The sequence below is a fragment of the Bos taurus genome, chromosome 22, assembly GCF_002263795.3.
Source record: "Bos taurus isolate L1 Dominette 01449 registration number 42190680 breed Hereford chromosome 22, ARS-UCD2.0, whole genome shotgun sequence".
NCBI lineage: Eukaryota > Metazoa > Chordata > Mammalia > Artiodactyla > Bovidae > Bos > Bos taurus.
The window spans coordinates 57784588-57924907 of NC_037349.1; the positions used below are offsets into that span (position 1 = coordinate 57784588).

General features: G+C 57.7%; 1 protein-coding gene and 2 long non-coding RNA genes across 14 annotated transcripts; 1 reads left to right on the top strand and 2 right to left on the bottom strand.

Annotated features, from left to right (window-relative positions):
- Positions 1-249: 249 nt before the first annotated feature.
- Positions 250-84264, bottom strand: SLC6A6 (solute carrier family 6 member 6). 10 transcript variants are annotated; one of them, XM_024982403.2, is made up of 16 exons: positions 83988-84077; positions 70933-70970; positions 49352-49467; positions 37845-38090; positions 35808-35942; positions 34108-34342; positions 24926-25058; positions 18722-18856; positions 17487-17590; positions 17233-17357; positions 13451-13563; positions 9463-9600; positions 8382-8484; positions 7703-7803; positions 6377-6547; positions 250-4115 (listed from the first exon to the last, which is right to left on the bottom strand). In XM_024982403.2, the coding sequence occupies exons 4-16, from the start codon at positions 38071-38073 to the stop codon at positions 3975-3977; spliced, it is 1863 nt and encodes a 620-aa protein (XP_024838171.1). In that variant the 5' UTR covers positions 38074-38090; positions 49352-49467; positions 70933-70970; positions 83988-84077; the 3' UTR covers positions 250-3974.
- On the top strand, positions 78038-95656 carry LOC101907298 (uncharacterized). Its single transcript, XR_001494801.3, has 4 exons — positions 78038-78730; positions 79589-79724; positions 81779-91876; positions 91959-95656. It is a non-coding gene; the product is annotated as an uncharacterized lncRNA (long non-coding RNA).
- A 21311-nt stretch (positions 95657-116967) lies between these two features.
- On the bottom strand, positions 116968-123727 carry LOC104975607 (uncharacterized). Of its 3 annotated transcripts, XR_009492417.1 has the most exons (3): positions 122488-123727; positions 119625-119893; positions 116968-118135 (listed from the first exon to the last, which is right to left on the bottom strand). It is a non-coding gene; the product is annotated as an uncharacterized lncRNA (long non-coding RNA). The 3 variants fall into 3 exon arrangements; XR_009492418.1 differs by lacking the exon at positions 119625-119893 and having other exon boundaries at positions 122492-123727; XR_814683.4 differs by lacking the exon at positions 119625-119893.
- Between the last annotated feature and the right edge of the window lie 16593 nt (positions 123728-140320).

Consider the following 140320-nt stretch of genomic DNA (forward strand, 5'->3'; position numbering starts at 1 on the left):
TTGCGGCGCCTTCATTATCTCTGCTGTCTGTTCTTAATAAACCCACTCCTTTCTGAAATACTCCGTGTCTGGAAATTCTTTTCCAACCAGAGCTGGGACTCCACGACATTCACCTCAGTGTCTCCAATCTGAGCGAATAACACGGCGCTCTGAGGAATGTCCCCGGGGCAGGGCTGAAAGCCCTCTGCAAACGGTAAAGAGTTTGCTAAACATACAGAGAAACGGCTGTGTCAGAATGGAAACCACACATTTCAGATTTTAAAAGGAAATTTTATTTTCATGTTATAAGGTGATTACAAACTCCTTTAAAAAAAAAAAAGCAAAGATGAATTTAAAATATTGATATACATATTTATCTAAAAAGCCAAAGAGGAAAAGAAACACCCTGCAAAATACAGGGGTTCGTATCAGAAAACATTTATACACAAAAGCTTGTATACAGCGAGACTGAATTACACACCAAGGATCTCATTCAAATACAAATGCTCCTCAGAAGAGTCTCTTGTTGCTTGATATATTTTTTTTCTTTTACAAAAGTTTAAAATATCTTAAAAATAGTTTGAAGTTTCAAAAAAAGTCCTGATGAACCAGACATTTCTGGAAGGAGGCAAGGACCCACGTTCTCAGCTTTCTCTTGTGCTAAATACAGTCACAGTTGCTAGGGATTTGAAAATTAATTGGGTAAAAAAAAAAAATGAAGCGGACATCTCAATTTGAAGTCACATATATAATAAGACGCTTCAGCAGCCGCCCGCCCAGGGAACGCAGCAGAAGGTGTCTGCGGCGACACTCCTGGAGAGGGCGCCCCTCCGGGGACCAGGGCTGCTCCTGGCTGCTGGTGTCCACGCCCCTCTCCGAGTTTCGATGCCTGAGCTTTGTTGTATTGTGCTTGTTGGGTTTTTTGCACAGTGATATTCACGGCGTCCACGTGGACGGCCTGGCCCCCCGACCTTGGGTCTGAGAGCTGGATGGGACCTCTGGCCACCTCGAGGGGGTTCCCTTGGATTCTTTCCTGGCCAGTCTCTGAGGCCTGGGGGTGGGGAGGGATGGGGGGTGGTGGGGAGGGCTGGGAGATGCTGGCTGTGCCGCTGACCGCTGTGTGGCACCTGGGGACATGGGGCAGTCTGGGTCAGGCTGAGAAGAACCCCCTCTCCCCTTACACTGCCCTCCTCCACCGTCTGGGGGACCTGGGGTGAGAATGCGGGACCAGAGGTTTTGCAGAGGGAGCTGCCCAGGGCCCAGAAACTATCCAAGGCTCTGTGATGGCTACGAATGTCCCACGTGGCCTCAGGCTAGATCCTGCCATCTCCTGCAGGATCTCCCAGGCTCCCAACGCCTGGCTCCTAGAGGCCTGCTGGGTGGGGGGCCAAGGAGGCCGGGGCTGCCAGTCCCACTGAACTGCAGCTTGGGGTCCAGCTGGCCCCTGAGGACGCTCACAGGGTCCCCGGACTCTGGGGACGGAGCATGCCCTTTGCCGTAAGGCTGGTCTTTGGTCTTCAAGGCGAACGTGCCCCTTTGCCAATGAGGGCGCTGACTGGGGGACCCATGAAGTCCCTCCATCACTGGGGACCACAGCAATGAACAGGGCCCAGGCAGGCCCAGCTCCACGGAGCATCTCCCCGGGTGACACTGTCCTGGGGCCCTTCCCCATTTCTGCACCTCTAGAAACATCCTTTAAGCCTCCCTCTTGCCTCCCTTCCAGATCTGGCTGCAAACATCAGAATTCCGACCCAGGTAGAGCACGGCTGGGGGTGAAGGGGGGCTGCCCAGAGACAGGCGAACCAGACTCATGAGCCTCACGACAAGTTTCCTTTATGCGGAGACGTCAGAGGCACGCGTCATTACACCAGGTACTCACAGAGCTGAGTTCTACGGGAACACAAGAGCTAGGCGGTCAGGCAGGAGGCTCGAGGCTGGGGCCAGGTGCCCCGGACCTGGTTTGGGAGAGTGGCTGACCTTCCTTCCAGGCGGGGCCTGGGGACTTGGTCTGCGTGTGTCTTTGGTCTAGAATTTGGTCTGGGAATCGTAGAAGAAGGGGCCTTTTTCGGGCCATTTCCAGAATGTTGCGATTTGCCAACCATCCCGAAACGCTGTGGCCTTTCACCGGGGTCCGAGGCCCCCAAGCCCCTGCACATGACCTGTCCCCAGTCTCTGACAGTGGTTAGTTTACTAAGGTTCCATAAGACAAAGAAGAGGTCACATTGCTACTCGATAAAACCAGGAAAAAACAAAAACCACACCATCGACTTAGACATGGTGGCAACCATAAGTACACAGTAAGATGGGAACGCAGACTTGCCTACGGTTTGGAACAGGATGGGGTGCTGTTTGGCAGAGTATACGCCATGGAGACGGGGGACTGCGACCACACGCCAAAGATGGGAGGTTCAGAGTCCCCTCTGCCCCCTGGGAGGGTGGCACCTGAGGCCCCAGCCCTGCCCGGGGTTGGGGAGGGGGGTCCCAGGACTCATAGAGCCCTGCTCTGAACGCTGACCCAGACCGCGCTCCACGGCCCCCGAGGCGATCACTGCCCTCGTGCGTGACGCTGTTCCGGTTTACTTTAGACTCTGGGCTTGGAAGTGTCTGTTTAAATGGCACAGCTTAGGTCCAGATGCGAGCTGGGCGGGATTCTAAAGGTGGGGTGCCTTTCGTCCTGGTTCAGAGTGGGCTGCCCGCCTGAGGGTGCCTGCCCTGACTCAGCTTCTGCCGCGGTCCCACCCACTGCACGCCTGACCCCGGCTTCTGCAGGGGAGGGGAGAAAGCGCTGCGTTGGCGCTTCCTCACACAGGTGATCCGCGTGGGCTGCACCTGTGCCTGAGCTCGCAGGAGAGTGTGGGGAGCACCTCGCCCCGATGACAGCTTGCTCCCGGTGCTCCCTGCTAGGCGCCAGGGTGGCCCCGGGCCGGGGTCTTTAACAAGAGCCTCTGGGAGACGAGGACGAGCTGAGGGTGGAGAGAGGAGGGGAGGAGCACTCCTCCCGGGCACCTGGGCGCACATCCTTCGGTCCGCTGGCTCACCCCGCACCCCTCACCAATCACGCTTCTCCTACAGGCAGCTTTGAGAGATGCCAGCTGGGGGGTCAGCCGGAAGCTGATAGGAGCCCCCTTCTAAGGCAACAGACCCATCCGTGTGAGGTCTGGAGCCTTGAGACCCCCAGTTCCTGCGGGGCCAGCCTCCACTCACTCCAGGGGACGCCCCGGGGAAGGATGCCTCTCCCTCTCGCCCTGACTGTCCACCCTCAATCCTGAAATAAAAGGGACCCTCCTGACGCAGGGGCTCCCGGCGCTCTCAGCATCAGACGTTCGCCTCTGGGCCCCTTCTGTGGACTCTGAGTCCCTTTACTTGAGGGGTTGGTTTACGGTTTGGGCACCTCTCTTGTTGGCTACGATAAGCGTCACTAGGCACCTTCCTCTGTCCAGCCCCCCCGGGGTCTGGCCAGACAGCTGTTTGCTTCACTTGAACCAGGTCTGTGGGTACGACACCTTTAAAATCCCACCCAGTGTTCTGGTGGGGTGTGGGGGGCAGAACTTTCTGCCAGCTGCACAAGCACCGAAGAACTGCTTTTAAAAATGAGATCTATTGCTGGCAAGATCTATTCAAGTGGTAAAAGTGTTTGACAATCTCTATGTGTCTACATAAAAAAAAATACAAAGAAAATTTTACCAAGTCCCCATAAAATACATCTAACTCCGTATGAAAGTTCTGCCTTGCCCCAGACAGCTGCCCGTGGGTTTGCTTTTTTTGTACAAAACATCCCCAAATCAAAAGGAAATACCCATACACCCAACACTGCACATGCACACACACACGTGCACACGCTCACACACACACACACACACACACAGAGTAACATTTTCTGTGACAATTGAAAAAATAAACAAAACCCTAGTGCAAATATAAAGCTCTGTAAACCTGGTCCTACGAGAATCTAATGTTAGTAAACAGCAGGAGAGCAGCCTGTCCACGGAGAGAGCTCACATCATGGTCTCCACGATGATGTGCGTGGGTTTCCTGAGCGTGTTGTTGACGGCCATGCGGGAGCTGTAGGGCATGGCCCCCTCGTGCTCCACGGCCCAGCGGTTGGGTTCCCTCGGGGTCAGCAGGTACTTGAGTCTCTGCAGAAGGAAGGGGCAGGTGTGGGGAGGCGGGCCAGGCCCTGCGGTTTCCCTCTTCACCCTGCGTCCCACCAGTGTGCTTGACCTCCGCCAAACCCCTGCCCTCTCTGCACCTCCCATTTTTCATCCACTGGCAAACAGAGGCCTTGAACCAAGGCGCCCCAGGCCCTGAACGAGGGCAGAGCTCCCGGCGGGTAGCTTCCTTGGCCAAGTCCTGCTTTACACAGCTGAGCGCCAGGGGACTCATGCCTCCACACTCTTTCCCCCACAGAGCTGAAGCACGCCTCCTCGGGATTCTGGCCCCGCTGTCTCCCTGACTTGCAAAGCAGCTGAGTTTCTGCAGTTTGTATGCCCGAGGCTGGGTGACTCTCTTGAACCTCCCACGGCTCCTTCCCAAATTCCCCCATCTCCACAAGCTACAGGTCCTGCCCTCTCCACGTCCCCGCTGGGGGCCTGGAGACCACGCTGCCTGTATCTGCGCTGCCCTGCCCATCAGAGAGGCCAGAGGCTGGACCCCCACCTGACGCAGGGCAGCTGGTCCTTCCCCAGGTTGCCTGATCACAGGATGGGTGAGGGGGAAAAAGAGCCCCTCTCAGGGCACCCAGAAAACCAAAGCAGAGCTGAGACTTGACCCAGGGCTCCCACCACCCAGCCCACCTCCTGCCAGGTGTCCATTCAGAGGCTTCAAGAGGAAGCAGGGTTAACAGGAAACCCTCTGTCTCGGCATCCACGTTCACTTCAGGTTTACAACAAGGCTCCAAAGCTGCTTGGTAAAAGCTACACTATTTCATTTGAAAATCCAGATTTCCACCTGCTCTTTAAAAACCACAAGATCTGGCAAGCCAAGGCCCACATCTCTTTGATAACCCGGGGTGGGGGGTGCACCAGAATTGGGAGCCTGACCACCTCCTGGGATGGTGCCTGAGACCCCCGCCCCTGGTCCCCCGGCACCCCAGCTGGGACGGCTGCCTTCAGAGGAGGGGGCTTCGGGGAACAGTCAGGTCGGGTCTGGGGCGTGAGGATCGGATGTGACCTGGGGGGTGGCCTCGAATTCCTTCTCGACACCAACCCCGCTCTGCCCAAACCTCTAAACTTGAGATGGAGCAGGATTTTAAAATCAGGCTTCCAAGGGACAGAAGGCAGTGATCTCTTGGGGTGGCTGTGAGCGCTGAGCACTCAGCACTGCCATCCAATGCCTCCAAATAACCCTCAGCCTCTGGGTGGCAAGAGAAATTCCTGGAAATTCCTGGGGGAGGGGCTGGATCTGTCCCAGGCACATTATGTCGGTGCTTTGATAAATGAGAGGGCTATTCAGCATTCTGGCTGAATCCTGGGGTCCTTCCTTGTGGCCTCTGAGGAAACACAATGGACCCAGTGCGGCAGGAACACCCCAGAGGCTTTCCTGGCCCAGACAGACCCCAGCCTCATGGCTTCCTCCCTGGCACACCCCTGCCTACTTCCTCTGTCTCGGGAAGGCCTGTCCCCTCCTCCACCCCCCGCCCCCGCCCCCACCAACCCCCAACCAACGACATCTCCCCCACAACCAGTCCCCTGCCCACAAGGAAACTGCCCAGCCCAGGAGGGAGCCAGGGCCCCCGGACATCCTGGCTCCAGATTTTTAAGAGAATAACAATAAAAACAGCCCAGAACAAAACAGGGCCGTCCTGGAGCCAGCCCAAGCCCAAAGGTTAAGGGAAAGTCTAAGAAAAGGATTTCTTGGAAAGAGCCAGGGCCTGCAATCTCCAGGACTATTGGAGGAATTTCAGAGAGGATGGCGGCAGGATCCGGGGGGGTGGGCGGGGGAGTGAGGGGAGGAGACCCGCGGGGGCAGAGACCCCGGAGCCAGAGCTTCTGCGCGGTGCAGAGGGGGCTTCTTTCCGAGGGTCCGGCAGCAATCGGGGCCACCGGTTTGGGAAGGGGGACACCAGCGTGTGCTGGGCTCAGCCCTCCCCCCAGCTCCTGTCTCAGAAACAGCCCGGCCCCCCTGCTCTGGGGGTGAAGCCCTGGCTCTCATCTTGGCATCTGAAGCCGCTGCCCCCTGGCCTGCTGCCTGGCCCGCAAAGGTGCCGCTGCTGCCCCATCTTCCCACCACGCAATCTCCTGCCCGCAGCTTCAGCCACGCCGCAGGGCCAGGGAGGGGCCTGGGGCTCAGAGAGGGCCAGCGCGGCACCCCAGGGCACATAGCAAACCGACAGCTGTCTGGCCTTCAGCATCCTGCCCCTGGCCCAAATCCCCCAGGCTGGGGGACCCTGGGTGCTTACCACGAGGAACGGCCCTTCGGTCTGGGCGAGACGGATGACCATGACCAATGGGACACACACCATGGAGGAGAGGGCCAGGCACCAGCCCAGCCCGATGGCCCAGGTAGGGTACGTGTAGACTTTGTTGTAGGTCAGGGGTACGTACTTGACAAGAGAGAAGATAAAACACCCCTGTGGGGAGACAAGCGGCGGTCAGGGGCTTCTGGGGCCAGGGCGGGGCCCACCCGAGGGGCCCACACTCTTCCCCGTCTGCTGACGGAGCGGTTGCCCTGCTCAGAACCCCCTGACGCTCCCCAGGGCCTTCTGGACGCAAGCCCCTCCTCTGGCCAGCAATGCCTGGCCCCCTGCCCACTGCCCCCTCCTGCACAGCTACGCTCCGGCTCCCCTGATTCCTCCCAGTGTCTCAGCCCCCCCCACCCCGTGCCCCCTGGGACCTCTGGGCAGGCTGCTCCCGCCCATGGGACCACCTTCCCGCATCTTCTCTGCATCCCGTATGCCCACATGGCTCGAGTGGTAGAGAGACCGCCTGCCGTGCCCCTGACCACCCAGGCGGAGCTGGGCAGGATGCCCTTAGGATGAACCACAAACATGCACACGTGTGAGTATGCCCAGGTGCCAAGTCGCTTCACTTGCACCGACCCTGTGCGACCCCACGGGCTGCAGCCTGCCAGGCTCCTCTGTCCACGGGGACTCTGCAGGCAAGGATGCTGGAGTGGTGGCTGTGCCCTCCTCCAGGGGATTTTCCCGACCCAGGGGAAAATCGAACCCACCTCTCTTACGTCTCCTGCGTCGGCAGGCGGGTTCTTTACCACTGGCGCCATCTGGGAATCCCGCTGGCTGCTACAGTGGCTGGCATTTTGTGAGGGGCAGTTTGTAGCTCAGATGAAAAGAGGGCACAGCCGCTCTCGGGGGTAAAGTGACGGCCTACGCAGTCACCGCTTCTCAGCCCCACATCGGTCGGCCTCCTTGTTTAACAAATGGGGACACGGGGGCCCCACAAAAAGGGACACAGTGGCCTGGAGACAGAGATCCCTGGGGGGATCCCCCGGCACCCGGTTCCTAAACACGGGGGACAGTCGGCCCCCTGAGCTCCCCGTGGTCTGAGCGGACAGTGGCGGCCCGGCCCCACGGGGGACAGTCTGCCCCCTGAGCTCCCCGTGGTCTGAGCGGACAGTGGCAGCCCGGCCCTGGCCCTGAGGCCCTGCTGACACGGGTTTGTCGGAGGCCAGCACTGAACTGACGCCGAGTTCCCGATGGGCGGGCGGGTGAAACCGTCGAGCCCTGGGGTAGGGACGGCTGCCCACAGCCGTGTGGAAGGACACTCACAGTACAGAGAAGCGGGGTGACCACGGCCCAGCAGTACTTCATCCAGGGCCCCGGCCGGTAGCCGATCATGTCCTCAATACCATCGTAGAAGTTATCGCTGCCTGCAAGAGTCAGAGGCAGACGGACGGTGATCCGGCGTCCCAGACACAGCATCCGCCCTGGGAACCTCACGGCAGGGGCTCAAGGGCTGTGGGGTCAGCGTGGGGCGAGGAGGGGGTGTCTCCAGGGCCTCACCCAGGTGTGTGCACCTCCACACCGCACAGACCCAGCACATGTTTATCTGAAAGGATCTGATATTCATGGGTCACTGGGTAGATACCGGCCACCTCAGGCAGAGTCCCAAATCCTGCTGTGGCCATCCCAAGGACTCAAGAAGGTCAGAATGGACCATTCCTGGACTCCAGGGGTGCTTCATCAAAGACAGACCCCTCAAAGGCCAAGCTCTGTGTCTGTCAAGGCATCCGGTCACACCTTGAACCTTCAGCCTGGGGAGAAGCTTCCACATGGCTACAGTCATATTTGTGGTGAAAGGGGAGCCTGGAGAGGAAGGGTCCAGGCAGGGAACAGCCTTTGTGTTTGACTCAAAATGAAATTCCCACGAGAATTCTGTTTCTGGAGCTTCTAAAGAAAGAAGCCCAAAGGGGAGACTCAAGAAAAGTAGGCAAACGTCTCTACTCACCATATATCCAGGCAATAGCAAAACATTCAAAGAACGCCACCCACAAAAGGCAGACACCGCTAGCTGCGTAGTAGTCAAAGAGCTGAAACACGTACATGCCACCCTGCGGAGAGAAAGCCAGAGGAGAACTTGCTACTTGGCCTCTAAGTCCCTCCATATATAAAGAGTTCTGGTCTGTCAACAAGAAATAGAAAGCCCAAGGTGGGGGGTTGAAATTGGGCAGAGGCCGTGAGGACCAGATAACTGTGTTAAAAGATGCCTAGAAAGTGAAGTCACTCAGTCGTGTCCGACTCTTTGCGACCCCATAGACTGTAGCCTACCAGGCGCCTCCATCTATGGGATTTTCCAGGCATGACAAATTTAATTCAAAAAGTAAAAACTTAATTTAAAAACACACAGAGAAAGAAACGGAAGCAAAACATGTCTTTCCTAGCATAAAAACAAATGGGTTCGCTGAAGTCTGTTTCCAACGGAGGGGCTTAAAACCCCCGGTGGCCGACAGAGAAGACTTCAGTGAGACCGAGCTGCTCGGCGTGTGAACCTGTGATCTGCCTTTCAGGGGGTGTTTCTTACAGACACTTAGAGAAACGCATTTGTTTTGAGTTCCGGGAAGGAAGACTGGGGACGTGAAAACCTGATCTGGGGGTCGAATGCAACCCTGTGCTGGAGAGTAAGGAGAGATGGGTGGTGAGCGCTGGGGAGATGAGCCCGCGGCCCCAGCTAGGCTCACACGCTCGGCTCCCCTGCAGGCCTGCCGGAGAAGGGCCACTGCCCACAGCAGTGGGGACAGAGCTGCTGTCAAAGGGGATTTCAGCCGGAGCGCCCCTTCCCTTCTCGGGAGGAGGAGGGCCGGGGGGCAGCAGGTGGCCACGGTGTTGCCAGGGTAACAGGGCAGTGGCGCGGAGCGTCTGGCTGGAGGGCAGGGTCGTGAGTCACCGCCTGCTGCCCCTGGGTGGGGTGGGACCCCCAAAGGAGGGACGACCTCAGTCGGCCGGGCCCTCTCACGCAGCCGCTGGGTGGGGCGGCAGGGGGGCGGCAGGGAGGCGGTGTGGTCCCCTCGTGCCAGGCGGGAGCCACCTACCTCCGTCACCATGGTCAGCCCCAGCAGGTAGCTGACGCAGCATATGGAGGCGATGAAGATCTCCCGGTGAAAGCCCTTCCTTAGCAAGGATGGGTGCAGGTCAACCAAGGACGTGATCTGTCCTTCCACTTCCACAAACTGGGGAGGGAAGGAGAGCCATGAGCAGCAGGCCAGCATCCCTAGGCTCAGAGAGGGGCGGGGTCGCGTCCAGGCCGAGGAGGGGCTCCGAGTGCTGCGTCCTGCCCCTCGGGCGGGGCCTGGCGGGCTCCGCAGGGCTCTGTCCACGCCCCTGAGGCCCCTCCGCCCGGCACACTTGCTGACCGGTGTGTCAGCGCGGGCGACCTCCCGCTTGGTCTGGGTTTTCCTGGAAGCCGAAGGTGTGCACCCCCATTTCTGGGCCTTGGGCACCCAGCCGGGCCAGGTACACAGCAGCACGTGACCTGTGGGTGGTGACCCAGGCAGGTCTGGGCTTCAGTTCCCAGACTGAAGACACTCGGTGGTCTTTAACCCTGCGGGGCCCGTGGGCTCCACAGGGGGATTCTGTACATGTTGTGTGCGCGCCCACAGGCCCATGTGTGTGAGTCCAGGGCTGCCCGTGACCCCCGGAACTCATCCCTGGGCTCCCAGAGGTGATGGAAAGGCCAGTCCATAGGTAACCTTCGAGGGTGACCCTCGGTCTTTCTAAACCTTCCCATCGTTGCACCCAGCGATTTATCCCGGGGTGGGGGACGTTCCACATCGGTCCACAGAGCCGCCTCGGCTCTCAGACAGGGGCGTTAACCCCATCCCGTGGATGTAGATCACAAGGATCTTTGTGACTTCATGACCTCAAGTGAAGGTGCCCCGCAGACAGATTCCAGCCCCCGTGGTGGCCGACCTGGGCAGGACCATGTCTGTCTGTAGGCACCGCCATCCGCAGCCCAGTAGTCTAGAGGTACAGTTTGGGGTGAAAGGGCATGCTGACGCATTTTAATTGGAGTGGCCACAGCCAAACGGCTCGGCCAGGCAACACGCCCTCTGAGGCCATCAGAGTCCACTCGACATCCAAACGCTGAAACCTCAACCTGTCGGCTCTTCCCTCTGGGGCAGACACTGGGAGGTTTGCTTCCACAGCCTTTCTGCAAGACATGACCAACCGCCGACTTCTCTGGAAGCATCAAGGGAGGATCAGGGAACACACACACGTGGGAGCAGGTCCCTCCCGTGAGCTCAACGGGGCCGGGAGTTCAGAGAAACAATGACCAAGAAGCTCTTGGAAGGGGTCCCAAGAGAACAGGGGGCAGGGGCTTAGACCTCTGATTGATGCCTCAGCCAAAGGGGTGCTGAGTCTAAACTGCCAGTGAACTAGAGCAGACCGGCAGCTTTGACGTTAACCTTGTAAAGGAGTCAGAGACAAAGGTTCTTTCCCTTTTTGAGATTTGAAAATCAAAGACGGCAGATCCAGGGTCACTGAGAGTCAGGGCCAATACCGGCATAAGCCCCTCGTTGCCGAGTCCGCTGCGGCCCTGGGGGGGCACCATGGCCCCTCCACCAACCTCTCCAGACCTGACTCACTTAATAGGGACACAGCCCTGCCTTCTCAGAGCCTCCGCTTCCTTCGCTATAACGTGAGAGCATCCTGCTGATGCTTAAAAGCCGGGTGGCGGCGGGAGGAAAAGGGGGTTTTGGTGGGGACAGACTTCCGTTTGGGAAGATGAGAAAGCTCTGGAGATGATGCTGGTGATGGCTACGACAACGTGAGTGTCCTTAATGCACTGAGCAAACACTTAGAAATGGGTGCTCAGTCGCTCAGTTGTGTCTGAATCTTTGCGACCCTATGGACTGTAGCCCGCCAGCCTCCTCTGTCCAGTGGGATTTTTCCAGGCAAGAATACTGGAGGGGTTTGCCATTCCCTTCTTCAGACAATCTTCCCGACGCGGGGATCAAACCAGCATCTCCTCCTTTACAGGTAGGTTCTTTACTTCTGAGCCGCTGGGGAAGCCCTAAACATGGCTAAGAGGGTCAGTCTCACGTTATGGGATTTTCCCACACGTGACACGTGAAGCCTGGTCCGAGTGGACACCTCACAGGGTAGGGCCCTTATCACGGCTGGTGCTGGTGTATCTATAAAACCTTCCCCCACGTCTCCGAGTTCATACAGGCGCAGCGGAGGGATCCCAGGGCTCAAATCCCACCACGCCCCTTCCTGGTGCGTCAATTAGGCAGGTCGTCTGGTGCTGCGAGCTCCACGCTCTGAACCAGAAGAGCTCGCTCAGGGCGACGCTGCCCTGGAGAGCTTCAGGCTTCCCGAAGTGAAGGGCCGTGGGGAGCCCGGCTCCGAGGCGCACAGCCTCCACCAGGCCTCACCTACCTCCCAGGGGAAAGCTAATGAATACCCACCCATGCCCCTTCCACCGCCCAAGAGGCCAGTCTGGAGATGGCCTGCTTTGTCACTTATTAACCTCTTTCTGTTTTCTTTTTTGGGTTTTGCTGAGAGCTCTGGAAGAGGTTATAAAAGCTGGCTGCCGGGGGCCTCCGAAGGCCAAGCTCATTAACCAGGGGTGATGGATGGAGTCCTCTTGCTGTTTACACAGCTCAAGTTCATCAACAACCACTCCAGTTATTTTTGTTCCCGTCTCCCAGTTGTTTTCCTTCGGTCTTATCTGCTAATCCTGGTCTTCTTTCTGGCAAACCCTCCGCTCTGCTCTGGACCTTGCTAGCAGACCGCCCTCTCTCCCCTGCCTGACCTTCTGAGACTTCCCACCTCCCAGGTCCTGAGTCCCCGGGGGCCCATCTGTTCACTGGCTTCGAGGCCACTGCCTGAGAGATGGACGGTGGGCAAGGTTCTCTCCTGAAGGGGTGCAGCCCCCACTGCTCGCAGGGTCCCAGCTGACCAGACTTTTGTGAGGCATCCGGACCCCCAGCTGGCACACGAGGCTGCCTGTCAGTGACTGACCTCGGAGAGAGGCCCCTGGGTGGCCCTGGGCACAGGACTAGCCCGCCCTGCACACCCCAACCGTCCCCTCTTGGAGCCACACCTGTGTTCTCGATAAGGCCTCAGTGAAAACATGCCTATTTCCAGGGAAAGGTGTCCCAGGGGCTTGCTCTAATGTTCTCCGGGCTGACTGCTCCCTATCAGGAAACGCGCCCGGCGTTTCACATAAGGCAAGGAAGATTCAATCATACCCATTTACTGGATGAGGAAACTGAGGCGAGGGTGGAAGAAACGTGTTCAACAAAGCAACACCATGGGGGCAAGTGGGCCTGGGACTGAGTTACTCCAAAGGCAGACGCAGCCCCGGCTGACACACACAGACACACCCCGGGGAGAGGGGAGGCTTAAGCCCTGGAGGGCTGGGACATGGGGGTTAAGAGGTGCAGGGAATGACGACAGGGTAGCGGGGGGTCCTGCTTGTGTGGGGATGGCAGGGGGGGTGGTTAAGCGAGGCTCTGGGGGCTCGGTTTCCCTGTGGGGGTCAAGCTCGCTGACCCACGTGCCCCAGGAGGTGGCAAGCACAGCCCGGTTCCAGCTTCCGTGGCCACACTCAGGACTGTCAGTGGCCACTCGCACCCCAGACAGCCGTGTCGGGCGCCTGCCCGAACGGCTCGTGTGCTGGGTCCCGCCGGGGTCTGCGCGGGGGCTCCGTGCTCCGCGGCGCGTGCCACCAGCTGTGGTCTCACCTTCTCCTTGTACCCCTGGGCCTGCACCCGAGGCTGTCTCTCCCCCGCTGAGGTCAAAGGCTCGAGCTTTGGTGCAGATGACATCCTGCTGCCGCCCTGGGCCGTTCCCTCCCCCGGGGTCCAGGAACCCTCGCTGGCTGCAGCTGCTGCAGGCGCGACGTGAGGTGCTGTGTGTGTGTGTGTGTGTGTGTGTGTGTTGGGGGTTACAACCAGCTCATCACAGCGCAGAGGGAGGCTCTGCCAGAACCAGGTGTCCGAGGAGGGAGGCCTTTCCTCCCTCGCCCAGGGGCAGACCCGCCTGGGGACCATCCCCTCACCCTGCACATACCTGGCTATCCAGTCCAAGCAAGAGAAGCATAATGAAAAAAAGGATGGACCAAAATGTGGGCAGCGGCATCATCGTCACGGCTTTCGGGTAGGCGATGAAGGCCAGGCCAGGACCTAAGGGGAGAGAAGATGGCGAGGGTGGGCAGAGGGGTCATCAGTGCCCGAGTTGCCCCGAGCCCCGGAGCCACACAAGACACTCGGGGTCTGGGGCGGGTCTCCCCAGTCCCCGATGCAGGGGCCCGCCTGGGGTGAGAGACCAGGCCTGTTCTCACTTGGGGTGGGACGCGCCGGGGCTCAGGCGGGGGCCCGTTTTAGCATCTGTCTCCTACGCAGCAGCACCGCTGGCCTTCTCAGGCGCCACGTTCCGAGTGGACACCGGTTATGGGGGTGGGAGACGGGACCAAGCTGGCCCTCGGTCTGCCAGCTGGGGAAAGGAGGGGCTCCCCCCCCAAAACCAGATACCCACACCAATGTTTGCTGGAAGGAAGCAAAACCAGGGAGCGCTCCGGTTATCTGACCACCAATCCCGGTTTGCAGAGAAAAGCTTTCCACTGAATCAATGAACGCGTGGCCAGAAAAAAGAAGCCAGAACCACGCCCTGCGGGGCCCACGTGTCTTCAGGATGCATCTGTGCACCCACCCGAGCACCATGACAGCCGAGGCCCAAAGCTGAGGGAGGGGTGAGCAGGGTAAGACGCCAGGCGGGCAGCCCCCTGGCCGCTGTGCAGTCCTCCGCCCAGCACCTCCTCTCTCCACATCACCACATGCCCTCAGGGGGCGGTCTCCCCGCAGGGGTGGGGGGCAGGCTCCCATAAGTGAACCCCAAGGAGGCTTCTCCTGCTCAGATTATCGGGTGCTGGGGCCACTTCCTTGGCAAAGGGTTCTGGTCTCCAGGGGGTGCTCTGACATATATGCAGGGAGAATTCCTACCAGCTCTGGGGGTGCCTCCAATTGCAAACATCCCCTCCCGCCTCCAGCTGGGCCTCAGAGAAGACAACCAGGGGAAGGGCTGAGTTGTAACCGAGACCTGTGGGTCCCCCAGAGGGTCGGGAGCCGCAAAAGAGAGAAGGGCTTGGGCTAAAGAAAAAATATAAAGTAAAATCCAAAACTAAAAAAAAAAAAAAGTCAAGAAATGTGAAACAAGCAGGGCTGGAGGACAGGATATTTAAAACAGTAAAACGGGGTCGGGAACAAAATGAATGGTCTAAGAAAGAAAAACAAAAAACAACTTTGAAATGAATTGCAGCCAGAAACCACATCGCACGGCGTTGACCACACGCGTGGTGGCGAGGGTGAGTCGCTTTACGCCCAGAGTCCACCCCGATGTAAGCAAAGTCCAACCATAATCATGACCGTGTCCTCAGAGGCGATGGTGGAAAACCCCCAGGAGGGGTGCGAGGGCGCTCGTCCCAGCCCCAAAGCCCTAGCTGCAGTAGGACCCTCGTGTCCACGGGGCTGGGGCCCCCTGGGACCCCCACGTCAGCTCCGGCCTGACCGTAGGTGGCACTGGGAGGGGTCGACCCAGCCGCGGCGAGACAGATGTAAAATGGGGCCCCCACCCCAGCCCACCCCCGCCCGCCCGCTGGGCCCCGAAGCTTCTCAACAGCTACTTCTGTATCTCAGTGTGTTGCCTTTCTCGAGCCAGCCTCGGGGAGAGGGTGTGAGCACCCTTCTCGGAAAGCAAGGGGACTGAAGAGAGAGGGCAGGGGACGTGGCAGCCACTGGAGCCCCTGGGGCAGCAGAGACGCCCACGCTACGCTTCATTCGCAATGTCCACACCTCATGGCTAAATGATTATCTTGTTCCAATGCACTTTGCTCAACGTGGCGCTTGATAAAAAGCTTATTAGCGAAATAATCACCCTTGATGTGTCGGCTGTTCAGACATCACCGTGGGGAATAAACGACAAGGTCTTTGAAGTGGACGGGAATAAGACACAACTCAGCTTGACGGTGAAGACTAGGTTACAGTACCTAGCTGTCCGCAGACAAGGATCTGTTTCATGTACCGACAGATGACCTCCCACCACTCAACTCCCTCCACGCTCCTGGCCATTCCCCACCAATCAGAATTGGTTGGCAAGCCCTCAGCTGAAGAAAAGCCATGTGCAAAGGGGTGTCAACTGTCTCCTCTCGGTCACTCTGCCAAACTCCCACACAGGCATGGCTTCTGCACTTCTGCAACTACTTCCTGTGTCCCTCAGTCTCTGGCCTGCCTCTGGGGGCTCCCAGGGGAGGAAACTCTGTCTAAAGGTCTGATCTGGGGCCCGGGACAGGGCAGAGGAGCATGGGACCAAAGCGTGGGCTTGCCAGGACTGCCCTGCGGCACCAGGTGTAGGAGGAGGGGGCCGGGGTGGGGGGACGTGGGGCCTGGGGCTCTGAGAGGCTCACACACCATGGGCCAGAGGCCGTCACACACATGCAGGGTAGGACGGGGAGGCTGGAGGGGGCACCTCCTCACATGAGAGGGGCCTGTCCAGCCTCTGGTGGGCACCCTGCCCAGGACACCGCAGATCCGACCTTGAGCAGCCCTTGCTCTCAAGCTGCTGGTGGCAGGGGTGAAGCTGACCTCTGAATACACGATGGCGAGGTCCCGAAGCCCCAGTCCTAGGGGCTCCGGCTGGGGAACCAGGACACCATCCTGTGTTTCCAACAAGGGCAGGGACTCCAGTCTGGGCCCCGACAGTCAGGACCTCGCAGTCTCCTCTTGGCCCTGAGAGAAGCCTCAGCCCAGGGCCCTCACCTGCCCCTCGGTGACCCCTGAGGGGTCCTGGCAAGTCGGGAGGTCAGGCTGGGCACAAGAGCAACAGCCGCCCTCTGGGTGACCTGGGCAGGAGGGGAGGAGGGCAGAGCAGCAGGAAAGGCGGACCCCGGGGGTCCTGGGAGTGAGGTTCTCAGCACCACACGGAAGCCCAGCAGCTCAAAGCCGCGGGCCCAGGACCCGGAGCTCGTGGGGGGCACCTCTTAGAACTGGGCACCTAGGCTTCTGAGGCTCTGGGGTCCTGGCAGCTGAAGCCCTCCCAGTTCTCAGGTTCCAGAACTATCTTGCTGGAACCCCAGGATCCCAGCCTCAGCCTCCAGGCTCTGCAGACTCTGACCCTAAGACTACCTGCCCTTGCAGCTGTCTTGCGGGGGCGGGGGGTGTCCCACCCATGGAGCCCACACCCCCGAGGGGTGGAGGGGTCCCCACAACCTACCCCCAGACTGAACCTGTCACCGTCCCAGAGGGTGGCCTGTCACACCCGGTCCTTCCCCAGCTCGGGCAAAAACGGTGGGTGCTTGACACAGGGCAGAGACCGACCCAGTCAAACAGGAGACGGTGGTGGAATGAATGAAGGGGTCGCTTAGGGCAAAGTGCAAAATACAGAAACCCAAGCTGAGAAGGTGGCGACGGCTGCCGACAGGTGGCTGCCCTGCCCCTGAGCTAGGAAAGTGCTTTCTGTTGCTGAAACCAGGAGTTTGCTCTAGGGAAGGACAGGGAGTGGGTGGTGTAGGGCAAAGACCACTTGAGAAGCGCTGAATATTCCCCAACTTGACCAGCCCCCGGGTTTCTGCCGTCCCTGGGGCAAAACCGCAGTGACGATGTTCCCAATTTAGCTTTTGAACTCTTTGAAACCTGGGGGACATCGTGGTGCGAGAAGGGGGTGGGGTGGGGGTTCATTTCAGAAACCAGGTTCATCCCCCCGCAAAGCCCCCTGGGCGGGGGTCTGGCTTCATGCCTGCAGTACTCGGCTCACACACTAGGTGGCAGCGCCCACCACCACTGCCACCAACACCACCATACCTGACTCAGCCACATCAGCAATGTCCACCCCTTGCTCTTGTGCCATGAAGCCCAGGATGGAAAAAATTGCGAAGCCAGACACAAAACTGGTACCACTGTTCAGGCATCCCAGCAGCATACAGTCCCTATGTTACACATATGTCAGGGAGCAAGTTAATTCACAACACAAGGAAGCCACGCTCCCTAACTTCTCTTTTTCTTTCTTTAAACATCATCACTCTAAGGCCCAGCAGGCCTGCCGGCGCAACACTTGCCTGTATGAGTTATACTTGTACTTGTTGTAGCTCCCCAGCGAGGTCATGGCCCCCAGGCAGATGGCGTAGGAGAAGAATATTTGGGTCCCAGCATCGATCCATACCTGGAAGGGTGCGGGGGCGGGGGAGGGTGGCAAAGACAAGACAAGAAGCGTCGTCAGAGCCGGCTTCCTGGAGGCGGCGGCGTGGGCCCCGAGGACTCCGCCTAGAGGTGTGCAGATTCTCCACGCGATGGGAGCATCTGTGCTGGAATCCAGGGTGCAAGCAGAACCCCAGAAGTCTAAGAGCCCCCCAACCCCAGTTCACTGAGCATCAGGGTTAAGAGGCCCTGCTTTTGAAGCAGAGGCACCTGGAGTCCGACCACGGAATCATCGTGGGCAAGTAAATATGACTCCCGGAGCCTCGGTTTTCACACCTGTACTGTGGGCTCCGCTCCTCTGCCCCACAGTGCTTTTTTTTTTTTTTTTTTCACAGGTTCAAAGAGTTAAGATTTAGCCTAGCGCCAGACACACGGTAAGGCTGCTATCCTTATGGTCACTGCTATTGTCTGGGGATCCCCGCCCAAGTTGGAAGTGGGAGGAATTCCCAGATGGATTCTCCAGAACCTTCGGCAGGCAGCCCCTGACGGCCGCCCAGCCGTCTCCCAGCTGTCCTCTGATGATGGCTGAGCCCTTGCCCCCAGCCTCCCACCCAGGGCGAGAGGACCGTGGGGAAGAGACCCAAAGTGGCACAGGCCCTTGGGGACAGCCTAAAGGCTGAGAACCCTGGGGACAAAAGGTCCCGAAATGGGCCAGTGAGATCTCCGACCCCCGCGGCCACGTGGCTGAGTGCCTCGGTGGGGGGGACCGTTAGTGTTTATCCCCTGACCTTCTAAGAGGTCACAACTCTGAACTCCACCCTCAGCCCAGGGCACCCCCACGATGCAGCCTCAAGGCTGCCGTGGGCAGAGGAGGAGACCAGCTTCCGGAGACGTCTCTGCCTTACCTGGCGCCGTGCCTAAAGCAGCCTCTATAATTGGCCCGCCTCGGGAGGCCTCATCACGAAAAGATACACACCGCCGGGACGGCCGGCGGGCACCATGAACAACCCACCGGGGCCCAGTGGAAAAGCACCAGGGCTGAGTACTCCCCGGCTCCATCTGGGTCAGAAGCACAGGCACGGCTTCAGTTTCCTCCCCGCATGCCGGCCCCGGGGGTGGGGGTGGGGGGTAGGGAGGCCACGCTGCCCCGCGGTACCTGTGGGTCCTCCAGGCGGCTGATGTCGGGGTACAGATAGAACTTGATGCCTGCGCCCGCGCCGGGCAGCGTCAGCCCACGGACCAGCAGCACCAGCAGCATAGCGAATGGGAACGTGGCCGTGAAGTAGACAACCTGCAAGGGGCGGGAGCCATTCAGCCACTCAGCAGACCCTCCTGCTGCTGGTCGAGCCCCAGCATCCGCTCCGAGGCAGGCGCTCCGGAGCCAGGCTCGGTCCGCCCTTGCTGAGGGACCTGGGGCGTGACGCTCACCCTCTCTGGGCTGCAGGCCCCTCACCGGCAACCTAGGTGTAAAGCAAGTACCCACCTCACACACAGACTTACTGACACTCGAATCCTGCAAATATTTACGGGGCCCTGGAAATACAGAGAACCAGTCCCTGCCCTCATGGAACTGACATTCCAGTGGGTGGAAAAAGGGAAATGCACAACAGGAGAGTAAACGATCGTGGGTGAATGCCCAGGGGTTGGCCCACAGCGTGGAGTACGCATCAGCTAAGGTTCGCAGGGAGGCCTGGAGGGCTGCAGTCCCCCGGGTCTCAGAGTCGGCACGAATGAGCGACTAAACATTCACAGCGTTAGTATGACTTCTGGTTCAGAACCAGCTAAGTGTGGGTTCGAATCCTCGCTCCATCCCCTCGTGTGCTGTGTGACCTCGGCCATGACGCTTACCCTCTCTGGGCCTGCGGCCTCGTGTGTAAAATGGGGATAAGAGAAACAAAAGGCCCTCACTAATGGGCAAGGCGAGGATGCAACGGAATGGCGCTCACAACGTGGTCAGAACAGCACAGGGCAGGTGGCTGCTTAGACGTGCAGAAAAGGGGGTCTTTTGTTGGCCGGGTGGTTGAGCAGGAAGCATCGGGGAACTTCTGGAGAGGAAACCAGGATGGGTCGTGCCTCACGTCCCAGGCAGGGTGAGGTCAACGCCAGGCGGGGACCACAGATGACCCAGGCCACGCCTTTCCATCCCCGAGGGCCCTGCCCTACTTCCTCTCCCGGCCTGTCCCCAAAGCACCGGCCTTCAAACCTCCTGTGGCCTCCGTTTACAGATTGGATTTTCCCAACTTTCACTCCAGCACAAAAAGTCCTCAGGAGGGGGCATGTGCCTGAGCGGGGCTCAAAGGTGTCCGGGGGCACGGACAGTGAAATCCTGCTATTTCAGCCGGGCGCTGGCTGAGCCAGGTCTCCTGAGCAGCAGCCCACTCCATGCTCAGCACGTCCCCAAATCAGTGTGTGCTGGCCGCCTTGCTGACGAAGGACAAACAGGAGCTGGGCGGGGCTCCCAGACATCTTCAAACCACCACTGCGCACAGGGCATCTTGGTGTGTGGTAGAGGACATGCGAAAGTCCATAGTGACCATCAGAAATGCTGAGACTAGCTCACGGAGCCCCCAACTCCTTCTGAGGGGGCCGGGGGACCAGGGAGGAGCCGCTGCATGGCCAATGCACCCATTTTCCAGGTGTGGAAACTGAGGCCCAGAGAACAGGATGAAGGTTCGCGGCGCTGGGGGAGAGGACAGTGCCAGGACAGTATGGGGCACTCCCGGGACCCAGATAACAGACAGAGGCGGAGGGTGACAGAGCCCCAAACCTTGCCCAGCTGCCGCGGGAAGCCTGGGTGGAGCCAGTTCTCGGATGGAGCTGCCATCTCTTTGAGTAGAAACAACTAGAAGTGGGCTTTGAAAGGGCGCGAAGGAAGCTCTCAGGGCTCGCTGGGCTCAGCTGCCCTGGGCCAGTGCCAGCAGCCAGGGTTTACTGAGCGCCTCCTGTGTGCCAGCTGCAGATGCCCGTGCAGTAACTGCGCTCAGTGGGTCTTGCCCTGACCCCGTCCTGTAGATGGGGAAACCGCGGCCCACAGAGCCAGCCCTTGCCCACGGGTCACCCAGCACTCAGGCGGCAGAGCTGGATGGTCCAGAACCTGCTTCAGCGGCAAGAGCACAGCAGGAAAGAGCCCCTCGATGTCTGCAGTTTGTCTGGTCTTCCCCAAGAGCAGCATCCCGAGGCTCCAGGGCTCAGGTCGGAGATCGGGCTCTGGGGCAGGCTGGCTGTCAGACCCTGGGCAAGCTACAGCCCCTCTCTGGGCTCCACGTCCCCACCTGAACCAGCCGGGCTCTGAAGTTCCCTCCAGCTCTGCTGAGGAGTCCGTATCCGGGGCCCTCCCAGAGGGGCGGCTCGGCCTCCGCATCCTGGGTCGCCCGGTGGTGGGCCCCCAGAGGACCGGGGGTACAAGGGCCGCCCTCCTTCCGCCTCCACCATGCCCTCCCTGGACGCCCCTCTCCCTGACTGCCCTGCAGGCCGCTCCAGAAGACAGGAGAGCCCTCCAAGTCCCGGGAACCAGCGGGCATACGTGGAGGGCGGGGCCGGCCAGGAAGCCACAGAAGGGGCGAAAGAAAGATGGCTGGCCCGCAGGCTGCTCGGGCCCCGGCCCCGGCCCACACGGAGAACAATGATGCCGACAGCGGCGGGCGAGGGCGGAGGGCAGAGGCTGCCGCTTCAAAGCGCACGGGGGCCCCGGGCTGGGCAGGCGGGCGGGGGCCGGGGGGCTTTGTGTCAGGGACACAGGACGCCTCCCAGGGTGGAGTGGGGGTGGGGGTGGGTTCCCTTGTTTCCACACGTTCGTTTCCCTAGCACTTCTGCAGCGCTTGCTGTGTGCCAGGCGCTGTATAACTCACTCATCCTGACGACTGCAAGGAGCAGACTGTCACCTACATTTTCTAGATGAGGAAACAGAGGCATCAGGGGCCCAGGGCCAGCCGGCGGCAGAGGAGGGATTTGGGCCAGGCCGGCTGGCGTGTGCGTGTGTGTCTGTATGTGTGTCTGTGTCTGTGTCTGTGTGTGTCTGTGTCTGTGTGTGTCTGAGTGTGTGTATGTCTGAGTGTGTGTCTGTGTGTACGTCTGTGTCTGTGTGTTTTTCTGTGTTTGTGTCTGTGTGTGTCTTGTGTTTGTCTGTGTCTGTGTGTGTGTGTGTCTGTATGTGTATGTCTGTGTCTGTGTGTGTGTGTGTGTCTGTGTGTGTGTCCGTGTGTGTCTGAGTGTGTGTCTGTGTCTGTGTGTGTGCCTGTGTGTACGTCTGTGTCTGAGTGTGTTTCTCTGTGTGTATGTCTGTGTCTGAGTATGTGTCTGTGTGTACATCTGTGTCCGACTGTGTGTCTCTGTGTGTGTCTGTGTGTGCACGCTTTCTCCCCACGCCCAGGGCAGCACAGCCCACCTGCTCACGCCGCCGTGGCGGCGTCTCTGGCAGGACACCCTTGTTTTGCAGAATCTGCCGAGGCCCAGCCCCTGAGCGCCATCCTCTCAGCCTCCCGGTGACTCTCGGGATCCCCGTGGGAGCGGCTCTGCCAGCCGCCACCAGTGGGTCTCTGGCAGGGGCCCTGTGCCAGGATGCAGTATTTTTCCACTCTTGCTGGCAAACTTCCGTGGCTGCTCTGAGCCCGCGACCCAAAAGCCCTGCAGCCCAAGTGCGCTGGAAACTTACAAAGCCAGTGCCTCCTCCCCGCCCCTGTGACGGCGGGGAGAGGGTGGCCGGCCAGGCACCAGGGGGACGCGCTGGTCTCTGCCGCCCTGGGCTTCCTCTGGGGAGGTCGTTTGGGCAGCGCGGGTTGCTCACCCCAGAGGCCCAGGGCCGTGGGTCTGCATCCAGGGCCTGGCAGGCCCCAAGCACCTCGTGTGTGTTTGGGGGGGGCAGCACTCATTTCACACAGGGGGAAAATGAGGCTCCTGGGGGAAGGGACTGGCCCCTGGTCATGCTGGCTATGGGCGCAGAGCCGAGACCCCACACCAGGTCTGGAGAGGCTGGCCTGTGCTTGCGTCTGGGATTTGAACTGCCGGTGGGGTTCATGGGGCCGCCCTTCCTGTGGGAGGGTCTGGATCCCTGTCACCCCCTGCGGCCTAACGTGCTGTGAGAGCAGCAGCCACAGGAGGCGGGAGAACGCAGGGCCCCGAGGCTGGGCGCCGGGCTGCCCGAGCTCAAATGCCACCCGGGCTACCGACAAGCTGTGTAGACGTGAACAAGTCAACCTCTCTGCCCCGCCGTTTCCCCCAAGACATCTCCTCTTACCACTACTCCACTTAAAGCGGAGTAGGAGCCACGCATACATCAGACGTCAGGAGATTAACAGAGCTGATAATCAGAGCTGGGAACGGTGCCTGGCCCACAAGCAAGGCGCAGAGCGTTTGCACCACCATCGCAATTTCTTGGATGAATTGAGCAGCAGTGAACTCTGGGCCAAGTGTCAGACCCTCAGAAGGACGAATGCTGTTACACACAAGGGGACTGACATCCAGAGATGCCAAGTGACCTGAACTCAGGTCTTGAGCCTCCCAGGCCGGGGAGCTCCCTCCTCCCCACCCCGGCCACGCTGGGGTCAGCCACTGAGCAAGGCCACAGCCAGGATGAGGCCATCCGGCCCCCACGGCGGCCACAAACCTGGTCTATGGCCAGGGCTGGAAGTCACGGCCAGCGGCGGCCGCTGAGGAGCTCGAGGAAGTCCTCGGATCCTCCCTGTGTTTGTCCTGGCTTCCCCGGGGGCTGGCCCCAGCCCTGCTATTGTTCTGGGGGCCACGCCTGCCCCTGGGGGCCCAGAGCCTCTTCTCTGGGGGCGGCAGGGGGACCTCCAGCCAGTCACGTCCGTCAGCCGCCGAGGGACAGCTCTGCGTCCTCTCCGTTTCGTTTCGACTCTGGGCTCCTGCCTCTGCACGTGTCTCGAGGGAGGCCCACGGTTCCTGGCGGACATCAGCTCCTCCATTGGACTAGGGGCTCCCCGGGGGTCTACCCCTCACTTCCAACAGATCTACGCCTCTAAGAGCCCTTCTTGGTGAGCCTTGCCTAAAACCGAACCCAACGCGCCTGTCTTCCTCCACCATGTTATGCGCCCCCTTTAGCTCTTGTCTCTTTAGATCGTGACTTTACCTAAGACGCCCTTCATCCGGGGAGAACTCGCAGGGACTGTCCCTTCTCCCAGTGACGTCACCCGCTGTCCATCACTGTCCTTCAAATGCCACCTTAACTCAACTCTTTTGACCTTTGAGGGCTTCTCTTAAAGAGACTGTCCCGGATGCAGATGCAAATGATGGGGGTCGGGGGATGGCAGACAGGGGGGCACGTAAGGGTAGACCAGCCAACACTTACGCTGTGGCTCAGTTAGTGCCCTGGGTTCACCCCGGCGAGCCCAAGGGAACCCTCTGTGGGGTCTTTCGCCACCAGGACGACTATGGTATTATATTGGCCGGTGTTCTGCTTACCAGGTCATCCATCGCCCGGCTCTCACAACAGGTAATATTTCAGTTACAGGCTAACAGTTTCATTATTGACAATATACCAGCTACACCTAAAACCTGCATCAATAAGGTAACACGAATTTTCAGCTTCCACCTTTGTCAATAGCTAGCGTCTTGGTCACTATGTAACATGTTAACCAGCAGCAGATACTTCAGCGACAGCCAGCACTTCGGCTATGAGCAAACGACTTAACGATCGGTGAGAGCTCTCCTTAATAACTAACATCCTAGTTAACAGTTGAAATGTAAGGCCTAAGATAATTCAGTTAATCTGGCTTAGCAGCAAAAATGCCAGTTGAGGAGTTTTGCTTCTCAAACCTCAGTGCACATTTGTATTATCTGGGGGAAAAGTGTTCAAATGCAGCTTCTGATTCTGCAGGTCTGGGGTCAGCCCGTGGGTCTACATTTGTAAAGAGTCGATAGGGGATGTTGAGGTCGCAAGGGTCCCTGTGGCCGGTGAGCAGCTGGTAGCTAACAACACCGTTACCAGTTAACTTTGCAGTGGCATCTCAGGGTTTGTTATCCGCTAACATCCACACAACCCACCACTCCCTACTGGGGTACCAGTGGTGTGTGGGTACTTGGAGAGCAGACTACTCCGTTTCAGGAATCTTGCGGGCTGATTGTCAAACCATCAATAACTGAAATTGGACCCGCTGGGCTGGATTTGCATCGTGAAATGGGCAAACGCCACAACCAAGGGGGCTCCGGGTTTGCTAGGAGAACTGGTTAATTAGGACCAGTTTCGAGCAGGAGGGCCCCGGGGGCGCGGGAGCCGAGCCGACCCTGCAGAGGGCCAGGCTCCACGAGGCGGGAGGGGAGGGGAGCACCACTGGCTCCACGAGGCGGGAGGGGAGGGGAGCACCACTGGCTCCACGAGGCGGGAGGGGAGGGGAGCACCACTCACTTTGCCCGTGGACTTGACGCCCTTCCAGATGCAGAAGAAACAGACCAGCCAGACGAGGAGGAGGCAGAGAGCAAGGTCCCACTTCAGAGCGCCCGGTTCGTCAATTCCAGAAGACAAGCTCAGCACCTTCCGCCTTCAAGCAAACAGAGCCCCAAGTCAGACGGGCTGGCCTGGGGCTGGGAGAGCCGGCACCGGGATTCCAGCAGGCTGGGGCTCAACCCTGCCTCCAAGCTGCGGAATCCCGCTGGTCTTGGGAAATCTTAGGTAACACCAGTCATGGGGAAGCCAACCAGGGGATGGGTCTGGACTCCTGAGTCAGGTGCACAGGGATTCTATCCAGCCAGGCCTTGGGCAAGTTACGTTAAACCCCTAAGCCTCAGTTTCCTCATCTGTGAACTAGGTACTGATTCCCATGTGATCGATTCTCACAGACCCTTGCAGTGCTCCCCGTGGGCAGACACTGGGTTCCAACTGGGCTCCAGCGTGTAACCACTGACTTAACCACTTAACCACTGGGGGCTAGTTACCCAACTGCCTGCCTCAGTCTCCTCGTCTCTAAAATGGGAATAACCACCTGCCTGCCCCCACCCCGCCAGCCCACATGCTCTGTCCTGTCCCTTTTTTTGGATTTGCCCCCGTTCCTTATCTGGGTCTCTCACTGAAGGATGCGTGTCCAGGGTTTTGGTTCTCTCTGCGGCTGCAGGACACCCACACGCCTCTCTGTAGGGGAGGAGGAAAGCCGCACAAAGTGCAGACGACCGGCCCTGGACGCTGCCAGCAGCCAGCGGACCGCGGCGGCCATCGCTGTCTCGGGGCTGAGACCCCAGGGCAGCTCCGGGCACCCAGGGAGTGCTGCTTCCTCCCATGCCCCCGGCCGGGGTTGTGACGGGCTTGGGAGGTGAGTGAACCGTCTGAAGGACAGTCATCACAGCCAGCAGCCCTACTCGGTCCAGAGCCTTGCTGACCAGGGGAGACGCCCACAGTGCTACTCAGACACGCCCCGAGGGGCAGACACCTCCTGGAATTGGGCTGGGGCCCCCAGGCTGTTGAGAAACCATGAAACTTAACTCCCAGAAACTGACCCCATGGTCCCGGAGCTCTGACTGCTGTGGCAGTGACCCAGGGCAGCCAGGCTGAGCACAGGGACACTGGTCCCCAGGGCTCTGCTGTCACAGGCTCATGTTCCCTAGGAGAAGCTGGCTCCCCCAGAGACCCAGCTCCCTGTTCAAGGGCCACAGTCTTGGGCAGGAGTGGCAAGAGGGGCGTTTGAAGCCGCCCTCTGTCTCCTCTTCTGCAGAACACAAGCTCCCGCCCCCAGACCACCCGCAGCTCTCAGCCAGTCCGCAAGCAGGCCGATCCCCAGGCTCAGGGCTCAGAGGGCCCACTGGCCCAGGACACATCCTCACTGCTTCTAAGTTTTTTCCAAAGATGTTTCAAAGCTAGGACCTTGAATAAATCCAAGGTTCCCACCTCAACTAGCACTCGGGTGAGGCCTTTCTGTGGGTCACCCCAACATCCAGGGGCTCCCCCAGGTACCGAGGTCACATCAACGAGGCTTCTCTAATTTATCTCATCTGGTCCAAGGGCTGGAAGTCACTGGCCCCGTTTTACAGATGGGAAAAACTGAGGCTTGGAGATCAAATCACCCACGGACACACGGCCAACAGGTGGCAGAGCTGCCACCCTACACGGGGCTGTCCAAGCCTCAGAGCGCGTGCTCTCGCGGTGCCACTACCTTTTTTGATTAACACAGAAAACAGAGCCTTCACTATAACAAGAATCGCTCCAGGCCTTGCTTCAGCAGGGCTCACTGGACCCTCAGGGCCAGGGGCCTCCTCACAAGGCAGGCTGTGCAGCTGGTCGAGTACAAGCACACAGGCCTGGCCCTGCGGTGGCTTTAGAACCAGGCCCTTCCCGGCGCGACCTCCAGGGCTCGGCTCCTTCCATGAAGCCGGGGCCTGCTGGGCAGCAGCCAAGGTCCATGTGAATGGGCAGCCTCAGGGAGGCCCCTCTCCGCCGCCAGGCTTCCAGGGAGGTCTCCCGCGATGCTCTGGATGCCTAGTGTCCTTCAGGCTCGCCGGCCGCCCCCTCACCCTGGACGTTGCCCTCGGGGGAGTCTGTCTTGCCTACCAGACCCCAGACACCCTGCAGAGGAGGCACACAGCAGGTGCTCAGCCACTGCCGCGGGGTGTCCAGTCAAAAGAGGCCTTTCCTTTCTCCTCATAGGCGAGCTGACCGAGGGGACCGAGACCTCAGAGCCCCGATCCTGACCACACCCGTCCCCCGCTCAGGTCACAGGCACCCTCCTGCCGGCTTTCACCGCTGTGCTGGGCAAACCCGTGGTGCCCACTACGGATGGGAGGGGGCCGCGTGGCCTTGCTTTGGCAGCCGCCCAGCCACGGAGGCCACGATGGGGAAACCGAGTCACGCACTTGCTTCTCCGCTGCTGGTGGCAAAGCCCCTCCAAGGCGCCAGCAGTAAGCGTTGAAGGCACCTTTCCTGTGATCCAGCAATTCTATCTCAAGACTCTCCTGGATGATATGACCAATGACAGGGTCCACCCCAAGCTGTTCAGGCTTCCCAGGTAGCCCTAGACTCCGCCTGCCAATGCAAGAGATGTAAGAGACATGGGTTCGATCCCTGGGCTGGGAAGATCCCCTGGAGGAGGGCATGGCAACCCACTCCAGTATTCTTGCCTGGAGAATCCCATGGACATAGGAGCCTGGAGGGCTACAGTCCATGGAGTCCCAAAGAGTTAGACACGACTGAAATGACTCAGCACACACCTCAAGCTGTTCACCTCGGCTCTGTCTGCAGGCGCAAACACAGGAAAGCAATCACCCAGAGGGCCGTGGGAGGGGCCCGAGCAGGCGTGCAGCAGGCGCGTGGAGGAGCGTCACGCAGCCTTCGAGGCCTCAGGAATCTCCCTGCGCGCTGATAAGGGCCGATGTCCCAGGGGTGACCCAAGTGACCAGGACACACGAGACAACGGAGCAGTCGCTGGCCCGGGGGTGCAGGGGAGGGGGCTCCCTTACCAGGGAATGTGTTTCTCAAACCGTCTGAATGCTGTTAATGGGCGCATATCACCTTCACGAAAATTAAGGTTCTTACAAAGGCTTGCAAGGGGCCGGCTGTGCAGACGTTCTAGGAACGGAATGAACGTCCTCTCGTCAATCAGGGGTTGTCATAACAGAACCCAATGTGGGCTCCCGGCCAAAGTAACCAACATCCTTTCCAAAGTCACCTCGGGGGTAGCTGGGAGGCTGAAGAGCGTGCAGGCCTATCGGAATCCCTCCTGAAGTGACACAGTTTGAAGGACCTTTTCCTGTCAGACGCCCACGAGGCACAGCCCAGGATCTGTTGGGTCTTCCAGCTCTGGTGCACGGGACTGCTCGGTAAACTGCAGAGTGCCGGGCCCCAGGGGCAGGGAGGGCCTGCTGTGGTGCCCTGGCCCTCGCCAGTGCCTCCAACCTCCCCGGAGGCTGCACAAGTTCCCCCAAATCCGGCTGTATCGCCCCAACCCTGCCCCCACCCCTGTCCCGGCCCCCACTGCTCCCGAGCGCTGTTTCAGCAGCCTCGTCGGTGACATTCCGGCCTCCACTCTCGCCCAGTCTGTTCTTATCAAGACAGAATCTGGCAACACCCAAGGCAGGTGACGACTGGCCTCTGCTCCACACCTCCCGTGGCTCCCACCTGCCTGCCCCATTCCTTCCTGCCTCCCTGAACAGGCTGGCCAAACACTCTGACAGACAGCTGCAGACATCTTAAACAGACAGGGTGGTGCCTGTTAAGAAGAGGCTGGGACCACGGGCATACAGGGAACCCGTCCAGGACACGTTCCAGGCACAACCTCCTCATCCCCAGAGCCCCCGCCCCTCCTCCCTGAGCCGCACTGGCTTCTGGTGTGTGCCCTGAACAGGTCCAGCCCCCCCGGCCTCGGGACCTTTGAACTGGCTGCGCCCCAGCCCTTCACCAAGGCAGCCTTTCCTGGCCACCAGATGGAAAAAGCACTCCTGGCCACTCTCTTTCCCTCCCTCTCTAGGCTGTATCTTCCTGCATTTATCATTGCTTGTCTATTACAATGTTACTTGCACTGTCTGTCTGTCCCATGTCTATCTGTCCTATTAAAGCGTCATCTTCGTGGAGGCAGGGCCTGTGTCTGTCCTGACCGCTGCTGGATCCAGAACAGCGCCTGCACATAGTGAGTGCTCAACAGACATGAGTGGAGTCGATTAATTACACCCATTTGGTTGATGGGGAAACTGAGGCTCAGAGAGGTTCAGGAATTCACCTGAAATTACCCAGATTAAAAAAAAATAAAAACAGTCAACCCTAGGCCTGGTTCTTTTTCTCTGATGCCACCCTGGGGACCACTGGGTATGATGCTATCCTCGGTGAGAGGCCTCGGCACCCCAGGCTTCTCTGCACCCCTCACACAGAGAGGAGGTGAGCTGCATTCTTGTCCGAGAATAGGACTGATTCATTCCAGGGTGGGATCCAAAAAAGAATCGCCTGGACGTCTGTTTGGAGTCGGCTGCCCCGCTGCCGTCCAGCCGGCACTCAGAGATGTAAATACGTCCTCCGAGTGGGCCAAATCGTTTCCTTTTGAATGCCGGCCAGCCATTTATTGGCGATAGCTCTTCCCTGGAGACTGGCGGAGGCAACAATTATAAAACAGCCCGTCCGCCCCGAGAAGGAGGCCGCACCGGGCTCTCTCCATGCCGCCTCCGCCTTCTGACAGCTGCAGGGGGAGATTGGCTGAGCAGGGCTTGTTTGCAAATATGACTCATTTCTTTGATTCTAATAAAATCTAATGATATGTGCTGAGCTCCCAGGGGACCCTGGAGGAACTGGGGAGGAAGGCATGGCTCCAGGCTGATGGAGGGCATCTGGCCAGATCTGACCCCGCCTGTCCTCCAGGGCCGGGGGGCAAAAAACAGGACCCCCGGGACAGAGGTGACCTCAGCGCAGGGGCGAGCAGGATGGGGCGGGCTGTGGGCAGAGGCTCTGCCTGCCTATCTCCGAGCGACTCAAGAGTTCAATTCTAAAGCTGGCGTGAAATGACCATCTCAGGGTCCCAGGCACCCTTCAAGGGAGAAGGGCATCTCATCAGCTCCCACCGAAGTTGGTGCCACAGTGAGCTGCAGACAGGGTGGGCGTAGGGATCTAGGCCAAGAGGAGACCCCAGGCGTCACGCACACACACACGGCACAACGTTCCCTGTGCCCGTGGACTTGCCCTGGACTCACGGCCGGTGGGGACGCAGTCACGAGAGGTGGTGTTCAGGGATGAGCTCTCTGCTACACCGAGCTGCCTGTGTGACCTTGGGCAAGTCGCTTAACCACTCTGATCCTCAGCGTCCCACCTAATAAACCAGGCCCGAGGCCCGTGCTCTTTAACCCTCAGCCAGGCGATGAGGTGATGGGGACCTCGCTACCTCTGAGAACCCTGGAGACGGGTGACCGCCCTGAGGCCAGGCAGCTGGGCCCCCGGGCTAGAATTAGGGTCCCTGCTCTAGGATCAAGGGGACAGCAGCATGACCCGCGGCTGTCCACTAGCTCCTCATGGAAAACCGGAGGGGGAGGGGGGCCTGGCAGGGATGAGCGTCCAGGCTCTTCCCTGTCCGGGGCCAGGAGGAAGGCTCGGCTCCACGGCGCCTTGTTATCTAGAAGCCCAGGTGGCTCCCGAGCACTGTCAGGCCTCATGTGCAGAAGGAGCGGCCAGCTCAGGGTCCCACGTGTCTGGTGCAGCCGAGAGGGTGAAGGAAGCTAAGGCCAGGGCTGGGCTTTGGCTCCAAGGACCGGGAGACCGGCCTTGAGAAGATGCTCACGGCTCAGCAGCCCAGTGGGTACCAGCCAGCGACACCTCAGTCCCGTCCCAGCAAGCCTCTCTCTGTAAACACCCCAGAGCTAGTCACTACAAGGCCAGTGGCTATTCTGAGGGGAAATCGTACAAGCAGAGCTTCACCCTAAAGGCAAACCCATCTTCTGATGGCCGAGCCCCCTGAGTCCCTGCATACAGTCAGTGCTTAATATATGTGTCCCAGCCTGTCTCTCCCCAGTATGTTCCTTGAGCAAGTCCAGAGAATGCAGATGCAATCACGTGATTCTCCGCCCCTCCTCTAGCTGCTGTGGCTCCTCCTCCTAGAAAATGAAGTCCAACCTTCTCTGCCTAGCATCTAAGGCTCCATCCTTCTCCCTGGCTGCACACGTCCTGTATTCGGGCCAAACCAAGGACGTGCTGCTACTCACGAGCTTTACGACTGCCGCGCCTCAGCATGGCTGTTCCTTCTGTCTAGGCTATCTTTTCCTCTTTTTTTGGCCTAGTGAACTCCTACTCATCCCCCAAAGCCCAGCTCACCTGGCCCCTGTTTGCTGACAGGGAAATGAGGCTGGGGCAAGCCTCCGAGCACAGAAAAGCCAGGAGAGGCTTCTGAGCTGAGAGATGACGTGTCTGCTTCACAGCTGACTGCAGAGATGCACCCGTAACGGGGGAGGGAAGATGGGGGTCTTCCAGGGGGGCAGGGAGGACGGCCATCTGGTTATACTTTACCCAGAGAGCCTAGAGGACCAGACGAGGGTGGGGTCTGAGGCTGAAGCTGAAAGGAGTTTGGGATTACTCCTAGATGTGTTCCCTCCATAAAAGGCCAAGAGGGGACGAAATGCCGAGAGCAAGTCGCTGGGACGATGCTCACGGGCGTTCTCTCTCCTTCGCCCTCTTCACACCCAAGAGAAGGGGAGGCCCTTGAAGGCAGGCGGCCTCAGCCCCTCCGGTGGCAGGCAGGTCCTCTCGGCCAAGCCTCCTCCTCCAGGGACTACAGTCCTCCCTGGGGTATCCGTGGACGTTCGGCCAGGGCCCGTGGGAGGCTGCAAAGGCCGGCAGGGCGGGGAAGCCTGGTGGGTGGCGGGCAGCCTCTGGACAGAGCTGCTCTCTGTGGACCATGAGGGCCAGGGAAGGGAGCTAGGGTGCTCAGAATGGGGGTTCTGGAAGGCAGGAGCCCTGGAGTCCCCCAGCAGGGCCCAGGCTGGGGGACAGGCAGGGGAGAAGGCACGGGAGAGGACCTCACGGTTCACAAGGGCTCAGGCCTGAGACAGAGGGGACAGCCCCTCTGTGATTGGGGGTCACATGGGCATCGGGAAGGGGCCAGTCTTAGTACCCCCGAAGTTGAGCTTCAGGTGTCCCTGGGCGGGGGGCAGTTTCATCCACAATGGGGACACTAAGTAGACAGGGATGGCTCCCATTCATCAAGCAGGCTCTTAGGGCTGGCCATGCAGGGTCTCATTCTGTTGGTGGGCGGGGGGGTGTCCTACCACCCTGGGAGGGCAAGATTATGACCTCCCCAAGTACAGCTCAGGATACTGAGGCACAGAGAGGAAGAGGCACCAGCCTGAGCCAGTACTGGCAGAGCGAGGGCTCCCTCCCAGGCGGCCAATCTGTGCCTGAGGCAGCGAGGCCCTGGCGGGCACTGGAGGGGCTGGGTGGAGTGCCGGCGTCCTGGGTGGGGCAGGCCCTGGGTGGTCAGGCTATGCCAGGCACATCAGAAAATGGACAGGGTCCTGGCCTCTGGCCCCATTCAAGTGAGAAGAAAGAAATGCCTGCATTTCTTTATCTGCAAACTCAGCTGTCCAGGGTGTGAGGAGCAAGGGATGGCGGGGGGATGTGCCTGTGGAGGTCTTTGTCTGCAAGTAGAAAACACCCCCGTGGAAAGAACCCATTTGCAGGAGTCCCGGGACGTGAGCACATCCTGAAAGCCTGAGGTCAGGAGGGGCAGGTGGATTACCTGGGCGAGTGGCTGAGTGACCCTTTCCAGCCTGAGTCCCCCACACTGGCCCTGACGATCGGCTGGGACCAGCCAGCGCTTAGCTCCCTCTTCTGTGGGCCGGTGCCGGGGCCAGATTCTAAGAGAGGGAGAGGCTCCTCAATGCAGCAAATAACACACACGAAGGAGAGGGAGTCTTGGCTGGCGGCGACGAGGCCATCCCTTAACACTGTTCCCTGCCCTGGCTCTCACCCGACACAAGGCCTTGCCTGCTCCTTCCAGGGTCGGAGGGGCTGCTGAGCACCTGTTTAACAGCTCGTGGAGATCAGGGAAAGGCAAGGCACTCACCCATTTTTGACGGGTACCCAGCACTGGGTTAGAAGGACGACCCTGTACGTCAGCAAAGAGCTACCCGACCGCAGGCCTCCGTACTCCACCCTCCCCAAGCCTGGCCCCTGCGTACGAGTCTGCCGTCACTGGCTGTAGTGTGGGCAACTTCAAAACATGCCCGTAATTCTCCTTCCTCTCCTAACGAGTTGGAGCCTATTCCCCCACCTCTTGAGTCTGGGTTAGTCTCAGGCCTCTTTTTGGCCAACGGGACCTTTTCCAGCTGGTGCTCCCGCACTGGGGCTCTCTGTGTGATGTTTTGGGATGCTGAGCCACCTAGGAACAAGCCCAGGCTACCCTGCAGGGTGATGAGACCATAGGGACCAGCTGCCTGTGGCACCCCAGCCAAGAGCCAGCCAGTCTCCAGAAGAGCGACCCCCATGCCATACAGCTGACCTACCAGGTGGGAGCCCAGCAAAGCCCAGAAGAACTGCCCAGCCAAGCTTCGCCCCCAACTGCCAAGCAGAAGGACCACGAGCCAAAGAAAACAAATGGCTGCTCCCATTTGGGGATGGGTGTCACACAGCAAATGCTAACTGATACATATGTCTCACTCTATCTACTCACCTGTGCACTTGAGTAACCACTTCAAGCTTCTATATGCTTTTTTCCCCTCCCTCTGGGCAATAACAGGTTTGATGTGCTAACTATATATTTTTTTCTAAAATACATTAAGAAAACTATATCATTTTCAGACAACATAAGTACATATACCTGCCTTTGGGAAACAATCCTCACAGAGGTCCCATGGGTGTAGGAACGATTCATTGCCCTCATTTGACAGTTAAGGGAACTGAGGCTCAGAAAGGGGCAGTGACTTGCTGGAGGTCAAACAGCCAGTAAAATGGCAGAACTGAGATTCGAGTCCAGGCCTGTCTGAGACCAAAGGCATGGATTTATCTCCAAATCTGTACCCCCTCTTCCACCCACCCCACCCCAAGGGAGTGGCCCCCACACCCCTCGGGAGAAGACGAGGGCAAGGGCTGTCCTCTGCCCCCACCCCCACCCGCTCCTTCCTCCGCGAGGCCAGACTTACTCCCAGAACTCGGTGACGGGGGAGGTGAAGTTGGCGGTGCTGTTGGAGATCCAGAGGCTCCGGTTCCTCCGCAGGGTGTCCTCCAGGCAATGGGGCGTGTTCCAGCTGTGGTTGCATTTTGCCCAGGGGAGCTCCGACTGGAAGGACTGGAATAGGTAGTACATGGCCCAGGCGAGGATGATGATGTAGTAAATGTTCAGGAGGGACACGATCACGATGGAGGCATAGCCGATGCCTGCGAGCGGGGGCAAGCGAGACGGGACTCAGAGGGAGGCCAGACCCCCCAGGCCACACCCTCAGCCAGAAACCCCTGGGATCTGCAGGCCTGGGGCCAGGAGGGGCCCTTCACCAGGGACCAGCAAATAAGTGCAAGAGGCACGAATGACTGTATGGACGGACAGGTAAAATAACGGATGGTCAGGTGAGTCAGAGAGCTGAACAAACTGACGGATGTATGGAGGAGGGACAGACCAATGACTGGATGAATGGATGGATAGATGGATGGATGGATGGAGGGATGGATGGATAGAGGGATGGACAGATCAATGGATGAACGGATGGATAGAAGGATGGATGGATGGACGGATGGATAGACAGATGGATGGATAGAGGGATGGACAGATCAATGGATGAATGGATGGATGGACGGATGGATAGACAGATGGATGGATAGAGGGATGGACAGATCAATGGATGAATGGATGGATGGACGGATGGATAGACGGATGGATGGATAGAGGGATGGACAGATCAATGGACGAATGGATGGATGCCTAGACGGATGGCTGGATGGACTCAGGTGAATGGATGGATGTTGGAATGACGGATGGACACTCACTTTGTTGGATGGATGGTGGTTGATTGGAAGGTTAGGTAGATGGATGGATGGATGGATAAGTAGATGGAGCATGGTTGAATGGATACATGGATTGTGTAACTACTGACTAGTTTAATAAAAGAAAGGGTTAATGGATAGACAGATGGGTAGATTTACATGGATGACTGAGTGAACAGACTCGCACATTCTCCCACCCCTGCCAAATATAATCATGACAGTATTATCTTATGAGGACATAGCAGGAACTAGGCACAGGACTAAATGCTACAACAATAATAAGTGTTAATCACTCAGCTGTGTCTGACTCTTTGCGACCCCATGGACTGTAGTCCGCCAGGCTCCTCTGTCCATGGGGATTCTCCAGGCAAGAATACTGGAGTGGGTTGCCATTCCCTTCTCCAGGGGATCTTCCCGACCCAGGGATCGAACCTGGGTCTCCCGCATTGCAGGCAGGTTCTCTAGGATCTGAGCCCCCAGGGAAGCCACTCTTTGGGCTTCCTCTGTGTACAAAGCACTTTTACGAGGCTGTGTCGTTTCCCTAGAAGTATGTGTATAGTGGGAAGCTGAGGCACAGAGAGATGACGTGACTTTCCCCCAAGTCACGAGAGTTAGCATAACGAGGGAGTGGGACTTGAAGCCAGACAGTCGGGCTCCTGAAAGCCTTCTCTTCTACACCCTACTGCTCAGCGGCTACTGGGCCTCCCATCCTTTGACAACCCAGGGAGGCGTGAGCAGCAGCAGCCGCCGTGTGCCAAGCTGGCCTGCGTGAGGCTGCAGTGTACCTGGCAAATAGTAGGTGCACAATAAGCGTTTGCTGAGCCGAGGAACACCAGGCCCCGGCTGACCTCTGTCCCGTACTCACCGGCAAACAAGGGGCAGATCTTTTCCCAGCAGGTGATGCCCCCTTCAGAGGTGTACTGGCCTATGATTACCTCCAGGAAAAACACGGGCAGGCCGCCCCCAAACAGGAAGATGAAGTATGGTATGAGAAATGCGCCTGCAGAGAGAGAAGAGTGGTGAGGCTCAGGCTGGCCCAGGCCGGCACATTCTCCGTCCCAAACCCTCCCAGCCAGCCTGCTGGGCGTCTCTGTCCATGGGATTCTTCAGGCAAGAATGCTAGAGTGGGTTGCCATTTCCTTCTCCAGGGGAATCTTCCCGACCTGTGGATTCGAGGGTGAAGGGCAGACTCCTGGACCTGGCTGAAAAGTCTCGTCCAGCCAGCACCACCCTTCCAGGGTGCCATCTTGTCTCCTTCCAACCTACCCGGTTGCGTGAAGCCTCCGAGCCTCTGCTGAAGCTCTGTGCCTGCCTGTCTTCCCCAGGTCCGTCCCTCTGAAGAAGGGCCGCCCAGCCCTTCACACCCGGCTCAGATGGGCCTCCTGACTGCAGCCTTCAGCTGGCCTGCCATGGCCCAGCCAGGGCAGGAAGCTGAGAACCAGCTGGGAAGGGTGCTGGGAAGCGAGAGATGGGCCTTTCCAGCCGGGGGTGGGAGCCAGGGTGGGGAGGGGGGCAAAGAGTCGGGCGAGGGCTCCTACCTGGTGTCCACTACTGGCTTCAGCAGGTCCGGACACCCTTTGAAAGTGTGGGTGACTTGGGCCTATGGGTACGTGCTTTGTTCCGGAGCATCTAGGGCACTCATCAGAGTCCCAGAGGCACCTGAGACCTCCCAAAGGTTAACAAACCAGGCTCAAGGGCAGGACCTCCTGCAAGGCGGTTCTGATGCGGGCGGGCGGGCGGCACGCACGTGCCCGGCTCTGCTGGCTACCAGCCGGATCATGGGCCGCCACGAGGAGCAGGGAGGGAGTTCTCACTGCTGAGCTCCTACTGACCAGCAGGCCTCCGGGATGTGCTGCCCAGCCTGAACTCCTCTTACATCAGAGGATGCTAATTCAGGGCCTCCAGCAAGTAAAAAAACCCAACAAACTAAAACCGAGAGAGCAGACCAACCAACTAACCAACTGACGAAACAGAGAACTTACTTTAGAAAATACCATCGCTAAGCGAAAGGGTCAAAAAGGCACAAACTTCCGATTAGAAGATAAATTCGTCCTGGGCGTGGCGTGCACAGCATGGTTGCACACCAGTCACGACGCACTGGATGGTGTGTTTGAAAGTTGCTAAGGGGCTTCCCTGGCAGTCCCGCGGCAAAGGCTCTGTACTCACAATGCAAGGGGCATAGGTTTGATGCCTGGTTGGTGAACTAAGATCCCACATGCGGTGGGGGGGAAAAAAAAAGAAGTTGCTAAGTGTCAAACTTTACCAGTTCTGATCACAAGAAGAAAAAAATACATGTGACTATATGAGGTGATGGATGTCGACAAGACTCACCGTGATCATTTCACAGTAAAGACATCAATCATCTGGTATGCCTTAAACTAAAACAATGCTATATGTCAATTCTAACTCAATAAAACTGAAAAAATGAAAATTAAAAACATCCTCGTTGTGCTTTTTTTTTTTGGTCCTGGATACCCGTCCATTACCGCAAAAGACACTGGTTTTCTATTTAACATGGGAAACATGAGACTTGTCTTTGAACTACAACTGGTTTAAGTTAGAAAAGCAAAAGCAAAGGGTAAAAACGTTCTGAAGTCAGGCAGAGTGGGGAGGTGCGGAGCTACAAGGCTTCGGAGGCTCGGGCCTGGCCCTGTGGCGGCCTTCAGAGAGGTAAACTGGAGGACCAGAGAGGGTGAGGAATCCGCTCGAGCTCACACAGGAAGGCTCTGATAGACCACCATCGGGTTCCCGGTCATGCTCATCTCCCGCCTCTGAGGATCGCGGTGGGAGCGGAGGCGGGCTGACCTGGGGGAGGTCGAGGCCTCAAACGCTGGGCGTGGGCAGCCCCCTCGCTCTGCCCCTGCGACCCCTCCAGCCTGCCCTCTGCCCAGCCCAGGCTCACCTCCGCCGTTTTTGTAGCAGAGGTAGGGGAAACGCCAGACGTTGCCCAAGCCGACGAAGCCACCGGCCACGGAGAGCACGAAGTCGATCCTGCTGGCCCACTTCTCCCGCTGCGGGGGCTTTCCCTCGGCCTCGTCCTCCGGCCGGGTGCCCGGGCTCTTCCCGGGGGACGGCTTCAGGATGTCCTTGTGGAAGTCTTTCAGACACTGCAGCTTCTCCTTGGTGGCCATGTCCTCCTCCTCGCTTTCTATGGCGGAAAGAGCAGACCCCGACGTGCGTCGGTAAGGGGCGGGCTGTGCGTCCTGGCACGACCCCACAGGCCACCTCTGACCTGCCGGGCCTGAGGCAGAGGGCCGGCCACCCCCTTGTCCGTCCACTCCTCGGACCCCCCACCCCAGGTGATCGGGGGCCTGAGGACCTGGGGACCGACAGCTGCCATCCCCTAGGCACCCGTCCAACAGAAGCACCGTATCCACCAGCCCCGAAATGCCACCCCCCTAGTCTGCACCCGCAGGGAGATGAGCACGAAACCACCCAGCCCTGGCAGCGCCTCCACAGAACACACCCTCCACGCAGGTCTAGCACCGCTTCCAAACCACAGCCTGCCTGTATCCTCTGGAAATCGTCTCCGAATCTCAGGTTTGCAGAGAAACCGGTGCTGCGAGGCAGGCCCTGGCCCAGCGGAGGTGCTCATCCCTCACGGTTTTAAAGAACAGAGCTTCAGGCTGGCATGTTTTCACGCTCCAGTGTTTCCAAGTATGTGTTTCAATATTTGGAAACACGGTTTCCGTCAAATACAGAACACGGGTACTTATAAAATACACTGGCAGCTTCTTAGCCAGTCGCATGTCTGCAGAATCAGGACAGGGATTTGCGCTGGCACAGGACTCTGGAAGGACTCTTGGTAGTTCCCACGACTCCAGCCCTCGATATCGGTGCTCGGGTCCACCCTGACCCCTGGACCATCCAGGCCCCGGCCCGCTGACTGCCCTGTGGGTTCGGCAAGGGGGGGCTCCAGGGTTATCAAACCTCTAAGCTGCTCACGCTCACCCTCAGCGCCCCCTGGCTCGGACCCCATCCCAGAGGAGGTCTACCACCAGCCAGTGCGGCAGCCCCCTCTCTGTACTGCGTCTGGTCCCCGAATCCTCAGTGTTCCCAGCAGCTTGACCTTGAGGGCAAGAGCATCCGGGTCCCGCCCAGCAGGAGAAGACGTCTCCCACCCCCATGTGCCAGAGGACCACGAAGACCGGGGAGCCTCAGTCTCCCCAACTTCAGAATGAAAAGGAAGGCAGAGGCTGTTGATGCAGAGCCAGCTGCTTGTCTTTACAAGCCAAATGGGTGGCCAGTGCTGAACTCTCAGATTCCGGGGTAAAGTCAAGACTTCTAGGTTTCCTGGAAAAACTGGAAGGTGGACCCCAAGTTGGACTCACTCCTACAACGGTCATCCACTGGACCAGAGGGGGCCATCGCCCTGGTGCCCCAGGGCCAGCTCGCCACCTGGACCTGTCCAGGGGCATCTGAGTCTGCACTGAGTTAGGGTGGCACTAGCTGAAAATGCCTCGGTTGCTTCCTTGCTAACAGTCTCCTCTCAACTAGAACAGGGGCTGCAGGGCATCGGGACCTGCCTGGCCCATGGCTGGGTGTCCCGAGCTGGTGCACAGTAGGTCAGCTAAGGACGGCTGGGTCGATGGCTCCCAGAGTAGGTACGCAGGTAGCTGGGGCCCAGGGCCCCACCCCCCCAACTCTGCTGCTTTCCAACCCTGTGATACCGCGGGGTCTGAAGGAGGTCCGGCCGGGCCAGGTGACAGTTGCCAAGGACCAGGGGAGGCGAGCAGGGCACGCTGGCCTGCCCCTGGCCCCGGCCCCTGCAGCCAGGCCCTCCGGGGCCGTGCTCGGAGGAGGAGAGGCACGCAAGCAAAACAGAATCCCCGCTTCCCCCATGCCTCCTTCCTCTCCCTGGCTCGGGGTGGGGGACCCCGATTGTTTCGCTATCTGGCAGTGAGCAGACCGAGAAAGGCTTCCTGGAGCCGCCGGGCGGCTCACTGGGCCTTCCTCTGTCTCCCGGAGCGCAGACGGTGGGGCATCCGCAGGCCTTTCTTCGCCTGCTCCCCTGGGGCTACGCGGGGTTCTGCCGAGCGCACGGCTACTGTAAAAATAGCCCGAGCGGCCAGCATTGTTCCAGCACGGAGCTCTGCAGCCCCCGATGGTTATCTCTGGGCCCATTGTGGCCCGGCTGGACGGCAGCATAATTGGAGGATGTGGGACTCCACTCCCTCCTGGTAGACATGTTTTCCAGGGAATGACCCTGGAGTCTCCTCATCAAGACGGGCCGGTGCCGCCCTTTTGGGCTCTCCTTGGATCTTGGGGCCGGAAGGCGCTTCACCAGGTCAGCCAGGCGGAGGGGGTGGTGACCGGCGGCTGCTCATACAGCCTGTGGGCGCTTGCGAAAGCCACCCTGAGTCCTGGCTCTGCGCTCTGGGCCCAGGCCCACGGCCCCCTCTGGCTCTAGAGAACCCTCGGGAAACGTGTGTGTGCAAAGTCGGTTCAGTCGTGTTCAACTCTTTGCAACCCTCTGGACCCGTAGCCCGCCAGGCTCCTCTGTCCATGGGATTTCCCAGGCAAGAATACTGGAGTGGGTTGCCGTGCCCTCCTCCAGGGGATCTTCCCGACCCAGGGATCAAACCCGCGTCTCTGGTGTCTCCTGCATTGGCAGGCGGGTTCTTTACCACTAGCGCCCCCTGGGAAGGCCTGAAACGTGAGGCAGGGGGCAAAAAAACAAGTTCCCTGAGCCACTAGGCTCCAGGCTCTCTGGTTCCACGTAAGATAAGACTCCAACCCCTCTTTTCCACACTCAGGAACTCATCTTACTGACGCCTGTAGCTGAACCAGGAGCAGGGGAAAGGCCCGTCACGTCCTGGTGTTCTGGGGTCCCCCCACTCCTCATTTCTAAGGTGTCCACGGAGACGTACTTCAGGGACCGCCCCCCACCTGTGGCTGCCCCCATCACAAGCTCGCTGGCCTTCAGGAACACACAGCCCAGCCCTGCCCATGCTTTACTCGAGACGCACGCATGCCCGAATGAGGTCAGACCCGCGGGCAGGCAACCCTGACTCCCCCTCGGAGGGGGGCTCTCTCCAAGCCCCTCTGGAGCGTCTGACCAGCCCCGAGCCCGTGGAAGCCCACAGCAGCACGACCCGCAGATGTGGCCTCCTGTATGTTCCTGGCATCCACCCACATGTCTCCATCACCCTGGCAACCAGCGGGCGCAGGCCCCACAGCCCTCCACGGGCATCCCCTGCAGCCTCTGCCCAGGTCCCCCCTGCTGCTACTCTGCCCACCCCACCCCTACACTCTGTTCTCAAAACGCAGCTGGAAGCAACTCACAAAGCACTTTCAGATCCCAATGCCCTCCTACCCAACGGTCTGTCTCTCCTAGCAGAAGACACACGTTCCCCGCCACAGCCTTTCTTTGGGATGCTGGCCCCAGGGAACCGCTTTGTGTTCAGCCCACTCCTCAGCCTCAGACTCCCTGCATGGAGGCCTCAGGCCTCTGCAGGCAGCCTGGCCCTGCAGGAATCAAAGCATGAGCCTCGGCCTGGAAGCTGAGGGCCATTTCCCAGCTGAGTGACCTTAGGCAAGTTGCTCAACCCCTCTGGGTCAGTGTGTTCAAGCGTGAAGAGGGATAACTGTGGCACCTCACAGGGATGCTGTGGGGGTACCCGCGGCAGACACCCCTCCACTGGTTATCTGCCAGTATTCCTGGGCTTCCCAGGTGGCTCAGTGGTGAAGAATTTGCCTGCCAACGCAGCAGACATCAGACACGCAGGTTTGATCCCTGGGTCAGGAAGAGCCCCTAGAGGAGAACACGGCAAATCGCTCCAGTATTCTTGCCTGGACACCCCCCACGGACAGAGGAGCCGGGTGGGCTACAGTCTACATGGCCGCAAAGCGGCAGACAGCACCGAGTGACTGAGCACAAGCGTGCACGCCAGTATTACCGCCATCGTCCCCACTATAACTATCACAGGGTCCACTCTGCCCCTGGGGTAGGGAGGGCCCTGGTCCTACACAGGGCAAGATCAGCAGGGCCCAGAGAGGCCAAGTGACGCTCCTGAAGTCACGACGCCGGGCGCGACGGCGATCGTGGTGTTCCGGGGCCCCCAGCTCTGCCCTCAGCGTCCCTCGGCCGGTCCGGCCCATCCATCTCGGCAGACTCCCTGTGCGGCTCGCTCACTGCTGCCCATCACCCGCCAAGCGCGCGCCCCCTGCTGCAGGAAGCACTTGGGGGCGAGCCCGCCCTGCGGGCGGCCCAGCGGCCCGCCGCCTTGCCGGCCAAGTGCTGTTTCCCTTGGCGCCAGGCCCAGGGCTACTCTGCAGCGACCGTGATACATGATTCCCCATTTTAAGAACTTCCTCTTTGCTTATTACAGCTACAAGTGATCAGAGAATCCACTTGAACACAGAGGCTTTGGGACCAGACTCCCACACGAGGCTCCTAGTGCCCCGTTGCCTGGGTGGAGGCCAGAACCAGCTGTACCTGAAGACGGATTTGCACGTCACCTCGTCCGCTGAGGCACGCACTCAGATTTCACCTTGCACCAGCAACGCTGTGGGGTTCCAAGACGCTCCTTGGCTTCCTCCTAATTTCAAGCTACCAGAGTTTGGAGTCCTTAAAATCTGGGCTGAGCTGCCTATAAACAGTTTTCTATTCCTTCCTCAAACACCCTCAGCACTGCAGCAGGAATTTTTAGGGCCGTTTTCCAAACGGGGAGTCGAGGCGCAAGCAGGGAAGTGAGTGGAAGGAGGCTGGCGGCAGAGTGCCCAGCTGGTGTGCCCAGTGCTAGAGGCAGCAGGGCGAAGGTTATGGGGGCCTCTGCAGGGTTTGCCAACGGGGACAGTGAAGCCAGGGGGAAAGGTCTGCGGAGCTGGCGGGGGCTGGGGACCGCGAGTGCCCCTGCGCTAGCCAGCTGTGTCTTGCTGTGGGCCCTCCCCTCAACTGCGCTCAGAAGCTGGGGGGCTCTCTGCCTCGCCCTTCCCTGCAGAATCGGAACCTTCTCAAGTAAACAGTGTCCCACCCAGCTCTCTCCTCAAGGACAGTGAGCCAGGTCACAGACCTGACCCCGCTGTCACAGACTTAACCCCTCAGGAATCCCTACAAGTTTTTAAAGTAAGAGGGCAGGGACTTCTTCTGTTTCCTTTTTGGGGTACTTCCCCCACCCTAAAAGGGCCTAGTGCACAGCCAGGCTATTCGATCGATCTCTGGGCCTGACCTCTGGGGGGTTAGGCCAGCGACTCCCAGGATCCCAGAACGAGGTGGGGAGCTGGACACAGAGCCACTAATCTCTCAGGTCGGGAGCCTGCCAGCTGCACGGCCCCCAGCCCACTGGGAATCCATGGAAAGAAGCGCACGACTGGACCCCTTGCCGGCCCTTTCCAGAGCAGGGGTCCCGCCTCCTCTCTCCCTTCCTCGTTCCATCGACCGCTTCAGAGCCGGTGTTCTGGACTCACAGAGGCCGCGACTCAGCCACGTGACCTGGGGCAACTAACAGCCTTCTCTGTGCCTCAGTTTCTGCACTGGTTAAAACACGGGGTTAAACCCAAAAGTCGCCTCATAGCGATCAAACAGAACGACGCCTGTAAGACATGGGCGCACGGTGCCTGGACATATGAGTGATTAATAAACATTAGCTATTATTGAAGAAAACACTGGCCACACGGGGACATTATTCCCTTACTGGCACCCTGAGTGTTCAAAGGAAAGGAAAAGAGAGGGCGCTCCGCTGACGGTGCTGGTGGCATGCACGCTCACCCAGCGTGCACGATCACCCAGCATCTTCGGAGTTAACCCCATCCATGGGTGCCTCTCGCTGACCAGGCGCAGAGTGGTGAACTTACTTGCCTGGGGTCACACAGCAAGTGAAAGGCGGCCTGAGCCTCCCATGGCTCCCAGGTCTCTTTTGGCCTCTCAAGTCCACGTTCTCAACCGCTCAGCTGTTTCGGATCCCTCGCTCTAGATTGGTCACAAGGGAAATCAGGTCTGGTGCTTTTATGGTCGGCTTCAAGCTACTGGGCCAGGCTGACAGATTAGGGAAGTAGGTGAAGACAAACGGGGAAGTGAGGGCCACAGGGCAGAGACTGAAGGGGCTGGGCCTGGGGACTGGGGCAACAGTCAGCGCCCAGGGTCACAGGGCTCGGCTCAAAGGCTGGGGCAGGGCGAGCGGAGCCACGGACTGCAGGCTTCCTCTGGCAGACAGGAAGAGTCTCCTGAACTTCTCTGATAAGCTCTGAAGGGGCTCTTCTGAGCACTGACCCCACGGGCTCAGTGATGAGGCTGCCTAGGATCAGTTAAAGTACTGTCTGCCCCAGCACACAGCATACATACCATCCTGGCCCTGGAGAATGTTTACAACTAAGCACCAGAACAAACAAAGAAGAGGCGTGCTGAGAGCACTATTTCAATACTAGGGATAGCTGTTTTTGAAAAGAAAGCGAAAAATTAATTTTACAGGGTTTTTAAAAATTCTTTTCCATGAAGAGGTATACCTTTTAAAGATCCAATCATCTGTTTGAAGCCTGTGGTCTGGATCCTTCTGTCTTGGTTATCCATTCCTAACTCAGGCTAACTCGAGCATGACAGGGGCTCAAAGGCCTCCGGGGACCTGGCAGGGACGGGGTCCGGGGGGAAAGGGCCTGCAGAATATGGGAGTCTGGGCTCCAGGCGGCAGTTCTCAAGTCCAGCCACCGTGGTCGAGGCCTTTGGGATTGAGGCCACTGGGGTCAGACCCTCCAAATTCTCAAGAGGTAGTGAATCGGAGGCGTTTGTGCACATACAGCTCCCAACGGCTACAACAGCCGTTGTGGGCCAGGCGCCCAGCCTGTCCTCTTTGGTCAGACCACTGTTCCTGGTCACCCAAGGCAGCCGTGGCGAAGGGCAGGACAGGCTCGGCTGGAGACGCTGACCAGCCCGGCCTCCGAGGTCCGATGGCTCGCCCCCATGAGGTCATCCAGGAAGCCCAGCATTGTTCTGCCAGGAACCAGGTCGAAACAATGAGCGAGGACTCTGCGGTCCTAGTGAAAGTGAGTTCTGCCCGGAGAATTGTTCTCCGCAGGGCAGCTCCCGGGGACAGGGTTTGTGACCTCCTGGGCTCAGCGTCTGTGGGCAAGGCCCTCCCCACCCCCCATGGAGGCTCACGTCTACCCCCCCGGAGAGCCCCCACGCTGCTGAGAGCACCCCGAGACTGGCTCAGCCTCAGCCTTCAACCTGCAGGAATGCTGACTTCGCCCCCAGCCTCGCGGAGCCTCCCCATTTCACAGATTGGGAAACTGAGGCTCAGAACAGGGCAGGGGGGTGGAGAGGGGGTGGGGAGGTGGCCCGGGGCGCAGGCCACCAGGCCAGGCCGAGACTCGCCCCTGATTCCAGGCGGGTGGTGCCACCTCAGGACAAGGCGGCCTCTGCACAGAGTAGAGGCCTGTAGGTAGAACGGGTAGTGTTTCTCCACCTGTGCTTTGCAGAGGAAAAAGTGGGCGAGGGTGAGCTGGTTCTGCAGAGGGCTGGCCTCCAGGACAACGCGGGGGTGGTGGGGGGGCAGGATGTGGGCCCGAGGTACAGCCTTCTTCCCCATCACCAGGCCTTCTGGGGGCAGGGCGGAAGGCGCGGCGGGCAGGCTGCTCTCTGTGGCCAGGCGGGCGGGGGCGGGACAGCCAGCGCTGCCCTCGAGGGGAAGGGCCGCTGGGCACCCAACATGCCGCAAACATGGGCCCTCAGGCGCTGGCCCTGGAGGCCGCTGAGTCAGGGCGCAGGGCAGTAGGCGAGGAGTCAAGAGGGCTGGGGCTGGTTCTAGGTCCAGCTCTGCGGGCCAACAGTGTCTGGGGAGGAGGGAAGCGTGGGCAGCTCTGGCGAGCAGGGAGGAAACTGACCCAGCGCCTCCTCCACTGGGTGCCAGGCGCTGCTCAGGGCCCGGGCCCAGAGGTGAGCCCTGGAGCTGACATTCCAGAAGGGGACCCAGACGCTAAACACACACATACACACACATGAGTAAATATTTACCACAGGACCTGGGCTGCCAAAGACAAGATAAATAAGCAGGAGGATGAGGACACGGGGAGTCAGGGCCCGCCCCCCTGCCCCACCGAGCGCCCCCACCCCGCTCCCCCTGCCCCCCCCCAACCCCGAGCAGGTAAGGTTTTGTAACAGCAGATGCTCCCTGAAGCCTGCCTCTCTCTGGGCAGGCCCTGTGCTAAGCCCTTTCTGGAACCAAGGCATCTATTCCTCTTACGAGCCTGGATGAAGGTATGAGGCTCAGAGAGAATTGCTTGCCCAAAGTCACACAGCAACGGGCTTCAGGGTCTGCGCTTCCCACCGCACGGCAAACATCCGGGGAGTGAGCGGGGTTCTCTGGGCAGGGACGGTGTGTGTGGAGAGGGCCACACGGGCTGTGGCGAAGGCCAGCTCGGAATGTGGAACTGCCCGGGGCAGAGAGCCTTGGGCTGCCCTAGGGACACAGGCTGGCTCCCTTCCACCCTGAGAGGGATTCGAGCTTGTGCTGGGCTTTGCTCTGTAAGATGCTCCCAGGAGGGAATTTCTAGTGGGGCCCTGAGTCCCGAGCCCTCAAGCCCCAGAGCCGCCAGTATCCTCAGGGCGAGTGGAGCACCGCTGAGACGGGCTGACACTGTCTTCGGCAAACAGGGGCTGACCAAGGGTGGGCGGCTGGAACTGCCACCCCGTGGCCAAGGGCCGTAACGCGGGGGACCCAGGGGAGAACTCGCCCTTGTGAGGCTGGACCCCTGTCCCCTCCGTGGCAGGTAAAGCCCACAGGACTGGCAAGAACCAGGATTAGCCTGGACCCTACACCATCTGTAGGTTCCAGGGACATGTCACTTCCCCAGGACCCCTTCCAGGAAGGGCCCCGCCTAGACTGAGCCTGACCACCTCTCCTGCCCTCAGGATGCTAGTCTCCAGGGAGGCGGGGGCTCATTTTGTCACGATGTCGCAGAAACAGTCGTCAGTTCAGGAGGAGGACACAGTCAGGTGTCTGCTACGAGTGAGCCTCCGAGGACCCGCGGCCGGCCGGCCTGACTGGACCCCCTGGGGGAAGGTGCGGCTCCAGGAACAGCCAGGCTGCAGGGATCTGTCTCGGGGGGGAGCCGGGGCTCGGGCCCCAGTGCCACCCTGGAGACTGCCAGGACGGGCCATGACCGCCACTCGGGTGAAGCGGAGGGCGCTGCCGCTGCGGGGGCTCAGGGGCCTGTCCTGGCGCCTGGGGGCGGTGAGTCAGCAGGCAATGGCCTCCTGGCCCTGACTCACCCGCCACAAGCCTGTCACTCTTTCCCCCGCCTGCCTCCCCGGCTCCCCCCTCACCCCGCCCCAGGCTCTGCCGGAAGTCGGGGTGTAGCGGATCAACCACGATCCCTAGATGGGTGCTGCTGAACCAGGCATCCTTGCTGGAGGCCACGGAAAAGGAGATGTCAGAAAACAAAGAAAGGCTCGGCTTCCATTTTCTCAAAAAACTTCCCCTTTCAAGCTGGAAGAACCCCTAAAGCCGCCTGCATCTCGCCCTGCCGGCTAAGAGAGCACACAGGGCGGCCGCTCCCCGGCTCTGCACAGATGCGGGGACAGACAGACAGATCAGGGCCAGCTAAGGGCTCACCTGTGGCCCCCCGCCCGCTCGGAGCCGGCCACTCCGACCCTGTCCCCGGGGTTCTGCCGGAAGTCACAGCCCCGGGAACACCCGCCGGGGCCGTGTGTTTGCAGCAAGGCCTTAAGCAAGTCACGGCCGTCAGCCTCGGCGTCATCACGTGCCGTCTGCGGGGGAGGACAACTCCCAGCTCACCCGTGTTTGTAAACAAGCTCCCGGTCCTCACTGTTCCTCTTTTAACCATGTTTCTCCTCCTCACCCAGCTCCACATTTCACCTCTGCCTCGCTTCAAGGAGAGGTTGCTGCCTGGGGAATCAAACAGCCCGCGATTCAGCACAGCAGAGGGGGTGCCCACTAGCACGGCCGCCGCCACCGCAGAGGGAAGGGCTGGCCGCCTGCGCTTTCGCTTTCTGGGCCTGGAAGTTATGTTTCAAGTATCCTCCACCACCCAGGGCTTCCCTGGGGGCTCAGATGGTAAAGAATCTGCCTGCAGGGCAGGGGACCTGAGTTTGGACCCTGGGTCGGGAAGATCCCCTGGAGAAGGAAATGGCCACCCACTCCAGAATGCCTTGCCTGGAGAAGCCCATGGACAGAGGAGCCTGGTGGGCTTCATACAATCCATGGGGTTGCAAAGAGTTGGACACGACTGAGCAGCTGACACTTCCACTTTCCAACACCCAGAGTCCCCACCAAGATGCCCAGGGCCTCTGAACCACACAGCCCAAACCTTCCCACACTTCCACACCTTGGCTGCTGCTGTTCCCTTGGCCCAGCACACTTTTCCCTGCGTAACCCACAGGCAACCTCCCCAGACGGCGGCCTGGCGGATCCCCGGTCTCCCCCTGGCGCTTTCCCGGACGGCACAGGCTACACCGCCTCTGCCCCACACTCCCTGGGCTTGCTCCCCCACTCACAGCACGAGGCTCGACAAACACGGATATCTGTCAGATGGAACATCTGGGGCTCAGGACGTGGGGGACCCTCGGCGGGGGAGTAAAGCTCTCCCACCTTGCAGCTGTGTGGCTGCCTTGACGAGGGCGAGGGAGCAAAGACGGAGCAAAGGGCAAGAGCAGACGTTCAGGGACATCCCTGGTGGTGAGGTGGACAGGAATCTGGCTGGCAAGGCAGGGACACGGGTTCGATCCCCGGTCCGGGAAGATCCCACGCGCCCAGGAGCAACAGAGACCCGGGTGTCACCTCTACCCAAGCCCATGCTCCAAGAGCCCGTGCTCCAAGAGCCCGTGCTCTGCAGACAGAGATGCCACCAGGATGAGAAACCCGGGAGCCGCAACAGAGAGTAGTCCCCGCTCGCCACGGCTGGAGAGAAGCCCACACAGCAACGAAGACCCAGCGTGACCAAAATAAATAAATAAAAGCTTAAAAAAAAAAGGAGCAGGTGTTCAGGACACGGGCAGGGCCGTGGACAGGGGAGGACAGGCCACACGCACCCTCCGCTAGGGACAGAGGGGGGTGTGTGTCCCCAGCGTCTGAGCACAGGACCCCCCAAAGGGTCAGAACCCCACAAAGCTTTGCCTTACACTGAGGGATGAGCCCCAAGCCTGCAGGATATCGATTTTCATTAAATGGTATGTTCTCTGAGCATCTTCTGAAGAGGATCTGAAGTGAGTTCTCCCTGGTCCCCCTGAGGGTCTGCCCCAGTGCTGGGGGTCCCACGGGAGGACCCTGCACACATGTCGAAGGCTCCAGGTGGGGCCTTAGGGGTCGTGGCAGGCGTGAACGCGAGCCCACTTTCTAGATGGAAAAACTGAGGCCCCGGACCCACAGCGGATCAGCCGCAGGAGACACAGACGGGCTCCTCACACCCCCAACCCAGTGGAGGCCAGAGGCGGAGGGCGAGGGCCTTATTCCAAACCTGGGTGGACCGCGTTCGTGTCTAACACCGTCAGGTTGGCGAATGTTGGTGCAGCGGCGGCGGCAGTGGCGGCTTCCAGGGCTACAAGGTGGTGACTAAGAGCAGCTACTGCTGGGCTACAAGAGAAGGTCAGCATTAAAATCCACTCCGGCGCGGGCTCCGGGGAGGCCTGACCCTCCCCTGCGGCCTTCCCACACACACAGACCACCTCCCAGGCAGCCCGGACAGATGGCTGCCACAGCCCCGACCTTTTCACTGCGATCCCCTTAGGCCTCCGCTCACACAGCGCCCCAAGACAAGGCCCCCCGCCGGCCACTGGGGGCTCCCCAGAGGTGTATCCGGAGCGCTGTTCCCACTGGCTTAGCCAAGCTTGTTTCTGGCAGACCACCCCCTACCCCCTGCAACCTGGCCTGCCATGTCGCCCTCAGCTCAAGAACCATCGGTGGCTCCCAGCTGCTTGGAGAACAAAGTCCCCTTGCCTGTGAAGGAGTTCAGCTCCGAGAGTGCATTCCCAAGTCCAGTTTGTTCTTGAGTCCCACCAGGTTAGCCTAGGAACACAGCTGACATAATGGGCCATACAGAACTACACTGCAACAGGCGTGTGAGACTCTTCACACGAATACTGCATAGAAACAACGCGAAAAGTAAAGGAGAGGTTTCTCATCTTACGGTACAGCACCCTGAAAGGCACAGTAGCCCAGGGCAACAGCTGGCACAGAGCGGTGGGCACCGGGCCAGCAGGCGAGAAGAGCTATGGGTGGGGGAGGGGGCGAAGGCGGCCTGGTCTGTGCAGGGCCGTAAAGGGCACAGGAGCCCATACGCTTGTGGAGGAAGCACGCCCGTGCCAGCGTTCACCAGACGCGAGAACTCAACGCACGCGGCTGGACGTGCACACGCACGTTTGCCTCTGTGGAGGTCTGCAGCCGGAAGGTTGGAACGTAGGGGACTCACTGTCATCCACGCTTCCCCACCGGGACCCAAGGCCCGTTATACGTGCCCCATCCCCAGTCTCTGACACCTTCCCCTCTCTGGTCCTGCATGGATCCTGGGGCCGCCTCGTTCTCCCCAGCAATACCCGCTTCCACTCTGTGCTTTGCTTGTGGGTTCCCTCGTGTTCAGGTGGATCCCACCTACCTTGAAAGACCTGGCTTAAGTGTCACCTCCTCCAGGAAGCCGTTCATGCCCGTCCCACTCTTTCCCTCCCCTCCTCTGGCCAGAGTCACCCTCCCCCACCCCCCACACCCACATTCCCCAGGCCCTGGGCTCTTGTTCAGAGCTGTGCAGCTGTGGACAAAGTTCAAAGGTCTTCTCGGGAAACCTCAGTTTCTTCTCCTGTAAAATGGGCCTCCTAATCTGTGCAGCCGTCCCTGGGAGATGTCTCTGGGCTCTTGGGCAGGGCTAGCAGATGCCCGGGACCCTCATGGGTGTCTGAACATCGGCATCACCCGGAGCGCTGGCTGAACAGGCAGGCACCTCCCCGGCCCCCCTAGTGACTGAACCTTCAACGCTGGTAAAGCAGCCCCCAGGTGAATCTCAGCATCATGTGAGGCCAGGGACAGCGGAGCTAACGGATTGGGAGGCTCCTGGGAAAATGCAGAAGAAAACCAGCCCATGAAATGGACTCAGCGATGACAACGCACGTGAGCGTGTGTGTTTCTGCACACGTATGTGGTCTCCTCTGCCCGACTGAGCAGCGGGGGGCTGGGTTTCATCTCTGCCAGCCCTGGGCCACCCCCAAAAACCATCTGGCCCAGACCTGATATTTCATACTGTCACTGCTCCTTACTGTGTTCTGGGGGACGGGTACTTCTGCCCCGTTCTGCAGAGGAGGAAACGGAGGCTCTGAGAGGAGCCAGGACTGGCCCAAGATTACCCAGTGAGTGGCAGGCGGCCGGGCCTGAGCCCAGGGCGAGGCCAGCGCTTCGTGTTACCCGCTTGCTCAGTGAAAAGGGGCCTGAGCTGCAGGTGAGAGCCGGCGGTCATCACTGGGGCCTCTGGGGCAGGGAGCTGAGCGGGCACGTGGGATCCTGGGGGGCACGAGCCTCCGAGAGCCCCTCACATGGGCGAGGGGCACACACAGGAAGCTGGGAGCTGGCTTTGAAGCCTGGTGAAGGGCAGGGTCCAGCCAAGCAGACCTCGGGCCGCTTCTCCGAGGACAGGGCGTGCAAGGCACACCGCCTGGGACTTGGGGACCCCTCTGGCCGTCGCCAGGCCAGTCACTGTTTTCCAAGGTGGAGGCAGCAGGTGGGGCCTGCCTGAAAGAAACCCGGGTCCCTCAGGTGCCTGTCCCCTCTCCCCCCGATCAAGCCCAGAGCCTTGCGGGGCCAGCCTGGCCTATGACAGATGCTTGATCAAGGCAAGGCCTGCCCTCTCCAGGGTGTGGCTTAGACCCTCTGACCAGGAGACCCCGCCCGGAGGGGCAGTGTCCTATCCCTCCCGTGCACACACACAGCCCTATTGCCCTCAGGGAAGTAGAAAGTGGACAGCGTCAACACACCCTCTGTGCCTCAGTTTACCCACATGTAGAACGGGGGCAGGGGCGGGGCCTGCCTGTTAGGGCCGCTGAGATGGAACGACAGGTATGTACAGACCGCTTAGAGCAGCACCTGGACCACGTGCCTGCTGGGCGTGGTCAGGACGGTGAGCAGAGTCATCTACAGCCTCCCTGAGACCCGAGGCAGCCTAGACTCACGGCCAGGGCCCTGTGGGCTGTCTCCCAGGCCTGCTGGGGATTTGACAGATACGCCGAGGAGCCAGGCCCAGCGCCAGCCAGCTCTGAGGCTCGGGGCATCACCTACCACCCCACCTTCAACTTCTTCTCCCATTCCATAGGTGGAAGGCGGGACTGAGGGGCCCTGTGTGGGTGCTCCCTGGGATCTGAGCTTGGCTGTGGACACCTCCTCACCTCCCTGGCCTAGTACTGGGGTGGGATTGGAGTGCATCTCAGGCGGCACCCTTTGGACCCTGGGGTAGGGGCACCGGCCAAGCAGGGGAGGCGGACGTTCCAGGGGAGGGGTCTGAACTTGACGGAGAGCAGACACGGCCTTTGCTGCTGAAAAGAAAGGGGCTGCAGCGTCACCCGACCACCACATCAGGAACTGCAGACCAAGCTACTCAAACGGGGGCCGAGCAGCCCCCTCCACACCCCGATCACGGCCGGAGACCCTGGGCAGCTGAGAAGAAAATCTTCTCAAGGGAGAGGTGGCCTCGCCCATGTCCCCCAGGACGGCTGAACCTGCAGAAATCAGATTCTGTGATCCCTCAGCTCCTGAGAACCTAGAAACCTGAAGGGTCCTAGCTGGAGGTCCCTGGGTATCCAAGACCCTGCTTCTGGCCAACATTGGGTGACAGGTTAGCCCGGGAGCCACTGCCCAGAGATTACAGATGAGGAGACCGAGGCCAGAAGGGGAGGGGGCTGGTCTCAAGGAAGGGCCTGGCAGCAGGAAGGTGAGGCAGGGCGCGGGCCTGGGTGCGGTCCCGAGCTCCTACTGTGAGCTGCCCAATGCCCGGCCCAGGCAGCCAGGGCAGAGCCGCCTGCAGCCCATGGCACGGTGGGAGGCCAGGCTTGCAACAGAAGGCACCCAGGACTCGCTCTCAGACACAGTACCTTCTGACACTACAGCCTTGCTGTCTGGAGGTGGGGATTAAAAGCATGTTTCTTTCACAACATTATGGTGAGAGCACATGGTCACTTCCACAGAACTGCCCTGAAGTGAAGTAAGTGTGCTAGCCCGAGGGTGGGCCACTCCTATCCTTAGTGCCAATCCGGCTCCTGGCACGTACTAGTTCGTGAAACTCAGCGGCAGCATCTGACCCAGCGTGCCATTTTACAGGTGGGGAAACTGAGGCCCAGGAGGCACCAGCTTCAGGCTCCCAGGTTCAGCGCTGCGCTCTGCACGACTAGCACCCTTTCCCTCCAGCCCTTACTGTTTGGGGGACCTGGACCAGCTTCTCTCCTTACTGATTCGGGGACCCCTTTCCCAGGCTCAGGAATTTCAGAGCCCAAGTCCCACAGAGACACCTGACCCCAAGGGAAGGCCCTGCTTCTTCACCCAGCGACCTACCTGCGGTCAGCTCAGGGGCCAAGAGGCTCCATCAGGCAAGGATTTGGGCTGAGGAAGTGGGTAAACAGAGGGTCCCACTGGTGGTCTGGGGTGGGTGACCTGGGTGAGCAGTCCCAGCAGGGGAGCCATGGCCTGCTCCAAGCTGGACGCCTCTGAGGAAGACCCTGCTCCCACCAGGCCCCCAGTGGGACCACCGGGCTGGAACCTGGAAGCACCCGGAGGGCTCCCACATTCGTCCCTTGCTCCCCCTCCGAGGCAGTCTCCCTGAACACCGTCTCCGAGGCAACCGCCGCTGCTGGAGCCCTCACAAGCCTGGATCACAGAAGGCAGCCCAGCGTGGCTCTAAGGGGACAGAGGCTCTGTGAGCAAACAGAGACGCAGGCGGAAACGTGTGGGTGACTCACCCAAGGCACTGGGAAAGGGGACACATCGGCGATCTGAGATGGTACAGATGTCAGGCACCTTGGCTCTGGGCCTCAGAATATCTGCTCGTGAGGTCACAATGGCCCTTCCAGCACCATCGAGGTGCCCGGAGACTATGTCTTCCAGAAAAATGCCACCAGTTGGGAACATCTCTTGGCAAAACTAGGGTCAGAGGGGTCTCCTTTCTCCCAGCGCTCACCATCTCTGTACAGCATCACCTGCGAGGCCCTGGACTGTCAGAGCTTGGTGCATTTCTATAGCTCATTCCAGGCCCTGGAACGCACATCACCGCTTCTTCCCCATCCTCAAAATGCCACCTCCTCCGGGAAGACTTCCCTGACCATCCCCTCCCTGCCCATCTCCAGTGGAATAAGGTGGTCATTCCTCAGCTGTAATCCTGGCCTCTTCCTCCCCTCCTCTGGGTGCTCTAGGGCAAGTGACCCGCCTCCTTCCAGGCAGCAGCGAATGAGGACCCTGGAAAAGCACTGTCATAGCAACCCTTTGTGCTAATTCCAACTGTTATTACATCCTGGAAACAATAATTGTGGCTGATATTATGTGTCAAGATCTACAAGACCTTCTAGAACTAACACACCCAAAAGATTTTGGGGACTGGAATGCAGAAGTAGGAAGTCAAGAGATACCTGGAGAAACAGGCAAGTTTGGCTTGGAGTACAACATGAAGCAGGGCAAAGGCTAACAAAGTTTTGCCAAGAGAACGCACTGGTCATAGCAAACACCCTCTTCCAACAACACAAGAGGACTCTACACATGGACTTCACCAGATGGTCAACACCAAAATCAGATTGATTATATTCTTTGCAGCCAAAGATAGAGAAGCTCTATACAGTTAGCAAAAACAAGACTGGGAGCTGATTGTGGCTCAGATCATGAACTCCGTATTGCCAAATTCAGACTTAAATTGAAGAAAGTGGGGAAAACCACTAGACCATTCAGGTATAACCTAAATCAAATCCCTTACGGTTATATAGTGGAAGTGACAAATAGATTCAAGGGATTAGATCTGATAGACCGAGTGCCTGAAGAACTATAGACGGAGGTCCGTGACATTGTACAGGAGGCAGTGATCAAGACCATCCCCAATAAAAAGAAATGCAAAAGGCAAAATGGTTGTCTGAGGAGGCCTTACAAATAGCTGAGAAAAGAAGAGAAGCTAAAGGCAAAGGAGAAAAGGAATGATACACCCATCTGAATGCAGAGTTCCAAAGAATAGAAAGGAGAGATAAGAAAGGCTTCCTCAGTGGTCAATGTAAAGAAATAAAGGAAAACAATAGAATGGGAAAGACTGGAGATCTCTTCAAGAGAATTAGAGATACCAAGGGAACATTTCATGCAAAGATGGGCTCAATAAAGGACATAAACCGTATGGACCTAATAGAAGCAGACATACTAAGAAGAGGTGGCAAGAACACACAGAAAAACTATACAAAAAAGATCTTCATGACCCAGATAACAACAGTGGTGTGATCACTCACCTAGAGCCAGACATCCTGGAATTCGAAGTCTACTGGGCCTTAGGAAGCATCACTACGAACAAAGTTAGTGGGGGTGATGGAATTCCAGCTGAGCTATTTCAAAGCCTAAAAGATGATGCTGTGAAAGTGCTGCACTCAATATGCCAGCAAATTTGGAAAATGTGGCAATGGCCACAGGACTGGAAAAGGGCAGTTTTCATTCCAATCCCAAAGAAAGGCAATGCCAAAGAGTGCTCAAACTACCACACAATTGCACTCATCTCACACACTAGTAAAGTAATGCTCAAAATGCTCCAAGCCAGGCTTCGATAGTATGTGAACCCTGAACTTCAGATGTTCAAGCTGGATTTAGAAAAGGCAGAGGAACCAGAGATCAAATTGCCAACATCTGCTGGATCATGGAAAAAGCAAGAGAGTTCCAGAAAAACATCTATTTCTGCTTTATTGACTATGCCAAAGCCTTTGTGTAGATCATAACAAACTGTGGAAAATTCTGAAAGAGATGGGACTATCAGACCACCTGACCTGCCTCCTGAGAAATCTGTATGCAAGTCAAGAAGCAATAGTTAGAACCGGACATGGAACAACAGACTGGTTCCAAATTGGGAAAGGAGTGTGTCAAGGCTGTATATTGTCACCCTGCTTATTTAACTTACATGCAGAATACATCATGAGAAACCTTGGGCTGGATGAAGCACAAGCTGGAATCAAGATTGCCGGGAGAAATATCAATAACCTCAGATATGCAGATGACACCACCCTTATGGTAGAAAATGAAGAAGAACTAAAAAGCCTCATAACGAAAATGACAGAGGAGAGAGAAAAAGCTGCCTTAAAACTCAACATTCAAAAACTACAATCATGGTATCTGGTCCCATCACTTCATGGCAAATAGATGGAGAAACAATGGAAACAGTGAGAGCCTTTATTTTTGGGGCTCCAAAATCACTGCAGATGGTGACTGCAGCCATGAAATTAAAAGACTCCTGCTCCTTGGAAGAAAAGCTATGACCAGCCTAGACAGCATATTAAAAAGCAGAGACATGACTTTGCTGACAAGGTCCGTCCAGTCAAAGCTATGGTTTTTCCAGTGACCATGTATGGATGTGGGAGTTGGACTAAAGAAAACTGAGTGCCGAAGAATTGATGCTTTTGAACTGTGGTGTTGGAGAAGACTCTTGAGAGTCCCTTGGACTGCAAGGAGATCCAACTAGTCCATCCTAAAGGAGATCAGTCCTGGGTGTTCTTTGGAAAGACTGATGTTGAAGCTGAAACTCTAATACTTTGGCCACCTGATGCAAAGAACTGACTCACTAGAAAAAACCCTGATGCTGGGAAAGACTGAAGGCAGGAGGAAAAGGGGATGACAGAGGATGAGGTGGTTGGATGGCATCACTGACTCAATGGACACGAGTTTGAGCAAGCTCCGGGATTTGGTGATGGACAGGGAAGCCTGGTGTGCTGCAGTCCATGGGGTCACAAAGAGTCGGACACGACTGAGTGATTGAACTGAACTGAACTGATTATGTGTCTGGCACTGTTGGGCACTTGATATGATTCTAGCTAACAGTAACTTTAAAAAATCATGCTAAATATTTTACTTCTTTAAATCACTTTTCACTGATTATTGCTGCTCACTTTTCTTCTATAGCCAGTCCAAAGGTAATGGGACTTTAAAGCATTTTCAGAGAGCCTAAGAGAAGAAAATGCACTGTTGAAATGCCTCAAATGCATGGAAAAAGTCCTCCAGCTGCACAGTCAGTTCCAGAGAGAAATACCAGCTCCCTGGGCTGAGCTCACGGGTACCTGGGGTGTCACCTGGCACCTGAGTTCCATATTTTATCTGGTCCTTACCAACCACCCTATGGGATGAAGGATCTTACCCACCTCTGTGGCTCAGAGAGATGGATCGATTTCACCAGGTTGCCCAGCCAGGAAAGGCAGGACTGGGGGCCCCGAGTCCTCAACCACAGGGCTCTGGGGCATCTCCTGGCCATGATCTTGAATTTTAGGAGGGACCCCTCTTCACCTGACACAGAAGGAAACTGAGGCCAGTAGGAGATAGGGTTGTCATTTTGAAAATTCACCAGCTAGGATTAGAACTAGGATTAGACTCTTGAGAGTCCCTTGGGCTGCAAGGAGCTCAAACCAGTCAATCCTAAAGGAACCTGAATATTCAATGGAAGAAATGATGCTTAAGCTGAAGCTCCAATACTTTGGTCACCTGATGCAAAGAGCTGACTCATTGGAAAAGACCCTGATGCTGGGAAAGACTGAAGGCAGGAGGAAAAGGGGGCGACAGAGGATGAGATGGTTGGATGGCATCACCAACTCGATGGACATGAGTTTGAGCTAACTCTGAGAGATAGTGAAGGACAGGGAAGCCTGGCGTGCTGCAGTCCACGGGTCACAAAGAGTCAGACACAACTGAGCGACCGAACAACAGGATTAAAATCCAGGTCTCCTGAGCCGGCCCAGGTCACACATGTCTTCACGACTAGGACCCAGTGGCCTCAACCACAGGACCGCAGTGACTACAACCTTGCACCATGGCGCTGAGCCTGGACCTTCCCATTTAATCCTGTACACCTGCTGGGCTGGGGAAATACCAGCCCCTCAGGCCAGCAACGGCTTTTAACCCTTTAAACTCAGACTGTCCCGATCTAAGGTCTGCGGACGGGCTAATCTCAGTGAACTGATGAGAGGAAGAGGAGGGTGTGTAGGGGCGCTGTCTGCTAGCCTGCACCCTTTCTGCATGTGGTGCCCCCGCCTGCCTGCATCTCAGCCCTGAGAGCACCCCACCACCTCCTCCGAGAGGGCTCACCCTCCCCGCTCCCCCGCAAGGCGTCCCAGGCACTGCAGTCTGGGACTCAGCTTATTCACCCTGCGCAGAGCCTGGGCCATCTGACAAAGACTCCTTTTCCTCCTGGAGGGGCAAGGATACCCGAGATCAGGGCCACAGCTATTAATACCTGAGAAACCTGTTGACCCCTTTCATTGACTCATCTCTCTGTTCGGTCAGTCGGTTCCTGTTGACCCCCAGGTGGCCGAGGTGTATATAAGGTCAGTGGAGAGGAAGGACCCACCTGGCCTCTCCAGCTTTGTTCTCTGAATTCTCCGCAAGTGAGCCTCCTGCCTCCTCCCCCAGCCCCACCCATAAGACTGTGTTCCCCAAACACCCTTTGCCTCGTTCTACTTCTGCCTATTGTAAGCCACTGTCAGAGACTTCAGCTGGAGCCTAACTCTGTCCCTTATCAGCTGCAAGTCTGGTGCATCTCTTCCCCTCAGGGCCTCAGCTGTACCATCTGTAAAATGGGCCACCTCACGTTACCCAAGGGCAGGTACCAGGAAGTGCCTCAGTGTGTGCCTGGCTGTGCTCGCAGGAGAAACAGTCTGTCCCTGCACTGCGCGCAGCTAATCAGCAAACACGGACTGCACCCCTCGTTAGCATCATCCCGTGAAATGCTGGGAAAGGTAGAAGTGAACACCCAGGGCTGGTCTGTCAGGCAGAGAAAATACCAAATAAACACTTTCTCCATCTGGTGTCCTACGTCCAGCCAGCAGCCGAGCCCCCCTGGCACCACCATCCCCTCCCAAAACCCCGTGAGTCAGCAGGACGAGGTTAGACGTCTCATCAGAGTGGTCTCCTCTTGGGACTTCTGACCATGCCCGTGATGCTCCTACAAGCGGGTCTGGGTGAGGGCTGGGCTTGTCTGTTTCTCTTCCTGTGCAGAAGCCTGCTGTGAAAACAACTCCACAGTCACCACCTTGAAGGGCCATCGGGGAACACTAAGTAAGGACTCGGATCCAGGTTGGTCCCCAAAGTGAGCAAAACGCTAGCAGGGCCCTTGGGGTCACCAGGCGAGACCATCACCCATGCAGCTCCTTGCCCGCCCCCGAACACACAGCCCAGCCGCCCAGCCCCCTAGGACCCTGGGGGCCCGAATTCCATGTCACGCTTGGCCGGCCCTTCCATGGGAGGCTTCCTCACCCGGCACACCCTTCCCGTCTTGTGCCCACCTGGCATGGCTTTGTCACTCACGGCCTCTGGGAAAGCGCTTTGAACTTTGGGTGCCCGAGCATCTTCAAGAGACCCCACCAATGGACGCCCGACTTGCAGCATCTCCCCGCTGGCCAGGCGGTTCCTAAGCTAGACAAAACAAGGCTCATCTCTGGGGACCCAAGGCCCACCGTGATCCCTGACCCACAGGAAAAGTCCATCACTTCCTGACAACTGAACGAGCAGACTTTCAATTCTCGGTTTTCAGATGCTTACAGGTTTTCCCCAAACTTTCCCTGACATCAAACGTTCTTACCTGGGCCTTCCCCTGACTCGACAGGGCTGGAACGGGTTTGCAAAGCATGCAAATTTCTTAAATGGACGGGAAGGACCAAAGAGAAGACAAAGGTCTGCCCCCTTCTGAGCCCTTAAGTTGGGAGCTGATACTCATAAGCAGCATGACACAAAGTAACGGACGTTAAGAGAACCAATCTTTGTAATTGTTTCATAATGCGTGTGAATCAAGCCACAACGCCGGACGTCTGAAACTCATACGCTGTCATTTAGTCTCAATAGAACTGGGAGAAAAACCCACCAAAATTTAATGCAATTTACATGTTCACACAGGCTCATCTACTAGACTGTAAAATTCTAAAACACTGACACTATGTCTTCCTTATATTTGTATCACCAGCACTTGTCATGATGCTTATGAATATGACATAAAAGTAATTTATTTAATAAAGTCAGGGGGACCCTTCTCCCCAGAAGCCCTACAGGCTGGGTCCCCAGCCATGGCGCGCTCAGGCCCGGCCACGTGGGGGTCCAGGGTGTTGGGAATCAGTGCCTGGAAGCAGCCACCTGAGACACTCCAAGCGTTTCCACTTCTGTCTCTTTTAGAGCAAGAGACTTCACCGGGTGTCTGCTCCGTTTAGTGTGACTAACCCCATCCTGAAAGCACTCTATCACAGCTGGTATTCAGAAGTCACGCTGGTAAGAAATCATCGGCCTCAACTTTTTAACACACCAGGCTGCTTTCTCCTGTGTGCGCCGGTTCACCCAGTGGGCATCCCCACCTCAGTCCCCATTTGACAGATGGGGCAACGGAGGCTCACAAGGGGGATGGGACACTCCTGAGGTCGCACAGCCAGGAAGCAGCCGGGTGCGGGGGAGATGCCAACATCAACGTGCTGTGTGACCTCGGGCAGGGTGCCGCGCCTCTCAGATGCACCTGCGTTTTATCTGGCGACCTCATCTGGAAGGTCTTGATGTGTGATCGCCCGCCCCCACTCATTACACAGCACAGGACATCAGACCCAGTAAATACAGAATCAAACACTCTGGGTGCCTGGTCGGAAAACGTGAAAAGCGAAAATGTGAGTCGCTCAGTCGTGTCGGACTCTTTGTGATCCCATGGACTGTAGCCCGCCAGGCTCCTGTGTCCATGGGCTTCTCCAGGCAAGAATACTGGAATGGGTGGCCATTCCCTTCTCCAGGGGATCTTCCCGACCCAGGGATCGAACCTGGGTCTCCTGCATTGCATGTGGATTCTTCACTGTCTGAGCCACCAGGGGAGCCTGCCTGGTCTGAAAACCTCCACCCAAACATGAATGGCGTCACTCGGGACTCAGCGGCCACCACCTTCCTTAGTCCTGGCCCTTTCTCCCTGCCCAGAGGAAGCCTCTTGTCTGGTGGCTGCAGAGACCTTTCCCAGTCTTCGCAGCTTCCCATTTTTTCCCCTAGTTTTTCCAAAGCAGGTGTCTGCTCCCAAAGCGGGTCTGGAAGGCCCACACACACACCTTCTCCTCCCCCGCCCCCGACAGACATTACTAACCCATCACGGCCTCCTTCCCACCGAGCAGGACTCAGCCTGGGATTCCTCATCGGAACCAGGTGTCTCTGGGCCTCAGGAACTTAACAGAGGAGAGAAAGACGGGGTAAGGAGGTGGTCAGGGGCGGGCAGGTGCCCAGAAAAGACAAGGGTGGCGGCGAGACAAGCAGAAGCTCACGGTACTTGACTCTGAAAACAGACCTAAGAGCCACATTCCCTTCACTGTGGCAGGACTGAGAGAGGGAGCCTGAGTCTCGGGTGGACTCTCAGAGCTGGGGAGAGGGGAGGGGGACAGGAAGGGGGTGGGGGGAGACCTGGGGGGTGAAGAGGGGAGGGGTCCCCACGTGAGGCCCCACGGAGGCTGGGCCAGGCTGCCGTGGGGGCGGCCCCCTTCCTAAGGATGCAGACCCCGAGGGGCAGCGTGCTTTCAGCTCTCACAGAGAACACCCCGCTCACAGATGGGGACCCCTCACACTCGGACACCGCTCTGAAACGGCAGAGCTGACCTCCGCAGGCAAAGCTCAGCACAGCCACCCCAGGGAGGTGATTCCAGACCCCCAGTCTTACAGGGCAGGTCCAGGGCCCAGAGAAGGGGAGGGATTTGTCTGAGGTGCCCAGCAAATGGGTAAATAAAGGAGGTACTGGAGGGGACGGCCCAGGGGCTGGGAGGTGCCCATTTTGCTTTAGGAGCCTGGGTTTCTGGACCTGCTGTCTGCTGCCTGAGCACAGACTAACAGATGACAATGTCTTCCAGAAACCGCTCAGGTTTTACTGCGGTGAGAGGCTCTGGTGTTTGAAAGGCCCCGTCAGCTTCTGTGATCTTGCGATGTATAATCAGAAAGATAAAGTTGGTCTTCATCCCAGGTTCCAGCACAGACTTCCTAAAACCCTAGGAATTTCCTAAGTGGCGAGAGCAAGCAAGGTGTCTTTTGTTATGTTAATGAGGCGACTTTGGAGGCGGCTAAGGAAGGGGGCCTGGTTGCCAGGAGAACTCGCCTGTGATTAGAGGGCTGGAATTTTCAGTCCCACGACCCCCCAGCTCTGGGGAGGGGAGAGGGGAGGTGGAATCAATCAGGCCTAGGTGATGAAGCCTCCAGAAAATCCCAAAAGGACAGGGTTTGGGGAGCTTCTGGTTGGTGAACTCAGGGAGATTTGGGGACACAGAGAGGGCACGGAGAGGGCATGGAAGCCCCGAGCTTTCCCCACTCCTTGCCTGTGGGTCTCCCTTATCTGCTTCCTGTGTTACACCTTCAATCTGAAACCAGTGATTCTCTGAGGTCACTGAGCTGTTGGAGCCAATTAACCCAACTCAAGGACGGGTCATAGGAGCCTTGGAGTCCTAGCCATTCAGGCTGAAGGGTGTGGGGGGGGGGCGCGTCTGGTGGGACTGAGCCCTTCCCCTGGGGAGTCTGAGCGTCTACCACAGGAGTTCGAGCAAAGTCCAAGAGACAGTGAGGGACAGGGGAGCCTGGCGTGCTGCAGTCCATGGGGCCACAAAGAGTCGGACATGACTGAGCGCCTGAACCAGCAGCACAGGAACAGCGTGAGTACTGACTCAGGCTGTGGGACGCTCAGCCGGCGCTGAACTGCTTGGTGCTGTCGGGGGAAGAACCGCACACGTTATAGGAATCAGCTCTCTCCTGGAAGAAATCCCGGCGTGATCCCTGGTGGGGCTCACAACTGAGACGGGAAGATGCATCCAAGGACTCTCCTCTCAGCCTGAGACCCCGAGGTCCGGAGGCTTCCCAGCAGCTCTGACTTCAACTAGAAAGCCGTGGCTCACCCCAGGCTCCGTCCCGAAATGCGCTGACCTCAAGCTGGCCACCGCCGCCTTCAGCCCCACGTCTCTCCCCTGCCACACGGGGACAGTAAGAACTACGCGGTATGACACTGCGAGTATTACAGGTGGGAGGCCTTTTTGAGAACTGCAAACAGCTGCACACGCGATTGTCCACGTGCTCAGCCTACCCTGATGGAGGCATCAAAAGTATTAGCAATAACAGCAAGAGGAAGACCAGTTATAGTAAGTACCGCGTGCAGTCACTGCCGTGCGCTGGCTGCTGTACTGAGAACTTTCACAGTTTTTCTCCCCTGATCCTCCCAACAACCGGAGAAGGGAGATTCTACATCACGTCTATTTTGACTGAAGACCCTGGGGCCCAGAGAGGTTAAACGACAGGCCCTGGGTAACACACAGCAAGGCAGAGGCCAAAAGACATTTACAAGTGCTCTGGTGGTTAAGAATCCATCTTGCAATGCAGTGGACATGCGTTAGATCCCTGATCCAGGAAAATTCCATACGCTGCTGTGCACCTAAGCCTGACCGCCATGACTGAGACCCATGCAGCCAAATAAAACAAATAGTTTAAAATACACGCGTGCTATGTGTGCTAAGCCGCTTCAGTCGTGTCCGCTCTTTGCAGCTTTATGGATGGTAGCCTGCCAGGCTCCTCTGTCCATGGGATAATCCAGGCAAGAACACTGGAATAGGCTGCTGTGCCCTCCTCCAGGGCATCTTCCCAACCCAGGGACTGAACCCATGGTTCTTATGTCTCCTAGCATTGGCAGGCAGGTTCTTTACCACTAGTTGAGTTCAGTTCAGTTCAGTCGCTCAGTCACGGCCGATTCTTTGTGACCCCATAGACTGCAGCACGCCAGGCCTCCCTGTCCAGAGTCTACTCAAACTCATGTCTGTTGAGTCGGTGATGCCATCCAAACATCTCCTCCTCTGTTGTCCCCTTCTCCCGCCTTCAATCTTTTCCAGCATCAGGGTCTTTTCCAATGAGTCAGTTCTTTGCATCAGGTGACCAAAGTACCGGAGTTTCAGCGTCAACACCAGTCCTTCTGATGAATATTCAGGACTGAGCTCCTTTAGGATGGACGAGTTGGATTCCCTTACCACAATGCCATCTCATATATATAAATACACTTACACTCAGCCTCACTGTGAGAATAGGTCTTAAACATACCTCTGCTCTCTCTAAAGAGTGTATTTATCAGCCTTGGAGGAGGAGGTCTAGGATTCACAGCATTTTTGTTTCCTGAGTTCTTATGTTCTTCCCCCAAAAAGGAAGGCTGGTAGACAAGGAGCAGTGCCTCTGGGATTAAAGAGTGAAAGTGAAAGTCGCTCAGTTGTATCCAACTCTTTGGGACCCCATGGACTATACAGTCCATGGAATTCTCCAGGCCAGGATACTGGAGTGGGTAGCCGGTCCCTTCTCCAGGGGAAATTTCCAACCAGGGGTCGAACCCAGGTCTCCTACATTGCAGGCAGACTCTTTACTAGCTGAGCCAGCAGGGAAGCCTGGGAATACTGGAGTAGGCAGCCTGTCCCTTCTCCAGGGGATCTTCCTGACCCAGGAATTGAACCAGGGTCTCCTGCATTGCAGGTGGATTGTTTACCAGCTGAGCTACCAGGGAAGCCCCCTCCTCTGGGAAGAACTGGTCTAAATCTTCCGCCCTCTGAGACCCTGAAGGTACATTCCCCAGGGACGCGCCACCTCTCAGGGACTGCGGCTGTCACTGATGACAGCAGGGCAATTTCTGGAGGGTCAGTAATCTGGCATCGAGTGCCAGCATCTTAAAAATGCACGGCCCCTTCAGGCTAGACATTCCGATTCCCGACCAGACCAACGTGCACTGCTGCCTACAGTCTCGCGAGATGAAAAGTTCCGGAGATTGCCCGACAACGTGAACACACTCAGCAGACTGAGATGTAGACGTAAAGCGTAAAGACGTAAAGACGTAAAGCGGTCAGGACTGCAGGCTTTATGTTACGTGTATTTTACCACAATTAAAGATGGAAGGAAAAGAAAAAGATGTTCACAGCAGAGCAGTTTTCAAGAAAGAAACTGCACACGGCCCATCTCTCCTCACGAGGGGGTTACTTAAAGAAATGGTAGTTTGCCCAAACAAATGAAAACAAACTAGAACAGGGGATGTGCAAACGGCACCACCCCTGCCCCGCCAGATTCAGCACGGCTTTTGTAAATAAAGTTTTATTGGCACAGAGCTCCACCCATCCTGTGCCTGTTGTGTTGGCTGGGTTCTAGCTGCAACAGCAGAGGGGAGAGCACACGGCCCCCAAGCCCACAGTACGTACTGGCCAACCCTTTAAGAAGTTTGCCAACCCTGGAGATAGAAGATCCAAGACCCCAAAAGACTCCTAGAAATAGTTTGGGGTGTGTGTGTGTGTGGTGGGAGAAACTGGCTCCTAAAAGCCATGTTATGAGTTCGGTTTGGAAAATTTTAAATAAGGCACATTACCCAAACGCTGATACATGCATGCACTCAATATGCCAGCAAATTTGGAAAACTCAGCAGTGGCCACAGGACTGGAAAAGGTCAGTTTTCATTCCAATCCCAAAGAAAGGCAATGCCAAAGAATGCTCAAACTACCGCACAATTGCATTCATCTCACATGCTAGTAAAGTAATGCTCAAAATTCTCCAAGCCAGGCTTCAGCAATATGTGAACCGTGAACTTCCTAATGTTCAAGCTGGTTTTAGAAAAGGCAGAGGAACCAGAGATCAAATTGCCAACATCCGCCGGATCATGGAAAAAGCAAGAGAGTTCCAGAAAAACATCTATTTCTGCTTTATTGACTATGCCAAAGCCTTTGACTGTGTGGATCACAATAAACTGTGGAAAATTCTGAAAGAGATGGGAATCCCAGGCCACCTGACCTGCCTCTTGAGAAATCTGTATGCAGGTCAGAAAGCCACAATTAGAACTGGACATGGAACAACAGACTGGTTCCAGATAGGAAAAGGAGTACGTCAAGGCTGTATAATGTCACCCTGCTTATTTAACTTATATGCAGAGTACATCATGAGAAACGCTGGACTGGAAGAAGCACAAGCTGGAATCAAGATTGCCGGGAGAAATATCAATCACCTCAGATATGCAGATGACACCACCCTTATGGCAGAAAGTGAAGAGGAACTCAAAAGCCTCTTGATGAAATTGAAAGTGGAGAGTGAAAAAGTTGGCTTAAAGCTCAACATTCAGAAAACAAAGATCATGGCATCTGGTCCCATCACTTCATGGGAAATAGATGGGGAAACAGTGGAAACAGTGTCAGACTTTATTTTTGGGGGCTCCAAAATCACTGTAAGATGGTGACTGCAGCATGAAATTAAAAGACGCTTACTCCTTGGAAGGAAAGTTATGACCAATCTAGATAGCATATTCAAAAGCAGAGACATTACTTTGCCAACTAAGGTCCATCTAGTCAAGGCTATGGTTTTTCCTGTGGTCATGTATGGATGTGAGAGTTGGACTGTGAAGAAGGCTGAGCGCGGAAGAATTGATGCTTTTGAACTGTGGTGTTGGAGAAGACTCTTGAGAGTCCCTTGGACTGCAAGGAGATCCAACCAGTCCATTCTGAAGGAGATCAGCCCTGGGATTTCTTTGGAAGGAATGATGCTAAAGCTGAAACTCCAGTACTTTAGCCACCTCATGCGAAGAGTTGACTCATTGGAAAAGACCCTGATGCTGGGAGGGATTGGGGGCAGGAGGAGAAGGGGACGACAGAGGATGAGATGGCTGGATGGCATCACTGACTCGATGGACATGAGTCTGAGTGAAGTCCGGGAGTTGGTGATGGACAGGGAGGCCTGGCTTGCTGCAATTCATGGGGTCACAAAGAGTCAGACACGACTGAGCGACTGAACTGAACTGAACTGAGGTTGGTTATCTCTGGATGGCAGGACTAGAGACGATCTTGATTTTCTTCTTACGAGTTTTCTGTGCTCTCCGAACTTCTGTATGAAAAGCGTGTAACGTCTCCACACCAGAAGAAATCATTCAGTGATGGAGTGGAGGTGTTAAGTAAATGCTACAGTGACGCTCGTACCGCAACAGCAGTGGACAAAATCAAGACACTGCGCATCTTAAATTTACACTACCGTTGTATGTCAAAGGTGTCTCTGTTTTTAAAAAATCGTATAACATAGGGAACAAAGACGTTTCTGTCTAGGCCCTTCGAAGCAGCAAGTTTGGTGGGTGGTCGCCGGTTGCCTGTACTGACACCCCTACCTCCGTCAGAGTTTACAAGCTGGGGCGGGGTGGGTGGGGATGGTTGAGGAGGCGCAGATGGAGAAGGCCCACAGGAACTCTTACGATAAGCCCAAAGAGACTCCCCCTTCCTCAGATTCCGGGGCACCCAAGAGGGTGGATCTGATTTTCAGGTCGGCGGGGTGGGGGCTGTTGTTCAGGGATCCCACCTGGGAGAGGAGATAAGAAATGCTACTTGGTTCTGGCACCAACTTTGTTACGAGCTCCAGCCCTCCCAAACCCCCTGGGAGGACCAGCCATTACCACTGACTCTCCACTGTCTCCCCCTCCCGGGGCTCTCACTGCTCCATTTCACAGCTGGGTAGGGAAGAGGAAGCTTTGAGAGGCTCGGCCAGTGACCGCCCTCGAGGTCACACAGCTGGCCAGGGTTGGAGCTGGCATTTGAGCCCGGCCTGGCTGACTCTCCAGCTCCATGGACTTTCCACCACATGGGTTGCCCTCCGGGTCAGGAATACTGCTTTTGGCGGGTTCATTAGTAACCCAGGGTCTGCTGACCAGCTGACAGACACACACACATCGGTCAGATCCTCGACTCTGTGGGGGCCCCTGAGTGATCATCGTGCCCTTTCTCAGGTGGGAACTTAAGTCCAGACACCCAGCGGAGCCGAGACGTCAGAGAAGGCAACTGTTCTCTAAAGACACCGCCCTCCAGACCCTGTTCCCTGCCAGTCCGCGGCCAGGGAGACCCAGCAGGAAGACTAAACCGGAAGGGCTGCTTGGAGGAGGCGTCAGATAAGCCTCTCTTGTCAAATGGGCTCCCACCAAGTGTGGACGGATCAGCAAGCCTTGGAAGAGAGGAACGTGTGGCCTGCCTCTGTGGATCGCCTCTAAGGGCCAAGCCCCTTGCACAAGAGTGTCTTTATCTGGAGCAGAATGCACATTCCAGCTTCAGGGCGGTAGGCACCTGGCTTCCAGGCTGCCCTGGGCTACTCATTAACCAGTGAGAGGCCTCGGGGCGGGGGGAAGGGCTGGACCAGAGTCTGCTCCAGCCTGGGGGAGCGGGCGGGGGAGGGCCCTGCTGGGTGGTGTTGGCACCAGTCAGATTGACCAGAGTTCATGTCCTGTGTGACCCGGGGGTGAACGGGCGGTCGCATCACCACTCTGAGCCTCAGTTTCCGCATCTGTGGGGTGGAGCACCACCATGGCATGGATGGTTACTGCGAGGGCAGCAGGCACCTGCGGTGCCAGCGGAGTCTGACACAGAGACGGCATGCAGGGCTTGGTGGTCGTCCCTACACAGGGCAGCACCGTGCCCGTCCCAGGGCCACAGCGGGAGAAAATCCACTATCGTGCAAACCCTCAGAGGCACAGTGGACGTTGCTAAAGAGCTCCGTCCATGTTCGAGATGATTCCTCTCGCTATTTATGGCAGTGATGACTCCGGAGGCTGACCCAGAGCGGGGGCAACTCCGTGCCACTTGGCAGCTGGTCAGGGAGGTGTCCAGAGCCACCAGGGATGTGCCAGCCTGGCTCTCTGCACCTGAAGTCAAGCCACGAAGGACAGGTCTTGGGTGGGGCCAGGGCCCGTGGCTGCTGGTGACAGAGACTCAGGGCTGGTGGCTTGATGGCGGGGTGGAATCGGATCCACCAAGGGTCTTCGGGCATTTCTCCCAGTCCTGGCTTCCCAGGTGACCCCAGTCAACCAAACCCAGCCCTGGGAAGCTCGAACCGCAGGAGAAATTTCTGCCTAGGAAGCCAGGTTTTCAAATTCCAGACAAAGATGTACTAGTGGGTCATGAAATCAACCGAGGGGGTCAGGGTGATGGTTGTTAAGAAGGCGAACAGGAGAGAAGAGAGTCCTACAGACGACAAGGCTGCGCGCATCACTTTGTGAAACTTTGGTTTCAGTCTCATGCGTGTGTAAGTACTCGCCGCAACCTGTCATGAAGTGTGCTTCTTACTGAACACACGACTCAAAGACTTCTTTGAAAACCCCTAGGGGCTTCCCTGGTGGCTCAGATGGTAAAGAATCTGCCTGCAATGTGGGAGACCCGGGTTCTGGGTAGGGAAGATCCCCTGGAGAAGGGCATGGCAACCCACCCCAGTATTCTTGCCTGGAGAATCCCATGGACAGAGGAGGCTGGCGGGGTCCAGTCTGTGGGGTCACAGCGAGTCAGACACAACTGAGCATACACACACAGTGGGGATGTTTAAATCAAGGCTTAGAAGGCAACTGCAGAAAAGTGGCTTGAGTCAGGTTCCTGCCCCCACCAAACCCTTTTAACAAACACATTAAAAGCACTACTAAAGTCAGTCAGAAAGAGAAAGACAAATATCGTACATTAATGCACACATGTGGAATCTAGAAAGATAGTACTGGTGAACCTTTTGCAGGACAGCAATGGAGATGCAGGCATAGAAAACAGACTTGTGGAAACAGTGGAGGAAGGAGAAACAGTGAAAGTGAAAGTCGCTAAGTCGTGTCCGACTCTCTGTGACCCCCATGGACTACACAGTCCATGGAATTCTCTAGGAATTCTCCAGGCCAGAGTACTGGAGTGGGTAGCCTTTCCCTTCTCCAGGGGATCTTCCCAACCCAGGGATTGAACCCAGGTCTCCCGCATTGCAGGCAGATTCTTCACCAGCTGAGCCACAGGGGAAGCCCAGAGGAAGGAGAGGGTAGGACAAATTGAGAGAATAGCCTGGAAAATGCACCTCACCGTATGCAAAATAAACAGCAAGTGGGAATGCCCTGCGTGACACGGGGCGCTCAAGCCCGCACTCTGTGACAACGAGAGGGGTGGGGTGGGGTGGGAGATGGGAGGCTGACTCTGGAGGGACAGGACATAAGTGTACCTGTGGCTGACTCATGCTGGAATGCGGCAGAGGCCAATACAACACCGTAAAGCAATCATCCTCCAATAAAAAAAAGAAAAAAAGCATATTGTGATCCTAAACTGGGGTGGAGGCAGGGGGAAGTTCTGCACACACGAGACAATCAGCAAAACTCAAAACGCTATTAATGTCGATTAGATAACAGAACCGTGTCAACGTTAGATGTCCCAAGGCTGATCACTGTGGGCTTGCACGAGAACGAAAGTCCTTGCACTCACCAAGGGCAGGTGGAAGGATTAGAGGTAAAAGGCATCACGCCCAAAACTCCCCGCAGAGGCAACCGCAGTAAACGCAAACATGGCTGTTTTCACGGCTCGTGGTAAAGCCGTGAAGCCAAGGACGACGCTGCTCCCAGTGGGAAGATCCAACGGAAGGACACACAGGGCTTCACAGTAACAGTCTTGCAACTTCCCTGAAGGTTCTCCTCTTTTTTTAATAAAGAGAAAATGCAATGAAAAGATGACTGGGACGGCAGCCCGATTCCTTGAGCATCCCATCAGCTGGGAGCCCCTTTCACATGTGCCTGACCCCGAACCTCAGCATCGACCCCGCGAGGGCCCCCTCCGTGCCCGATGCAGAGCCAGGCGGGGAGCCGGGCCAGGACTCCAGAATCAGTGTACGCAGCTTTGCAGGGCTGTCTCCCTGCCGCCAACGCGCACAGGTGGCCAAGCCGGACCATGGACCCGCCATCCCCAGGTAACCTGTGGACAGGGTCCTGGACATCCGGAGGTGACCTGCAGACAGCGTCCTGGCACTTCGATCTGGGATCTTGCAACACATCACCCCCCCACCCCCATGGGTCCCTGCCACCCACGGCGAGACACCGCGACCGCGGGGAGGTCAGACGCCACTTACGTTTTGGAGGCTTCTCACAAAGCGCTGTTGCTCTGGACCTGTGGTGAGGGGAGGCAGCAGAGAAGGGAAGAAGAGGTCTGGTCGGCCGTGAGGCACGTAGGACCCTGGGGTCTGTCCCCCACGTGACCACCCAGCCCGCAACGCTGGGGGCAGCAACGCTGAGTCAGTCCCTTATTGAGCGTCTACTATGTCAGACACTGCTCTGGGCCCTGGGAACCCGTCCACATCCGGGGGGCACTTGATACTTCCACACACACTCACACACGAGTGCACACACACACTCACACACGAGTGCACACACACACACACACCACATGTTCACGCACGGGCACACGCTCACACACCCCCTGCCCGGGTGCAGGGTCCCTAAAATAGTCAGGGGCGAGAAGCAGAGCTGGGAGGGGCAGTCAGGAGGGGGAAAACCTCTTCTTGCTGTCTGAGAAGGGGTAAGGGACGCCCACCCCCAGCTCGAACCCCAAAACCTACGCTCCTATGAGCTGCCCCCTGGCTCAGCCATGTGCCCAGGGCTGTGAGTGACTGTCTAGATGAAGAATGTATTAATAACACTCATCTCCTGGTTAGAGGCTAAGCTTCAGTGTTCCAGGGACACCTGTTGAACTGGGCTGAGTCAAGTGGTCCCCGGATGTGACTGACCCTCAAAACCTTTTTTTTGTTTTTTAAATAGACCACTTCGGTTCTTTGGGACTTGGTTTGAGAAACAAGGCAAGTGGGGGTGGATCACGTCTGCCTCTCATTTCACCTGCAGAGCTGTGCTGAAAGGCTCTCCAGGTTTCCTGAAAAAAATGCAGAAAACCAGGAAGTGCTTCCTTATCAAGGAAGGCGTCACACTTCGATGAACAGTTAAATGGATTAGTGGGGGCGGTGGGTGGGGGGAGGGGTTGTTAGAGCAGAGAGGCCTCCAGGACTGGGCACTTACTTCCTCTTTGTACCTGCAGCCCTGCCTGTAGGGCCTCTTCCCCAGACTCAGAGCTGGGTTCCAGCAGTCTATGGGGCCCCCGTCCCCGCAGGCTCACACGGCCACCCGCTGTGTCCCGGGCGCTGGGCGTAGGAAGGCTGAGTCAGTTATTTATCGAGTATCGACTACATGGGAGGCAGTGTTGGAGGCCCTGGGAGCCCGGTAGTGAATAAGACAGCTGAGGGCCTCGCTCTCTTGGAGCCTGGAATCCAGTGGCGGAGGCTTCCTCCTCTGGGTGGACACGTGGCTCTGTGAACTCTGGGTGGATTAGTAATGTCTGCAGTGGGTGCAGGCGGTGGAAACGGCATGTATGTTATCCAGGACCACGCCCAGGGAAGAGACACAAAGAGGGTGAGGAAGCTAGCATGTTCAGTGCACAATTACAGGTGCAATGCTCAAGGAACCAGACACGGGGGAGGAAAATTTGGTCCAAAATGAGACCTTAGCAGGTACCTGAGGCCGGCCCAGCTCGGAGAAGAGGGAAAAATGGCACCAAGTCCCTTTGCATCAAGCTAGCGTGCAGGCACCTGGACCCCTTTTTCTGGGGCTATTCCCTGCATCTGTTCTCCCTGGAGACCACCCCCACTCCTCTCAGCCCACGGGGTTCTGGGTGGGCTAAGCCCATCTCCTACTTCCAGGGGTGGGCATGCGAGCTGGACTGAGCCCATCAGAGGGCTGTCATGACTGGCTCCAGGACAGGCACGTGACCAAGACTGGAGACTGAGAAGGATGACAGGCGCTTGTGTGCAAAATCCTGGGAAAAAAGGAAAGCTCTCTCTAGGCTGAGGTGGCTGTGCTGGGGGTGGGGGTGGGTAACACGCTGTATAGCTGGGGGCACCCCAGGGAGAGTGGGGCCACCAGAGGAGCGACACGGAGCACAGGAACAAGAAAGAAACGGGGCCCCGTGACCTCTCTCAGCACCTCGATCCAGCCACACCTGAAGTGCGACTCTGGGCTCTTCCCTTAACGGAGTCAGAATATGTTTGAACTGATTCCTGCCACTTGCAGCCCTAGGACCCCAGACCTCATCTGCCTTTAATCTGCAGTGTGAGTTTATGCATGTCCCTTTCTCTCTCTGCCACCCGGGCCATCAGAAAAGGGAGCCACAGAGGAAATGACGTCTGAGGTCCCCTGGCAGCCTTGGTACTCTAGCCAGTTGCAAAGGTTAGAACTGACCCTCCCCCACCCCTGGATACTTGGCTGGAGATGGAGAAATCAGCCCTTCTCCTGAGTGAAGCCTGGAGGGTTTGTTAAAACCCAGAGGACTGGGCACTCCCGCCAGGGTCTGAGTCAGCAGGGCTGGGGTGGAGATGCTTGGGGCAGTGTCCCAGGTTCTGCATGCTAACAGGCTCCCCTCGAAATTCAGATTGCTCCCGCCAGTGACCACATTTCGAGGACCCAGACCCTAAATCTATTCCACTCTTCCCAGTTGTTTGGGGCAGGTGCCCAGCGTAAAAGTGAAGGCCCAGCCAGGCGGGAGAACATAGCCCTTCAGTCCCCAAAGCAGACCCCCAGTTAAGGAAAAGCGCCCTTGTGACTATGAGGAGAGGCCAGCCTTTAAACAACACACCGGGTCTCAGCTTCGGCCTGTCCCACTGCTGACCCTTCCAGCCAGCTCTCCACCCGGGGATTTATCTAAACAGCGGGGAGGCAGGCCCCACGCTGGTCTGCCAGGAGCTGTGAGCACCCCGTCTCCAGCTTCTCCCCCTACCAGGCCACACGCCAGCACCCCATCCCACGCAGCCTAGCTGGCCCTGGCTCTCTCTGACTTACATCCGACTTGGCTGCCTTGAAAAGCCTCCTGGGGCTTTTGGACTAGGGACACCGTTCAACAGAAAACGGCTTCCCCGCTAACTGCCTTTCCAAGGTGGCACTGGCCCAGAGGGCCTGGCCTGGCTCACAGCTCCCAGCTTCGGGACCTCGGGCAAGTTACCTGCGCTCTCTGGGGCCTGCGCTTTCCATCTGCAAAGGGGAAGGAAGCTGCCTCTGGTGATTAGGGAGACGGATTCTCATAAGGTTCAGGACCTGGCTTACAGAGCATGCCCACCCTACCCACCCCAGACCAGCAGCCTTGCCAGCACCCGGGAGCTGGTGAGAAATGCAGATTCTCAGGCCCCACCTTCGTCCTCCTACCAGGGAAGGGGCGTTCTAACAAGATCCCAAGTGAAGCCTCTGCCTTCCGGGTCTGAGCGTTGGCACAGGGCTCAGCTACCACCCCCGGTTGTTGCAACATCCCAGGGCAGAGGTGACAACCCCCAGAGGCCTGGGGGACAGTGGGCAGGGGTCAGAGGTCATGAAAGGGTAAGCGAGGGGAGAAAAATCCTCCAGGTTTTCCCAGCCTCCCAACGAACGACAAGCCCCTGGATGGCTCAGGAGAGGGGAGGGGACATGAGGCTTAGCGAGTGGACCACTGGCCTTAACTCATGGTTCAGCCTAGGTAATAAAACAGCAACAACATTCCAGGTCTCAGCGTGGGGGCTTTCAGCAGAGGCTGGTTGTCTGGTCCTCTCTGCAGGTTGAACCTTTTACATTTAAGGAGGCGGATCAGCCTCAGTCAGAGCAGAGGTTGGCAGGGGGGCTGCCCTGAGAGGTGCCCGCTGCAGCCAGGCCCAGCCCTGCCCCCTGGGCCCATGGAGCAGGGCCCAGGTGGAAGTGGGCAGGTGGGTGGGAGTGGCTGGATTCCTCCAGTTCCAGCCTTGAAACACCCCCTCGAAAGCACAAAGGGGCCCCTGAAAGGGCTGGGGGTTCCTCTACCCTTTCCACCCTGTCAGCCTGCTGAAGGAATCCAGCAGGAAGGCTCCCACCCGCCTGGGATCCACCAGCAGCTGGACTATACCTAAGAAGGGGTGGTGCGCTGGGCAGGCTTCAGAGTCCCAGGGGTGTGCTGGGTGAGGCGGAGGGGCTCTTCAGAGAAACTGAGCTGCCAGAGGTAATAAAAACATATCCACCTTGAAAAAAATACTGGCTCGATTTTATAAAACCAAGTGGACAACTTAAAATACGTGGGTGGCCCAGAGCTGCCCCTTGGAGACTATTTTGCAGTGACTTCAGCAATACGTGAACCGTGAACTTCCTGATGTTCAAGCTGGTTTTAGAAAAGGCAGAGGAACCAGAGATCAAATTGCCAACATCTGCTGGATCATGGAAGAAGCAAGAGAGTTCCAGAAAAACATCTATTTCTGCTTTATTGGCTATGCCAAAGCCTTTGACTGTGTGGATCACAATAAACTGTGGAAAATTCTGAAAGAGATGGGAATACCTGACCACCTGACCTGCCTCTTGAGAAATCTGTATGCAGGTAGTTAGAACTGGACATGGAACAACAGACTGGTTCCAGATAGGAAAAGGAGTACGTCAAGGCTGTATAATGTCACCCTGCTTATTTAACTTATATGCAGAGTACATCATGAGAAACGCTGGACTGGAAGAAGCACAAGCTGGAATCAAGATTGCCGGGAGAAATATCAATCACCTCAGATATGCAGATGACACCACCCTTATGGCAGAAAGTGAAGAGGAACTCAAAAGCTTCTTGATGAAAGTGAAAGTGGAGAGTGAAAAAGTTGGCTTAAAGCTCAACATTCAGAAAACGAAGATCATGGCATCCGGTCCCATCACTTCATGGGAAATAGATGGGGAAACAGTGGAAACAGTGTCAGACTTTATTTTCTGGGGCTCCAAAATCACTGTAAGATGGTGACTGCAGCCATGAAATTAAAAGACACTTACTCCTTGGAAGGAAAGTTATGACCAACCTAGATAGCATATTCAAAAGCAGAGACATTACTTTGCCAACTAAGGTCCATCTAGTCAAGGCTATGGTTTTTCCTGTGGTCATGTATGGATGTGAGAGTTGGACTGTGAAGAAGGCTGAGCGCGGAAGAATTGATGCTTTTGAACTGTGGTGTTGGAGAAGACTCTTGAGAGTCCCTTGGACTGCAAGGAGATCCAACCAGTCCATTCTGAAGGAGATCAGCCCTGGGATTTCTTTGGAAGGAATGATGCTAAAGCTGAAACTCCAGTACTTTGGCCACCTCATGTGAAGAGTTGACTCCTTGGAAAAGACTCTGATGCTGGGAGGGATTGGGGGCAGGAGGAGAAGGGGACGATAGAGGATGAGATGGCTGGATGGCATCACTGACTCGATGGACGTGAGTCTGAGTGAAGTCCGGGAGTTGGTGATGGACAGGGAGGCCTGGCGTGCTGCGATTCATGGGGTCACAAAGAGTCAGACACAACTGAGCGACTGAACTGAACTGAACTGTACCCTTTTCTTCAGGCCTGGGATGCAATCTTTGCAAACTCACCACTTCTACCGATGAGAAGTGGAAGCAGCAACAAATTCTGCTCAGTCCTCACTGACAGAGGCTGGAAGGGCAGGTCTTTTTTTTTTTAAGATTCATTCTAAGCTATATTCTTCTACCAAGAATACTGAGGGTTGATTTCCTTTAGGATTGACTGGTTTGATCTCTTCGCTGTCCAATGGACTCTCAAGACTGATGCTGAAGCTGAAGCTCCAATACTTTGGCCACCTGATGCGAAGAGCCAACTCGTTGGAAGAGACCCTGATGCTGGGAAAGATTGAGGGCAGGAGGAGAAGGGGACGACAGAGGATGAGATGGTTGGATGGCATCACTCCATCCAGTGGACTCAGTGGTCGTGAGTTTGAGCAAGTTCCCGGAGACAGTGAAGGACAGGGAAGCCTGGTGGGCTGCAGTCCATGCGGTTGCAAAGAGTCGGACACGACTTAGCAACTGAACACCAACATACCTTCTACCAATGATGGAATAAAAACCCACTTTCTTCCCCCAAGGAAGAGTTTTTCATTAAAGACCTGTTCGACAGCTCTGAACAGAGCATCTCTGAACTCTAACTCCCGGATCAGGTGGCCCCTTGTAGAGCAAGGGCTCGGACATGCTGAAAACCGATGGGACCACAGCTGAATCCTTAAAGGGGGCCCCAGAGGCCCATCACCCCTGTGCTGATGGTGTGTGCTCCCCAACAGAAAGAAAAAGGGTCCTTCCCAGCTTCACTCAGCAGGCATTTCCCTTGGAAGTGACACTTCCTTACAGGTTAGGACCAGAAAGGGGGAAGGGCTTGCCTAGGTCACACAGCAAGCCAGGGCCAAGGGCTCCCAAACCCTGATGCCGTGGTGCCCTTTAACAAGTCCTTTAACTCTTGTGGTCAGCCCCATGAGGGCTCGAGCTGGTCTGCCCTGTCCACCTGCCACATGCCTGGGGCCCAGGACAGGGTCTGGAACTAACATTTGTTGGAGGGATGTATGGAGATGGGTGGATGTAATTTCCAAGGACCTACTCAGACGGTCAAACTGCAGGCTCTTATTTCAGGACAAAGGGACTCAGGCAGCACGGATGGCCACTGCGGGCTGCCATGCCCTCGGCCAGGTGACTGGACAAAAGGCAAGACCTCACAGGTCTGGGTTCCAGGCAGAGAAGAGGTCCTCCGGGGCTCAGAGGAAGGCGAGATTAAGCCCACCTGGATGCAGATCATCTTTGGGGGGGCTTATGATGTGCCAGCATCATTAAGGGGCTGCAAGAAGCCTTCATGAAGCAGGCGGCCTCAAGCTGGCCCTGGGGGAGTGGGACTTAGGAGGGAAGGAAGGAAGGAAGGGGCTTTTGGGTTGAGGTATGGGGTGGGCTGAGAGCTGGAGGCTGGGCCTAAGAGCAGAAACCAGCCGGATCATAGGGCGGGGCGCTGAGATGTGGGAGCAGGAGAGAATATGCCCTGGGCGGGAGCCAGATCAGGTGAGGCCCTGAACACAAGGCTGGGGAGTTTGGACCTGATTTCACGAAGCATTAGGGAGCCCCTGCCGGCTTGGGAGCCAGACAGTGACGAGCTGCTGAGAGCCAACACCCCCATTTCCCAGCCCCCTCTTTCCTGGCAACCCCACAAACGAAAGCGAAGCCCAGGAGGCATGAGGCTGGGTGAGCAGGCTGTGGTCTTGGGCTGGGATAGCATTCGCCCCGAGAGAAGTCACCAGGTGCCATCGGGTAACAGAACGGCTGTTCTGAAGACCAAGGCCTGAGTCCACCACCAGGCACGAGCGGCCCTGGGTCTCCAGGTGCTGACTGGCCGTCGGGCGGAAGGGCAGAGCCTTTAAGACCGCCCCCTTCCTGAGCCCTGCCCCAAAGGAGCATGACTCGGCTGAAACCCAAGGCCAGCCGCACCCTGCACCCCCAGCGGGCAGCAGCACCCTGGCGGTGTTAAGGACTTTCTGCGTGGACCCCGCTGCAGCTCTTCCGTCCTGTATGGAGGGGAGAGTGGTGGGAAGGGGAAGACTCGCAGAATGTCCCCACCAGGGAGCCCGCAGAGACGTGGTCCCAGCCTCCGCTCAGGGAGGGCGGGCTGAGGGCCGAGCTGGTGAGGGGGGCGGGCAGAACCACAAGTTTGTGAACAAGGGCCTCTTGTCGATGGAGGCTTCCTTCAGACCTCAGTCTCCCCATCCATTAAATGGGTGGGTGGGGTCCGCTTAACTCCGTGACCCCAAAGTCTGCACACCCCCAGCCACCTTCCCTAGCGTTCCCTGCCCCTGGCGTGATGCCCTGGGATTGTTCATTAACTCCTTCCTGATACAGATCTTCTTTCCCCAGACTGGGAGCGCCTTCAGCCCAGGGGCTGGTCTATCCACCAGCCCTCCCTCTGGCTTTTGTCCTAGGTCAGAAGCCTTGAAGACGCTCAGTGAAAAAAGCACACGCAGCAGGAGGAGGAGGGGCAGAGACACTGGTTGTCCTTCTGGTCCCAATGTGTGGTGGGCGAGAAGGCTCTTTTCTGAGGGTGGACGAAGTCTTCCAGAAGATGGAGGTGAGAACCCCCGAGTCAGGCACAGGGCTTAAACGCAGGAAGGGATTTAAGAGACCCGTCGGGGCTGAATAAGCATCGGTTCCGGCCCTCGGCGGCTTCTCTGCCCACTTTCAGGGTAAGTTCAAAGCCGTCGGGTGGGGGCATTTCATTCATTGAGCTGGCAGCTCTCGGGGTGAATAACACAGGCCAGGCTCAGTCAATGACTCCCAAATGCAGACTAGCTGTTCAGAATGGCTGGGAGACCTGTACGTTCTGACGAACGTCGGCTCCACAGCGGTCTGCTCTTTGAACAGTGAAACTGGCAGAACTGAGAACAGGATGACGCCCCTGTCGTTAACAACAAAACAGAACCACAGCTCGCTCGCTGGACAGATCCTAACGAACCCTGGGTCCAAGGGGAAACCAGAACTGAAATGAAAACTGATCTAAAAGGGAATTAGAAGGAATACATGTCCATCTAGACATCTGAGGGGTAGAGCCAAAGCTGCATGCAGAGGGCAACGTGTACTCTTAAAGGCCTCACTGTTACTATAGGAAGGGGCAGACGGCAGGGACGAGAGAACAGAATGTCAGCCAGACGCACAGGCTGAAGCCCAGACTGCGCTTCTTAAAAAATCCTCTTCAAGAACCACTTTTACTTGGTACAGTGTTGTATTGCTTGAGGTCTACTGTTTCTGTAATTAAAAGCCACTCTTGACAGTTTCTCATAAAGTTAACAAATATCTACCCTACGCCCCAGCCGCTCCACTCTTAGAGAAATGAAAATATATGCCCACAAAGAGACTTGTACACAAGGGCCCATAAAAGCTTCATTCATAACCACCCCAGACTGGAGACAAGCCAAATGTCCATCCACAGGAGAGTGGACACAGCAAACCGAGGGGCGTCCACCCATCCGTCCACTCCTCAGCAATCAAAGGAACCAACCACTGACACCCTCAACAGCGTGGATGGATCTTAAATCATCCAGCGGAAAGGAGCCAGACACAGAAGGGTATGTACCATATAAATCCACCCAGTTCTAGGCCTGGCAAACCTAACGGTGATAGAAATCAGAAACCGGTTGTCTCTGGGAACAGGAGAGCACAAGTCCACTTTCCAGGGGAGCTGCAAACGTTCTCCAGCTTGACCTGAATGGCTACACCTGGTGGCTACACAGGTGTAGCGATCCGACAAGACTCAACAAACTGTAACAGAATCTTTGCATTTCACTGAATGCAAATCATATCTCGATTTTAATATATTTTTTTAAACAGTCACAGTTGAAAACTTGGAAACATACCGATGCCCAGGCTCCATCCCCTGGGGATTTGGGTCCTGTAAGTCCAAGCCTGGGAACCGGAATGTGTACCAAGTCACTCAGGTTAATTCTGCTACCAGACTCCGGTTGGGGTGACCTGCCCCCACTGCCTGCACACCCCCTCCCCTTTGCTTATGTTGGGTGAGTTCTCATCTGCAAGTCGGTGTTTAGAGACAGAAGAGCAATTTCCATCCTCTCTGCCCTCTCCCTGCCCCCCCACCCCTGCCCCTCAGCCGTGGTCTCCAAACGAAGCCTCTGAGCAGGTGAGGTGGGCGGGGACGCCCTGATCCACGCCTTGTCCAGGGCAGATGCACTCTAGCTCAGGCGCCAGGGCTACCTGCTCTGGGGAGGCCAGAGGCACGGTTAATGGCCTGTGTATCTGTTAAACAGCATGTCCGGGCCTTCACCCCGTGTTTACAAGAGCTCAGGGCAAGATTCGCTGGCATGGAAAATGCTTTTATGCCCTGACGAGCAGTAGCCTGGCCGCCTTGGATCCCGGACCTCTGCCTGGTCCCCCCACTCCCCGTGAGGGCCTCCTGCCCCCTCAGGTTGACCTGGCTTCTACGCCGCTGCCCCTAAACCCGGCCTGATGCTATTTCTATCTCCACGGCCCATGTGCCCAGTGCTCCACCACCTGGTTCCTACTCCTCTCTCCAGCTGGGTCCCCTGCGAGGCTTGTTCGACACACAGGCTTGTCTACTGCCTGCGCCGTGCCTCTGCGCCCGCTATGCCCCCCTGCCTGGAATGCCAGCCCGCCCTGTCCCTCTGCCAGCTCCAGCATCACCTCCTCTGAGAAGCTGGAACGTCTCCTGCCTACACCCTTGGCATCTCACACCCAGTGAGAGCAGTCACGGGCGGCGGGGTCACCAGGGGCAGTCATCCTGCCAAGCTCCCTCCCTCTCTTTGGGCTGCGAACTCTTCGAAGGCCAATATTCTACTCCAAATCCAGAGCCCGGTGAGAACAGACCAAAGAAATGAGGCACGTTTAAGAAAAAAAAAAGAGCTCCCACTCACACTTGAAAGCATCCCCCCCCGCCCCCCGCCGGGAATTTCCGCACACAAGGCTCCTCCCCAGAGAACCTGTAAGTTCACTTTGGCAGAGATAAGTTGGCCATCACGGAGGAGCGAGACATGACCCTGAAGACCCTCATTGATGACCTTTGGCAGAGGTCAGGAGGCAGCCCACACCCACCCACTGACCCTGGGGTTCCGACCCTCACTGATGACCTTTGGCAGAGGTCGGGAGGCAGCCCACACCCGCCCGCTGACCCTGGGGTTCCGACCCTCACTGATGACCTTTGGCAGAGGTCGGGAGGCAGCCCACACCCGCCCGCTGACCCTGGGGTTCCAAGGCCAGCCTGAATTCCCACTCGGACCCCTCCCAGCTATAGCCTGGCTGCACCCCAGGTGTCCTCAGTCATTTATTTTCCAGCTCTTTCCTGTATACAGGAACGTGCTGAATGACTTGCGAGTGTCTTATCATTTCGGGACCTTTGGAAAGACCTTCAGATAAAGCCTGACAGGGTCCTGAATCCCTTGACAAGCTGACAGGTGGAGAGTGAGCCAACACCACCCTCAGAGCCTGCCAGCGGGGGTGGAGGGGCAGGGGGGGCTGACACTGGGGTAGGCAGGGCCCCCGGAGAGGCACAGAGAAGGCCGAATGAGTGACTAGGGGCAGAATCAAGGTGCTGAGGGGCCCACACACTCGCCCTCCAACCCTGGGGACCTTTGTCCTTCATGCTCCCCAGGTGCTGGTACAATTACAACTCTGCAGTGACGAAAGCTCCGCAGAGCCCAGACTCAAGGCTGGCTGAGGCAACGCTCCTGAAGCCTGACCCTGGCGCTGTCCAATCGAGGCCAAGTCCTCTGGGTAGCCCTCAGTTTGCCCATCTGTAAAATGGGCGCCACCCGCTCACCGGGGCCTGCCAACTACACAGCTGGTGCCGGGTCTCCCGAGGGTGAGATGGGCAGGACGGGGCAGGGCAGGGCGCCCGCAGCTGCACCACAGGTCGTCCAAGGGCAGCCCCAGAGGACACGAGCCCGAGGCTGCGCCTTGGCCCTTGCCCACACCACAGTGACCCGGGACCTCGTGACACCCTCTAATCGGCAGCTCCGAAGCCGAGCCCAGCTTTACAGCTTACCACAGGCTTATTCAGCCTCATCTCCCTCAATCCCCTCAAGGACGCCGTGAGGCTGGCTTGGCGTCCTTGCTGCCTGGACTGCGAAGCTGAGGTTCAGAGTGGACAGGGGAAATCACCCAAGGTCATCTGCCAGCTAAGACAGAGGTGCAGTCCTTGGTCTTGGCTCCCTGGGGACAAGCTCCTGCTTCTCATTCTCCAATAACCCCTTAACCAGTTTTACTCCACCCATTTTACAGATGAAAAAACTGAGGCCCCCCCAAAAGGCTGCCCAAGGTCAACGGGGGCAGGGGTTGCTGAGCCAGGCCCAAGACCTCCAGCCAGTTCCCTACTCTTACCCTATGGGGGGTTCTCCTCCAGGGCCCGCCAGCCCCTCCATGCCATTCTGATGGAATTCCTCCCCCACTGCACCCCCATAGCACCCCGCTCGCCGTGTGCCCACCCCACACTCCCCGGATGCCTCCCTGGTCGAGAGGGAGGCAGGCGGTTGCTAAGCGCTCACCACCCGCTCGCTCTCATAAAAATAAACTCCTTCTGGCTGGGAGTCTCTGGATGAGATTCCCCTCCTTTCCAGCCAAGAAAAAATTAAAAAGAAATTAAAAAAAGATCTCCCCCATGACATTTATTTGAATGGCAGCAGTACCAAAGCAGGGGCCAATTCTCCCAAGTCCAAGGGAGCCACGCACCACTCAACCTCAGCCCCGAGACCCTCTGTTCAAGTGGCCGGGCAGTTACTGAGCTGATTTATTTCCCCAGGCAGGAAACGGGGGCCAGGGCTACCTCCCAAGCCTCTGGGGCTGGTCCTGGGGGAGGCCAGGATCTGGCAGAGCCTGAGCAGTGACCAAAATAGCCCGGCCCAGCACACACCTCCCTCCAAGTGCCCGGGAGGGCAGCCCACAGGTTCCCCTCTGGTCCAGGACGAAGCCTCAGCCGCCGGCGGAGGCCCCTGCGAGCCTCTCTCTGACTTCCCCAGGTGGGAGGGGGACCAGAGCCTCCAGTGCAAAAGAGGAACCCCCAGCAGGAAGGGAGAGATCTCGAGAAGGATGTGTCCCGCTGTCCCTGCCGGCTGTCCCTGGGGGCCTCCGTCCTGCCGCTCCAGGTGGCTGGACGTTGGCACTGCCACCTGCCCGCCGCACCCTCAGAGCCGCGCCGCCCTGTCACCTCCACCTGCTCAGCTCTGCCGTGGAGAACCAGCTCTGGGCGCTTGGTCCTTCAGGCACCCGGGGACACTCCCTCAGGTACAGTAGAGGACACGCGAGTGTCCGCAACGGGGAGCCAGAGACAGAAGCCCCACTTGGGGACACACACGTGCACAGACAGGTAATCGGAGATACAGTCACACACACACACACACACAGAGGTTCACACAGATGCACTCCAGGGGGCACAAGGGCACGCATCCCAAGACACGGACACACAGGTATCACAGACACACACACCAGAACCTCACACGCACTGCCCAGAGCACAGAACAGCAGACACACACGGGGACACCCGAGTGCTGGGAGAAACAGCCACCCCTAGAAACACACAGACACCCCGGGGACACGGAGATATCTGCAGACCCCCAGTGAGATGGAGACACCGGAACACACACACACACACACTCGCACACACACACACCTGGCTCCTTGCTCGAGATGCCCCAGCCCTTTCGCCAGGGGAACAATAACAGCCCCGCTGGGGGACGGAGCGAACGACCCTCCGTCCCGCCCTTGGTGGAACTGGGGGCCCCCCGGGGCGGGGAGGAGGTTGGGGCTGGCGGGGGCGCGGGGACTAGGCGGGGGCTCCGCGCGCCCGGCTCCGTCTCCCTCGGTACCTGGGGCGGCCACGGCGCTGCGCTCGACCGCGCTCAGTTCCGCGCGCCGAGGGACTGCCCGCCGGCGCGATCTCTGGCCCGCGGGGTCCGCGCTTCGGGCTCCCTCTCGGCGGGGCTCGACCTCAGAGCTCGCGGTCCTTGGGGCTCGGCGCTGACTAGTGAGCCGGGCTGCGGCCAGGACCCGGAGCTCGGCGCTGGTGGCGGCGCGGAGGAAGCAGTAATTTATAAGCGGCTTCTTCCTGACCTCGCGTGTCTGTTGTCTGAGCAGGCAGCTCTCAGCATCACCCATCCTGCTGGGTGGAAAAATACCAGCTTGGCCGGGCCGGGGGCGGGGCCCGGGGGCGGGCCCGGGGCGGGTCTGGGGCGCCGGCCACGCCCCCACGGGGGACACGCGCGCGCGCTCACACACACACACACACACACACGCACAGGCACACACCGCACACGCACGCGCGCTGGGGCTCGGACACAAAGAGCCCCGGGCTCGCCGAGCGCGCGCACTCGTGCGGCGGGCGAGCGCTCGGTCCCCGCTCCCCCAAGTGGCACGCGCCTTTCGAGGCACCCAGTTACCGCCTGGCGCCAAGGAGGGCGGGGCGGGGGTGCGGGTTGGAGGGCCAAGAAGGGGGGTCTTCAGCCCCCTCCTCCGGTCTTCCGATGAGAGCGGGAGAGCCCAACCCAGCGCGAGGCACCAAGCCCACAGCTAGCACTCCACCTGGCTCAGGGGGTGCGGCCGGGGCTCCCCGAGACCTGTGGGGTCCAAACCACGCCTCTGCTTCCTCCCAGGTTCTCTGAGCCTCTGGATGCCCCCCACTCCCCAGTAAAGCCCCGCCCGACCACTTTGCCCTCCCACATCCTCCCCGGGGCCTTAGCCTGACCCTGGGACAGAGCGCCCTGGCTTCTGGGCTTTGCCCCGCTGGGTGACCTTAGGCCACTGCTGGGGCTCCCTCCCTTGACTCAGTTTCCTCAGCTCTCAAATGGAAACACGGGGAAGAGGGACGGGGATAAATTTTCCCTGGCTGCGAGGAAGCCCCGAGGTGAAGAGTGCAGACAGCTCAGAACAGCAGCTCCCTGGCACTGAAGTGCCAAGCAAGTGTCTATTTTTAAATGAAAATGGGGAATGTGCCATTATTCTTGTCCTTATTTGCATGGATGGGCTGCAGAGACCACGTGCCCAGCCTGAGGGCCGCGCTGTGTGGCTTCCAGCCCGCCCTTCCTCTCTCTGAGCCCAGCGCTGACCTCTCACCTTCTCTCAGGCCGCCTCCTCAGCTGAGCAGCCCTGTGCAGAGAACCTTTTAGACTGAGGTTTAGAGAAGAGATACCCAACAGGGGTAGAGCCACCCCTGATGGCAGACCTGGCCCAGCCCGAATCCAGCGCCTGGAAGCACTCTGGAGCGCCCTCCAGAAAGCAGACGGTGGGAGTGACCCTCCAACTCTCCCTGGTCTGCTCTTTGAGGCCCCTGCTGTCCATCTTGAGTTTCTAGAGGCTGCCCCCACCTCCCAGCTCCAGCCCAGCCAGCCCCTGGCCCCTGCCTTCCCGCACCTTTCTCCAGGCCTTGCCTGACCCCCTCTGCTGACCCAGGTGCCCCTTCCTCCAGGAAGCCCCCAGGGGCTGGCAGTGCCTGCAGCATGGCAGCCGCCCCGGGTGGTGCCCACTCTTGGCCCCCTCAGCTCTCTCCTTTGAGTTCAGAGCACCTGTACCCCTTTTACAGGTGAGGAGACCAAAGTCTGGAGGCTGGGCGGCTGAGTGCCCACCCTGCTCCCCTCCTGGGGCGCATGGGACTTGAGTTGAAGGAAGGAGCAGACACCCCGCAAAACCTCCCTGCAGCCCTGTGCATCACTGCACACAGCGCGGAGCAGCTGGTCCCCAAGCGGGGAGGTGACTGTGGCGTTGAGGATTGAGCTGCAAGGAGGCTTGGACTGAGCCAGCGAGCATGGGCTGGGGGGGCCATTGACGCTGAGCTGGGCAGTGTCCTGCCTGGGCTTCAGTTTGGAAAGGCTGTTGGGACAGCTGACCTCTGGGCGGGTCAGTGTAGCGCAGCCCGTATGGGCACAGGACTGCGGATGGGGCGCTTTCAACCGCCTGCTTTCTTCCTCCGGCCCACCCGCTCCCCGAGGGACAGGACCTTGTCCTGTGTGCCTTGGTCAAGCCCTGGGCCCGGCACAGTGTGCATTCAACAAATGCTTGTTGCATTTATCTAAGGAACCCTTGAGTGGCGCTGAGCTACACCGCTGCCCACGGGGCACTGTAGATACATTTAAATGCCTTAACTTGCCGACTCCTGAGACCACACTGTCAGGGTGGCGTTAGTGATCTCCCCCATTTTTCAGAAAGGAAAACTGAGCCACAGAGAAATGAAGTCGCTTGCCAAGGGGCTAGTGGCAGAGCTGGAATTCAAACCCAGGCCACCTAGTTCCAGAGGCCACACTCTTAACTGAAAGGTTTGGCGGCGGGTGGGGGCTGCTTCAGTGGCTGCTGGACAAAACCCAGCCCCAGAGGGCAGAAGGGGGAGAGGGGGAGGAGAGCGGAGGCGGAAAGGTGATGGGAAGTGCTCCGACCTCCACCCAGGGCGAAACAGAGCCACCCGGAGCCTGGAGACCCCCAGGGTCCACCCCTCAGGTTCCCCCCTCACCCCACCACCGCATTCTGTGGGCCTTGGGCCTGCGGGCCTGCGGGACTGCTTGCTGGGCCTGAGTGGATGATCAGAGTCCGGCCTCATTGTGACAACAGGTCTCAAACTTGGTTGGGGGTGGGGAGGTCTGCGCTGACTTGGCCTCCACTGGACTTCAAAATATTTTGGGTTAATTGCTGTAAACGAAAAGTTGCAAGAGTTTTACGAACCGGAACATCTGCCTTCTCTGGAAATGGTGGCAAGATGGAGCCACCTCTGGCCCCTGATCTACGGTGGCTTGGAGCTCAGAGGTGTCTGCCTTCCCCTCACAGGGGGTGTGGCTCCCCAGGGGGCCAGTCCCCACCCGGCCAGTTCCCTGCGGAGGGCTGAGTGTGAGGCTGGGGCTTTGGGGGAGGCTGAGGCTCCGGGATCCGGCTGTGAGCACCAAGGAAGCGGACGTGTTGGCAGGAGGAGGGACCTTCAAGGAAACCCGGGCAGAGGTTCCCTTTGGAAGCCCATTCTGGCCTGAAATTCCCTGGGGAGTAACTTCCTATTCCAGGAACGGAAGGAAATCGACTGGGGAGGGCTCACGGAAGGCCCTGGACTCCAAGGGACTGGATGAGATTTTGAAAAGGCTGTTCTCCAATGCTTCCCTCTCAGCAGCTGGCAATAATAAGGCCAAATCGATCCAGGCCTTTGAACAAAACCCTTCGTCCCTGGCCAGGGAATGGTCCGTCTCATCCGTGTATCAGGCTGAGTTGTTGAGATACTGCTGGGGTCCAGCCATGCCGGGCCATCAGGCCGGCGCGAGGGTTGTGTGGTGGGCTGCCATGCCCCTCATTCCTGGAGGAGAGGAAGGGATGGTGGGGGAGCAGCCGGGCGGCCCCCAACCTGGTCCCTCTCTCTCGGGCACAGCCGTGTCCACGTCTCTGGATGTGGATAGACAGATGGTGGCACCACGGAGGCTTCCTCAGCACATCGCAGCCTCAGGAATTGGCTTCCCGCCCGCCCACCCTCCTCCGGCCCACAGTCAATCCCCGGCTCCGTCTCTCACAGGCTGCAGGACCCCAAAGGAATCGTATCACCTCTCTGCTTCAGCTTCCTGATCCGTCAGAGCAGACTGGGCAGAACCCCTGTGCCTGGTTGTCTTGAAGAGTAAGTGAAGACTTGAGCGTGCAGGGAGATGATGGCACAGAGCCCAGCCTTTGGTTAATCAGACGCTCGCCGACCCTCTCCCGCCTGCGTGCTCTGGGCTTCTCTATAGCCTGGACTTTGCCCAAGCAGTTCCCTGCCCCATGCTGTTCCTTCCCCCAGAGCGCTTTGCCCTTTGCCCTCCCCGCCGCCAGGATCTCAGCCAGACTGGGAGCACCCAGAAAGAAGGCGAAGGTGCCCAGCCATGCCCGGCACATCCCGGGAAGCCCTTGCTGTGGGCTGTGGGCTGTGGGTGGCAGGCCTCCAGGGCACCCTTCCTTGTCTCCCTTGGTGGGAACAGCAGGTCTGCCCCAGGGAGGGGAGGGTGATGGTGCGGCAGACAGACCTGCGGGGGAGGGGGCAGTGCGCCCCTGTTCGCTCACCCGGCAGCTCGGCTGTCCAGCCCCCCAGGCCAGGCCACCCTTCCGCCTCATGCTGGTGACTTCAGGCTTCCTCCCCCATCGCCCTCCCGCCCAGCCCTTCTCCGCTGAGCAGCCGGAGGGGTCCGGGACTCCCCTCGCTGCATGGTGGGGAGCAGGAATGCCACAGAGGCTGCAGAGAACTGTTCAGCAATGTCTCAGAAGGTGAAACATCCGTTTAACTGAACCACCAGTGCTGCCAGCGGCACCGACCGGAGAGAGAGAGGAAAACAGAGGCCCGCACAGGACTGTACAAGCTGTGAACGGCAGCGTTATTTCCGAGAGAGCCGAAGGCTGGGACACGCACAGGAGGATGCGAGACGGACAACCTGGCTGGGGCCCTCCTGACACCCCCAGACTAGAGGGGGTGTCGCAGAGACACCGGGCACCACAGACCACTGTTTAAATGGCCACCCATGTGGCCTCTAGGTCAGTGCTGTGAAGCTGTGGTCTTGGAAATAGGAGCAGTGGTGGCCCTTGGAGTGAGGGAGGGGTGGCCAGAAAGACCACCTCCTGGGCTGGAAGGCTGCCCTCTCCCCATCTGGTGATGCCCTTCCCCCCACCCCAGGGGACGTGTGCCTCTGCAGACACCCATGCTGTACATGTAGGGTCTGAATTTATCCCTCAGTGTGATGAATATTCCAATAAAAATCAAAAAGAAGGGCTTCCCTGGTGGCTCGGTGGTGAAGAATCGCGCCCGCCGATGCAGGAGACACCACTTTGATCCCCGATCTGGGAAGATTCCACTAGCAGCAGAGCCAGCGAGCCTGGGCGCCACGACTGTCGAGGGTGTGCTCTGCAGCCCGCGAGCCGTGAACCCGCAACGAGAGAAACGCCCGCGCTGCAGTGAGGACCCAGCACAGCAAAAACAAATAAGTAGATAACTTCACCAGCTCCCTGCACATGAGTCTGAGTGAACTCCAGGAGTTGGTGATGGACAGGGAGGCCTGGAGTGCTGCAAAGAGTTGGACACGACTGAGCCACTGAACTGATCTAAATATGTTTTTTTTTTAAATCAGAAGTTAGAGCCACTGATGCACTGAGTTCCTCCTCCCTCGAAGCAGCCCATGCGTGGCCGGCTGGCCCAGCACCACAGTCTCCGCGGCCTCTAAGACCCCCAGCTCTGTCTCGCGCCTCTTCCTCCCCCTCCAGCCACACAGCCCTCCAGGCCTCCTGCAAACCCTAAGCGAAGGCTCAGGGTCTTTGCTGGCTGTTCCTCCCCGCAGAGAGCTTTGGCCCCAGCCCTCCGCAAGCTGGCTCCTTCCTGTCCTTTCGTCCAGCGTCTCCTCCCTCAAGACCGGGTCATAGGTCCACCCTAACTTGGCGAACCATGTCGGTGCCCCTCGACGGTTTTTATGTCCATCTGCTCATATCCACTTCCATGTCTAGGCTGCCAGCCTCTCATGGCAGAGCTGAGTCTGCCAAGTCTCAGGCCTAGAGCGGGACCCGGCCCTCGGGGTGTGCCCCTAGGCCTCTGCTGAGCAGGTGAGTGGGGGCGGAGCCACCCCCAGACGCCCCGCCACGCTTGTGCGGCCACCCTTCCACACACTCGGGCCCACAAATGTAAAACTGACCGTTTGTGGAACTGGGGCTAAAGCCCCTCGCTGCGCCCGTCTTGAAGACTCTGCAGTCAACCCTGCGCGGGAGATCCTCCCTAGAGACACCTAGATCCAAGCCCCTGAGGGATCCTTAATGGCCTGCTTCTCTGTGCCTCGGTTTCCCCGTCTACGGCACCATGGGCTAGCCACGGTGACCTCAGCCAGCCCCTCAACTGCGGCGTCCACACGGTCTCTCCTGGGGACGGGTTCACAGGCAGTTTCGCTAGCAGGGCGAGGTTCTGAATTTCTGATGAGCCCACATGCTCCAGCTCCCCAGACCACACTTTGAGTCATGAGTACAGCGGGGAGGCTTCCAAAGGGTGACCCTCCCCACCTAGACCAGGAGCAGTGCCCGGGAGCTTGTGAGGAATGCCCAGTCCCAGGCCACGCCCAGCCCTCCCGAACCTGGAATTCCAGGCCAGGCCGGCCATTGTGACCCCCCGGCCCTCGGACAGGTGGTGCTGTGGGCGGCCCTGGCTCTCAGCCTCCATGCCCATCCTCCCAATTCACCCAGGAAGCTTAAAAACCTTCTTGTCTGGCTCCTACCCTCCAAAATCCTAATTTAATTGGAAACGAGATTTTTTTTTAAACTGACATTGTCCAGGCAATCTGGACGTCTCGTCAGAGTCGAAAATTCTTGCCACAGAGGGTGCTGGGCCTCTGGGAGCATCCCCGTCTCCCAGACATACCCAGGCAGGCCTAATTCCTCTGCATTCCTGCCCGGGCCGCTCACTGACTGCCTTCTTATATTTGGTTATTTTTCCCTCCCTCCCCAAACACAACAATTCAAAATATTCCCAGCTCCCAGACAATAAACAAAGCTGAGGAGGCAAGCTCCCTGACTGTTTTGTTCCCACTTATGGCCTGATCCAAGGCTGTCCTGATTGGGTCTCAGGACTGGTTGTCTGAGCCAGCCGGTATGGGCCCCCGGCGTGCCGGCTGCCCCAGCTCCACTCCTGGAATCTCAGAACGTGCCAGCTTGAGGTGACCCCAGGCGCCCTCTGTGGCCACTTCTGGGGAGATGGAGGCTCAGAGAGGGCAAGCGGCTTGTCCCAGGACAAACAGCAGTGCTGAGAAGGCCTCTCTCCTCTGTGGTTTCCAGCCGGAGGGCAGGCGTGTGGGCTCTGGGGTCCAGAGAGATGTGTGTTCGGTTCTAGGCTCTGCCCCTTACCAGCCGTGACCTTAGGCAAAGGACCAGTCCCAAACTAGCCTTGGTTTCTCCCTGGTGGTCCAGATGGTGAAGAATCTGCCTGCAATGCAGGAGACCCGGGTTTGATCTCTGGGTCGGGAAGATCCTCGGGAGGAGGGTATGGCACCCCGCTCCAGTATTCTTGCCCGGAGAATGCCATGGGCAGAGGAGCCTGGTGGGCTACAGTCCGTGGGGCCGCACAGAGTCGGACACGACTGAGCGACTGACATCTGTACTTTTCTCCATCTGTAAAATGAGGGCGGCGCTGGGGCCCCTCCCAAGGTTACTGTGAAGGTCAAAGTCAAGGTGAGTCCTTATGATGATTCCTTCATTCTGATCGTTTTTTTGCCAAGATGACAAAACCAGCTGGTGTAAGCGAGTGAGCAGACCGTGTGGAGGATGGTGAGAAAGGAGGTTATCGGTCAGATCTCTGGTCCCTGAATGGGCGTGAGAGGCTCGTTTTGGTGGGTGGGAGGGGGACACAGGCCTGGGTTACCCAGGAGGATCCTAGCCAGGCCGTGCAGGAGGACAGAAGCTGGTGTCCTCCTCATGCAAGTGCGGAACCCGAGGCAGCAAGGGCGGCGGTGGCTGCCGCGTGGGCCCTGAACCTGGTCTCCAGCAGTGTTATCACTGCCTGGGCTTGTACACTATTTGCTGCTTTTAAGCCTCGTCTTCTCCACTTGTTTACAGAAAGCCTTGTGTGCCAAGTCGCTTCAGTCGTGCCTGACTCTTTGTGACCCCATGGACTGTAGCCCCGCCAGGCTCCTCTGTCCATGGGATTCTCCAGGCCAGAATACTGGCGTGGGTTGGCATGCCCTCCTCCAGGGAATCTTCCTGACCCAGGGATCGAACCCACGTCTCTTACATCTGCCTGCAGTGGCAGGTGGGTCCTTTATACCTGGGAAGCCCATGGAAAGCCTTGGGCCCAGGATATCCCTTAACTTGATGAATGTGCTGTCGTCTAGGGTCAGGAGCCGCGCAAACCCAGATGACACCAGGCCATCCCTCGCACCTGCAGAGGCCCGCAAGCATCTGTCCTGATCCCAACAAGCTACCCGCCAGCCTGCCGTGCCGCTGAGTAAAGGCCAGCCCGCTCTCTTGCCTCGCCAGCTGTAAGCCAGGGGCCAGGTTGGAGTGAAAATTCCTCAGTCTCCTCAGAGTTCTACCCCACAAGTGGGGGCAGGGGAGGACCCACCCTCCGCCTGCGGCCGTGGCTACTGCCCCCGCTCCTGCTACCCCTGGCTCCACCCTTGCCCTTGAGCAGCTTTGCACACGACCTGTGTGGACATCCCGACCTCCCATTCCAGCTCAACCACACCCGCACCCCCTCAAAGAGCCCTCTTGTCCGCCTTGGGCCTGCTGCACACCATGGGCCTCTCCACCTTCAGGTGGATGGACAGGAGAGAGGCCGAGAGGGGACCCTGGGGTACTGGAGCGTGCCGGCCCTGTGTGTGCCTCTCCTTGGCTCATGCAGGACTCTGGCTCATCCTGGCAGGTGGAGACAGTCAGTGTTTACAGAGCTTCTGCCACGTGGCAGGTGTCAAGCCAAACACCCACAGACACGACCTCGGAGGAAGGGACCCATTTCCCGGATGAGGAAACCGAGGCCCGGAGACGCTGAGCCACCTACGCCAGGCCGCACCATGGAGCTGGGGTGTGAACTCGAGGGCATCAGACTCTACGTTCTAAGCCTTGCCAACCCTTACCCAGGCCAGAGCAGGCCGTGGAAGCTAAGAGACAAACGGTAGCCGGGGAACACGGAAGAGGGTGGCCACCTGGCCAGATGAGAGGGAAGGAGATGCCCCGTGCGGATGTGCCCCACACTTGCTGTTGTTCAGCATGTGGCTGCGTGGAACAGAGGGCTTCCCAGGGGGCACTAGCGGTAAAGAACCCGCCTGCCAATGCAGGAGCCCCAAGAGATGCCAGTCCAATCCCTGGGTCGGGAAGCTCCCCTAGAGAGAGGCATGGCAACCCACTCCAGTATGCTTGCCTGGAGAATCCCACGGTCAGAGAAGTCTGGCGGGCTACAGTCCGTGGGGTCACAGAGAGTTGGACACGACTGAGCGACTGAGCACGCACACATGTGGAGCGGGAAAGCTGTCTGCACCGACCCTGGTTTTCCATACGGACAGTCCCATGAAGCAAGAAGTAAAAGATGTTGTGATCGTCACTTGAATTATAGCCCTGGGGTGAACCGAGTTGTGCCAGCGTCTGACGGCCTTGAAGCGCGGTGATGATTCTGCAAGGCCTTCGCTCGGCTTCAACTGCTGCGGGATTAGGGTGGGCTGAGTCTGTCTGCTTGGCCCTCGGAGTTTACTGTCCCTGCTCTTCGTCGCTGTGCTCGGTCTGTGGCAGCCCAGGCCTGACCTGAGGCCGCTGGATGGGACCACGGAGTCTCCCGTGTGTGATTTTCCGTGTGCTTTCACGAAAGCACCCAGGAGTTCGGCTCACGTCCAGCCTTGGCCACCACTGCCGTGCGACCTTGGGCCAATCCCTGAAGCTTTCTGGGCCTCGAGCTGCTCAGGACATAAGAGGGGGTGGGTTTGGTGGGGGCCGATGGGTGGCCACCCCTGAATCCTGAGCGTTGGGAGGCGACTCAGGGTGAGACGTTTTCGGGCAGTGAGGGAGCTTGCCCTCTTCCGTCCTCCTTCTCTCTCTCCCACACGTCGAGTGGCCTCCACTGGATGCTTGTATATCTTCAGCGCCCTTCCTCACCTGGTCATCTTCCTCTCCAACCAGGATGCCCCCAGATCAGAGCCTTCAGGCAACTGCACAGTGCTCCACCAGCTGGTTTTCATTGTCTTTACTTTTAAGGCGCCTTCTATTTCTGGAGAGGAGCGTGGCCTTGCGTTTATAGCAGCAGTGGGAGATTTGCTTTTTAACAAACTGTGTGCCAGTTGTTTAAACGCGAGTCTGTTTGAAGGGGGAAAATTAACTGAGCGACGAGTTAGGGAGTATGTTAGCACCTCGGGCTCCCGTCATGAAGCACCAGTCACTGGATGGCTTCAAACCACTAACGTGTTTCCCCTCCTGTTTCTGGAGGCCGGAAGTCTGGGATCGAGGTGTCCGCAGGGCTGTGCGCCCTCTGAGGCTCTGGGCAGAATTCTTCCTTGCCACTTCCTAGCTTTTGGCGGTTTCCATCCACCTTTGCCATATCTTGGTTTGCAGTTGAATCGCTCTGACCTCTGCCTCTGAGGTCACCTGGCCTTCTCTCTGTGCGTCTCTGAGTTCACATGGCCACCCTCCTCTGCGGCCAAGCTTCCCTCTTCTCATCAGGACCCCGGTCACTCAGACTGTTGCTTATCTGCTAAGTCGTGCCCGACTCTTTGCGACCCCATGGACTGTAGCCTGCCAGGCGCCTCTGTCTATAGGATTTCCCAGGCAAGGATACTGGAGTGGGTTGCCGTTTCCTGCTCCAGGGGATCTTCCCGACCCGGGGATGGAACGCGTGTCTCTTGCATCTCCCGCACTGGCAGGCGGATTCTTTACTGCTGAGCCACCAGGGAAGCCCAGTCACTTGGATTAGGGCCACCCTAAAGCGTGCCACCCTAATGACTTCATCTTAATTTGATGACATCTGCACAGACTCTATTTCTGAATAAGGTACTGGGGTCAGGATTTCGACATATCTTTTTTGTGGACACAGTTCAATCCATGAGTTGTGTGGCCAAAGAAAAGCTTGTACAGGGAGACCTAACTGACAAAGTTTGGGGAACTCTGCCCAGGTCAAAGCTGCACAGGAAGCGAAGCCAGGGACCCAGCGGCCTGCCCCAGCCCTGGGGTTTTCCAACTGGGTTTCTCAGAGTCCCAAGGGTCAAAGGAGGTAGGACTCCAGACTCCCTACAGGACCACCGCTTGCTCCAACCATTATAGGGACAGTGGCAAAATATTTGGTTCAACAAAAAGGCACCAAAATAACCTAAAAGGTAAAAATGCTGAAAAACCATGTGGTTACTGGATCTGTGTGACCCCTGACCCATGCTGATATTAATTTATTCTCCTTTCCTAGCCTTGCCGCTCCCTTTTCTCTGGGAAGAAACAGCCTCTTTGCACAGATTTCGCCTGCAGGAAGGTCTTGGTCTCAAAACGCCCCCCTGAACCCCACCAAAGAACCCAGGGAGGCAGCTAGCCTTGCCCCAGTCCCCTGGGGACTTTTCCACTCCCTGAATTCCCTTAAGACTCGCTGTCTAGTGTCTCCCTGCCGAGGGACGCTGCCGCCCACGGTCCCCTCTGCTGGGAACCATCTCCTCCCCGCTTCTTACCCCATCAGCTTGGTCCTGCCTTTAGAGAAGTCTCCCCTGACCCTCCTAAACCGGCGAAGCCCTTCCCTGTTTTATAATCTCTAGAGGATGTTTCATGCCTGGCTACGCATCAGAGTCCTGAAATGTGATTCCTTTGGTCGGGTGAGAGGCGCAAGAATAACATTTGAAAACCTGCTCCCCGCCTCATTCTAACACGCAGTCAGGGCAGAACGGCTGAGTAATTGTTACCCTGATCCAGAGGACCTCTCATCTGTACTTCTCATAGCCAACAATGTTTTGAAATGTGAAATGGGGTGGGGGGAGGAAGGCTGTTTTTTCATGGGAAAACTTGAAATTCTATGAAACTATCTGGATACTTGAACCAGGTGCTATGAATAAACAGGCATTAGTAGATAAAAGTCAGTCTGATGGGTTGGCGGGGGGGGGGGGGGGGGCTGCTCCAGCTCCCAGGGGAGATGCTATGTACTGTAGGTACCACGTGGGTTTTTATATCCCCAGTCGCTCTTGGACTTGGGCTTAGAGACAGGACTGAGCGCCCTGGGCTAGAGCTGTGTGTGTGTGAGCTCAGTCTCACAATCGTGCACTCTTTTCAAGCCCGTGAACTGCTGCCCACCAGGCTCCTCCGCCCATGGAGTTCTCCAGGCAAGGATACCAGAGTGGGTAGCCCTTCCCTCCTCCAGGGGACCTTCCCCACCCAGGGACCGAGCCTTCGTCACCTGCATCTCCTACACAGCAGGCAGATTCTTGACCGCTAAGCCACCAGGGAAGCCCCTGGGCTATATCTGTGGATGGCTAACATTTCTGGACGCCACTGCAGCTGCCCAGCCCGGGGAGAAGTACTGACGTGCTTGCCTTCTTTGACCCTCGTCCCCTCCCTGTGAGGAAAGCGTACCTTTTACCCCACATTAGGGAGGAGGGACCTGGGCCCAGAGCGCAGGAGCTGCCCGAGGCCTGACCCCCCTGGACTCCCCACAGGCAGGCTCGGAAGCCCTGCTTTTCTCTGCCTTGGCCCTCAGGACACACACACTCGGGGAGCACCGGGAGCTCTTGGTGCCTTGGCCCTCAGGACACACACGCTCGGGGAGCACCGGGAGCTCTTGCTGGCACCTGTGTGCCCTGCTGGTCTGGGCAGGCCCCATGGCCCCTGTCATCGGAGGCTTGGCACATGCCAGCTGCCCAGATTCCCAGAGGGAGGGGCCCCCAAGGCTGGAGCCAGGCAGCGGGTGGGGAGGCCTGCCCCTGGAGCGGTGCCCTGCTGCTTTGGCCACCCTTCAAGCCGCGGGGACGGATTTAGTGTCCTTAATCCTCCTCTTGAGTCAAGCGCCTGCTTGTCACCGGCCTGCCTGGGACCCCTCGGAGCACTCTCTTCGGCAAGGCCTGCCTTTCCCGAGCTCAAAGGCGCGGGGGCCTGGGTATGCAGAAGGGTCAGCGGGCTGGAGTCCACTCTGCGGCTCCGTCCCCACCAGCCTCCTTTGTAAAACGAAGGCTGTCTCCACAGCAGACTGGGCGATGCCCTTGATTCTCTGTAGTCCTCCCCATCAATAGGTGGCGTCTGCTGCTACTGCCTGATCTGGGGCTGCCCTGGGACTTGCTCGTGCTAATAGAATGAGGTGGAGTGACCACGTGAGGGGCCTTGCACCTTCTGCTCTTGCTGTCTCAGAACCTTTCCCCTACCATGTGAAAAATCCATCCATAGTTCATCAGGCACTCTATCAGATCTAGTCCCTTAATTCTATTTCTCACTTCCGCTGTATAATTGTAAGGGATTTGATTTAGGTCACACCTGAACAGTCTGGTGGTTTCCCCACTTTCTTCAGTTTAAGTCTAAACCACCCAGCTGAGCCGAGCCCAAACTGCCAACCCACCAAACTGTGAGCCAAATAAGCTGTTAGTGTTTTAAGCCCTTTAGTTTGGGGATATTTGTTACGCAACCAGAGCTAACTACTACCCCCTGTTCCAATCCTGGGGAGGAACAAGGAACAATTTGGACCATGCCCACCATGGAGATGATGCCCACTAAGCTCTGGTCTTCTGCTCCTGAGCCAAAAATATTCAATAAAAGAAAGAAGAGGCGGCCTCTTGTGGACTTGGTGATTTTTATCACCTATTTCATCTCACCTGCGACTGGTCACCTTCTCCATATCTCGGTTACAGGGGCTCCTGTGGGTGGTTTGGCAACAGGTACCCTTCATACCCTTGCTGACTCGTGTTTTAGATGCCAGGGAATCTAGCAGGACACCCCGGAGAGCGTGTTGAGAGAGACGGGAACCCCAGCCTTGACGGGGCAGCTCTCGGAAGAGGACCGCGTAAACGGGGCTCGAGATGAGCGGGTGGATCAAGGGAAGAGGGCACGTCCTGGGAGCCCAGAGAGAAGCGTGTGAGCCATGAAGGACGAGGGGTTAACGGAGCCAGTGACCAGGATTGACAGTGACAAGTGGACGTGTCCACCTGGAGACCAGCCACCGGCGGCCCTGGAGACGGGATTTCATGGAGAGCAAGCAACGGAAGTCTGGACGCAGTGGCCCGGGGGCTGAGCTGGTGGGCAAGTGAAGGCCTGTAGCATGGACACGTCATGTTCCCAAATATTCCTTTATGTATGTATTTCGCCCCTTCCATGAGGAGCACCTCCAACCCCCGGGGACCTGGGGGTCACAGAAGTAAACAGCACAGTCTACATCTTCAAGGAACGCGAGGTCCATGAGGAGACACGGAGACCGTGGATGAGTGAATGAACGAACCGATGAATGGGTGAAACTTTCTCGGGAAAACGCTCTCCAGGGCTAGCCCTGCCCCCCCCCGCCCCCACAGCATAGCCCTGAGTCCAGCACACAGCCTCTGGGGTCGGACGGCCCCAGTTCCCGTACTGACAAGCTGTGTGACCTGGGGCAGGTGGTTGCACCTCCCTTGGCTGTGGAGTGGGGGGCGGGCATCAGGCTCTCTGGAGGAGGAGCCGGGGGCCTGGTGGACGGGCGGCCCAGGGGTCAGCACGTGGCTGTGAGAGGCTCTTCCCGGCTGGCAGAGCTCCTGGGAGCTGTGTTTGATCTCTCTTGTTCTCATGAAACACACCTGACCGGGTCAGTGGCTCGTAGGTTTTGTTTTTGGTTTTGAAGGAGGGAAGAAGAAAATGGGGCCGGGTGGGGTGTGGGGTGGAGACAGGGAGGTGGGGTGGGAGGGACAGGGAGGGGGGCGGCTCCAGAGTGACGCCTCCCCCCAGCGCAGCCCCCATTCGCGGCTCTCTGATGGCATCAGTGCATTTAATCCACACGGCAGCCCGGCGAGGCAGGTGCTGTGGTCATCGGCACTGCGCCAAGAGGGAAATGAAGCAATCCGCCCAGCAATCCGCCCCGCGTGACAGGCCCCGGGGAGCAGGGCGGGACGGGAATCCTGGCAGCCCGATCCCAGAGCAGTCGGGAAAGGGGGTGGCGGTCTGAGCAGACCAGCCTCTGGTCGGAGCCCAGACCTCTCACGGACCCTGGCCGCCTCTGGACCAGAAAGGGGCGGAGCCCGGCTGTCCTGGAACACCCACCTCCCTTGGCCTCTTCCTCATCTTTGCTGGGGCTTTCAACACCCGCGCAGTGAGCCCCGAGTCAGCCCCTGCCTGCAGGCCCGCACGCCCTGAGAGATGCTGTCCGCGGGAGGTGCAGTGCTCAAGGCCTGTCCCTGACTCAGGCCTGGCCTCCGTGGAAGCCTCCTCACTGGCTCCCCGGAGCCCCCAGGGAAAAAGCCAACTCACTAGTCCCTTTCTTGCTAACAATCTTCAGCAGCTCCCTGCTGTCCTCCAATCCCTCAGTCCAGCCCTCAAGGTCTCACTCACCTAGAGAGCCTAACCGCTCGCCCCGGACAGCCCGCCAGCCGCACTAGACTCTTCCGACCGGTCACATGGAAGGATTCTCTTTCCTTTGGCTTTTCCCACTGTTGTGTCTGCTTGGGCAGCTCCTCCATGGGTCCAGCCAGCCCGCCAGCTCCCCAGGCCAAGCAGAGGGCTCCTCCTGAATTAGGGGACAGAGGTCGGCACCCTGTCTCACCACCGTGCATTTTGCACCATTTAGTCCCGAGCTCCTTGAGGCCGGGGGGGCGGGTGTAGAGGCTGGCCCTCTCTATAGCCCCTGCACCCCCGCACCCCCTCACAGGGAAGGCGGGATGGTAGTGGGATTTCAGCCCAAGGAGCCACAGGAAGCGAGCCCCCGGGGGATTCGCTGTTCATTGGGGACTGTCAGGCAGCCAAGACTGAGCGCCTAAGGCCTCAGGGGCCCTCCGACCCTGAGCGAACCCCAGAAGCTGGAGCCCCGCATCCTGCACCTGCCACATCCCGGGAGACGCCCACCAGAGGCTTACCTGAGGCCGCTGCTGCCCGCGTGGGCTCTGCCCTGAGAAGCGGCGCCCGGCGCCCGTTCCCACGACTTGCAGAACCATGGCGGTGACTTGCAGCACCGTGGCAGTCACAGTGGAAAGAACCCCGCTGCTCACCGACTCCAGGTGTTTCTTCCAAGGGGCAGGTCGCCCTGAGGGCAGGACTGTGGTGCCCGGGGCTTGGCAGGTGGTGCCTGGCACTGAGCCCAGCTTCCTGGCCTCCAGGAGGCTCGGATCCCTCTGCCTGGCCCCGGGGCAGTGGCATTGTGAAGAGGGAGCCCGGGCCGGGAGATGAGGCTGGGGGACCCGAGGGGCGGCCCGGAGCTGGGCTGGAGGGGAGGCGAGGTCATCGGACGCCCCTGCGGGTCCCGGGAGCCCTTGAGCTGGGCTACCGGACTCAGTGGGGCTTTCAGGCAGGAGGTCACACAGCAGCTGGGACAGACGCTCTGATTTCTAGGACGCGGCAGCCAGGCTCCCTCCCTAGCTGTGTGCTGTGGAGGAGGCCTTCCAAATAACGAGATCCTCAGGGGGCTTCCCTGGTGGCTCAGATGGTAAAGAATCTGCCTGCAATTCAGGAGACCCGAGTTCAGCCCTGGTCGGGAAGATCCCCTGGAGGCGGGCCTGGCAACCCACTGCAGTGTCCTTGCCTGGAGAATCCCTTGGACAGAGGAGCCTGGCAGACTGCAGTCCAGGGGGTCGCAGAGAGTCACCCACGACTGCGTGACTAACACTTTCACTTTCACAGGAGGTTGCAGAACTCGGTTCGAGGTGAAGCAAGCGCCCTTCTCAGCACAGGGCCCAGGGCGGGGGCGCCCCGGAGAGCTGCCAGGCCCTCAGTCCTCACAGGAGCCCCGCAGAGTGTGGGGACTGCAGATGCCACTTGGCAGACGCGGCCCCAGCACCCAGGAAGCCGAGACCTTCCCTGCAGTGGTCCCGATCGTCCTCGTGGTCTCCTGGCACCCCCCTCGCCCCTCCAGTCCTCTCTAGGCTGTCTCTGCTACGCTCGTGGCTCCCAGAACCGTCAGTGGCCCTCTGCCGCCTGCAGAACAAGGAACAGGTCCTCCTCCAGGAGCCTGACACCCAGCCGCCCCTCCCAGCCCGTCCCCTCCATCCTCAGGGCCCAGGTGTGCCTGCGCTCAGATCCTCCTTGCCCTGGCTGGTCCCCCACCTGACGCTTCATGCAGCCCCTGCTGAATCCCCTCCGTTCTCTGGGTGCCAGGGAGGGCCACCCGCTCTGGACAGTCTGCTGCGTTTCCCAGTCCCATAGAATTTCACCCCTCGCCCCTGGGACATCCCGGACGTTTTGCCCACCCTGTCCTCGCAGCCTCTCCACTTACAGAGCATTTGGGGTTGGACCCCAAATTTGGTCCAGGACCCCGTAGGTCTTTGTGCCTCTCTGAGCTCCATCTGCCCATCTGTAGAGTGGGATGTGAGACCACCAGCTGCTCCCTCGGCTGGAAGAATGAACAGAAGGCACCAATGCGAGGTGAGTGTTGTCATCTCCAAGTTCTAGACGTGTGGGAAGGTCACCCCGGCGGGGTCTTCACAGTAGCCACCCGCTCTGGCCGGGAGGACTCTGCTCTCGGGAGAGGAAGCCCCAGCCTTCCCTCTGCCCATGGCCAGTGTCGGGTCTGGGCTGGGTGAGCCACCGGGTTCCAGCCGATGAGACGTAAGACAGAGGCTGCAGAGGGGCTCTGGGGAAAGGTTTTCCTCGTGGAGAGGGAGACACCTTATGGTTCAAGGGGGCAGCCGTGGCCCTGCCCCACCTCTCGCTGCTCAGGGCACTTTGCTATCTGGAGCCGCAGCCGCCTCTGTGTCCACGAGGGAAGGTACCTCTGACATGCCGAGGACGGTGTCATCACCGCGGGGGCAGTCAGAAGGTGCTGGCGTCCCTGCGACAGGGACTGAGCTACGAAGCCCCCTGGGGTCCATCGGAGCTGAGACCTGAGTGATAAGAGCCAGACGTGTGGCAATCAAGGGGAGGGGTGTTCCAGGCACAGGGACGGCCGGTGCAAAGGCCCAGGCAGGAAGGAGCCTGGTGTATCCTGGGCCAGTGTGCATGTGCGTGCGAGCGTATGTGTGCCTGTGTGTGTGCACGTGTGCATATGTGTGTGTGCACACGTGTGTGCGGCTTGAGTAGGGACAGTGAGGGGGAGAGTGACGGGGTGAGGTCAGGAATGGCAGGGGCTGGGTGACCCAGGACCACAGCCAGAGCTTTAGATTTTATTCATCCTAACCTTAACTTTTGGGGCTTCCCTGGTGGCTCAGACAGGAAAGAACCTGCCTGCAATGCGAGAGACCCAGGTTCGATCCTGGGGTTGGGAAGATCCCCTGGAGGAGGGCATGGTGACCCACTCCAGTATTCTTGCCTGGAGGACCCCAAGGACAGAGGAGCCTGGAGGCTACAGTTCATGGGGTCGCAAAGAGTCAGACATGACCGAGTGATTAACACATACACATACACACACCCCTAACTTTTATCATAAAAATGTCCTAAAATTTGACATCTTGAAAGAATACGGAATAGATGCTCGTCTATATTTCACCTAAGTTCAACTACTGTTGATATTTTGGCATATTTTCCTTATCTTCACATACATATGTCTTTTTTTTTCCTGCTTAGAATTTGAAGGAAAGTTGAGGACTTCATGCCCCTGAATACTTGATCATGTGTCCCCTAAGAGCAAGGACCTTGCTCAACATAAGTACGTCACCACTATTACGAGAGAAAATTAAAACGATCCACTAATTCTCCATCCAGACTCAAGTTGCCCCCAGGTATTCCACGTGGCTGGGTCTTCCCTCTGTCCTCTTTTCCTTCCCAGAACCAGGATCCTCTTATTGATTTTATTTTATTTGGGCTGCACTGTGCAGCCTGTGGGATCTGTTTCCTGACGAGGGATTGAACCCACGCCCCCTGCACTGGAAGCACAGAGGCTCAACCACTGGGCCGCCGGGGAAGTTCCTGGAACCCAGGTCTAGAGAAGGGGTATATGTCGCACGTGACGACCAGGTCAGTCTCTTTAAGCTAGAACAGTCTCCCAACTGTTTTCCCCGACACATGACTTTGTGAAAAGTTTATTCATCAAATTCCCTTATGAGACTGAGGTCTGTTGCACATTACTGCTGCTGTTCAAGTCAAGTGGACCTTAGGAAGCATCACTACGAACAAAGCTAATGGAGGTGATGGAATTCCAGTTGAGCTATTTCAAATCCTAAAAGATGATGCTGTTAAAGTGCTGCACTCAATATGCCTGCAAATATGGAAAACTCAGCAGTGGCCACAGGACCGGAAAAGGTCAGTTTTCATTCTAATCCCAAAGAAGGGCAATGCCAAAGAATGCTCAAACTACTTCACAATTGTATTCATCTGGTGGCTCAGATGGTAAAAGTATCTGCCTACAATGCAGGAGACCCGGGTTCGATCCCTGGGTGGGGAAGATCCCTGGAGAAGGCAATGGCAACCCACTCCAGTATTCTTGCCTGGAAAATCCCATGGACAGAGGAAGCTGATAACCTACAGTCCATGGGGTTGCAAAGAGTCGGACACGACTGAGCGACTTCACTTCACTTCACTTCACTTCACTTCACATGCTAGCAAAGTAAATGCTCAACATTCTCCAGCACAGGCTTCAACAGTACATGAACTGAGAACTTCCAGATGTTCAAGCTGGATTTAGAAAAGACAGAGGAACCAGAGATCAAATTGCTGACAACCACTGGATCATAGAAAAGGCAAGAGAATTCCAGAAAAACATATACTCCTGCTTTATTGACTACACCAAATCCTTTGACTGTGTAGATCACAACAAACTGTGGAAATTTTTTCAAGAAATGGGAATACCAGACCACCTGACCTGTTTCCTGAGAAATCCGTATCCAGGTCCAGAAGCAACAGTTAGAACCGGACATGGAACAACAGACTGGTTCCAAATTGGGAAAGGAGTACGTCAAGGCTGTATATTGTCACCCTGCTTATTTAACTTATATGCAGAGTACATCATGCAAAAATGTCAGGCTGCATGAAGCACAAGCTGGAATCAAGATTGCCGAGAGAAATATCAAAAATCTCAGATACGCAGATGACACCAACCTTATGGCAGAAAGTGAAAAGGAACTGAGGAGTCTCTTGAAAGTGAAAGAGGAGAGTGAAAAAGCTGGTTTACAACTCAACATTCAAAAACCCGAGATCATGGCATCCGGTCCCATCACTTCATGGCAAATAGATGGGGAAACAATGGAAACAGTGACAGACTTTATCTTCTTGGGCTACAAAATCACTGCAGATGGTGACTGCAGCCATGAAATTAAAAGACACTTGCTCCTTGGAAGAAAAGTTATGACCAACCTAGACAGCATATTCAAAAGTAGAGACTGACTTTGCCAACAAAAGTCCATCTAGTCAAAGCTATGGTTTTTCCAGTAGTCATGTATGGATGTGAGAATTGGACTGTGAAGAAAGCTGAGCGTCGAAGAATTGATGTTTTTGAACTGTGGTGTTGGAGAAGACTCTTGAGAGTCCCTTGGACTGCAAGGAGATCCAACCAGTCCATCCTAAAGGAGATCAGCCCTGGGTGTTCTTTGGAAGGACTGATGTTGAAGCTGAAACTCCAATACTTTGGCCAGATGCAAAGAACTGACTCTTTGGAAAAGACCCTGATGCTGGGAAAGATTGAAGGCAGGAGGAGAAGGGAATGACAGAGGATGAGATGGATGGCATCACTGACTTGATGGACATGAGTTTGAGTAAACTCCAGGAGTTGGTGATGGACAGGGTGGCCCGGCGTGCTGCAGTGCGTGGGGTCACAGAGTCAGACACAACCAAGCGACTGAATGAACTTATCGTTGTTGTTCAGTTGCTCAGTCGTGTCTGACTCTTTGCGACCTTATGGACTGCAGCACGCCAGGCCTCCCTGTCCATCACCAAGTCCCGGAATTCGCCCAAGTTCATTGTCTCACACTTCATAAACAAATCTCCAGGATGAGGCGTGGGGGCTGTGTTCGCGTCTAGAGGGAGAACATTACCACCCTCCCAGAAGGCTCCCCCGCGCTTTTCAAGCGATCCCATGACGCCCGAGGAGGCCACGGGTCCATTCCTAACCACGCGGTTTGGGGGTCCTGGAGCTCCCTGGAGCTGGGGCCAGACCACGTGGTTCCCAGGCAGGCCTGCTTCTGCTCAGCCTAGTGCCTGCGGGAGGTATCGTGTGGCTGGGGCCTCAGCCCCGGGCAGAACACACGTTCCTGTCGTCCCGCTGGGGGCTTTTGGGGTGTGTCTGATGACCCTGGGTAAGGGGTACAGGGCAGCAGTGGTGCTGGGCTCCTCACGGTGTCTGCTAATGTGTCCTGATCTCACGTGGCCGAGACGCTGAGCACCCCCCCAGCCAGGGCTTCGCAGCTGCCCCTGGCATCACGTCGCACCCAGAATCCCTGGAGGGCAGGCGGTGCCCTGTGTGTGATCTCAGGTGGTTGGGCAGTGGCCCAGGGACTTCCCACTGCTAAGGCAAGTTTCCGACCAGGGTCAGTGGAGCGTTTTGAGCAGGAGAGTCACGTGGTCTGATCTGCCGTTTGTAAGGACAGCTCTGAGCTCTATCGGGAGAAGAGGCTCTAGGGGGCAAGGATGGATCGGAAGGCCGAGGATGGGGCTACGGCAACAGTCCAGCGCTGAGCAGCACTGCAGGGTGGGAGTGGAGGGCCTGGGGGTGCCGGCAGCCCTGCCTCCCACATGGGCCAGTCTGGGCTGAGCTCCCAGAGGGCAGGGGCTGTGGCTCACATATTTCTGCGTGCCCAGCTCCCAGTGCCCAGCCTGGGGCCTGGCAGAGAGGATGTCCCAGTCATACCTGGGTGTGCCTGAACTGGGGGCAACAGTGACTTGTGGGGTTTGATGCTGCAAAATAAAAGAACAAACAAACAAAAAAAACAAAACAGAACAAGAGTCTGAACTGGTTACCCTGCAAGGCCTTCCAGCGGTTCTGACTGTTAATACTCCCGTCCCTCCCTGCAGACACCAGGAATCACCAGAGAGGCCTCCCTGCTTTCAGGGAGCTCCACTCACATCGCCCCAGAGGGACAAACCATGTTGACAAGGGTCAGATCTGCCTCCTGGGGATGGAAAGTTTCCGCTGGGGCCTGAGACGGACAGTTATCCCCGTCCCTAGGCCCACACCACAGCCCCCTCCCTGGCCCGGGGCCCAGGGGGTGAGGGTCAGGCCCCTGCGTGACCTGTGGGCGGTGCCTTCCTGAATCCTTCTGGCCCGAGGTTGCCTGGGTTAGTTACCCATCACTGTTACACATTACCCCCGTCATCAACAAATATGGGTCACAGCTCGTGTTTGCTGTGCGCCAGGAATTCGGGAGTGGCTCTGCCGCGTGCTTCTGGTGGCCTTGGAGGCTGTCACTCATGAGCTCACTGTCACCAGGAGGCGTGACGGGGGCTGGAGGCCCTGCTCTCCTGGTGGCCGACTCACAGGGCTGGCCGGCGGTGTCGGCCGCTGGCGGGAGGCCTCAGGTCCTCTGCACAGGCCGCAGACCCTGGAGGAAGTGGCCCCGGAGAAGCCAGATGACTCAAGCTCGGAAGTCTCGCGCCGGCACTTCTGCAATATGCTGCAAGCTTACACAGTCCTGCGTGGTGGGAGAGGCTCCCGTCAGGAGGGGAGAACGTGGGACCTGCCTGGGAGGCACGTGCGTGATCGATTGCCGTGAACGGGGCAGAACCTCTAACTAGACGTCCACCGTCCAGTCACACCCGTGCACACCAGGCCCTCTGCTAGGCCTGGGCGTGCAGGGACGAGGTGGGCAGAGAAAGGCCTCCATCCATTCAGAGTGTCCGTTAGGTGGGAAAGCCCTGTGGGCCACGCAGGATGAATGACCTACCAACCCTACACAGAACCTCCTTGGAAAGGGCCTCACGTACATGGCCGACGTGCCTGGAGTCCTGGGACGAAGGGCAGCAGGATCTAGGAGAGAGCAAGCTCCCGGCCCAGCAATCAGGGAGGGCTCCAGGAGCAGGTGGCATTTGCGAGCTGGCTTTGACGTCTAGGAGAACTGGGCAGGTGGGGGATACATAGTGTCACACAGGGGCCGGGGCAGGGGTGGGGCTCAGACCCACACCCCCGGAGACACCCAGCCCCCAGCACAATGGTTCACATGCTGCGCTCTGTGCCACGGCCTGAGCTGGCCACTGGGATCCAGCTGTGGACAAAACGGACCTCCTGGTGCCTCACAGTATGGTCCTGAGTCAGGGACAGGGCCTGGAGATGCCCTTGAGATTGTTACTAATGATCAGTAAAGTCACTCGGTTCTGGCCAAGCCATGTCCACCCATCATCTGATGGCCATGGGCACACAACCATATCCCCATTTGACAGATGAGGAAACTGAGGCTCAGGGCTGGAAGGACTGGCTAAGGTCAGGGAACCAGGCTTACTCCCAAGCCTTGAAAGTGGGTGCCCAGGGCCAGGCAGGTGCTGGCCCAGTGCCCGTGGCCTGGCTCTCTGGGGTGTGCTGGTCTGCATGTCCTCCACCAGGCAGGAGACCCCCCGCCATGCCCAGGGCTTCACACCGTGGAAGGAGGGTGGCGTGGAGTCGTGTGGCTCAGCCTCCGTGCTCACAGTCAACCTTATGACCGATTAGCGGGGGCCCATGAGTCACATGGGAAGGGATTTTTGCGGATTGAAGTGAAGCAAAATGTCCCCAGGCCTGACCTCCTTCCACCGGGAGAGCCGTGGAGACTCTGGGCTCCTGGGGGTCCTGGGGGCCGCCCCCGCTTCAGAGCCCTGAGTCCCACAACCTTCTGCAGGCTTTCCCCTCTTCTGCGCCCCCTACTCGCAGAGAAAGCAGTGGTCAAGGCCGTTGGGGCTGAACGGGCACCTGGGCGAGGCAGGCAATGCCCCGAGGGTCTTAGGGGCATGACTGCACGGAGTCCGCGCCACCCTCCGTGCGGGGCTGTCCCCATTTCACAGACCAGAGGACTGAGCTCAGTGAGGTCAGGCCAGGCGCCCAAAGGCTCAGGCGACCGTGAAGCAACGCCTGCCAAGTCCAGCGGGGAAGCAGCCCGCTCTCCCTCTCCTTGGCCACCATGCTGGCCCGTCCTCCTGGGTCACTCGCCTGCATGAGGCCCAGGCGGGACAACGGACACGGAGACATCCGGGCACCCTAGACAAGCTGAACACACACCTCTGGGCGCCTCTCGGTCTTCGCAGAGGTAACCGGGTCTTGAACTGGGTGTTTCTTGTTCAAATGTATTGTTACTCTTTTCCTGTTAATACTTACGTCTGTGTCACACCAAAGGTCGCTCGTGTCTTCTGTTTTTATATAAAGAGGACCGCAGGGGCTCTGTCTTCTGGAGCTTGCCTCTTCTCCCTCTGCAGTGTGTGTCTGAGGTTCAGCGAGTTGCTGCCTGCACCTTCAGGACAACCCTTCTTCTCTGCTCTATAGCACTCCGCGGAAAGGCTCTTACTCAAACGGCTGTTCCTGTTTCACTCCCACTGCTTCAGACGGATGTGATTTTTGGTTCTCATGTCACAGGTGATTAATTAAGGGGTTTGTCTGGCAATAGTCCGTTTCTAAGGGGCAGAAACTCCCCTGCTGAGTCCCAAATGATGGCGCTCAACCAATTTCTTTATATAAAATTCCCTGAGCAGAAGAAGAGACCACACAGCCGGACTAAGCCCTGGGGCAATCTCAGCCCTCAGGAGGTGGCCAAGAGGGAACCTTGATGTGACGCCCAGTGGGACCATGGCAAGAGAGTCGGGAACCACCCCAACCCCACCCCATTGATGGGCCCGCCTCCACCCCAGGTGGAGCCCAGGGCCACAACACACAAGTCACACAAGTCAGGGGTGCTGCTTGGCTGCATAAGACCCCTCCTTCCCCCACTGCCAAAGAAGCCAGCCCTGAGGCAGACTCCACCTGAAGCCTTGGTTTTCTCGCCTGTAATTTGGGGATAATCATGGTACCTGCTCCCTAGTGGTTCAGACAGTAAAGAATCTGCCTGCAATGCAGGAGATCCAAGTTCGATCCCTCGGTTGGGAAGATCCCCTGGAGAAGGAAACAGCTACCCACTCCAGTATTTTTACCTGGAAAATTCCATGGACCTAGGAGTCTGGCGGGCTACAGCCCGTGGGGCCACAAAGAGTCGGACACGACTGAGCAACTAAGACTTTCAGGTTCAGAGCACAAGTCCAACATCCCAGAACCCGTCTCCACTGAGACTGCGCAGACGTCGTGACATGTGCTCAGAGGGAGGCCTGAGCCTTGTTCAGAGCGTCTGATCTTGAAGGACCTCGAGGTGCTTCTATTCCGGTTTTGCCCAGACTGATTAATTGGTTCATCATTCATTCGTTCCACAAACACGCGCGGGGCCCCTGCTCTGGGCCAGATGCTCGGTGGAGCCGTGACGGCCCAGCGGTGATGAGAACAGGGGCAGAGGGCACGGCAGACAGGGCTTCCATCACAGACGGTGCGTGCTGGCGGTGCCACGCTGGGCCGCCCCGCTGTCTCTGCACCTGTTTCCTCCCCTGACCCTTGCGTGCCCACAGGAAGGTGGACCACCTCTCCCCGCCCCGATCTGGGCAGAGGGCACGGCCCTGCCCAGGCCTCAGTGAGCACGCTGGTGCCCAGGGCTGCTGGCCGCTGGCACAGTCCCCACACTGGGCGGGCCCTGGGACGCGGCCGTGGACTCCATCAGTGGTCAGTGAGCTCAGGCCCCAGATGCTCAGGCACGTTGCCCCAAGGCTGAGGGCAGAGAAACCCCTCCCCTTCCGCCTCTGCCCTCCAAAGCCCAGGGGCAGGCAGCGGCTTCTCGGAGTTTCCACGGCCCTCCACCCACCTGCGCACGACAGACCCTCAGCCCTCGGCATCCTGCCAGCGGTGGCCTCTGCCAGGGGAGCCTGCCCACCCTCACGTCATCACTCAGGCAGGAGGCGCTGGCTGGACACAGACACAAACCCGGGCCCAGGAGCCGATTCAGGTCACCCTCAGAGGCGGCTCAGGGCTCCGCCCACAGCAGGCCTGCGGGGAATTCATCTGGAGCATCACCAAGTGCCAAGGTCCCTCCACCCCGATCCTGTTGGTTCGTCTATTTAAGCCTCCGTCTTCTTCCGCCCCCAGGTCCCCAGTGCCTTCAGAATGACCCATTGAGAGGCGATTCAAGGCCCACCCCCCGCCACTGCCACCTCCGGGACGATCGGGTCACACAGCCTGGGTCTGATCTCGCTGCTGCCATTCTTGGGGCCAACAATGCTCGTTTAATAGGTGGGCTGAGACTCCTGCCCAAATCTCCAGATATGAATCATGTCATAGCTGGAAGAAGCTTTGGGGTGCAATCCTGACCCGGATGGGGGAAACTGAGGCATGGAGCAAGCCACAGCTGAGCAGAGCGTCCAGGCCTCCTTCCCTCTGGGGAGGCCCTGGTAGTGCGATCAGAGCAGCAGACCTTTCTCCAGAGCGGACACACGTGGGATCCACGTCTTCAGTGTCTCGCCCTACCGGGGCCGGGAAGGAGTAGGAATACAGCAGCACCAGAGCCGTGGCCCCTGCGCTCAGCATCTCTGTTTGAGGTTCTCCTACCATGACTCCCTCGATTTCACGGCCGCTCTAGGAAAGCAGGAAGCACGTGCCATCTCCCCATTTTACAGATGAGGAAAAGCGAGGCACACGGAGGCTAAGGCCAGGAACGTGCACCTGGTGGCCCCCAGAGTCTTGCCCAGGATGGGGTTTGGCTCCATCCTTACAAAGAGGGGGCCTGCCTCGCCCAGGGCCACCCAGCTAGAGCTTCATGTCCTGGACCGCAGACTGGGGGTCCGAGGCGGAGAGAAGTGCAGGGCTTGGGGGGGCCTCTGAGGGTGCAGGTCAGAGAGGGGCTGGGTCGCGATGTCCCAGCGAGGCCCCAGCCCTGGCCTCCAAGGGTGGTCAGGGTCACAAAGGCCAAGAGACAGAGGCCCACAGGCTGCAGCGGCCCGACCGCCTCTCCCGGGTTGCCTCGGGTTCTCTTGCTCTAAGACTTGCAAGGAGCCCAGTTTTCACCTTAGCAGAGTCCTTGGCCCTTGGCAACCAGCCCCTCCTGCATGCCTGGGATTTAACTGCCGTTTCTAGGTTTAGCTGCTGCGGGAGCTGGAGCGAAGGGGGTTAGTTGGGGTTGGGGAGGCATTCCCTACCCCCTCGAGACTGGTGAGCGACCCTGGGCAGGACTCAGAGGCCTCAGTCGTCCCAGTTGTTGGACAAGGTGGTCTCTGAGATGCTTCCAGCTGGCTAGTTTCTGTCCTGGGGATGCTTGGATGTCTGGGAGGCAGAGAGCCACTGATGTCTGCCCCGCTTATCTCAGGGATGGGGAGAAGGAGAGAAGGAGAGGCAGACACAGCCAGGCATGGAGGCAGAGAGAACAGAGGAGGCCCACGGGTTGAGGCGCGGAGGTGGGGGTGAGAGAGCAATCAGAGTGAGATGGGCACAGGGGAGCCCGGCCGGGGCTGCCTCTCACCGACAGCAGGCACAGGGGCCCCAAGCCGGAGCAGCTGGAAGTGGCCGCTGAGCAGCCCAGCCTGCCAGGCCCTCTGCCCTGCCCACCACATCTGGCTTGGGCCTGGCAGGGCATGGGGTTGGGGAGGGGAATGGAGGTGCAGGGCAACCTGCCGCATATCCCCTATATCTGAGCAGCCTTATATCCCCCAGATCTGCCTCTTGTTGTTCAGGCGCTCAGTCATGTCCAGCTCTGCGACCCCAAGGACTGCAGCCCGCCAGGCTTCTCTGTCCTTCACCGGCTCCCGGAGTTTGCTCAGACTCGTGTCCGTTGAGTCGGTGAAGCCATCCAACCATCTCATCCTCTGTCACCCCCTTCTCTTCCTGCCCTCAATCTTTTCCAGCTTCAGAACTCAGCCACTGCCCCTCCTAGGTGTCAGGATGGGACCACCTACTCGCTGGTCTCATTGCCCACATTCTCGACCCTGAGCGGAACCCACTGTCCCAAAGCCACAGCCCACCCCTAGGCCAATGGAAGAATCGTTTTCCCTGCCTAGAGTGCTTCAAACCCCAGTGCCTTTGCAAGTCAAGTGCTGTGATGGTTCACTTTATGTCAGTTTGACTGGGCCACGGTACCCAAGTATATGGTCAACTGTTATTCTAGATGTTTCTGGATGGGATTCATATTTAAATCAACAGACCCTGAGTAAAGCAGATTGCCCTCCATTATGTGGGTGGGCCTCATCCCATCAGTTGCAGACCGGATGAGAACAAAGAGAATGACCTCTGCTGAGCAGGCGGGAATTCTCCAGCGGATGGTTTCCACACTTGAACGGTAACACTAGCTCTTCCTGGGACTCCAGCCCGCTGGCCCACACTGTAGATTGAGAGCTCGCCAGCTTCCATACTCACATGAGCCAATGTCTTAAAATAAATCTTTCTCTCTATACCTACTTTCTACTGCTTCTGTTCCTCTGGAGAGCCCTGACTCATACAAATATCCTTCAAAGGACACCTCTTCCAGCAAGTCTTCCCTGATCCCTAAGCAGAGTCCTCTGCTTTTCTGGTCTATCTCGGCCCTTCATGCTGCCTCAGTTATGGCATTTGTCACACCATGTTCCACTGAATTTTAAGTCAAACTCCCTTCCTAGGGAGTAAGTTCTGCACATTAGGGACTGTAGACAATTTACCCAAGTTCTCAGCACTGCCCAGCACAGGGTCTTGCACAGACGAGGCACTGGCTGGCTGGAAAGATGAATAGATGAATGCGCCATGGGAGGAAAGCAGGAAAGAAGGCAGGGAGAGTGGACGAACAGGTGGAAGCACGGGTGGGTAGATGCACAGAGGTGGAGTGATGAGTAGGTGGATGGACGTGTGAATGGGTGGAGAGATGGAAGGAAGTGTGGGCAAGGGGTGGCAGGTGGGAGCTTAGGTGTGTGGACAGGTGGACAGGTGGAAGGAAGGGTGGGTGATGGGCAATAGATGGATAAGTGTGTGGATGGGTGATGGACAGATGCGTGGACAGGTGGATAGGTGGATGGGTGGGTGATGGACAGATGCATGGACGGGTGGATAGGTGGATGGGTGGGTGATGGACAGATGCGTGGACAGGTGGATAGGTGGATGGGTGGGTGATGGACAGATGCGTGGACGGGTGGATAGGTGGATGGGTGGGTGATGGACAGATGCGTGGACGGGTGGATAGGTGGATGGGTGGGTGATGGACAGATGCGTGGACGGGTGGACAGGTGGATGGGTGGGTGATGGACAGATGCGTGGACAGGTGGATAGGTGGATGGGTGGGTGATGGACGGATGCGTGGAGGGGTGGATGGGGTGTGTGTGTGGATGGGTGGAAGGATGAGCTGGTAGGTAAGTGGATGGATGAATGAACCCAAGTCTCTATGGTTAAGGAGCTCCCCAGTGGGTAGGGGGGTGGCTTTTGCTCACAGCTCACTTCCACCCCAAGCAGGAAGGCTCGGGGCCCTTACGAGGAGCCTGCAGATTCCTGGGGAGTGACCTCCCCTCAGTCAGTGGGACCCCCAGTCAATCCCTCTGCAGAGGCTCAGCCAGGTGCCGGCTTCATGGGCATAGGGTTTGGACTGTCCCAACCCTGAGCTCCGTTCTGCTGTGTCCCAGCTGTGTGGACAAGTCACTGCCCCTCTGTGGGTCTCCTGAGAGGTCATGTCACCCACGTGGGCCCAGGGCGTGCGCTTTGGAGCCCGCCCGCCCACCCGGATCTGTCAGTCCGCCCCCCTGCCTCAGTCCCCTGATGCGTGACTGGGATGACGCCAGGCCCTCGCGCACGGCATTGTCCCGAGGATTAAATGGATTCACGCGCTGGGAACAGCGCTTGGCAACGCCATCGCCCATGAACACTAGGCGTTGCCCATGTCACGGCGCCGTCAGGAAGGGAAAACAAGATCATGCAGGCGAAATGCTGGCTGGGTGCCTGGGGATCGCTCCGTAAATCATGCTTCCTTGATCTCCATCATGACCCCGTTTTTCCTGGCGGGGAGAGCCCGAGGCTATGAGAAGACGGGCGGCTTGGCCAAGGCTGGGCAGTGTGTGGGTGGTGGAGATGGGGTCCACACCAGGCCTGGCCACTCCCGGCCTCCAGCCCTGTCCAGAAAGCCCGAGGCGCTGGGGCAGGAGCAGGGAGAGCTCAGCAGGTGACAGGCCGGGCTGGCCCAGGAGGCCTGGGGCTGGAGCCCCAGCTGGAGCAGGTCTGGGGGGAGCCATAGGCCAGGGCACCAGGCGCAGGGCAGGGGCGGTGAGGAGACGCTCAGAGGTGGGGCTGGAAGCCGTGCTCCCACGCTCTGGCCTCGGTGGAGAGGGGTGACAAGACACGAGAGGTACCCCGTCGCCCTGCCCAAGTAGCTGCGTGCAGGCAGCGACGGAGGCAGTAGATTTCCATCCCTGCCGAGAGGCAACACAGTGCCAGAAAGCACCTGCAGAAGGCAGGGCCACCTCCCATCTCTCACCGATGGCGATGCCAGTAACACAGCCTCGGGAGCGCGAGGGGGCGCCGGGCCCCGCGAGGACAGCGGCAAGAGGGGGCGAGCGCTACTGTTCCCATTTTACAGATGCAGAAACCGAGGCAGGCAGAGGCGTGTGAGTGACTAACCCCCAGTCTGGCCTGCCTCTGCCAGCCTTCCTGGCCCCAGTCCACCCGCCACATGGTGGGTGAATCCCCGGGTTCCACAATGTGGGATGTCAGACCCGGGGGGTGCAGGGACAGCAGAGAGCGGGAGGGGGTTCTGGGGGAGGGTCCCAGGTGGGGGGATGGGGAGTGAGCAGAGGAGGGTGCGGGGCTCAGTGGCGTCTTCTGGGGGCCCGCCACCAAGGGTTTGCACCATCGCCCAGCACAGTGTGAGGCCCGTTTTTGGGGTGACAGCTGGTCTCTTGCCCGCCCCCCCTCACAGATGAGGAAACCGAGGCGTGGGTGAGGGACAGAGGGGACCGGGGGGGCTTGGGACTCAGGGTGGGAGGAGTGCGCAGGGCCTGAGAACGGCCGGAAGTAACAGGACAAAGCCTGGGAAACGTGGTTGCGTGTTTACCGGCCGGGAGATTAAACTCCATGCAGCCGGGGGCTCACTAGGGAGGCTGGCAGGCAGCAGCAGCCCTGCGGAGGGAGGCAGGCTGGGTGTGAGGGTTGCAGCCGCCAGGCCAAGCCCCAAGCACGCTCTGCGTCAACTCCCTTTTTAAACCGTCTCCACAGCAAGGGGTAATGCGCCCTGGGCCAGGCTCCGGGCACTGCACACACATCAACCTTCATAACAGCCCCCAGGCAGACGGGGGTCCTGAAGGCAGGGCAACGGAGGGGCAGAGATGGGATCTGAACCGGGACTGAGGGCCCAGGGCTCCTGAGCTCAAATCCTCTACTGCCGGACACTTTCGGTTTGCTGGAAGGACAGGACAGCCAGTGCAAAGGCGTCCAGGACGCCCCGCCCTGTGCCGAGCCTCTGCGAGGGCCTGCTTGGTTCTGCGTCCATGGTTGTTTTCATCTTTGAGATGGCACTGAACATCCCCACGTAACAGTTGACCAAACGGAGGCTCAGGGGTGTTGGTTACTTGCCAACAAGTTGGTTGCTTGTTGGTTAGGTTGCCCAGTCGGGGTGGGCTGTCATCTTATGAGAGGAGGCCGGGACCTTGGCCCAGGAAGGCAACTAACTCAGTCCTGAATCAAGGAAGACTTCCTGGAGGAGGTGGCGCTGACCTGAGCGTGAAAGAGGAAGGGCTGGCTTGGTCCCAAAAGGCTGGAGCTTCGCAGAGCAGGGAAAGAGCATGGACCTCAGGCTGTTGGGGCTGGAAGGGTGCACACGGGGGAACCAAATAACCAGCAAGACCCAATCCCTCCTTCTCAGAAAACAGGCACCCCTCCAAGGGACTGGGAGGCCCAGGGGTCCCAAGCCCCCTCCACATCTGATATCAAATCCCCACCAAGCACCTGGCCTTGGGCTGGGCCCCCAGCAGGTGCCCTTAACAAGTCTAGTCACAGAGCCGCAGAGCTGGGAGGGACTTCGTGCACATCTGCCCGTGAACAAGGGGCAGACGGAGGTGCAGAGAGAGTGCTGGACTTGCCAGGGTCACACAGCAAGGTGGGGACAGACGCAGGCTCACAGCCGGCTCCCTCACCCCTTCAGGCCCCAGCCCCCGGTTCCACCTCAAGGAGGTTGGCTGTCACTGTGTCCCTGCACAGAATCACAGGGCGCCTGCTCAGGTCCGCGCGGATCTTAAAGACTCAGGCCTGAATGATGACGATGATGATGAAGTACTAATAGCATTGCTGGGCTTCCCTGGTGATTCAGATGGTAAAGAATCTGCCTGAAACACAGGAGACGCGGTTCAAACCCTGGGTCGGGAAGATCCCCTGGAGGAGGGCATGACAACCCACTCCAGTATTCTTGCCTGGAGAATTCTATGGACAGAGGAGCCTGTCCGCTGCAGCATGGGCTGCAGTCCATGGGGTCGCAAAGAGTCGGACCTGATGAGTGCCTAACGCTTTCACTTTCAACAGTACCACTAGCAGTAATGGCTCACCGTCCTGGGTACCTGCGGGGATGAACGCTTCTCCTGTAGTACTCCCCAGCATACTCACAAGCTTTGGGAGCTGAACGCTACTCTCCTCCCTCTTTCCCTGGAAAGAGGCCCGGAGAGGTAAAGTCACTGCCTCCAGGCCCTGCAGAGGTTAGTGGCCAAGCCCAGGTTGTCCAGCTCTGCAGCCCCGCCCCCGTGGAATCGAGTCTCTCTGTCCTCCCAGGCGACAGTACACCAGGACAGACAGACACACCCCAACTCTAATCGCGTGGAAGAGTCCCCGTTGGAGGAGACGGTGCTCAGCTGGCAGCAGCCAGCCCCCCTCCCGGAGGCTGGCGTCACCTCCAGGCACTGACCGCGCCGTGTCCGCCATCCGCAGCCCTACCTTTTCCTTAATAAGTCTTGGCCCTGAACTTGTAGGTGCGTCAGAGGAGAGCAGAGACTGACAACACCGTCTTGGCAGGGCGGGGGCCGGCCCCCAGCCCGCGCCTGGCTCTTGAGGTTGTCACAGGCACCTCTCCACGCTCACTGCCCAGTGAGGGCCTGGGGGCTGGCAGGCGGGGCTCTAGGCCTGCAGGCGTGCTCTGCCCACACCTGTCTCCACCAGCCTGCTGGAATGTAGAGCCTGGCACGGCCAGGAGGCCCAGGTGTGGTGGGTGAGTCCTGCTCAGGGTGGGAAGCGGGGTGTCAGGTCGGGGGGCTGGGGGCGTGGTGGTAATGGAATAAGTGACAGCTGTGTTTGAACCCTGGGGCTCAGCTTCCTAATTGGGAAATTCTGGGCCGGTCTCTGTGCCTCTCAGAGCCTCAGTTTCCTCATCTGTGAAATGGGAATTCTGAAATCAGAGAGTTTGAAAAACAGCCAGTGTACGTCAATTAGATCTCAAGAAAGGTGGAACTTAATTACATGGTTAATTTAAAAATTATAATGAATAAAGATAAAAGCAACTGGCTAGTGCCAGGCATGTAGTGGACGTCCTGCATAGTGGCTTCCATCCCTAGGTGAACCAGATGGCTTTCCAACCTCATTCAGGATTCAGTCTTGAGGAGTGGGGATCATGGCTGGTAGGTTTTGAACTGTGGTGTTGGAGAAGACTCTTGAGAATCCCTTGGACTGCAAGGAGATCCAACCAGTCAATCCTAGAGGAAATCAGTCCTGAATATTCACTGGAAGGACTGATGCTGAAGCTGAAGAAGCCCCAGTACTTTGTCCACCTGATGCAAAGAGCCAACTCATTGGAAAAGACCCTGATGCCCGGAAAGATTGAAGGCGGGAGGAGAAGGGGACGACAGAAGATGAGATGGTCGGAGGGCATCATCAGCTCAGCGGACACGAGTCTGAGCAAGCTCCGGGAGTTGGTGATGGACAGGGAGGCCTGGCATGCTGCAGTCCGTGGGGTCGCAGAGAGTCGGACACGACTGAGTGACTGAACAACAGCTTACTATCCACCCCCCTCCAGCCTCCCCTCTGTGCTCAGACTCTATACTCCTGAAGTCCCTTCTCTCTCTGGCCCCTGAGCCCTCTGTACGCTGTTCCCTCTGTCAGGAAAGCAACCCTTCCCCCCTCCCATCTGGCCAGTTCTCCTTCATCTTCCTCTGCTTAGACCTCACCTGCTGTTTCTGAAACAGTCCAGATAGTGAGCCCTCAAGGGTAGGGCCCACATATGTCCCGAGCATGAGCGTGTCCACGGTGCTTCCTGGGCCCTGGTACACAGGAGGTGCTCAGTAAATGCTCAGCGAAAGGTTTGCTCACGCTTGCTCTCCTCTAGGGATGGAGCTCCATTACTGTCAGGCAGCAGGGCCAACCGTCCAGCCCGCCAGACTGTCTTCATGAAGCCCTTTTGTCTGCGCTCCGGGTCACAATTCTTCGCCTGCGATGGCCGCCAAGACGCAGCAGGTGTCAGCGCTGGAGGCCCGGAGATCCATGCGACGCGGCTCAAGGGTGACGGAGCAACGGCTGCGATGGCCGGAACAGCGTGTCAGCGGCCACACCGTGGGGCCTGAGAGTCCTCATGTTCTGGACACCTGATTTGTCCGGGCCCAACTGGCAAAAGGAAAGAGGAACGAGAACCCAGGGTGAAGAAAAAGAGGAAATCTGATGTTGGCTTTGCTCACGCCAGCACCCTCCGCCCCGCCCCACAATTTCCTTCTGTTGCCTCTGCAAGGAGGGTGTGCATGGCTGGACCCATGAGACCTCCCCCCCAGAACACTCCAGGCCTTGGGTACCAGGCGGAGCCTTTTCTCCCGACGACCCTCAGAGGACGCGATCCCCAGTGGGCCAGGAGTACTGGGACCATTACCCCCTCTTCCCTGCCCAAGCCTCTTGAAATCACCTGTGGCCCCTCCTCCTGTTCCAGCCCTGCAGGGAGATTTTCGAGGTCACTAATACCCAGAGCTTTGAACTGGGGATATCTCCAGTATGGACAGAAAGCTTCCCCCGGCTCCTTAGGCGCTTTGCTGAGCAGACTCACACCGCTAAGCTTTCCTGACCGAGTCAGAGCCGCACTGCCAACTGAAATACCAGCTGTAAGTCAGTGAGGTTGTGGACTCCTGACCCCACACGGGTGGCCCCAGTTAGCCGCTGACCTCTGTCACTTTCCTTTGCCCTCTTTTTGCCCTTGGTTTTTCCAAGAATAACTACAACACCTTCCCTTGCACGGGCTCGTCGTATGACATCACCCTGACACTCCTCTCTTTGAGGGGTAAAGTCCCCGTGTTCTCTTCCCTTGAGTCTTTGGCGAAGATAGAACAATGCTGAGCAGCTTCCAGGGCAGGTCATAGCAGTAAGGTACCATCCCCCTGGTTCTTCTGGGACACTTGCTCTAGGAACCCAGCTGCAGAGCTGTCAGGAAGCCCAGGTAATCTGTGGAGACCCATGTGGGGAAGCTCAAAGGCTCTGCCAGTTGAGCCGAAGGATGACCTGGAGTTGACCAGTAGGCGGGACGGGGAAAGGGTACCCAGCAGACAAGGGGAGCAGCATGTGCAGAGGCTCAGAGGCAGGAGAGAGCTTGGCGCACCTGGGCAGTGCCAAGAGGTGCAGGGTGGGGGGCAGGGCACGCCACGGAGGCCGGAGGGGATGGAGTGCCTGTGGCCAGGGCCCAAGAGGACGCTGGAGGCTGGCTGAGCGGGAGGGCCTGGGCAGCTGGGGAGAAGCGTAACACATGATGGCAGTGCTGTGCAACTTCAGCCGGGTGGGCAGTGCACTCAAGGGGCTGAGCCTGCAGGCGGGTGGGAAGAATGAGACCTGCTGGGGGCCTGGACTAGGGTGGTGGCAGTGGGGATGGAGGGAGAGCTTTGTGGGCGGTGGTACCACTGGGTCTCTCGGCCAGGCTCACTGTATTACTGCAGCTGGTGTGACGGCTGGGGGGAAGGGGACAGCCTCTGACCTATAGGATGGCCGCCTGGGGTCAGTCTTCGGCAGCAGGGCCATGATGGGGTCAGAGTGGCAGGCCACGTGGGGTGTGAATCCCAGAGGCCTGCAGCCCAGGCTCCCCCACCACCATCAGGCTGACAGGAACAACAGCGGTCCTTACCAAGGGCCTCCTGCACACCAGACACTGGCGAAGAGTGTGGCATCCTCTCTTGTAATCGTCTACGAATATGAGGTAGATGCCCATTTTACAGGTGAGGAAACTGAGACTCTCAGGTAAGGTAAGCCACCATCCCAAGGCCTCTCAGTTGGGAAACCGCATAAGCAGGACCGGACGTCGGCACCTTCCTGGAGGCTGTGGAATCCGCCCGCCTTGGGGATGAGCCACCAGGTCTGGCATTTGCAGATTTCTGAGGAGCTTTGGGCGGGAGGCTGCGGGGTCAGAGACATCTCATTGGAATGTCAGAAGGAATGGGCTGAGTCAAAGTCCACTCAAGCCAAATTCCCCAGATTTTGTCTGAAGAAATCCTCCCACTGCTCACACAGGAATAAAAGATTGGAGAGTCAGGCCTGTGCTGAGCTATGACGGGGTGAGGGGCCCAAGCCAGGTCTGGGGGTCGCAGCCAGGCCTCCGGCCCAGGAGCGGCTCCTGGAAGAGGCTCTGCCCCAGCCCCTGCTGCCTCCGTGCTGCCTCCGGATGGAGGTACAGCTTTCTGGAAGTCCTCAGCCTAGGGTCTGGGCTGGAACAATGACCTTGTCCCTGGGGGGCTTCAGGGGCTACGGGTTACCATCTCATAGGCTCTGTCTCTCCTGGGCACATGTGTCCATCCTCCAGATCTGTCCTGCCAACCTGGCTGCCTGGCTGATCTACCGGGGAGCCTTGTAAAAACTAACGCCCGGGGACATCCCTGCCGGCCCGGTGGCTAAGACTCCGTGTTCCCAAGGCAGGGGTACCCTGGTTCCACCCCTGGTCAGAGAACTAGACCCCACATGCAGCAACTAAGACTGAGGATCCCGCGTGTTACCACCAAGACCCTGCACAGCCAACAAAAATCAGAAAACCCAGCGGCAACAACTGACACGCAGGCCGCAGGCCAGAGCCAGCACCATCAAAGTTCCTCATTTGATCCCGACGCGTGGCTGGCGCTGAGAACAGCCGTGAAGAGCGTTGCCTTTGGGATCACACGTGTGCGGGCTCAACTCCGGACTCTGCTTGTGTGCTGGGTGACCCTGGGCACGTTTGGCAACCTCTCTGAGCCTTGTCTCCTCCTTCTATTGAGGGACACTCTTGTCATGGGCCTGAAGGGATTAAAGCATATGATTTGGGTCCATAGCTTGGAACTTAGAGCTCAAAAGGAAAAAAAAAAAGGCACCTAAATTCATCCTGCTCACAGCAACATCGACCTTGCTGAGTGGAAGGGGACACTCTGACTCGGGATTTCAAAGGAGCACGTCAAAAAGGGACTTCTGGAACCGAGCTCGGAGGCTGGAACCGTTACGCTGAAGTCCCATCACAGCCAGACATGCTTGATGCCTTCCTCCTCGAGGATTCGGGAGTGAAGGCCAGTGTCGCTGACGTGGGCGGTGAATTCGAGGGCTACGTGGGCTTTCTGTCTGGAATCAGCGGGTCCTGCCGTGTGGGACCAGGGATGTTTCCCAGAGCAGGGCTGCGGCTCTGGCAGCTTGTCAGAGCCCCCTCTGCCCTGCCGCGCCTGCAGCACCCCTCCTGGGCCGCAGGATGGAGGAAGGGGCTGGGAGAGCAGCCCCCGCCCTGGCCAGGGTGATGCACACACCACGTGCCTTGACGAAACAAGCCGTGTCTGGCGCTCTCCGCTTGCCACATTCTGTTGTGAACACCTTGCATACCTTGCCTCATTTGCTCCTCCAAACTACCTTATGAGGTGAGCGTCCTTAGGCTCCATTTTGCAGATGGGAAAACCGAGGCGCGGAGCAGTCAAGCAAGCACCTTGTGCAAACCAACGCACGGTAAGTGGCAGAGGCAAGGGCTGAGCCCAGCCTGGCCCGCTCCGTGAAGCACGGAGAGCTCCCTGAGCCGTCCGCCATCAGGGTGGCTGCGCACAGAGGCGGCTCCACAGAGGAGGAGGCCGAGCTCTGGGGCTTTGCAGCCCCAGGGCCACAGGCCAGCCAGACTCTGGACCGGGCCTGTCTGACGTCAAAGCCTGGCTTTGATTAGCTATCCATTTCACATGCAGTGTGTGTCTATATCAGTCCCAGTCTCCCATTTATCCCTTGCCCCGCAGCCCCTTGCTTCTCCCCGCCAGCAGTCGTGTTTGCTTTCGATACTTGTAACTCCATTTCTATTTTGTAAATAAGTTCATTTGTTCCATATTTTTAGATTCTACATAAAGGTCTAATCTACCAAACAGCATAAGGAACGCTTCTCATTATTCTGTAATGACCTTTATGGGAAAAAATTTAAAGAAAGAGTCCATGTATATTCACTCTGCTGTACAGCAGAGACTATCGCAACCCCGAGAAGCCACTATACTGCAATAAAAATAAAACAAGGACTTCCTTCATCCTTTCATTCACTTATTTATTCATCCACTCTCTCTCTGTCTCATCAGCACTTTAGAGCATCTACTGTAAACCTGGCCTTGGTCTGGGTGCCGGGGAGACAGAGATGAGACAGGCCCTCTGCCCCCAAGGCCGTCCCAGGCAGTGGGGCAGACTAACAAGCAATCTCCCTGGAATTTGGAGAAAACAGAGACTGAGAGGGCCTCCCTGAGGAGGAGGAGACTGAGAGGCATCACCCAGCTTTCAGCTGGGCGTCAAGGGATGAACAGGAGTTCACTCGTGAGGCGGAAGATAGATGGGTCCCAGGCTGGGCAGCCAAACTAGCAGGAGCGAGAAAGGAGCTGAGCCCTGCCCAGATGAGAGAGAAAATACCACATATTCCTCATTCCCAAGGTCAAGGACATCCTCCTAACTACGCATGCACAGAAAGGCTCCTTGGAGGTCAAAAGAGCGGGGGTATTGCCTCACAGTAAGTGATGTCAACGTACCCACCAGCCTTCTCGCTAGAATCCATCTTGGCTCAGAGAGAAGCACACAGGAAGACGCCGAGACGGACCGAACACGGACTCTGAACCAGGTGAAGTAAGGGGACTGCCCACAGGAAACCCGGAAGAAATGCCCCAGAAAGGCGAGCCAAGCCACCACGAGGGCGTGACTCTCTCTGACCTGCCCGTGTGACTATGCACATGCACACGTCTTCCTCCTGACAAACACTGGGCTCGCTTCCCCGCTGTCCGCCTCTGTGTGGAGATTCACTTCCACACAGGCGACAAGCTGGGCCTCATCACTGGCCGCTGGTCCCCGGGGGTCTGGTGGCCAGGATTCGACGCGCCCCCTGCCACTGCCTGGGCTCAGTCTCTGGCCGGGAACTGAAACCCTGCTTCAAGTCGCTGCGGGCCGAGGCCACCGAGGTCACCGGGGCCTGGCCAGGGCGAGTGAATCATCTCACAAGTCACAAGACCGAGCTGGTGACCTTGGCGAAGGAGGCTGCAGGGGAGAGAGACGCTGCTGAACCTGGCTCCATCACTCCCTAGACAAGTGAGCGTGACTGAGTCACTTCCTTCTACGCCTCAGTCTCCCTTCCTGGAAAATGGGGGCCCTAGTGTCCATGTGTCAGGCTCCCCACCAGTTCATCACCCGGCCCTCCCTTCCTTGTTGGGGAGTGCTTGTGTGGCCCCTTTCTCTGGTCCTTGCTTGTGCTGGGCTCTCAGTCCAGTCCCCCCACCACCACCCCAGTCTCCCAGCTTCCAAGGTGTCACCTGTCCAATCCGTCGGGAGCTTTCTGGGACACATTTCTGACGTGGCGCGTCCCCTGCTCAAATTCTGGGGCTCCCCATTGCTCCAGGATGAAACCCAGGTCTTTGTGCTCTGGGCCTTGGGGAGCTGGTCACCCCTGCCCTTCTGTCTCCTCCCCACCAGCGGACGTTGGTAATTTGATCTCTGGTTCCTCTGGCTTTTCTAAATCCAGCTCGAACCTCTGGAAGTTCACAGTTCACATACTGTTGAAGCCTCGCATGGAGAATTTTGAGTGTTACTTTGCTAGCGTGTGAGATGAGTGCAATTGTGAGGTAGTTTGAACATTCTTTGGCATTGCCCTTCTTTGGGATTAGAATGAAAACTGACCTTTTCCAGTCCTGTGGCCACTGCTGAGTTTTCCATATTTGCAGGCATATTGAATGCAGCACTTTAACAGCATCATCCTTTAGGATTTGAAATAGCTCAACTGGAATTCCATCACCTCCACTAGCTTTGTTCATAGTGATGCTTCCTAAGGTCCACTTGACTTGACAGCAGCAGTAATGTGCAACAGACCTCAGTCTCATAAGGGAATCTGATAAATAAACTTCTCACAAAGTCATGTGTCGGGGAAAACAGTTGGGAGACTGTTCTAGCTTAAAGAGACTGACCTGGTCGTCACGTGCGACATATACCCCCTCTCTAGACCTGGGTTCCAGGAACTTCCCCGGCGGCCCAGTGGTTGAGCCTCTGTGCTTCCAATGCAGGGGGCGCGGGTTCAATCCCTCGTCGGGAAACAGATCCCACAGGCTGCACAGTGCAGCCCAAATAAAATAAAATCAATAAGAGGATCCTGGTTCTGGGAAGGAAAAGAGGACAGAGGGAAGACCCAGCCACGTGGAATACCCGGGGGCAACTTGAGTCTGGATGGAGAATTAGTAGATCGTTTTAATTTTCTCTCGTAATAATGATGACGTACTTATGTTGAGCAAGGTCCTTGCTCTTTGGGGACACATGATCAAGTATTCAGCAGTCGGGAGGCGTGAAGTCCTAGCTTGGGCTTCAGCCACAGAGCACACGTGTTCTGTTCTGAGGAGCCCTCACTGTGGTCATGCCTCTGGGCTACCGCACATGTGGTTCCCCTGCCCGAGATGCTTGTCCTTGCTGGGTCTAACGAGATGCCAACCACCCAGGTTAAGGGCTGTGGAGATGAGATCTGAGGGGAGGGACCAGGGAGACTGGAAGGACGGGAAAAGCAGAGGCACGGAGTTTTGCCAACACTTTATGCCACAAGCAGGGCTCTCCTAGAAGCTGGCGGCCAGACCTCAGGCTTCAGGGGTGAGTACTAGGCCACCGGGAAGAGGCGAGGTGAGCAGGCAGGGCACGCAGTGCAGGGTCTCAGGCTGCCAGAAATCTGGGGCATACAGTTCTGTCTGGTCTTGTCCGCGGTCAGGAAATGTTTACCGGAAAACAAACACTCTCGTCCCTGATTAAGGGCGATGGTGAGGACCCTCAAGCCCTCTAACCAAGAGAGGCCTTACCCGGAGGGCTGAGCCTGGCCACATCCCTTGTCCTGGAGGCCCGCCTGGGCTGCTCGAGGGAGGCAGGCCCCCACAGAGAGGTCTCCGCACACTAGACAGACGTTTTCCTCCAGATGCTGTTCAGGGACTGTGTTTCGAGGTGCTGGAGACATCTGAGGAGAGGGAAACGCTCTGGAAGCAGACAGATCCCTTGGGGTGGGGGCGGGGGGCGGGGGGCCTTGCCTCTTTCTAGAGCTTCCTTTGATGCATCCCTCAACGGCCCGTGGCCGGGAAGGGTTTTTTCCAGGACACTGGGGGCTCCCGAGAGTTCCGATGGGCACGACCAAATCCAAGACCGCCTCCTCGTGCCTCTTTGTCCATCGTCTGCCTACATACCTCCCGGGATGGGAGGCTCACTTCCTGGCCAGGAAGCCCACACACAGTTCAGCTGGAACCGGCTTCACCCTCCCTTGCCGTGAAGGGTCTTGGGCTTCCTCGCCCTGGGAAGCGCCCTGCAGAGGCTTGGGGTCAGCAGTCAGCTCCCTGCCGCTGCCCCGCCCCTGGCAAACAGTTCCCTCCCTTTCCCCTCTTCCACCCCAGCCTGGAGCACCTTCATGCCTCGACACCCGGGCTGAGCTGAACCAGGAAGCCAGGAGAATTAGTGGTATTGAAGCATGGTTAAGGGGGCAGTGTTAGCCCTACAGCCATGGGGTCTAACTCCAGCAGGACCACTTCCTGGCTGTGTGTCCTAAATTCCCTGAGCCTCCACTTACTCATCTGTCAAATGGGAACAATGAGGCGCCTCCCTCACAGGGCTGAATAAGATAAGCTGGGCGGGCCTTTCTGCACCTCCCCGCCACCCCGCTCTGGGGCTCAGCCTGCCTCAACGCCCTCCCCAGCCCGAAGGGTCCGCCCCTTCCTCTCTTTGCGCTCTGCTCTTTCCAGCCCCCAAGCTGTTGCCTCCGCCTGGTATGTCCACTCCTCTGCCTTCTTGGTTGCCCACCCCATTCATCCTTCAGGGAGGGCACTGCTTCCAGAGCCTCAGTCTCCCCACCAGAGAGGTTTTGGGGCAGGATGACTGGGATCTGGGGCCGGAAGACTGTCCTCTGTTCAGATCGCATGACCCTGCGCGAGACCCTTCTGCCCCTGAGCCTCATTTGGCCTCTTCTGAGAAATGGGGACAAGAACCAAGCTCTTGCCCTGTGCTCTGGCATGTCCTGGGAGCTGCAGAGGTGCCCCTGGGGTGCAGGTGCAGCTGTGCAATTGTGCATTTCCTGGAAAAAGAAAGCCATTTGGGCCCAACCTTCAGGGCCTGAAGCGTTGCGGTTACATAAATTCCGAAACTCATTTTTCCCTGTAATTATGACAAACTCCTGGAGCCCCGAGCGAGTGGGCCCCGGCCTCAGTTCTCGCTTCTGCACTTGTTGGAACAAACCCCAGAATTAATTTAATTACCGTCCCGGGCTTCCGTCCAGGTGGGCCCTGCCAGGGCGCCTCCCTCTGGATTTCATTAAGTCTCTTGTCAACCTCACCCGCTCCGCACTCCGGGCTTCTCTCGGAGCCAGCCCACCGAGCCGGGGAGGGACCGGCGCCGGCCCCAGCTCCTCAGCGTGGACTTTGTCTGCCTGGGGCTTCCCACAGGTCCCTCCCTTAATAGCCCTGGAGCCAGGAGGCTCCTTGGCAGGGAGGCGGGAGGCTGGGGTCTGGGAGCAGACACAGAGGCAGGTCCTCTGGCCATGTGGGCAGTTTTCAGGACAGTGTCTGCAGACAGAAGCTAGGTATGGAAGGCGTAGAGGCAGCTTCAGTTGGTTGCAGGGAGGGAGGGAGCTCAACAGTTCTGGAAGCTGTGTTCAGGCTTCCGCCTCACCAGGCACCCATGGGGAAGCTTCTGAGCATAGACGCAGGCTGAATCCTGCTCCAACTCTCGCAGGATTCCTGGTCCCAGACACAGCCTGGTCACAACACCGCCTCAGACAGAAGCCGAGCTGTGATGCTGCTCCTGACCTGGGCCTTGAAGCCACTCCCAGATGGAGCTCTGGTTCTGGTTCCAGACTGAGCCCTGAGCCTCGTCTCAGTCTAAGGCCTAGATTTGTTCCCAGACGAAGCCCTGGTTCGGCTCGTAGACCTACCCCTCGACTCAGTCATGAACGGAGCCCTGGTCTCAGGGTGACTGGGCCGGGTCACGATCCCACCAGCTTGTTTGGGAATTCCAGTCGCTCGCCTCCTTGCCAGCGCTTGGCATGGTTAGTCTTCTCACTTCAGTTCCAAAAGTACTGGTACCTCCTTGGGGCTTAGTTTGCATTTGTGACAAGTGATGTTGAACATCTTTCCGTGTGTTCCAGTTCAGTTCAGTCGCTCAGTCGTGTCTGACTCTGTGACTCCGTGGACTGCAGCATGCCAGGCCTCCCTGTCCATCACTATCTCCCAGAGTTTGTTCAAACTCGTGTCCATTGAGTCGGTGATGCCATCCAACCATCTCGTCCTCTGTCGTCCCCTTCTCCTCCTGCCTTCAATCTTTCCCAGCATCAGGGTGTTTTCAAATGAATCAGTTCTTCACATCAAATGGCCAAAGGATTGGAGCTGCAGCTTCAGCATCAGCTCTTCCAGTGAATATTCAGGACTGATTTTCTTTAGGATGGACTGGTTGGATTTCCTTGCTGTCCAAGGGACTCTCACGAGTCTTCTCCAACACCACAGTTCAAAAGCATCCATGTGTTTATTGGCCATCATATATCTTTTGTTTTGCCCATTTTAAAACTGTGTTGACTTTTTAAAATTGTGGTAAGAGATATATAACATAAAGCTTACAATTTTATTCATTCTGCTTTCTGTCTCTGTGAATTTGACTCCTCTAGGGACCTTAACTAGGTGGATTCCTACAGTATCTGTCTTTTTATAACTGGCTTATTTCATTTAGCACGATATCCTCCATGTCAATCTAACCTGGTGTCAAAACTTGCTTCCGGAGATCAGCCCTGGGATTTCTTTGGGAGGAATGATGCTAAAGCTGAAACTCCAATACTTTGGCCACCTCATGCGAAGAGTTGACTCACTGGAAAAGACTCTGATGCTGGGAGGGATTGGGGGCAAGAGGAGAAAGGGACGACAGAGGATGAGATGGCTGGATGGCATCACCAACTTGATGGACATGAGTTTGGGTGAACTCCGGGCGTTGGTGATGGACAGGGAGGCCTGGCGTGCTGCGGTTCATGGGTCGCAAAGAGTCAGACACAACTCAGCAACTGAACTGGACTGAACTGAACTAAATATTACACTGGACATATGACCACATTTTGTTTATCCAGCCACCTGTCAATGGACATGTTCACCTATAATAGTGAATAACGCTGTGAAGTACATGAATATATAAACATCTCTGAATTTATGTTAGATGGTTAGCCATTTCATTATTGAGTTATAGAAATCCTATTTTTGAATTAACAGTTAATTACCAACTATAGTTGAGAGACAGGCTTCCCAGGCGGTGCTAGTGGTAAAGAATCCGCCTGCCAATGCAGGAGGCTCAAGAGACTCGGGTTCGATCGCTGGGTCAGAAAGATCCCTTGGAGGAGGAAACGACAACTCACTCCAGTATTCCTGCCTGGGAAATGCCGTGGATGGAGGAGCCTGGTGGGCTACAGCCCACAGGGTCGCAGAGTCAGACACGACTGAGCGCACGCACAGTGGAGAGACAGCGAACTTCTTAGCAACTATCACCTTAGTTAACTGTTAACTGAGCAGTGTTTCAGCCAACACCTCAGTGATCAGCTAATATTTGGTCATTAGCCAATCCTAACTTTCAGCCAAGATCTTACAGGTAGGCTCACACCAGGCTGAGACCCAGCCGAACTGGGAGGGGAGCACGAGGGGGTCATAAGGAAGCGTGAGGGTGTTAAGGGCAAACCCCTGAACGGATGAGGGAGGCCCTCGGCGCGTGCTTCGCTCACGTGAACCATAAACCGGGGACAGGGTGAGCCCTCTCCCTTCCTCTAGATGCTGTCCATGGGCGCTGAGCCCCACAAGGGGCCCAGCCCCTATTCGGTACATATTTAAAGACCGAACTATAGGGCCATCCACAGCTCTGCTGGGGCAGGTCTGATAGGAGAGCTCTGAGCTTTGGGCCTCGATGTCTCCTTCCAGCAAATGGGCGGGCTGAGGCCTGGAAAAACCCTAACTTGGGGTGAGTGTAGGTGTGGGGCGGGGGGTGTGGGGACGCTGTGCGCCCAGCCTTGGAGCTCACAGGAGGGTGGGAGGGGAAGACAGAAGTGGCAGAGCTGCAGAAGAGGGTGAGATCCCAGGGGCTCCGGCCAGCTCGGACATCAGTCAAGGAGCCATAACACTCGGCGGCTCCCCAGGCCCAGGAGACAAAGCTGCCCTGTCACGCCCCCATCTCCCCGTCCCTCTCCTCCGCACCCCTGCACCCTGTAGTGCTGTCACGCCCTGACTCCCACCCTGAAAGCCACTCTAGCACACAGCTCTGTGCCTTTGCGGTCTGCATCCGATACCCGGAATGCTTTTCCCTCTTCTCCAAGAGACCTTCTGCAGACTTAGTTCAAATGGGATCACCACCTCAGGGGACCCCTTCCTGGGGCCAAGTCTCTCTTGGGAAATTTTTTTAAGGGCCTTGATGGGATCTGAGGCTCTGTGGCTACAAATAGGCTCTGGTTCCTGACTCAGGACCTGGCTCTCCATGAAACTTTTTAAATGAATGAATGAGTGAGTGAATGAATTAATAAGCCCATGAATGAGTGGATGCAGGAGTGAGCGAGAGAGTGGGTGGTGGGTACTGGGCCCCGTGCCTTCTCCCAGGCATAGCAGACCTCAGTCTCAGAGGCACACCTGGCTGACAAGCCACATGTTACTCAGAAACACGTGGAACCCGGTGCCCAGGCCCTACGGTGCAGCCGGCCCTTCTGAGGCGTCTGCCCTGCCTGTTCCAGGGTCTGGGCTCTGGTCCTCCTTGCTCGGCCCCCTTCCCCAGGCTGCACCATCCTGGGTCAGATCCAGGCGCCCTGCCCCAGCTGAGCAGGGCAACGGGTGGTCAGGCCTTGGGCCCTGACATCCCCTGGCCACAGGTACCAGCCTCCTCCACTGGGCCCAGGCTGCAGGGCCCCACAGGCAGCTTTGAGGGCCCGACCCAGACTTGCGTGGCTCTCGCTACAGCCTTGCATTCCTGAGTTTGCTGTGTGGCCCTGGGTGGCTCACCCGACCTCGCGTGACCCACATCTGCGTCACTCACACATCTGCACGGGGCTCCCTGACCTTGTCTCCTAACGCCGCCCCGTTGGCCTGGGACGCATCCCGCTGGTTCCCACACTGGGGTCTGAAACGCTCCTCCGAGATCTTGGTCCCTCCCCATCTTTGTGTCTCAGTCCAAAGGTCGCCTCCTCAGCGTCCCTGGCCGCTCTGGAAGGTGAGGGGTCAGCCCAGCCCTGCTGCTCCTCCTGCCGGGTGGTCTCGGGCCCTGGGAGGAGACCTCTCCTGGGTGGTGGGCCCCGCGTCTCACATCCTGGGGAGCACAGGGCATTGGGCTGCAGAACTCTGGCCCCTCTGTGTGCCGTAGGCTGCCGGCTGAACCTCGTAATAAAACGATCTGCTGTTCACTGATGCCCCTAAAAGAACAGTATCATAAGCCTGACGTCACAGGACACTGGACTCAGGGCAGGCTGCGGCCTGTCCGAGGCCACCCGCGGTGGGGCAGAGGAAGGCTCCTTCTGTACCCCTGCCACTCAGTTCAGTTCAGTTCAGTTCAGTCGCTCAGTCATGTCCGACTCTTTGCAACCCCATGAATCGCAGCATGCCAGGCCTCCCTGTCCATCACCAACTCCCGGAGTTCACTCAGACTCACGTCCATGGAGTCAGTGATGCCATCCAGCCACCTCATCCTCTGTCGTCCCCTTCTCCTCCTGCCCCCAATCCCTCCCAGCATCAGAATCTTTTCCAATGAGTCAACTCTTTACATAAGGTGGCCAAAGTTACTGGAGTTTCAGCTTTAGCATCATTCCTTCCAAAGAAATCCCAGGGCTGATCTCTTTCAGAATGGACTGGTTGGATCTCCTTGCAGTCCAAGGGACTCTCAAGAGTCTTCTCCAACACCACAGTTCAAAGGCATCAATTCTTTGGCGCTCAGCCTTCTTCACAGTCCAACTCTCACATCCATACATGACCACAGGAAAAACCATAGCCTTGACTAGACGGACCTTTGTTGGCAAAGTAATGTCTCTGCTTTTCAATATGCTATCTAGGTTGGACATAACTTTCCTTCCAAGGAGTAAGCGTCTTTTAATTTCATGGCTGCAGTCACCATCTGCAGTGATTTTGAAGCCCAAGAAAATAAAGTCTGACACTGTTTCCACTGTTTCCCCATCTATTTCTCATGAAGTGATGGGACCGGATGCCATGATCTTCATTTTCTGAATGTTGAGCTTTAAGCCAACTTTTTCACTCTCCACTTTCACTTTCATCAAGAGGCTTTTGAGTTCCTCTTCACTTTCTGCCATAAGGGTGGTGTCATCTGCCTATCTGAGGTTATTGATATTTCTCCTGGCAATCTTGATTCCAGCTTGTGCTTCTTCCAGTCCAGCGTTTCTCATGATGTACTCTGCATATAAGTTAAATAAGCAGGGTGACAATATACAGCCTTGATGTACTCCTTTCCCTATTTGGAACCAGTCTGTTGTTTAATGTCCAGTTCTAACTGTTGCTTCCTGACCTGCATACGGATTTCTCAAGAGGCAGGTCAGGTGGTCTGGGATTCCCATCTCTTTCAGAATTTTCCACAGTTTATTGTGATCCACACAGTCAAAGGCTTTGGCATAGTCAATAAAGCAGAAATAGATGTTTTTCTAGAACTCTCTTGCTTTTTCCATGATCCAGCAGATGTTGGCAATTTGATCTCTGGTTCCTCTGCCTTTTCTAAAACCAGCTTGAACATTAGGAAGTTCACGGTTCACGTATTGCTGAAGCCTGGCTTGGAGAATTTTGAGCATTACTTTACTAGCATGTGAGATGAGTGCAATTGTGAGGTGGTTTGAGCATTCTTTGGCATTGCCTTTCTTTGGGATTGGAATGAAAATGGACCCGTTCCAGTCCTGTGGCCACTGCCGACTTTTCCAAATTTGCTGGCATATTGAGTGCAGCACTTTCACAGCATCATCTTTCAGGATTTGGAATAGCTCAACTGGAATTCCATCACCTCCACTAGCTTTGTTCGTAGTGAGGTTTTCTAAGGCCCACTTGACTTCACATTCCAGGATGTCTGGCTCTAGGTCAGTGATCACACCATTGTGATTATCTGGGACATGAAGATCTTTTTTGTACAGTTCTTCTGTGTATTCTTGCCACCTTTTCTTGATATCTTCTGCTTCTGTTAGGTCCATACGATTTCTGTCCTTTATCGAGCCCATCTTTGCATGAAATGTTCCCTTGAAGAGATCTCTAGTCTTTCCCATTCTGTTGTTTTCCTCTATTTCTTTGCATTGATCGCTGAAGAAGGCTTTCTCATCTCTTCTTGCTATTCTTTGGAACTCTGCATTCAGATGCTTATATCTTTCCTTTTCTCCTTTGCTTTTCGCTTGTCTTCTTTTCACAGCTATTTGTAAGGCCTCCCCAGACAGCCATTTTGCTTTTTTGCATTTCTTTTTCATGGGGATGGTCTTGATCCCTGTCTCCTGTACAATGTCAAGAACCTCATTCCATAGTTCATCAGGCACTCTATCAAATCTAGGCCCTTAAATCTATTTCTCACTTCCACTGTATAATCATAAGGGATTTGATTTAGGTCATACCTGAATGGTCTAGTGGTTTTCCCTACTTTCTTCAATTTAAGTCTGAATTTGGTAATAAGGAGTTCATGATCTGAGTCACAGTCAGCTCCTGGTCTTGTTTTTGTTGACTGTATAGAGCTTCTCCATCTTTGGCTGCAAAGAATATAATCAATCTGATTTCGGTGTTGACCATCTGGTGATGTCCATGTATAGAGTCTTCTCTTGTGTTGTTGGAAGAGGGTGTTTGTTATGACCAGTGCATTTTCTTGGCAAAACTCTATTAGCCTTTGCCCTGCTTCATTCCGTATTCCAAGGCCAAATTTGCCCGTTACTCCAGGTGTTTCTTGACTTCCTACTTTTGCATTCCAGTCCCCTATAAGGAAAAGGACATCTTTTTTGGGTGTTAGTTCTAAAAGGTCTTGTAGGTCTTCATAGAACCGTTCAGCTTCAGCTTCTTCAGCGCTACTGGTTGGGGCATAGACTTGGATTACTGTGATATTGAATGGTTTGCCTTGGAAACGAACAGAGATCATTCTCTCGTTTTTGAGATTGCATCCAAGTACTGCATTTCGGACTCTTTTGTTGACATGATGGCTACTCCATTTCTTCTGAGGGATTCCTGCCCACAGTAGTAGATATATAGTGGTCATCTGAGTTAAATTCACCCATTCCAGTCCATTTCAGTTCGCTGATTCCTAGAATGTCGACATTCACTCTTGCCATCTCTTGTTTGACCACTTCCAATTTGCCTTGATTCATGGACCTGACATTCCAGGTTCCTATGCAATATTGCTCTTTACAGCATCGGACCTTGCTTCTATCACCAGTCACATCCACAGCTGGGTATTGTTTTTGCTTTGGCTCCATCCCTTCATTCTTTCTGGAGTTATTTCTCCACTGATCTCCAGTAGCATATTGGGCACCTACTGACCTGGGGAGTTCCCCTTTCAGTATCCTATCATTTTGCCTTTTCATACTGTTCATGGGATTCTCAAGGCAAGAATACTGAAGTGGTTTGCCATTCCCTTCTCCAGTGGACCACATTCTGTCAGACCTCTCCACCATGACCCGCCCGTCTTGGGTTGCCCCACGGGCATGGCTTAGTTTCATTGAGTTAGACAAGGCTGTGGTCCTAATGTGATTAGGTTGACTAGTTTTCTGTGAGTATGGTTTCAGTGTGTCTGCCCTCTGATGCCCTCTTGCAATACCTACCATCTTACTTGGGTTTCTCTTACCTTGGGCGTGGGGTATCTCCTCACAGATGCTCCAGCAAAGCGCAGCCATTGCTCCTTACCTTGGACAAGGGGTATCTCCTCACTGCCGCCCTTCCTGACCTTCACCGTGGGATAGTTCCTCTAGGCCTTCCTGTGCCCGCGCAGCCACGGCGTGGGAGTTGGTCCTCCCGGCCACCGCCCCTGACCTCGGACTTGGGTAGCTCCTCCCGGCCGTCGCCCCTGACCTCGGACTTGGGTAGCTCCTCCCGGCCGTCGCCCCTGACCTCGGACTTGGGTAGCTCCTCCCGGCCGTCGCCCCTGACCTCGGACTTGGGTAGCTCCTCCCGGCCGCCGCCCCTGACCTCGGACTTGGGTAGCTCCTCCCGGCCGTTGCCCCTGACCTCGGACTTGGGTAGCTCCTCCCGGCCGCCGCCCGTGACCTCGGACTTGGGTAGCTCCTCCCGGCCGTCGCCCCTGACCTCGGACTTGGGTAGCTCCTCCCGGCCGTCGCCCCTGACCTCGGACTTGGGTAGCTCCTCCCGGCCGCCGCCCCTGACCTCGGACTTGGGTAGCTCCTCCCGGCCGTTGCCCCTGACCTCGGACTTGGGTAGCTCCTCCCGGCCGCCGCCCGTGACCTCGGACTTGGGTAGCTCCTCTCGGCTGTTCCTGCGCCGTCGCAGCCTGGCTGTCTCGGCTGCTGCCCCTGACCTCGGATGTGGGGTAGCTCCTCTCGACCGCGCTCTAGTGCGCCGGTCGCAGCCGCCCACGCTCCTCGCCAAGTCTCTGTCCCTCTGACTTCCCAAAGACTTGTGCTTTTCACCATAAAATAGGCCCCACAAGGTGAGGCAACGGGCAGCAGAGGACCGAGCCTGTGCCCAGAGGAGGTCATCTGACCGTGAATCAAGGGCTGGAATCTAAGGTCCCCTCAGACTGGCTGGACTCTGAATTTCTACTCCATCCCATGTGTGTGTCCCCTTCCGTCTGGGGGTGCGGGGCCTGGATAGGGTGTGGACAGGGGTGGGGCAGCAGGAGGACCCTCTTGCCCTGTTTGCCCTAGCCCGGGCACCGACAGCCCCAGCAAAGGCAAGAGGTGGGAATGAGGTCCTCAGTGGTGGACACCCTGCCGAGCTGGGGGAGCAGGGAGGAGAGAGAGGGAAGAGGAATGGGCTGCCCAGGGCCTCAAATGCCAAGCCCAGGAAGTGGCAGCGGGAGTGACAGCAACTTCTTGGTAGCTGCTCCCTGGAGGAAGGTGACCTCGGAGAAGAAAACCAAGCCCCCAGAGCTCTCTCCTCTCAGCAACCTGGTGCAGGAGGGAGGCGGGTGCTGAGCCTCCTGCCCTGGCAGCCTCCAGGCATGGCCAACTCAGGGGTTCTTTATTCGGGAAGAATTCAGGTAACAAAACGCCCATTACCACTCCATGCAGCCCCTGGCCACAGGGCTTTGTAAGCTGTGGGCAGACAGAGGTGGACCCCAGGCAGCTGCTGCTCTGGGAGGCCCTGGGGCTGGCCTGTCCTGAAGCCAGAGGCCAGGGATGCCCAGGGCCGCATTAACCCTGGCCTGCTCCTCCCCACTGAGGGCGGCGGACGCCTGTGGCTTGGGGCATTGAGAGCTAGGTCTGGCTGGATCCCTGGCTCCGAGCACCAGAAGCCGGGTGCCCAGAGACGGAGGGAGTGCTGCCTGCACCCCCACCGCAGCGGCTTCCTTCTCGCTCACTCCTGGGAACAGCCCATTTCCTAGGGAAGTGGGGGCCCAGAGAGGGCCTCCTGTTGGTCCCCACCCCGTGGGGTGCCTGACCCAGGGCTGCTTCAGCCCGCGTCTGTGCGAGGGAGGAAGAAGGACAGATGGGCAGTTAGCACGGCAGCGAAGGGGTGCTGCTCTCGGCGCAGGAAGACAGGTTATGGGGCTGAAGCAAGGCTTGAAGACACGCCGGTCCATCACTCTCAAGGGGCATTTCTGGGACCACCCCCTGCAGCAGCCAAACCTTGTTGGAAACCCTCCTTCCTGGGTCCACCTGCCCCTCGTGGTCGGTGCTCCAGGGGTGGGGTCGCAGCCGGGGTGTGAACAAGCCCCCAGAGCCTCCATGCTCCCTCCGGGCCCACCTGCTGCTCCAGGGATGCAGGGGACACGCACGCCTGGAGCCTCCCCCTGGCTCACACAGAGCCCAGGGTGGGCTGCGGGAGTACCGAGCTCCAGCCCTCCCTCCTCTGACTCTCCATGGCTGGACTTCTCTCTCGAGACAGTGAGCTCTTTGGCCTGGAAAGGAACCCAGTGACTTTAAGAGCAGAAGCCCCTCGAGGGCAGAAGCCATACCTGGGGGTCTCTCTCCCATCTCAGGCATGTGGTTACTAAACTAACTCTTACTAAATGAGCTCTTCCCCTCACTTGCCGTTCTGACCCCTTCGCTCCTCCCCAACGTCTGGCAAAGTGCCCCCAAGTACCGCTGGGCACTCCAGTGGACGGGAAGGACAGGCGGCCAGCGGTACCCCGCGGGGGATGCCAGGACGGTCCAGCCCGCGGTGTGGGGTCCTGCCTGGTGCCTCTGCCTGCGTCAGGGTCTCCTGGAGGAGCCGAGGAGCTCTCTGACTCATCAGCCCTGCCCTCCCATGAGAGTCACACCCACCCCCGCAGCATCTCCTTGCTCAGCGCATCTGCCTGTCGAGGATGTACCTAGGTTCCGAGGGTGTCCCTCCACCCCTGACAGGACTCCTGAACCTTGAAACCCCGGAAACCAATGCCTGCTATCTGGGGTGGACACCCGCCATCCTCTGCCCAGCCTTCCTGGTCTGGGGCCTTGAGGTCTCCTATGCCCCCCACCTCACAGAGGGGGCCTCTTTCAAACTCAGAGCTGACCCCTGGCCCTGGTTCAGTGAGGGATTCAGACGTGGCTGTGGTCCTGCGTGTGCGTGCCCGTCCACCTCAGGGTCCTGGGAAGCACCCGAGCCACGGTAATCCCGGAGCACAGGCTGGGCTGCCACGTGACTCCTAAGAACCTCATCTAACCCCATGCCAGGGGGAGGGATTAGGCCGCGCGGGCCCAGCGCCAGGGCGGCTGCTCACTGGCTCTGCCCCCCGTTCCCCATCCCACCCCCCCATCACTGCCCCAGTCTGGATGACTGTTCTAGCCCCCCAGGGCCACCCGCCCCCCACCTCCAGTCTGCCCTCAGCACAGCTCCACCACAAGACGCCACGGCTAGGGTCCCCCTGGGGAGCAACTCTCTCCAGCACAGCCCGGCATTAGTGCTCAGCTGGACATCGCAGGCAGCTCTTCACCCACCAGCCCTCCACGTGCCCAGTGGCCCGGTGCATCGTCTCATCAGACACGCAGGCTCGTCGCCTTCCACCTGCCTGGCTGTCTCTACTGCCTGGGCCCCTCGCTGGGTCAGTAGCTCAGCACCCCAGACCGATCCAGCGCTTTCTGTGGACAGGCCCCGGGGACCCTGGAACTGAAGAGCAGACCCCTGGTTCCTGCTCTCAGGATCTTCCAGCCCAGGGGGTGCTGACACTGGCCTCCCAGGAAGTGAGGTGTGGGTGAGTTTCACTGGGAAAGGAGGGGCGGGCACAGCACTGCAGACCGAGGGAACAGCCTTTGCAAACGCTGTGAAGCAGGAGGGAGCAGATCCAGGCTGCTCTGATGACTGTGTGACCAGGGCAGTCGCTCAGAAGAGCTCCGTGCTTGGGGTTGAAAGCTCCCAGGTGCTGACTTGAAATTCCCGGCGGTTGTATCTGCACTTGTGCTGCTGAAGTCCGATGTGGAGCTTGCACTGAGACTTGCAGCCTCCTGCCACTTCCCGGGACATCCAAGTTCCTGCCCATGACCTACCCCTGCGTCCCGGGCCCTGTGCAGTGACCGCGGGTGCCTTTTCCCCAGGGCCAGGCCCAGGCAGAGAGGCTCAGGGTCACAAGCCTGCAAGTGTCTCAGAGAAGGGCAGAGCAGCAGTGTTCTTGCCCCAAGCTGGCAGCCCCAGAAGGCACCTGGGGCTACTCCACAGGGGGCCAGGTACCCCACGGGGAGGACACTGCCCAGCAGGGAGTGTTCAGGACCCAGCGGACGGTAGGGGAGCCCGGGAAGGTGAGATACCTGGTCAGCCGTCCTCGTCCGGGGCCTGGCATGCCGGGCAGGCACCCTGCAGGTGGGGGAACCTGGGACTTGGTGGACACGTGGGGGCTGAGCTGTAGGTGAGGCCCCAGGGAAGGGCGTGGTTCCCCCATCAGTCTCCTTGTTCCCAAGAGAGCACCACTGAGTAGCAAATAAAAATTACCATGTTGGGTTGAGAGGGAGATGGGTGAAGAAAATAGAGACAGAGACTGCGAAAGAATGGAAAAGTTTATATCCCAGTCCCTTGAGTGATACCTTATTCCTGTCTTTGTATGAGACCCAACCAGATCAAGCAGCCAGTCCTGGGACAGAAAAACGCAGAGGAGTTCAGGGCGGGTGCTATGGCTGGACAGGAGATGGCCAGGGGGCAGGCCGCTGCGCGCCAGGCCTGGGCCGGGGGGCTTAGAAACCCTCTCCCCAGGCAGGAGTGGTCAGAGGGAGTCAATCCTATCTCACAGGGGTGGGGAGAGCGGAGCCGGGGGAGAGAAGGGCTTCTTCCCCACGAAGAGGTCTGGGAGTCCCGCTGAGCTGTGGACCAGAGCTCAGGGCACAAGCGGCGTTTCCTGGGGGGAGGCAGGCTGGCCTCAAACCCAGTGCTTTTGGGGTGCCTGTCATAGTGGAAGAGTAGCAAGTGGGGTGGGGGGTGACACAGGTATTTTGGGGTCAGGAACCGGTCCTGAACCCCGAACAGCCATTGCGAGCCTGCCCATCAGGTAAAGGCTTGTCTTACAGCATGTCCGTCTCTCTAGGTGACGTGCTGAGCCAGGGCTCAGCCAACCGCAGGGGTGAGTTTCAGAACAAGAACAGAGCGGGGAGGACTCTGGGAGGGGTGGGAGGAGCCTGTCTGCTCTCTGACCTTCCAACCGCTCTGGTGTCCTGGGGCCATGCCTCTCCGGCGGAAGAGGTCAAGACTGTCTCGCCAGCCAACGGCCAACCTTACTCCTGCTTAAGGCTGCAGGTCAAACATGGGATGCCCACTTACAGAGGAATTTCGGATAAACAAGCAAATGTTTTTAGTATTAGTGGGTCCCAAATATTTCATGGGACATACTTAAACTAAGAAAGTATTTGTTTATCTGAAATTCCCGCTTGGGTGAGTATCTTTTACTTTTACTTCCTAAATCTGGAAACCGTTCGCCCACTCAGCCTGCATGCTTTGCCTGCTGTCAGTAACCCTGAAATCATTCTTATCAGCTCCCCCAGTACAAGCCCAGGCAAGCAACTGTCAGGAAAAGTTCCAGATGAGAGTGACTTTAGAGATTACTTTTCCACATCAGCAATCTGAGCCTTAGACAGTAGGAGCTTTGCCCGAGGTCCCATAAGCAGAAGGTGTCCATCCTGGTCATTTGGGGGGCACTTGGCACTTCCCCGTCTGCCTTGGGCCACTACCCAGTGTCAAAGTTCCTGCTTCCATCTGCAGAGGAGGAAACTGAGGCCCGTGGGAGGCCCTCACCAGAAGTCTAACCCCCATCTAACGAAAGGCCTGACTCATTAACCCTGACCCTCCCCCAAGGCTCAAGCCTCCACTTTGGTGGCTAACGATGTGGGGTTCAGTGGAACCGACGTGGGTGTGAACCTCGGCGCCTCTGCTCACTGGCTGAGTGACCCCGGCCAGGCGCTCCCCACCCCTGAGCCTCGGTTCTCTCATCTGCATGATGGAGATAATGACAAGCCCACCTCCCGGAGGTAGTGACGACAGAGCGAGGGAAACCTGGCCTCTGAGCGGTGGCTCCGGAGGCCTCCCCGGGCTGTGAGGTTGCCTGGGGACCTGCAGGGAGAGGCAGACACAGGCCCAGCACAGGGAGAACCGGAGACCCAGGACCACCTCGCCTCTTCTCAGCGGCCCGCCTCCCCGGTGCTCTGCGGAAGCTGCCCCCTCTCCTTGTTACGCCCGCTGCCCAGCTGAGCTGCTTCCCCCAGACTGTCCCATCTAGTGGAACTGCACCTGCAATGATGATCGCTGCCCTACACAGACCGGGCGGCTCCAGCTCCGAGCAGCTCACGTGGAATTTTCACAGAAGCCCTAGAGCATAGATTCTACTTCCGTCCCCACGTTACAGAGCGGATCACACAGCTGGTCAGCGGCTGAGCAGCGGCCCGAACCTGGGCAGCACAGCCATGGTCATGGCCCCGCCCCCAACATGGGCCCGGACGCAGTCAGTGCCCAAGAAACACTGATCACATGCATGGGCGGATGTGTCATATAAGATGGTGCTTTACCTCTCCTGGTCTCTTTCCCTGACAAGATGTTCATTCCTTGAGGTCAGGGACTCAGCCAGGTTTGTGTCACGACCAGCACAGAACTTGGTACCCGGTAGGTACAGCCATGAAATTAAAAGACGCTTGCTCCTTGGAGGAAGAGCTATGATAAACCCAGACAGGGCATTAAAAAGCGGAAACAGTACTTTGCTGACCAAGGTCCATCTAGTCAAAGCTATGGGTTTTCCAGTAGTCATGTATGGATGTGAGAGTTGGACCACAAAGAAAGC

Coding starts and splice junctions, on each gene's coding strand:
- SLC6A6 (XM_059879460.1), bottom strand. CDS start 70,330: ATGCCTTTTACCTCTAATCCTTCCACCTGCCCTTG. Junction 49,468..70,295: donor AATCCTTCCACCTGCCCTTG/GTGAGTGCAAGG, acceptor CTTCTCTTGTAG/CCCAGCAGTAGCTGCTCTTA. Junction 6,548..7,702: donor TCACCCCGCTTCTCTGTACT/GTGAGTGTCCTT, acceptor GTCTCCCCACAG/GGGTGTTTTATCTTCTCTCT.